Consider the following 144,179-nt stretch of genomic DNA (forward strand, 5'->3'; position numbering starts at 1 on the left):
CACCCTTTCCGTCTGGCCGCGGTTTCCAGATGGTAAGCAGAGGAGAATCGGTCATCAATACCCAATAATTTAGTGAGTTCACGCCAGAAACGAGACGTGAATTGTGAACCTCTGTCAGAAACCAACACCTTAGGGAGTCCATATAAACAAAAAAGGGACTTGAAAAACTTGTCTGCCAATGTAGGTGCAGAGGGTATACCAGAACAAGGAATAAAGCGAGCCATCTTAGTGTATGCGTCCACTACAACCCACACCGTATCATAACCCTGTGAACGAGGGAGATCAGTCACAAAATCCATTGTAAGCGTATGCCAGGGTCTGGGGGGAATCGGCATGGGCTGTAGAAGACCCAAGGGGCGGCCCCTACGGGACTTACACTGGGCACACACTGAGCATGTGTTGACATAGTTCTCAACGTTGCGCCGCATCGAAGGCCACCAGCACCAACGTTTAAGTAGATCCAAAGTACGCTGTGGTCCTGGGTGGCCATGGATGGCAGCATCATGAGACCATTCCATAGCTAGATTTCGAGTGTCACTTGTAGGTAAGAACAACCTGTTGTGAACAAAAGGGAGGCCATCGTGATAAACCTGATCCCATTCTGCTAACTGTTGTGGATGTTGGGAAACCCATGTGCGTGTGGCTGACAACAGAGGAGGCGAAGGCGTGCATAAGCATACTACATGCCTTGGTCAAGCACCGTTTCTGGGAAGACCGGAAGCGACACCCCTCAAGGAGAGCGGGATAGAGCGTCTGCTTTACCATGAGATAGACCAGGGCGGTGTTTTACAACAAAGTCATAGGCTGCGAAGAATAAGTGCCAGCGCACCTGACGACTGTTGACGCATTTGAGGGATGCAAGGTCTTGCAAATTCCTGTGATCAGTGAAAACCGTGACTTGATGTTTGGCCCCCATCAAATGGTGCCTCGATACCTGAAATGCGTCTTTGATCGCCAGGAGCTCCTTTTCGGTAACTGTATAATGGGACTCAGTAGATGTAAACTTGCTTGAATGGTATGCTACGGGATGTAAATGACCAGAGGTTGGGCAGGGTTGTGATAATACCGCTCCCAAAGAAAAGGACGATGCATCTGCCTCAACAACGAATGCAACTCCGGATCCGGGTGTTGTAGGACCGGAGCTGAGGTAAACGCAGACTATAAGGACTCAAAAACGGCCTGATGTTCTGGGGTCCAGATAAATGGAACACGTGGACTGGTCAACGTAGATAATGGCGCCACTATATTAGAAAAACCAGGGATAAAGCGCCGATAAAAATTGGCAAAGCCCAGGAAAGACTGTAAGGACTTCAAGTTTACCGGGACCGGCCATTCCAAAACGGCTCGTACTTTAGACTGATTCATAGTCAACCCACCCAGTGAAATGTGGAAACCCAGAAATTCTACTTCTTTGGTTTGAAACTGGCACTTCTCAGGCTTGGCAAATAGCGCATTCTTGCGCAAACGGGATAGGACTTCTTGGACGTGAAGGACATGTTCGTCTAAAGAGGAGGAAAATATCAAGATGTCGTCCAAATAGACCACCACATAATTGTCCAGTATGTCCCCAAAAACCTCATTCATAAATCGCTGGAAGATGGCAGTGGCGTTGCACAACCTGAAAGGCATCAACAGGTATTCATGTAAACCCTTTCGGGTGCAAAACGCTGTCTTCCACTCATCCCCTTTGCGGGCATGTATCAAGTTATATGCTCCCCGGAGATCTAATTTGGTGTAGATGGAGGCGTGTGTTAATCTATCCAAGAGTGGAGACATGAGAGGTATGGGGTATCTATCCTTGATAGTGATGGCGTTCAAACGCCGGTAGTCTACACAGGGGCGAAGATCCCTCTCTTTCTTTGGAACGAAGAAGATAGGGCATGCAGCAGGCGAGGAGGAGGGCCGAATGTGGCCCAAACGTAACGCCTCCTGCAAGTATTCTTTCAAGGCTTTGTCCTCTACTGGTGATAGAGAATAGATTCGGCCCTTGGGATCTGAGCGTTACGGACCAGATCTATGGGACAATCGTAGGGTCTGTCTGGAGGTAGACTCTCTGCGATGCCCTTGTCGAAGACTGACAGAAACTCGTGATAAACTGGAGGTATATTGGCAAAGACAGCAACAACCATGTGCGAAGTGGAAGAGTGGTGTTCATCAGTCACAGACAGGGTCAGATGTGCTACTGCACCCAACGCTGCAGCAGGTGTATCGATTACCTCCTCTCTCTCGATAAGACAAAAATGTTGGCATACTTCAGATTCAAAACAGACCTGGCCAGTACCCCAATTGATTAGTGGATTATGTTTCTTTAACCAAGGGATGCCAAGAATTATACCAAACTGAGGGGTGGTTATGAGGTCAAAGGCAAGCGTTTCCCTATGTGTTTCCTGGATGATTACTTCCAGAGGAGCAGTCTGTTGTCGAATAGGTCCAGAAGCAAGGGCAGTCCCATCCACAGCCTGTATAGGCTCAGGATATTCCTTGGTAACTAATGGAAGGTTCAAGGCAAAAGCCATTTGTATGTCGATAAAGCAGCCAGTGGCCCCGGAATCAATGATAATCTGAACGGGGTGCATTGTGTCAGGAGTAGGCTTTAATAAGGCGCGGACTGTGACTGGTCTAATAGGCCAAATGCCAGAGGAGAAAAAGAGGGGGACTGTGGAGAACTCTTCCTGGCCCCCATATTCGGGGACGAGCAGTCGGAAAACCCGGATTATTTTGCTTTGGGCGGCGTGGACAATTCTTGACGTAATGTCCATTAGGTCCACAATAAAAGCAGGCGTTGTCGGTTCTCCACCTTTCCCGTTCCGTCATAGTTATAGGGCTACGTATTCCACCCACTTGCATGGGTTCGCTGGCTACATCAGGAGGAACCAACAACTGTGGACCCAAGAATCTGGTTTCTGCCTTGCGCTCGGTGCGTCGAGCGTCTAACTGGAGTGTTAGGCCAACCACATTAGAGTACTGAGTCGGAATTGACGGCACCACTGCCAAAGCGTCCTTAATGGAGCCGCTTAGACCTCTGTAAAATACCACAGCCTTTTTGTTTTCGGGCCAAGATGTTTCTGCCGCTAACTGGTTGAATCGCGTTATGTATTCTATAATGGTGCTTTTCCCCTGAGAGAGATCAAGTAATTCCAAATCTCTGGATTGAGCTTTGTGTCTGGTGTCAAAAACCTTAGACATTTCAGTCACTAGAAGGTCAAAGTCATAAAGGGCTGGATGATCTTTTTCAAGTAATGGGTTGGCCCATGTGGCGGCGACGCCAGTCAAATAGGAAAGCAAGAACGCAGCCTTGGCAGGTGCATCAGGGAACGCTGAAGGTCTACAAAGGAAATATAATTTACATTGATTCAGAAATGTACGGAATTTCCTGGGGTCTCCCTGGAATCCCTCAGGGGGTGCTAAAGGAAAAGGAGTGGGAGTTATTACTGGTGTGATGATGGAAGGGGTGGCAGAAGGACCAGGGGATGGAGGTGTGGGGTCCCCAAATTCGGAATCAAGAGGTAGGGAATGGCGAGCACTCTGAAGGGAGTCAAGGCGGTGGTGTATCGCCGTGGTGGCTGCGGCCAAATCGGCTCTCTAGGTAGTAACTGCTTGCAGTAGAGCGGCCACGGGGTCCCCAGCTGATGCCTCCATAATCTGGACGACCTGTAGGTTTCACAGTCTGTCATGACTTGATGGTCGTGAAGATTATGGGGCCTCTGTCCACAAGTTACACTCAGAAAGATACAAATAACTTACTGAGCGATCCTTGAGGCCACAGGTATTTGAGTGCCGAAGAACGCCAGGAACCAGGAACACCGGTGACCCCTCGACCGCTGTAAAGCAAGCAATGGGTCAGTATAATGGCAAACAATTCACTGAATAGCAAGGTAACAAATATCAAGGGGCTTACCAAAGTACAAAGGAGTCTGGGCACAGATGAAAATGGAGGTGTTCCGTGTGGCTGCAGTGTGGAGCAAGCGGCAGTGGGTAGGCACAGTACTGGAAGATTGTTGTGGAATTTGGCACTGCAACACCTGCATAGAGAAGGCACTCCAAAAGTTAACAAGAGGAAATTCGAAAACAGTCCGTTAAGAGTTCCAAGGTCAAAAGCCAGCCAAGTTTGTTGAAACCAGGGGTAATCCAAAGGAATCCAAAACACAGTCCAAAAGGTCCTGAAACAACAGAGCAAAACAGTATCCAAGGGCTTGACAGGGGAATCCAAGAAGAACAGTCCATAATCCAGAATCGAGATGTGGAGACAGGAAGACGCTGAACAGTGCCTGATTGGGTCAGCTGTGAAGCACTGAATGAGCATTCCCTCTCCGGTTTTGAAGGGACCTAGGAGTGTCTCATGACCCCATCACGTGACCGATGATGTAGCACGTTTCCTTGTCACATGACCCAAGTTTTCAAAACGCTGCCTGGTCTTCCTGGGAGCGTGATGAAGCAAAAAAAAAGCCGGCGTCTCCGTCGACTGTCTCCAAGACGCCAGGGCAGCTGCCAACGTTGCAATGGGTGAGTATGACCATAGCGCGTTAGATGCCCTTGTGTGCGCCGCTGCCGTGCTGCTTGAGGGAGTGAGGACATGAGGTCAGAAGGGGAAGGCAGATCAGGACCTGAGATGGAGCGCTTAGTGGCTGCACGGGTATTCGTGTGCGTAATGTGACCAGTGGATGGTGTAACAGTTATACAACAATACCTACGGACATTAATATGGTGCCAGTATTTATAAGACAGTTCCAGTTACTCTAACGTCCATGGAATCACTCACAAAGAGTATTAAATATTTCAACAATTCAAAGTACTTTTAATAATGCGGTACCAGGAATATTGAAACCCAATGGACAAGAGACTCTTTAAAGACCTACAGGAATAAGAGGGTATGTTGGCTTCATCCTTATATTTATGGGTGCTTGCACAGATACAGGGTTCTAAAGTATATACTGCCCTTGAATTGTCTAATATATATTGGACTGTCTATGTACTCCATGAACAGAAAATAAACTTGGCTTTACCTTTGGGGGGCAAGAATATGAATGGGCCAGAAATCACTTTGGGTATATTAATATCAGATATTAGTTCAATATATTCCTACATAAAGCCATGCCTGACATTGTAGAAAAAGGGAATTTGGTCTATGTGGATGACCATCTGATCAAAAGTAAACATGTTAAGGAACACCTGAAGGAGATCAAACACATGGTGGGAAGGTATTCGTCCACAAAGCACAGTGGTAAGGAACTAAGGCAAACTTCCTAGGCCATGAAATCTCATCCAAGGGTCTTATTCCTCAAAAGAATAAGGTTGAGGAACTACTAAAATCGAGGAACCCCACACATCAATGCAGTCTCTTAGGGTTGACTAACTACAGTCATACATTCATAGAGGATTATGCAGAGATCACTCAACCCTTTCGAAGGCAGAGGTCAAGTGGGAGTGGGGGGACCCTCAGACAGAGGCTATGAAACAACTCAAAAGAATTTTATCCCAAGCTCCATGTATGGATTATCCCATCAAAAATAAGGATTCCTTCCTGGAGTATTCATTAATCCACAAGGCAAGTTTTTATGTTCTCTGATGCTTTGTCCCAGCGGAATGGATACACTTCGTACTTGCAGTAGTAGGGGATGGTTCCGATTATTATTTGCATATAGCACAAGTAATTGCGGATTACTCTTGTCTTAGCACGGGTTGAGCTTGTATATATGGTTAAAGCTATGATGGCTTCCGCCGGTCCGCCTGTTATACTTTATAGCTAAAGGGTGAGACATTTCTGTGAAAGTTTATAGCCCATGCTACTCGCCCAATAGTTTATTTTGAGAGGTGGGCAGGAGGACTATCACTTTGTATTCCCATTGAAAAGTATGATATGATATGATATGATATGGTATTTGTAACGCGCCTATACACAAGTGTTTCAAGGCGCGACGAGGCAGGGAGGGAGGGAAACAAGGGGAAAACAGACAAACGATCCTACTAGGCCAGGTGTCATTCAGATCGCGCAAGTGCAGAGGTAAGGGGAAAAGGAGGAAGTGCAGGGGGGAGGAGGTGGGGGGGAAGTGCAGTACAAGGTAAGTAGCGTAAAAAAAAAATAAAATAAAATAAAATAATAATAAATAATAAATAGAAAGGGCCAGCTGGTGGCAAGTGCGAGGTAAGTGCAGAGCAAGTGCTGGGAAAGGGGCTGTAGGGATACAGTGACAGTCCCACAGTGCAGGGGGAGCCGGGGAGGCAGTGCAGGTGGAGAGTGGCTGGGCCCTGGACCGAGGTTGCTGAGAGTGGCCCAGATGCAGGTTTGAGCTGAGTTCAGTGGGGAGTTAAGCAGGATTAGCAGGGGAGAGGGAGAGAGAAGGCAGAAGCGAAGAGGAAGGTTTTGAGGTGCTTCCGGAACCGGAGATGGTTCTCCTCAAGTTTCAGGGAGGCAGGAAGGCTGTTCCAGAGGGAGGCCCCTGCTGCGGAGAGAGATCTACCCCCAGCTCGTTGCTTCGAGAAACGGCTGACCATGAGGGAGTTGGAGACGGATGAGCGAAGGGCTCGTGAAGGAAGATATTTAGGAAGAGAGAGTTGGAGGTATTTTGGTCCCAGGCCCCAGAAGGCCTTGTGGACAATGCAGAGGGTTTTGAACTTGATCCTCGCGGCCACTGGGAGCCAGTGAAGAGATTTCAGTCCTGGAGAGATACGGTCCCTGGGCTTGAGGCCAAGGACAAGTCTCGCAGTTCTGTTCTGGATAAGTTGCAGAGGGCGGAGAGTGGAGGCAGGCAGATTAAGATAGAGGCTGTTACAGTAGTCCATCCTTGAGAGAACCAGGGCTCGAGAGACAGTGAGCTTCTGGGGGAAGGAGAGGAAGGGAAGAATACCTCTGAGGAGGTGCAGCTGGTAGTGTGACTTCTTAGAAACGTCAGATATATGAGGAGAGAAGGAGAGTGTGGAGTCGAAGATGACCCCGAGGTTTTTAGCCTTGCAGGTAGGGGCAGGAAGGGGGCCAAGGGAGGCCGGCCAGAGAGCTGCAGGGAAGGAGGGAGTGGGTGTGCCGATGAGTAGAATCTCAGTCTTACTGGCGTTGAGGCAGAGGTCATTGGCGGCGCACCATTCATGGATAGCAGACAGACAGTCGGAGATGAGGGAAGGAGAGGAGGAGGCTGAGGGTAGCCTGAAGATGAGCTGGGTATCGTCTGCATAGCACTGGAAGTAGGGGCAGAGAGCGGCGATGCGGTGGGCAAGGAGTGCCAGATACTGGTTGAAAAGCCAGGGAGAGAGGTTGGATCCCTGGGGGACACCACAGGTGGAGAAAAAGATGTCAGAGAGGAAGGAGCCCATTTGGACCTGGGAGGGTCGATCGGAGAGGAAAGAAGTCAGCCAGGCCAGAGCCTGACCAGTGATACCCAGGTTATCACGGAGACAGTTGAGCAGGATGGCATGGTTGACAGTGTCAAAGGCAGAGGAGAGATCGAGCAGAATGAGAACACAGGGAGTGTTGGTATCGAGGTTCAGGAGCAGGTCCTCACGGATGTTCAGGAGAGCAGTTTCCGTGCTTCTGGCAGCTCTGAAGCCAGATTGATGGTCATGCAGATTACCAACAGAGTCAGCATGGAGGTTAAGCTGGGAGATGGCCAGTTTCTCCAGGAGCTTACCCAGGAAGGGAGTAATGGAGATTGGGCGATAATTGGCCGGGCAGGAGGGGTCGGCAGAGGGTTTCTTGAGGAGGGGGTGCACAAGGGAGTGCTTGAGGGGGGATGGGAAGACTCCAGAGGCGAATGAGTGGTTGCAGAAGTCAGCCAGGACAGGAGCCAGGGAGTCGATGTGATCCTTGATGGTTTTGGAGGAACAGGGGTGAACCTGTTTAGACGAGGCTTTCATAGATCGGACTTGTCTGGAGACCTCATCAGCAGAAAAAGGTGGAAAAGCAGAGAAGGAGGGTGGAGGGGTGGCTGCAAGAGAGCAAGAGGGAGAGCTGGGAAGAGAGGGAGGGAGGAGAGAGGAGGAGAGCGAGGACAGGATGTCCTGAGTTTTTGAGATGAAGTGCGAGGCCAGTGCAGTGCAGAGGGCCTGGGAGGGGACAGGAGAGGTAGAGACTGCAGCAGGGTTGGCCAGCTCCTTGCAGATTTTAAAGAGTTCGGCCGAGTTGTTTGATGCCTCAGAGATGCGGGCTTGGATAAGGGCTCTCTTCTTGGTGAGAACGGAGAGCCGGTATTGCCTTTGGAGCAGGCGGCAGGCCAGTTTGTCAGAGGATGAACATGAAGCACGCCATTTCCTCTCTGCCACCCTACACTTGCGTTTTAGGGTGACGAGATCCGAGTCATACCAGGAGTTACATTTGGCTTTGGGCTTCAGGCGGATTCTCATGACAGGGGCAAGGATATCGAGAGTATCAGATATAGAGGAATAGAGCATGGAGAGGGCTGTGTCAGGGTGGGAGTCAGCCAAGGGGGGAGGAGGGGGCGAGAAGGTAGAATGGCGAGAATGGATTCAAGCTTCTTGATTGTCTACTTTGGGCCTCCTCCATATGGGTTCTCACAATGTTTTGGACCTTCTCCATGTTTTCCCTGGTATTACTGATCCTGGGGAGATCACTGGTTTGCCGACTGTTTGGAACTTCCCCAGGGATGTCGATTCACCAAAAGGCCTGGGGTATCGGAAGTTACATCACAGACCTGATGACATCACAGGAGGTGATGTCATTTGACCTTTGACCCAGGTGGCATCCGTTCCTCTTTAACCCATGTGACATCACCAGATGTGGCGAGCAGGTTTTTAAATGAGTGAATACGCATAAACATTTTAAAATACCAAATAGGTACTGAACAAGACAAGAATATTTTCGATACTAACTACATTTTAACAAGGGTGCTGCCATCATATGCCTTTGATGGGATCATGATATGACAGGGTTAGACCCAATAGAACAACATAGCCTGAAGCACTGACATAGATATGTCACTTCGGCATTGTATGGCCAGTTACTTACATATTATGATAATAATAGCTGCATGTCAGGTATTGTCATTATATGAAAAGTAGAGCCCTATATTTCCAGTTCCTGCGATAATACAGTATCCAAAAATCAACAGATGCAAGTCACTACAGTGCACAGAAGCATTACTGCATTAATTACTAATGGTGATTAGTTATTTGTATAGCGCTTTGGCCAAATCGCTGCACATAGCACATATGTACATATGTACATATGTACATACAATTATCATCCCAACCGAAGTTGGTACTCATTTATCAACCTCAGAAGAATGAAAGGCTGAGTTGGCCTTGCCAGTATTCAAAACTACGACCTGCAGATCACACACAGATTTCAGCAGTGAGCGCTCAACCGATTGAGCTATCTTACCGCTTTGCTATTAATAATGCAATGCCACCATAAGAAAACATGTAACAATTGGCTGCATCATATAGGCCAAACACGTTATAACGTTATTATGTTTGTGGTAGCCTTGATGTTGCGCAGTAAAAAATGCCATGCCACAGGCTGCACCAAAATGCCAATCTAACCACGTAATAACACTTATCATGCTTACTCAATAAAACACAAATGATTGCTTTATCAGAGATCCCCAGTACAAAACATCAAGCCACAGTAAGAAATGGCTGGACTGACTGCACCAAAACGCTAGTCTGGAAAAGTAATAACACTTATCATGCTTACTTTATTATAGATGGCCAGCAAAAATGTCATGCCTCAGTAAGAAATTACTAGAATGGCAGCACCAAAATGCCAATATAGCCAATAGTAACACATATCATGCCTGCTGTATCATGGATTCTGTAAGGAAAGCATGGTATCAAACAGTAAGACAGACACAAGTGATCACAGGTCAAGGGTGTTTATTGCATTTCAATTGGTTTTGAAAAATGCCTATGTAATCCTAAATCTAAAGATGGGAGCAAGCTACGACCATCAAATTATAATAACGCAGTTCTTGTGGTGTCTTGTCAAAATAAAAGGGCCTATACTAATAGACCTATTACCAATCCTTACTTCTAAATACAAATAGTGTGGGAAACAATGTTCATGCAAAATAAAACTGTTCAAGAAATGATATGTCAGGATATTCAAGCCGTTGTCTTCATTTCCCCATGTTTACAGCATGGGACAAGGCGGCACACTCAAGTTTAGCACAGTCTCCTGCTTCTCTAGTGCAAGTATGCAGTTCCAAACATCAACATCAGGGCCTTTTCTTCCAAAGTCTCTTTGCCATTCAAAGTCTCTTATTTGAGAGGGCCTGATGCAACTTGACTAACATCGAAGTTCCTTTCTCCTAAGGTACAAGTTCTCTGGTTATTTTCTGTTCACCCCGGGTCACCCTATGCCGGGCTCAAACCCACTTTAACACAAGACCTTCAATTCGTCTCCCTCTACCTGGCTCGGACCAAATTCATAAACATTTCCAAACTTTCTCTATTTCATCAAAATCGAAGTCTTTCGACTGTGCGCAGGATTTTGCTTGACCCGTCGCAGGACCACTTTGATTCAAATTAATTTGTTTTCTTTCAATTGGTCTCTCTCACCGTGCTCAGACAAAATGTATCTACTGTTATTACTTCTCAGCTAGACACCTTATATAGACCACCAGCTGTGTTGACTCTGATGTTGCTTTGTTCTTGGAGCTAAGGACAGTACCACAGCGGCTGGTGATTCTCCTTGCCTTGATTATTAACGCTGGAGGGCTCCGGGTTTCTCCGAAACACAATGCAGGATTGTTCAGCCTGGTTTCCTGGTCTTCCACTTTCTATTCTCGAGGTCTCGGTAAAGTAATGGTTCCTTGTCGAAAAGATCAAGAGAATTTCCCTTCTTGCGATCCCCTTCGGTTTTGCTGTCTTTCCCCTTGTTCTCAGCTGCCATCTCGAAACTACTGTTTCCTCGTGTGCTTTGCCTCGCTCAGAGTGTGCTCTTGTACTCCACCTTTTATCCATGTGGGGAAGTGTAATGGAAGTCAGGTGTGAGTGATTGTCGATAATTGGCTGACCTCGCCTCACCATAGTATTGGGACATGTCAGGTACATAGCTCAGGTGTTTTCCCTTATCGCGGGTTGTCTGTGAGAAAGTGTTCATGTTGTAAAAAGGGGGTGGGGGTAGAGTTCCTAAATATCCTACCAATTAGGATGTCCCACTCCTACTCCCCGAAGACCTCTCACCCAGGTGATCCTCCCACACTGGTCCACCACCAGGAACTGGATCCAAAAGTGATGGCCGTGTCCAGGCCACCTGGATGACAGATCCCCGTGGACTAGTGGGTGGGACACCTTCTGGATTCTCACAATGCCCATTACATTTTAGCATATCCCCTCCTGACCCACCCTCAACTCATGTCTCCTTTCTTTCCCACTATCCTCCTCCAACCCCCGAAATCAGCTCCTTGGCCCAGCCTTACCTACACATCCCTCTTCCCCGTCCCAGTACTTACGTAGGAAGCAAGGTGCTGCATAGGCAAGTACTGGGATGAGGAAGAGTAGGACTAGGATTAATAAACTTACCGGTATGTAATCCAGGCATTGCACACACACTCACACCGCATTCACGTGGTCCTTTACACGTTCATCATTCACTCACAGCCTGCCATCCATACATCATGCACTCACTCACACACACAATATACATATACACACACACACACCCTTGCATGCACCCACCCACACACATTTAAAAAGAAAACATTGTCGTACCTTATTACGAATCCGCTGATGCTACGAGGAACTCCTCTGCAGGTAGGCCTCTCTGGCACCCATGCTCCACGCACGTAAGGAACCAGCTCTGGTTTCTGTCATGCAAGGGGCCCTCAGACAGGAGATGGAAGGCTGGTGGTAGCCTGAGTGTGTGGCTCCAATTCAACCGGGACTAAATGTGTGCTGAGCCCCCACTTTTGACCCTCCCACCCCTCCACGTAGTGGAGATCGGTCCGTACAGCATAGGATGCTGCTGAGTCCCGGGACACTTTGTAATTGCCCAGGAGGGCGGCGAGTGGGGGGACGGGATCCCCCTGGCCCCTGGTGGCTGAAGGGCTGGTCGCTTGGAGCCCGGGCCGTGTCTGAGAGGTGGGCTTGCGGCAGAGGTGGTGGACAGAAAGCCCTGTGCCTGTGAGCTGTCAGGGCTGGTAACAGGGCTAAGAGATCCTGGCAGAGTTCCTGATACATTGTTTAGAGAAGTGAAGGGGTGTCTTTTAAAGTTCTTATGGAAGGGAAAGAAGGCCTGAGTTGCGTATGATATTTTAGTACTTCCAAAAGAGTGTGGGGGAGTGGGTTTCCCGGATCTCTCCTTGTATTATAAGGCGGCTCAGCTTCGGATTGCGGTACCTCACCTGAGAAAACAGGTGGAGCAGCAGTGGTTTGGGCTAGATAATCATCACCTGTGACCGGCAACAGTGGGGAATTGTTCTGGGTGCTGAGGAACCTGATCCAGTATAGAATAAGGGAGCATTGCATTCTTGGGGTCCTTTGGATTATCTGGCGTAAGTGGCCGGATAGGCAGGGGGTTATGACTTGGCTCTCCCAAAGAGCCATTTGGGGGCCTCAGTGGTGAGAGACCATATCCCAAATTTGGAGAGGGTTCAGAATTGGTTTGAAGTGGGTTTGACGCGGGTTGCACAGTTGTGGAGGAGAGGGCAGTTTATCCCCATATCTGAATTGGAACAGGCACTGGGAATTGGGAGGTTGTCTGTTTTCTCCTATCTACAATTAAAGGGAGTGATTACGTCCGATGCTTGGAAGGCACGAGTGCAGCAGGACCTTACTCTGACAGAGTTTTGGATTCTCAAATGGATATGAAGGGGTTGATTTCCCTGCTATATGGTGCCCTGGAGGAGGAGGGTAAGGGCAGCACAGACAGGCATGGGGTTAGATAGGGAAGGGACTTGGTCGTGGGTCTGGTGAGGCCAGTATGGCACAGATTTGCTATAGAGCATTTAAAGTGTCGATCGCATGCCAGTATAAGCTGCACTCTATCAAATTATTGCATAGAAAGTACTATGACCCAGTGCACCTCTCCAAGATGTTCCCAGGGGTGAGCCCACTCTGCTGGCGTGAGTGCTGTGTTAGGGATATGTGATGAGGGTGTGATGAGGTGTAGGTTTACTGGGTGGAAGTGCTGGGATGGATAAAGGAGTTGGATGGCGTTTTTAGAGATTAGGCGCCTTTACTTGTGCTGTTTGGTCTGGAGGAAATTGAGGGAGGATATCAGGGTCTGCCCACTTGGCACACTGTTTGTTGTTGGGAACCAGGGCATGTTTGGCTATGCATTGCACAAGGCTATGTTTCCCGGGAAAATGGAGTGGGTCAGTACGGCTAAGAATATTTACGTAATGGAGAGGATTACTGCAGCCATTCACAGTCGTGGGGGATATAGAGACGGAATGGAGTAGGTTCTGCACCCGGTTCCTGCCCCCTTGAGGTCTTTTGCTGGTAGGAATGGGGGTTGATTAGATGGCTGACGGGTGTTTGGAGGGGTGGGATGTTCCCTCCTCCTAAGGAGGTGGGCCAGTTACTAGCGTGGGGCTTTCCCGCATGGGGGATGTTGTGATCTGGATTGAGCCCGGCATCCATTTATTTTTTCTTTTTGCTTTTAATTCTTTGTTGTTAAGTTGGTTTCTTTGGGGGTGCGCTCAGGTATCATACATGCAGTGCTTTGGGAGGTATATGGGCCAGGAAGTGTTGGTTGCCTATGCCAGGGGGGTGGGTGGGGTTATTGGAGAGATGGGAGTAGTAATGGTATTCTTCTTAATTGTGCTACAAATGGCGTTGTTTGCTGCCTCTCTTTCTGTGTTTTGGAAAATGTCATACTTAAAAAAAAAATAATAATAATTTCATTCTGACTTCAAAAAGAAAGCTTTTCCGTTTCGCAAAATGGTAACAGAAATCATTTCTTTCTGAGGTCAGAGTGACTTCAAAAAGAAATTGATGTAAACAGGGCTCTCGTTTGGGCCCTCTTTACTTATGGTTCCTCTGTTCCTGTGCCAAGGGTCGCACAGGAGTTGTCAGAGGTTGCAGTTGTGATCCATGGGAACCTCCAAATGACGCCCCCAACCTTTCCACTTCTCTTTCAGGATATTCCTGGGATTTCTATCATACACCACTTTCAACAGGGAAAACATGGTTGAGTTTGATGCTTGGGGTTGGAGGGGTTCCTGACTGCAACAAGTTCCCAGGGGATTAGGTCTTTCTTGTTATGTGCAATTTTATTAGCATGATTCTAGTGTCTTGTTGAACCTTTCCACCAATCGGTCCGACTGGTGATGGTAAATGAAGGTCAAAAAGGTTTGGATTTTCATCAATTCCTTCCTGTTGTTCATCAATCTTCACATGAAGTTACTTCCTTGATCTGTCAAAGTTTCAGTGCGGAAGGCCACTCTCGTAAAGAAAGTAACACGTACCTGCAATATGGCATTGGAGAGTTTCCTTCGCATGGAAAATGTTTCCAGATTGTTGTTTTGTTTGTGCATTTATATAGCGCTACGAACCCTCAGGTATCTGAGCGCTGCTTATTTCCCACAGTGTGTGGTGCTCACGTATCGACCTTGGAAGGATGAAAGGCTGAGTTTGGCCCTGCCCGGATTCGAACCTGCATCAGCAGGCTCTGCATGGATGTCAAAGCGAGCACTCTACTCGCTGTGCTATCTGACCGGCTATTGAGATTTGAGATTGCGTAGTCGACTATGACCTGGAGGTTGCTGGAAATGTCTTGGACCTCCTGTTCCTAAGTCATCTCCCAAAACTCTGCTTTGTCTCTGTCAGCCTCCTCCAGCGTTGCCATCTCCTCAATTTTCAGTATAAGTATATCAGGTGGGTGATGGGTTGACCTGGTCTCAGTTTAACCGGAGCAGTTGCCAGGTTCAACAGGGTCTTCTTGACCTCTCCTCGGTAGTCTAGGGCATTAACACTGCCTCCAGGGAAAACATATGGACAAATCTGACTTTGGGGCCACACTTCCATAGGTTCCATTGTGTAGCTGAACTTTTAGTCCATTTCAAGCCCTGGACTGGCAGGAATGGTGACGTCTTCACTGCCACACAAATGGCAACCAGCAGCTCTTTCTGTGACTTTGGTTGGTAGTCTCACCATGTTTTTTATTCTCATCACCCTCAGCATTTTCGATGGCATTGGGTGACCTATGCATCAAGGTCTAGAGATTTCACTTCTGACGGCACGTGTCACAGATGACTCAAGAAATACCTTCAGTCTCAGAAGTAGTTATTTTATCAGAATTGTTGTGGGGCCTATTGCCATCCCTCGTTCTCTCGTACAATATCGAACCGCCTCCCTAACCAAGGTATCTGCAACCTCGGTTAGTGCTACTGAAGGTTGACCCCTACTGTCTGAAATTGACTTGTGCTGATGGTGATGACCTAAAAACCATCTGTCTAAAGGGACTTCCTAACTGTCTTGGCTCTATCCAGTTGTTAGTGATCTAATGGGGTTTTGGTTGATGCCTAATAAATGCTCGGATGGATTCAGGCTTCTTCTAACATGTTCACTCTGCCCTCTCCCTTTACTACTCTTTCCTCTTGTCCCCTCTGCCTCACTCCTCCCAGTGTTCTTCTGTCCCTTTGATGTCCTCACTCCTAATAAGTTTTACCTCCATAGTTTGATGTTATTTCTCTTTCCACTACTACTACTCCTCCTCCCCTCTCTCTTTTCTCCCTACTCGAGGCTACTACTCCTCCCCCTGTACTCCTGTTCCTTCCTCCAAACTGCTATTCCTCCCACCAATCCACTACTCCACCCTCCAAATCACTACTGCACCCTCCAAACCACTACTCCTCCAAACCACTAGTCCTTCCACCAAACCACTACTCTAACACTCTCCTGTCACTCAGTAACATTTGCTTTACAATCACTCCCTACACTAACCACTCACTGCACAACCACACACTAACACTGCATAACCACTTTCTCTCCTTAGTCAATACCACAACAGCTCCACAAGTGGCCCCCAGACACGGTCACTCCTTCCTTCTTCCTTCTAGTCTCTTAGTCACCCTCTACCTCTGATCTCACCCGAAAAACCTGCTACCTGTGCCCTGTTTATATTCTCCTTTCGCTCCCAGGATTGGATAGCTCTTCCTGGCCAATCTGTCCCTGACCTTCCCACCGGGGTGTGTCTGTGCTTAAAAAAATCATAGGATCTGCCCAGTTTCTCCACGCGGGCTTGCCCATACCAAAGAAGGTGGCCCTGAAAGTCCAACGTTTCGTGTTCCAGGACCCGGTTTCATGGTATCCCCCGGTACCGTTATTTGAGTAGGATGGATCCATCTCCCCTTCTGTCCCTGGTGATCTCCTTGTGGTCTAAGAAATCTTTAGGTTGTTGCACAAGCTCCACTCCATTGTCCAGCTGCCCAGCTGTGGCAGTGAGCGGAAGCATGTCGGCAGCACCGTAGTACTTTCGTCCTCCTTGTGTGGTGTCTGTGGCCATTCATCATTCTGCGGGGCTGGTCTTTCTGCTCTGTTCTCAGGGCATTCATTCTGTAAGAGAAAAGAGAAGACAGACGAGCAGCTTGCAGAGGCATGGCATGAGTTAGCAGTGTCTGCATGCAATCATTTCGGGAGACATGAATTGAGGACATATCTGCAGCCACCATCTATCTCAGGGGTAGAATTGGCTTTGGAATTCTCCCTGGTAGGCCTCCCATCCCTGTTTGAGACGAGTTCCCATCCCCTTTGACAAGGCCAGGGCACCAAAATCGGCACGTGATCTGCCTGACACAGTGAGAGCTAAGTTGCAGAAGGAAATGTGACTAGGGAGGTTTGAAGACCACTTCCAGAGACCCTCTTTCCTGTAGTGTGTGTCCATTGGGGGTGGTTACCAAGGAGGAGCTCAGACAATTCAGTTGTATAACCAATTTGTGGTACCCCACGAGGGGTTTGGGGAGCTCAGTCAACAACAGACTTGACAAAGGTCTTTGCTCAGCATCATATGCATCATTTGAGGATGTAGTAGTAGTTAGTCATTTATATTGCACCTTTATCACATTAGTATGGCCTCAATGCGCTTGTGGTGGAAAACATTTAGGCAATCGAAGCCCAAGGTAAAGAAAAAAGGTCAGAATAATTAGAAAGTGTGTGTGCATTTGGTCAAGATAGGGAGCTAGGTGGGCTGGCCAAGCTCCAGTAAACTACCCATTAAAGTCAGGCATGTGGATAGGTGCTTAGCTGGTCAGGATAGTGTGCAAGTGCAAGAGACTCGCTATGTGTCCCGCTAGACCGGATTTTGTGATAGGTTGTCGCTGCAATCTGATGGGAGAGGTGTTGTGTGTGTGTTTTCTTTTTGCCTGGTGTATGAAGCCGAAACATGCAGAGTTAGTGCAGAATAGGGGTTCTAGTGCTTTGGGTGCCAAAACGTTCATGGAGTCAGCTTTCTGATTGTTACATGTGCAGCCTGAGAGTCTCCATCTGTTGGTTTACAGTTTTACAGGGAAATTATATTTTGTGCTGTCCATGCCCATGGGGCATTCAGTATCTTATTCTCTATTAGCGTTTTTCAGTACCTTCTGTAAGGGTGCAGAAGAAGAGATTGACACACAGGTGGCATTTTGTTGGTTATAGACCAACAGAAAAGGAAAACCCTAACTATTCCTATTTCTAAGAGGGGGTAAATGGTCCTCCGTCGTGTCAGAAAGCTATTTCCTTCCCTTATATTCTACGTCAACTAAAGAAAAAGGATGATCTTCTTGGTTCAGAAGAATGTCTCTCTCTCCCTGGGTGATTCTCCCACCTTCAGTAATAACGAAAATGAAATGTCCTTTGTCAAGGGCAAGGATTTAAAAAAACTCTCAAAAGGCTGCTTGGACTGACTCTCCACCAAGGGGCAAAGAAATAAAGTCTCTATCTTCACAATGTTCACAACTCCATCGTTATCCGCCTTCTAAAAAATAAACCTGACTGGATTCATTTGTGCATGCTCATTTCCACCCAATCTCACGTTTGCCTTTCTTCGTGAAACTTTTGGAAACCTTGGTATCCCCTCTTTGTTCTTCTTTTTCAGAATCCTCTGGGCTTTCTGACCCCTTTCAGTCTGGCTTCTACCCAGGATGTGGTACAGAGAGTGTCCCATTGTCTGTTGTTGATATGGCCAGGCTGGTGGACGGTGGGGGAGTGGGTGCCCTGATATTGCTAGATCTTTCAGAGGCTTTCATCACTGTCTCTATCCTGCTGTCCCGCCTGCCCTTGGCAGGACACTCTGGGCCCATCCTGGCATGGTTTACTTCCTTCCTGGCTGACAGGGGCCAATCGCCTTCTCTTCCTCCTTTCTCTTCTGCCCCTCATTCTCTAGCTAGTGGTGTCCCACAAAGCTCTGCCTTGTCTCCTATGCTTTTTAACATCTATATTCAGCCTTTTGCATGCCTCGTCCGCTGCGTTGGCCTCCGGTGCTATTCATATGGCAATGATACCAAAATCCTGGTTCGTTTAGATCTTAAGCAAGTAGAGGTGTCAATGTACGTGTGTCAGTGCCTGATGGCCTCTCAGGTCAGTGCAGTCTACAAATCTGGTCACTTTCACCTTAGGATACTGTGCAAGGTTTTGCCATTTTTGCCTAGCCATCTACGACCTTTGGTAGTGGCTTCACAAATTCTCAGCTCAATAAATTATTGCAACGCCTTGTTTTTAGCTCAGCCTTTGGGTCTTATCCACCGGCTACAGGTATTGCAAAATATTGCTGCATTAATTGGCTTCCAGTTCACCCTATGGAGCCCATATCACTCCTGTTTTGCACTCTCTCCACTGGCTCCCAATGGCCAGACAAATTGAGTTTAAATTTCTCTGCCTGGTTCATCTGGCTTATTATCGCCAGGGAGCCGATTATCTCCAATATAAGTTAATTCCTTATCTTCCTGGCCGGGCTTACCGCTCTGGCAGTGCCTTCCTAATTTTGGTCCTTAAGTTCTGTCTTCTAGGGTGGGGGGTGGCACGTTGTCAATTGCTGCTGGCAAGTTGTGGAACGATCTGCCCCTTTGCCTCAAGCGTACTCAAAACCATCTGGAATTTAGACGCTCTTTGAAGATGCTACTTTTCTAGGCTTAGGTCCTGTGCAGTCCTTCTATGTGCTGCCTAGCTCCAAGAAACCCTTGGTTGAACGTGCTCTATACAAATTCAGCTAACATAACATAACTCCTGCAGCAATGTTTCATTCCCCAAGCCGAGTCGTCCGAGTCTTTGTGATCTTCGGGTGGCGGGAAACCCACCGGCAGGTTTCTCCTTGGCGCGTTGGTCGTCCTCGACTTTCTCCGGCCGGATAAAGCGATCGACGGTGCGGATGAGGTAGTCCTTTAATTCGAATGTTCTTAGGCAAAGGAGCGGACGGCTCCGGTCGTCGGCGGCACGGCGTCAAGTGGTTCCCACGGCTGGGCAACACAACTTCGACGGGCCTCCAGCGGTTACACAAACCTGCGGACCCTGGTCGACGACAATGGACTTCGACGGCGGCGATGTCCGGGTGCTTCACTTCGATCTCCTCGGCGGTCCCGTCTCGGGTCGACAGCCTTTTGAGGGTCTGTCTTCCAGGGCGCTTCGGCGAAGATGGAGCGGTGATCGATGGTCCCTCGGAGCACGGGAAGAGGGCGCCTTACCAGGTCCTGTCTCGGGTCAGCCTTCGACGATTTCGGCAGCCTTCGGATCGGTCGAAGCAAATGCCACAGCAAGTCTTCTTCTTCCAGCTGGACGTCGAGGATCAGCAGATCCAGTTACTCTTAGAGTGGAGACTCAGCTCCAGGATGCTTCTGAACGTTCCTGAACGTTCCTGAACCCCTTACCAGTGTACCTCCCATCCACACTGCTGGCACACACTCAGCAGCCAATCATACAGAAGGGCATTCATGCAGTCAGTCAGCCAATCAGGCCCACAGTGCATTCAGGCCACACTCCTCCCTTTCAGACACTCACAACAAGGAATGTGGATTGGGACAAGTACCCAGCCATTCAACACTACACACTGCATTCAGGCCAGTTTCGGGCAGGGCTGTCTCAGTCTTTGTCTCTCATGCCAGAAACCAGACAACCACAACAAGGAGTAGATATTGGTCACACACTCCATTCACCCAGGTCCCACCCACAGGAGGTACCCACAACATACAGTCACTGGAAAGGCTCCAGTCAGTCTAGCTGGGCCTTCACAACAACACCATATATGGAACTTCCACCCAACAGCCAGTCAGGGGGAAGGGACAGAGTCAGGGCTTCCCAGGACTTTGGGAAAACAAGATAACAGGCAATAGAAAGCAAGAGGCCACAGGGGCCATCTTGTTTTCTATCAGGAATCAACTGATCCCAATGGCAGGGTCTGGGTATCCCAAAATGGAGAGCACCTGTCAAATTCAGCATGGAGCTGCCACCAGCCCATACCCTGCTCTGGGGCCACCCACAGGTGCCCAAAAACATACACTAGGGGCACAGGGTTGTACCCCTACCCATGGGTGCCATAAGGGTATCCCATGGGTCTGTTCACCAAACCAAAAGAGAGAGCTGCACTGCCAGGAGTCCCACATGGGCTCCTGGGCAGAAAACATGACAGAACACACGATAAAAAGCAGTAAAGGACAAGGATTCAGAGGCCCTGTCCCTCTGATGCATTTCCAGCATCACAGTCGTCGCCAAGGAGGCCAGGGCGGCAAGGCCGCTGCCAAGCAGGATTGAACCAACCGTAGCGTCGGGCCCCCAACTGGGCACCCCGGTGGGAGGCCGGCTGGCGAACTTCATCAGCGTGTGGGAGTCCATCTCCACCGACCGTTGGGTGCTGGATGCCCTGGCCCGCGGGCACACACTGGAATTTCTAAGAAAGTGTCCCCGTATTCCACCTGTGGCCAGAAAGGAAACCCACGTCCCGCAAGTACTACTGGAGGTACGAGCGATGTTAAAGAAGGGAGTCATCAAACTCGTCCCAAAGAGGCTCCGGGGCTCCGGAGTATACTCGCGGTACTTCCTCGTAAGGAAAAAGACCAGTGGTTGGCGACCCATCCTGGTCCTTCGTCGTCTAAACATGTACATCTGGTCCCAGAAGTTCCGGATGGTCACCCTCCAGCACGTGCTGGGACAACTGGAGGAAGGCGACTTCCTATCATCGCTGGACTTGGAGGACGCCTACTTTCACATTCCCATCTTGAAAAAACATTGAATGTTTCTGCGATTCGTAGTCCAAGGACCGCACTACCAGTTCAAGGCCTTCCCTTCGGACTGAAGTCGGCGCCCAGGGTGATCACCAAGTGCCTAGCACCAGTGGCAGCGCGGCTGCGCCTACAGGGGATCCACGTCTACCCATACCTGGACGACTAGCTCATCTGGGCAGAGTCAAGGGAACTCGCCGTTGAACACCCAAGGAAGACCGTCCAACTGCTCACGGATCTGTAATTTTCAAACAACTTCACAAAATCCCATCTGGTACTGTCGCAAGTCGCCATGTTCCTGGGAGCCAAGCTCGACACAGTGGCGCGACTAGCATCTCCGTCAGAGGAAAGGACAAAGGCCATCCTAGGCAAGGTGCAACGGCTGTCGACCATGGACGTGGCCAAGGTGAGGTACATCAAGTCCCTGCTCGGCATGATGTCCTCCTGCATTTACCTCGTGTGCCTTTGCAGACTACGGATGCGACTACTGCAGGAGTTCCTCGACGCCCGTTGGATGCAAGCGACTGACAACTTCGAAGACAGGATCTCACTCAACAAGACCTTTCGACAAGCAATCCGGTGGTGGGGCACCCGTGCGCATCTGATGGCGGGTATGGACTTCCAGACCATGGCCCATCAGGAGACGGTGACGACGGACGCCTCCCTGGAGGGATGGGGGGCTCACTCCGGAGATCTCCACGCAAGAAGCCTTTGGCCACCGGAGGAGAGGTCTCTACACATCAACGTCCTGGAGCTCCGAGCTGTGTTCTGGGCCCTCAGGTCATTCCTTACGTCCCTCAAGGGCAAGGTGGTGAGGATCTTCACACCACAACACAAACACCACGACAATGTTTTACATCTGGAAGCAGGGAGGCACCACATCCCCAGCCCTATCCAAGGAGGCCCAGGATCTATGGCATTGGGCCGTCGCCCAAAGTATGTTTTTGGTACCCTTCCACCTGGCAGGAATAAAAAACACCATCGCCAAAACGCACTCAGCAGGGAGCTGCGCTCATGCCATGAGTGGGAACTGTGGCAGGATCAAGTAGATGACCTCTTCCAACGATGGGGCAATCCCCAGATCGACCTGTTCGCGACAGCGGCGAACACCAAGTGCCAGAGTTTCGCCAGCAGGTTTCCCCAGCCGGGGAGCATGGGCAAATCCTTCTCGTTCCCCTGGGACGGCCTGTTTCTGTATGCGTTCCCCCCGTTGCTGCTGCGACTCATCAACCAACTCAAACGGTCCCGGTGCAGGATGATCCTCGTCCCACTGGCGTGGCTGAGGCAGATCTGGATCCCGGACCTTCTGGACATGTCAGCGTCCCCCACAGTCAAACTGATGACGGACGCGGATCCATCCATCCTCCACCACGATCCGGCGTCACTGAACTTGCAGGCCTGGCCCCTGCAGCGCTAGAGTTTGGAGGGTATGATATCCCGACAGACTGCAAGGAGGTGGGTGCTTGCAAAGGGCAGGGCGCCCTCGACTCTCATGTGTTATGGACACAAATGGAAGACGTTCTCTGTCTGGTGCCGTGCACAGAAGATTAACCCTCTGCGAATGATGGCCCCTCAGGTGCTGCCATACCTACTGTCGCTGGCCAAGGCGGGGCTGGCGCATGCCTCCATCAAGATCCAAGCAGCGATTTCCCGCTACGCCAGGACCCCGAGGCGATAATTTCTCTGGTCCAATCGCCTGGTGAAGGATTTTATGAAGGGACTGATCCAGTCATTCCTGCCAGTGAAGGCTCCAGCCCCGGCGTGGGAGCTCAACGTGGTACTGTCCAGGCTCATGGGGACACCATTCGAGCTTCTGCATTCGGCACCGTTGAAATTCCTGTCGTGGAAGACAGCGTTTCTTGTGGCCATCACCTCTGTACGATGAGTGGGAGAGATCCAGGCCCTCTCCTGTAAACCTCCATACTTGACTTTTCCGATACGAGGTTGGTGCTGAGGACGCACCCCTCCTTCATGCCCAAGGTGCTGTCGGACTTCCATCTCAACGAGCCCTTGGTGTTACCTGTTTTCTTCCCGTCACCCTCCTTGCCGGCTGAGAGGACTTTGCACTCGCTGGATGTGGCTAGAGTGCTAAAGTTCTATGTGGACCGCACAAAGAGTTTTCGGATGACATCACAGCTGTTTGTGAACTTTGGACCTGTGAACCAAGGGAAGGCCCTCTCGAAGGCTTCCATTTCCAGATGGCTCTCCAGCTGCATCATGCACTGTCACTGGTTGGCAAACCGACCGTTGCCCGGCCGTCCGAGAGCCCATTCAACCAGAGCAATCGCTGCTACCACGGCGTTCCTCTCTGGTGTGCCCCTGCTCGACATCTGCAGGGCTGCTACGTGGCGGTCGACACACACCTTCACGAGATTCTACTGCGTCGACCGGGATTCCAGGGAGGAGTCCAGAGTCAGCCAGGCAGTGCTGCGCAACCTGTTCGCTTAAGGTGAGCTTGGTGAGAAGGTAAGAGAGGCTTATTGTTGAGTTGTTGTATTGCTTAATGTTGAGCCTTGCCACCTCCCGTGGTTGTGCATGTGTGTACTGCTATGTATTCTTATATTCATGAGCATGTGAATCCATGCCAGACCTCATGCTGGAGAAGGAACAAGTTACTTACCTGTAACTGTTGTTCTCCAGCATGGGTCTGGCATGGATTCACATGCGAACTCTCCCTCCTACCCCTCTGCGGCTCTTCACTTGGTCCTACTGCCACTTTACGTGCTACTAAATCTGAAGATGGCTGCCAGAGGAGGGGCTTAGGTAGAGCGCAGTCATTGGCTGGGGGCAGTATGACCAAGAGACCAGTGATTGGTTACTAGTAGAAAGACAGTTCAGAAACGAAACTGAAACTGATTTTTTCTTTACCGAGGATTCCCAGCCTGACGACGTGGAATATTCATGAGCATGTGAATCCATGCCAGACCCATGCTGGAGAACAACAGTTACAGGTAAGTAACTTGTTCCCTATGCCCATTTCTGATGTTAAAGAAAAATGTGGCTGATGCTCGCTCTCAGGCAACGGGTAACTGTAGCACACTTGCACATGCCACCCTTCATGGAACATCAAAGGGGAATGATCAAGCTATAATTATCATCTTGGTCGGGAATGCGCTATACCCAGGTATGCAGCAGAAATACGCCAATATTTGTCCATATTTATATATCCTTTTTGGGTTATCGCAGTACTGCTAGATTTAGGGAAGTCACATGTGAGGGCTTTCATGGCACAGACGTTTAGGGAAGATAAATCTAGGTCACGGGCAGCAGCTCATATGGCAGCAATGGCTTACATTTATAAATTAGCGGGCGCAGCAGATCCTAGGAGGAGACATTTTGTCAGGATAGCCCTGAAAGGATGGGCCAAAATGGAGGCTCCAAGAAACAATGTTTGGTTCCCCATTACATTTGAAACCATATCAGTCCTCTTTTTGGCATTATCTGGACTTTGTTTACATGATTATGAATTGTGCCTCTTCCAGCCAGCGATTTCCCTTCTCCTTCCGTGATGGGGACTAGTGGAGCCAATATAATCATGAGTATGGGGCAAGGTTCTCCTACTGGATGACAATATTTACTCAGAAACCTCCATCAGACTGCTCATCCTAAACTTCAAAATAGACCAGAAGAGTAAGGAAAAACGGGTATGGATACACTGCAATGACCAGCAGGATGTCTGACCTGTATCTTTGACAAAATCATTTCTATAAGTTAGGCCTAGTAGGGGAGTTTCCCCGTTGGTTCATGGGGTATTTATTCAGTACCAGTTCAGTGCAGTTATGAAGGCGTGTGTATTGGAGTGCTCACTATCCAAAAACAGAGGTGGGGACCCCTACATGGGCATCTCGGGTGAGGTCAATATATAGAGAGGAAGCCATATGTGCTGAAAAATTCAATAAATGTGTTTCAGAAAACGCATGCTGAGGACCAGAGAGTGTGTTCTTATTAAAAGTATATCATTTTATTCTGTTACAATTTCATAAAATACATCATTTTTGAACAATTATAAGACAATTAATTTCCAATCAACATATATTTTTGTGAACAAAAGTTTTTTTGTGCAAATAGCGCATTTTTGTGTAAACATTTCTCCTATGTGTATATCACTAACACACCATTCTACCATTCATCTTCACAATCAAATCTAGTTTGTATAGAGACATTCTAAATAACCTTTACAGTAGTAATCTTCCTACTTTGACAGTCCACCATTATGTATCAACTATAAGTATCCAAGATTATTCTAGTAGTATTCCTCTCATCATTGGATTTCCTTTTGTATAGTTTTGACTTGACATCAATTGGGCAGATTTTAAAGAACCATTGGTCAACGCCTTCTTCAGGATTAGTAGGCGTATTCAAAGGCTTTATCAGTGCTTTAAACGTCCATTTAGAAAAAGTTGTCTTTTTGCAACTTTGCAAAAAGTTCTGATTCCCGTGGTTTCCCACGCTGTCTTTCCACTAGCGTTCAGTAGGCGAGTGAAATATTTATAGCTCCACCTCAAAGGCAACGTGTTCTGCTTAATACAATTCCTTAAATAAGTTTCTACCGAACTGGGGCACACTTGATTCCCTGCTACCGAATTCGCTCAACAGTAAATAACTTCAAAAAGTGTTCTAGCGCGCTGAGACACAATTGCTTCCCCGCTGTCAAATTCACCCACCAGTACTTGAATGCTGGCTTCAAAAACAAGGGCCTCGCCTACTCAGGAACACACGAAAAACGGCACAGAAACAGAACTGCGATAGTCAACTGTTCCGTGGAGTGCTCACGAGATACAGGGCCTCATTACACGGTAGGCGGTAGGGATTTACCGGTACCGGTAAAATACCAGTACCGGTAAATCCCTGCCGCCTTACTATGAGGTCCCTTAGCGGGTTGGAGTTTTAACGCCTGCTTATTGCAGGCGTTAAATACCAACCCGCAAAGGGACCTCGGAGCTAATTACGGCACCGCTAAATTGCGGTGCCGTAATTAGCGCCTTCCCCATTCCCATTGAGCCCTATGGGGCAGAAATGGGAATGGGGAAGGGCAATGGCGGAAGGGGGATTTACCGCCCCTCCAACCTTGGGATGGGGCGGTAAATCCCCTTTCCGCCAAGGCGGTGTTGGTATTTTACCGGCATGAGCCATGGCGCTAATAGCGCCATGGCTCACCGCCTACCGTGTAATGAGGCCCACAGTGTTGGTCTAAATGTTTGGGAACATAAATGTCCTAATATGTGACACAGCTTGGTCAAACTAATGATCAACTGTGTATTACACTTTGTTGGCAGGGGTTTATTTTGTTTATCGTGTGTCCATAAGACAGGTCTAAATAGAGCCAGGTTTGGAACTTAGTCATTCAGGATAGGGGCCATTTTTTAACGGCTGTGGTCTGGCGGCTTCCCAAGATAAATATCATGAGAATAGGAAGGTGGGATTAACACCCATTAACACCCATCACCCATAGCTCGGAATAACATCTGGGCATTGTGATGAATCCAGTGGAGTCATCACAAATTCCGTAGCAGTGACCCTCCACATGTGGCCATGGGGCGGCAGTCGCCTCCTGATCCTGACCCTGGGGGCAGATATATGAGGTAGGATCACATGAGAGGGGACACTACCGGTGAGATGTGACTCCATTGGAGAAGACCCAGTATTACCCCCTTCCCCATGAAGGAGACCAGCTGACATCAAAGCATCAAAGACCTTAATGGTCTATTGTCAGCTAGCGGCTTGCCCTTGTAGAGGAAGTGAAGGAAAGTCTTCCTTAAACTTCTTTGGGCACAACTATACCTTTTTCTTAAACACCCACAACCCCTATATGGCACCCTTTGTTTTAGGTATACCCTTATGTAAGACAAATAATTTAAGAGACAACACCTACATACCATCTTTTTTTTAATGTACTTTTAGGTAAGGACCCTAAGAAAAACCACTTAAGAGTTAACACATGCGCAACACCTTTGTCTGATATACCTTTATGTGAAATCCGGATGGAAAACCAGGTAAGAGTTGAGAATCTAATGTCATTTATGGACTTCAACTCCCATAATCACTCAGGTACTGAGACAACGAAGTGGCGTAAGGATGTGTGTGCAAAGGAACAGTAACTCAAAGTATTTTGCCATACCTTCAGTGCACAGGACAATTAAAAATGGACAACGCACTATGGAAGTAAGCTGCGGAGGAGAGGACGTTAAGCTCCAAGTCGGGCCTCGTGAAATGGTGAAGGCCGCTGTAACGGAGGAAGAGAAGGCACGTGCGAGCCAAGAGGGTAGTGGAGACGAGAGGTGCCGTGCTGGAGCTCCTGGAGGTCAGACCACTTGCTCAGGCAGCACTCTTCATTCCAGAACGAAAAGGGAAGCCAGCGAGTCACTGCTAAGCCGCATAAGCAGCTGAAGAACGTCCGCACACTTCCCAACAAAAAACAGGTTAAATGGGCACTCAAATGGGAATGGGGATGTACCTGGTCCGGGTTCCTTGAATGGGGAAATACCGGGCTCTCCAAGGTCGGAATGGCCCGGTATTTCCCCATTCAAGGAACCCAGACCTGTTACCCGGTATGGGGGTAGCCATGCTGTTAAAAGTGGCATGGCTAACTCCATACTTGTAATGAGGCCCAATGTATATGTAAAAGAACTTGCAGTCTAAGAACTCTGTCTCTGTCTCCCGCTTCTTTCTTTCTTTCTTTCTTTCTTTCTTTCTTTCTTTCTTTCTTTCTTTCTTTCTTTCTTTCTTTCTTCGAGTCTCTGCAGGACCCATCTCTTTGGTCCAATGCTAATATGTCTCTCCAAATCAACATTCTACAGTCAAAAGCTGTTTTCTGGAACTTGAAGTCTGAGCTTGGTCATTGTGACAACATGATTACTTCCCTGTAGCGGTACAGGAGTAGTGAATAAAACTCATAATCAGCCCCACATTACTACGAAACTTACAGTGATCCCAGTCATAAATGTCAAACCAACAGGTATGGCGCCTACGCCTCGGAGGGTAGCCTAGGCTGAGGGCAGTCCATACCTTTCAGGAAGGGTGTGATTGGGTACAGAGCAAACCAAACAACAATAGCACATTGTAAATGACAGTTTCTGAAAATGTGTTGCACGTTCCTAAAATGTATATAACAAATACTACTTTATCACACTTTTGATATATTTGTAGTCATTTTACTTATATTCCCAGATTTTACACTGAATTGCCAAAGAAAAGAAAGAGGGGGAACAAGTAGTTTGCCATTCATGACTGAGCTCATATACTGTGCCTTAACTTGCCAGCACGTGTTTCAAGCTTCAGCTTTCTTCAGGGCAATATTCCATTATCACTGCATAACAATGTGATTTTTCCAGATGTGCCTTGTTTCTTTCTCAACCTCGCTCTCACCCAGTCTCTCTCTTCTCTCCCTACTCGTATCTCTCCTCCTCTGTCAAGTTCTCCCCCTATTTCCTCATTCTCTTTCCTCCCTCTCTCCTCTCTCCTATTCCTCCATCCTATCTCTTTCTCTTCACTTATATATCCTTGTAATCTTTCTAACTCTCCTCCCCTCTTTGTCTCTTCCACCTGCTGCTCCCTCCTATCTTCCGACCACCACCTCTACACGTTGTTTCTCCCTTTCTCGTTCACTTCCACTCTCTTTCACTCCCTCATTCTCTCTGTTCATCTTGCTTCCAATACATCTCCATCCTCTAATATCGCTCTCTCCTGTCTCCCACACCCTCTCGATCTACTCCCACTTGTTCTAATACCCACTCTCCCAACAACCACTCCACTCGCTCATGCTGAATACCTTATCTGCCCTCTTTCCCAGTATCTACAGCAACTACTCAGGACTCCGCTCTAACCTGTACCTTATCTCCCAGTCCACAAATCTCCTCCTGACCACAATATAAATACAATTATAGCACAAATATAACAAAATCACTTTTAGATTTAAAAATTGTGGAGATACTTTCAGATGCTGAATCTCCATCTGTTTAAAGATGTGCAGTAATACTTCAACAAATGTCAATCAATCAGCTTTATTTCGTGCCAATGTCCATACATGCATAATACAGAGCACATCAGACAGGTGAAAGCAAAAAAGAAAAATAACATACATACATTACGTGCAATAAAACATTGGGCCTCATTACGACCCAGGCGTTAACCATGGCGCTATTAGCGCCATGGTTGACGCCGGTACCTTACCGATTCCGCCATGGTGAATGGCAGAATTACCGCCCCATTCCATGGTTGGCGGGGCGGTAATTCCCCATTCACCATTGGCCCTTCCCCATTCCCATTTTTGCCCCCATAGAGCTCAACGGAAATGGGGAAGGCGGTAATTATGGCACTGCAAATTGCGGTACCATAATTACCTCCAAGGTCCCTTTGCGGGTCCCGTCCTTAACGGCTGGTAAAACCAGCCGTTAAGGGAGGACCAGCAAAGGGACCTCGGAATTGGGCGGTAAGGGATTACGGCACCGGTACCGGTAATCCCTTACCGCCTGAGTCGTAATGAGGCCCATTGTCTAAAATCAGCACCAGTGTACATAAAGAGAGAATCAATAAGCAGAGGTGATTTCCAATGGTAAATGACATTCTTTAAATGTTGCCCGAATTCTCCATGCCTCAGTCAGATAACTGCAGACTGCAAATGTTACATCCTTACGAATGGTAATTTTACATAAGATATATGCGTCAGTTGAAGAGTATGTGTGATATTTGACAAAGATGGGGTAAAGCCATCTCTTTCTCAATTTGGCATAGGCCGGGCAGAACAAAAGGCGATGCTTATCAGATTCAACATCTGTAGAGCAAAATGGGACGAATTTCAAAGAATCGTGTGTCCATTTATGGGTTAGCTGGGCAACGGGAATAAAGTTCAGTCTAAATCGTATAAATAGTGCCTGATTCGGGCTTGGAAATATATAATTAAGGTAGTATTCAGGGCCATATCAATATTAAATGGAATGTTACCTGTGAAACTTCCTAAAATGAGGGAGTCCAAAATCGCAGATGTCAAGTTTAGACCTCATTGTTTCATTTGTGGTTGCAGCACTATCGGAAAGGAGATGTTACATCCCAATTTTGTCCAATAGGTTGTGTAAATGTCTGTACCATTTCCATGATTTGCCATGCGTAGAATCGACTACAGTTGCTTGATTTATTCAAACTGAGCCAGAAGTATAATGGTTTACTGAGAGCCAAAAATCTGAGGACTTTTCTCCAGCATGGGGTCTGGAATGGATTCACATGCTCATGAATATTCCCCGTCGTCAGGCTGGGAATCCTCGGTAAAGAAAAAATCAGAATCAGTTTTGTTTCTGATCTGTCTTTCTTAGTAGTAACCAATCACTGGTCTTTGGGTCATACTGCCCCCAGCCAATGACTGACCTCTCCCGAAGCCCCTCCCCTCGCAGCCATCCTCAAATTTTTACCACACGTTCAAGTGTTGGGAGTCCTCGTGCTATAGCTCTCCAGCTTTTACTGCGTTTTCGCGCTTTTTTCGAAGAGATTTTCTCATTTTTCGGTTAAATCGAGCCTCAAGCTCCACCGTTCTACTTCCGATCAACGGAGACCCGTTTCAGATTTTTCTACGCCCCTCAAGGGTGAAGGTTTTGTCGAGTTACGCTTCTTGGAGGATTCCAGAAGATCTGAGGCCTACCATGGACATGGCCCAGGACAAGGGAAGCTCAACGCCTGGATCCAAGCTGTTCAGGAACTGCTCTGGATGCGGGTTACAGAATGTTTTCAAGGAGGACGAGCATTCGAGATGTCTCTACATGAGGATAAGACGCACGTGGAGAAGGACTGTGCGTTCTGCAAGAACCTGTCGGAACGGACCATGAGGGATCGTCGTACCCGCCTCGCCAGCTGGCTGGAGGAGGGCCCAGCAGGTGAGAAGAAGAAAAGGTCTGAGCGGTCTTCTAAGTCCTGTGAGGGTGCCCCGGTGATGGGGGCCCAAGAGAAGGCTAAGCACCGCGAGTCATCGGGCACCGGGAGCGCCGAACGGTCGGGCTCTTCGGCTGCCAGGCAGGGCGCGCCTTCCCCGGCACCATCAACCACAAGCCAACTCTCTGGTTCGGGGAAGAGGAAATCCGAGAACCCGGGTAAGCTTCTGGAGAGGCCCCGGTCGATCTCGAAGGATTCGGCCGAGGGGGAGCGAGGCAGTGACCCTCCCCCCAAGGTGAAGGCCTCAAGCTTGCCAAAGGTGGCGAAGGCCTTGATTCACCCGGCTAAGGCCTCTATCAAGGGAGTCGCGGCAGCCCTGGCGAAGCCTGGGGAAGCTACACCAGTGGAGGCGATCTCGGGGCCCAGAGTTTCCCTGCCACCGCAGAGGGAATCCTCTTGCCAGCCCATCGACAAGACCCCCGTGAAGACCCCGGTGGAAAAAGAGGGGGGGCGGAGGCCATCAAAGCTCTTCCAGCTCTGCCTCGAGGAACAGAAGAAGGAGAGTTTCCTCTATCAACGGCGAGAGGCCAAGAGAAAGACGGTCCTCGCGGTACCGTTACTAGACGATATCTGGGACGAGGGACTTGCGATCATGAAGAACCCGTCCACGACGCCTGCCAAGAGGGACAGGTACGAGAAGAAGTACCGGGTCCCCGGCGCCACCCCTTTGTGCCTCAGGGCTCAATCTATGCAGGATTCGGTCGTCTCACCGGCGGCCAAGAAGAAGGCGGCGGGGGCGACAGCCTCAACCTCTACTTCCTCACCTGACGGCGAGGGTAAGAAATTGGACGCCATGGGGCGACGGGTCATCTCGTCGGTGGCAACGAGAATTAAGGCGGCCAACGCCTTAGCGATTGTGGCCCGTTACGACAGGGAGCTATGGTACAAGATAGCTCCCCTACTGGACTTGCCCTGGTGTTCTGCAGGAAGGTGAGGTGGCGTCGGACCACGCCATAACAGTGGCAACAGACATTGCCAACACCGGGTTTCTCCAGTTAGGCAACAGTGTTTGCCTTCGACGACGAGGCTGGCTCAAGGCGACAGACTTCCGTCAGGACGTGCAGACCAGTGTTTTGGACATGCAGTTCGACAGCAACAACCTGTTTGGGAAAACGGTGGATGAGTCGCTGCAGGCCATCAAGGCCGACACAGAGACGGCCCGAGCCCTGGGAGTCCTTCAGCAACGACGGCCCTTTCGGAGCGCCGGAGGCAGACAGGGGGCCTCCAAGGGATAAGGCGGTGGCTCCTCTAAATACCGCCAGGCGGCCCGCTCCTCGTCCCAGGAGGCTTACAGAGGTTGCGGCAAGCAAGGAGGATCTCAGTGTTGTTGCCAAGGAGGCCAAGCAAGATTGAACCGGCCGTAGCGTCGGACCCCCACCGAAGCACCCCGGTGGGAGGCCGGCTGGCGAAGTTCGTCAGCGTGTGGGAGTCCATCTCCACCGACCGTTGGGTGCTGGATGCCCTGGCCTACGGGCACACTCTATAATTTCAAAAGAAGTGTCCCCGCATTCCTCCCGTGGCCAGGAAGGAAAAGCACGTCCCTCAACTGCTGTTGGAGGTAAAGGCAATGCTCAAGAAAGGTGCCATCGAGCTCGTCTCCAAGAGGGTCCGGAGTATACTCAAGATACTTCCTCGTCAGAAAGGCGGTTGGCGCCCCATCCTGGACCTACGTCGGTTGAACAAATACATCAAGGCACAGAAGTTGAGGATGGTCACTCTCCAGCACGTGCTGGGACAGCTGGAGGAGGGCGACTTCCTATCGTCGTTGGACTTGGAGGATGCTTACTTCCACATCCCCATCCTAAAAGGACACCGAAAGTTCCTCAGATTCGTAGTCCAAGGACGCCACTACCAATTCAGAGCTCTGCCATTCGGATTGAAGTCGGCACCCAGGGTGTTCACCAAGTGCCTAGCATCAGTGGCGGCACGGCAGCGCCTGCAGGGGATCCACGTCTACCCCTACCTGGACGGCTGGCTCATACGTGCAAGGACAAGAGAACTCGCCGTTGAGCATACGGCGAAGACCGTCCGCTTACTCACGGAGCTGGGTTTCTCCATCAACTACCCGAAATCCCATTTGGTTCCATCGCAGGTGGCACTGTTTCTGGGAGCGAAGCTCGATACAGTGGAACGATTGCAGTCTCTGTCGGAGGAAAGGACGAAGGCCATCTTAGGCAAGGTGCAGCGCCTGCTAGTCACGGACGTGGCCAGGGTGAGTTCCATCAAGGCCCTCCTCGGAATGATGTCCTCATGCATCTATCTAGTGCGCCTGTGCAGGCTACGGATGTGTCCTCTACAGGAGTTCCTCGACGCCCGCTGGATGCAAGCGGTGGGCAGCTTCGAAGACAAGATCCCGCTCAACGAGGTTTTCCGTTGGGCGACTCAGTGGTGGGGCACCCGTGCACACCTCACAGACTTCCAGACCCCGGCACATCAGGAGAAGGTGACAACGGACGACTCCCTGGAGGGATGGGGTGCGCACACCGGAGATCTCCACGCAAGAGGCCTTTGGCTCCCGGAGGAGAGGTCTCTCCACATCAACATCTTGGAGCTCCGCGCCATGTTCTGGGCGCTTAAGTCGTTCCTCCCGTCCCTCAAGGGCAAGGTCGTGAGGATCTTCACCGACAACACCACCACGATGTTCTACATCCGGAAGCAGGGAGGCACCAGATCCCCAGCCCTATCCAAGGAGGCCCAGGATCTGTGGCACTGGGCTGTCGCCCAGGGGATGTTTCTGGTTCTCTTCCATCTGGCAGGAATAAAAAACACCATCGCTGACTCACTCAGCAGGGAGCTGCACTCGTGCCACGAGTGGGAACTATGCCAGGATCAAGTGGATCGGCTCTTCCAACGATGGGGCAAACCCCAGATCGACCTGTTCGCGACAGCGACAAACTCCAAGTGCCAGAGGTTCGCCAGAAGGTTTCCCCAGCCGAGGAGCATGGGCAATGCTTTCTCCTTCCTCTGGGATGGGCTGTTCCTGTATGCGTTTCCTCCGTTGCCGCTGCTGCTTCGACTCATCAGCCAGCTCAAGAGGTCCCAGTGCAGGATGAACCTCGTCGCACCGGCATGGCCGAGACAGATCTGGTTCCCGGGCCTTCTGGACCTCTCAGCGTCCCCACCAGTCAAGCTTTCGACAGACGCAGATCTTCTCTCCAGAGAGGGAGGCGCCATTCTTCAGCACGACCCGGAGTCGCTGAACTTGCAGGCCTGGCTCCTGCAGCACTAGAGTTTGGAGGGTACGATATCCCAGCTGACTGCAGAGTGGTTCTTGCAAAGGACAGGGCGTCCTCAACTCTCAAGTGCTACGGACATAAGTGGAAGAGGTTCTCTGTCTGGTGCTGTGCACAGAAGATCAACCCTCTATGGATTACGGCACCTCAAGTGCTACAATACCTGCTGTCGCTGGCCAAAGCTGGACTAGCTCACGCTTCCATCAAGATACATCTGGCAGCGATCTCCCGATACACCAGAACTGCAGGACGGCCGTCCTTGTGGTCTCATCGACTGGTGAAGGAATTTATGAAGGGACTGTTCTGATCGTTCCCGCCGGTGAAGGCTCCAGCCCCGGCGTGGGAGCTCAACGTGGTGCTGACCAGGCTCATGGGGCCACCATTCGAGCCTTTGCACTCGGCCCCGTTGAAGTTCCTGTCGTGGAAGACAGCGTTCATTTTGGCCATCACCTTCGCACGACGCGTGGGAGAGATTCCGGCCGTATCCTGCAAGCCTCCATACTTGACTTTTCACGATATGAGGGTGGTGCTGAGGACGCACCCCTCTTTCATGCCCAAGGTGCCGTCGGACTTCCATCTTAATGAGCCCTTGGTGTTGCCAGTTTTCTTTTCGTCGCCTTCGTCGCCGGCCGAGAGGACTTTGCACTCGCTGGATGTAGCTAGAGCGCTTAAGTTCTACGTGGACTGAACAAAGAGTTTTCTGAAGACATCACAGCTGTTTGTGAACTTTGGACCTGTGAACCAAGGGAAGGATCTCTCGAAGGATTCCATTTCCAGATGGCTCTCCGGCTGCATCATGCACTGTCATCGGTTGGCCAACCGACCGTTGCCCGGCCGTCCGAGAGCCCATTCGACCAGAGCGATTGCTGCCACTACGGCGTTCTTGTCTGGTGTGCCCCTGCTGGACATCTGCAGGGCTGCTACGTGGAGGTCGACACACACCTTCACGAGATTCTACTGCGTCGAACGGGATTCCAGGGAGGAGTCCAGAGTCGGCCAAGCAGTGCTGCGCAACCTGTTCGCCTGAAGGTGGGCCTGGTGAGGAGGTAAGAGTTGCTTAATGTTGAGTTTATGTAATGCTTAATGTTGAGACGGTCAAGTGGCACAGCGAGTAGAGCGCTCGCTTTGACATCGTGCAGAGCCTGCTACCGCAGGTTTGAATCCCGGCAGGGCCAAACTCAGCCTTTCATCCTTCCGAGGTCAATAAATGAGCACCACACACCGTGGGTAATAATAAGCAGCGCTCAGATACCTGAGGGTTCGTAGCGCTATATAAATGCGAAATTATTATTATTGAGCCTTTTGCCACCTCCCGTGGTTGTGCATGTGTGTACTGCTATGTATTCTTATATTCATGAGCATGTGAATCCATGCCAGACCCCATGCTGGAGAAGGAACAAGTTACTTACCTGTAACTGTTGTTCTCCAGCATGGGTCTGGCATGGATTCACATGCGAACCCTCCCTCCTAACCCTCTGCGGCTCTTCACTTGGTCATACTGCCACTTTACGTGCTACCAAATCTGAGGATGGCTGCCAGGGGGGGGGCTTAGGGAGAGGGCAGTCAATGGCTGGGGGCAGTATGACCCAGAGACCAGTGATTGGTTACTACTAAGAAAGACAGATCAGAAATGAAACTGATACTGATTTTTTCTTTACCCAGGATTCCCAGCCTGATGACGGGGAATATTCATGAGCATGTGAATCCATGCCAGACCCATGCTGGAGAACAACAGTTACATGTAAGTAACTTGTTCCTTACCCCAATTTCCATCAATAGGAGAACTGTTGGCGTGGTGGTATGGAATTTAAGTGTTTTCTTTATAAATGTATTCTCCACTATCATCAGGAAGGAGGTTTCATCATACCCCGTTAGCTTGCAGCCATACAGAGCAACTGACCGAGCCTGAGCTGTAACCATCTAAACCCATTAAGTGGAGTGGGTGGCCGTTTTGGGTGTTTAGTGTGTGGTTTGCTCCTGTGCATCCTCTAAGGTGAGCTCGCTCTTAGCGAATTCGGTGGTCCATTTCATGTTGTACTGGGATATTATCCTTAGATAGTCGTAAAAATGTACCCGCTGTAGCCGTTCCCCTTCAATAGAAATATTTGTTTTCATTTTTGCGTGTGGAATTGCACACCATTACAACTGTTTTAGAACTGTTATTTAGGAGTCATCTCTCTTTACAAAAATCTGAAAGTGTTGCTATCGGTTGCAAAATGGCCATTTTAGTCATTGAAATTAAAACGCGTACATCAATAGCCTGAGTTTGCGTTTAGCTATACTAGGATCAGAAGTGTTTAGATGAAAAATTCTTAAAATCAGATCGCTCACATACATTAAAAAAAGTAGGTGGCGGCCTCCGTTTACCAAGGAAATGGTCCTGTTCTTTCGCCATGACGTCCGCATCTTACCATAGCTGTTATTTCTGTAGAGTTTCTATATAGGGGCTAACATTTCAAGAGGATTTTAAGGTCATATAAAACATGCCATAATATTGTTTGATCGACACAGTTGAACAAGGATTTAAAGTGCACGAAGACTAAGAACAGTGTTTCCCTTTTATGGAATACATACTCAATAAAAATTTCAAAGAGTCAGAAAGCCTCATCAATTGTGTCTAGCGCACTTTTAAAGCAAGCTGGTAGGTCCGAAATGACACACTCATCCTGTATCCAGTTCTCGAGGCAGGACAGAAGTGTTTTGCCTGTCACCTTTTTTAAAAATAGACACGATATCGGCCTGCTGCCAGCTAGAGGAAAACATATTCAAAGCTGCTCAGAGGGTTGAAAAACCATGCAAGTATAGGAGCCAAGATTTGTTCATCTTCTTTAAAAAGATCGATGGGATCCTATCTACACCAGGAGCCTTGCCTTTCTTTTTGGGATATGAGGGCCTTGCCAATTTCTTCTACACCAAATACAAGAGGGGCGAAGGATGCCACTCGTGTTTGTGGGGGAGTGACTCCTATCTCTGTACAACTAGCATAGAGGCTACTAAACCGTCTGCACTGTCCACAAAGCCTTCTGGGGCATGGGGCCTCAATACCTTCAACTCTCTTTTCCTAAATATCTTCCTTCTCGAGCTCTTCGCTCATCCACCTCCAACTCCCTCAGGGTAAGTCGCTTCTCCAAACAACGAGTTGGCGGTAGATCTCTTTCTTCGGGTGGAGCCTCCCTCTGGAACAGCCTCCCTGAAACTTGAGAAGAACCACCTCCACCTCCGGAAGTAACTCAAAACCTTCCTCTTTGCTTCCGCCTTCTCTCCTCCTCTCCCCTGCGAACTCCTGGCTGAAACTGAAAACGCACTGGTTCCTGGCCACCCTCTGATCTCAGGCCCAGGTCCCCTCCCCTATCAGTTGCATACCTGCTCTGACTCCCTGGCAACCCCCGCACTTAGGGACTGTTTTTCTGTATCTCTACAGTCCCCTACCAGCACTTGACACCTGATGTCTGCACTTACCCTTGCCACTAGTTTGGCTGCACTTTTATTTTTATTGGGGACCCCATGTACTGCACTGTCCCCTACCCCTTCTCCCCGCACATTTCCCCTCCCCCTTCCCCATGCACTTGTGCGATCTCAATAACATCTGGCCTAGTAAGATCGTTGTCTCTGTCTTCCCTCTGCTCCCCCTCCCTTACCTCGTCGCGCCTTGAAACACTTGTGTATCGGCGCGTTACAAATGCCATATCATATCATATCATAACCATGTCTCCTTGGTGATAAATTATTCCACTTTGCGATTATATGATCCGATCACATGTCTGAGACAAGGTTACAGAAAGTGTGTGGGTTATTATTTTGAGCAGCAGTTTTTAATAGTTCCCACTTGACTTCTTCTGTTGCTTTTTTCATTTTCTTTACCAGTTATTTATACGTTTGTCGTAAGGCAGATATCTACTTTGAGAGATCTATTGATCTTGATCTCTCTCAAAAGGTCACCCTTAGCCCATAACCAATCAGCATTCTGAGTCATACCATGTATTACGGGATTGTAATTTTTCTTCGATTGCGGCAATGTGTTTGGTCACTATGATGGTTAGTGCCGCCACCATGGTACGATAGTACAGTTCCATAGATTGGAGGTGGGACTTTCTAATGCAATAGCAGGTTTGATGATAGGAAGAACTATCTAGAAAATCCTGGGGGCATTGTCAAAATATCAGATTCTCTTTCTGTTGCTCGTAAGAGCTATGTCTGAGATATGCAGTTGGTTCTAACGGCTGAATCGAAGAAAAGGCCTGTGACTAAATTCAAACATATGGGGTCATATTTAGTCCCTTTTCGGGGTATTACCTGAAATGATTTCTCAGCTTTCCGGTAGGTCACTTCTATTAATATATAGTCGATGCGGCTTGTCTGTGACCCTCTTATAAAGGTTGGCGCACCTGGACAATCTCCACTGAGTCATCCATTGCAGGCTTGCAAACCTAATATATAGAGGGAGGCGGCTATATCTTTTGCTTAGTTATTACTGTGCTTGGGAGGTGGGCAGTCCAATTCAGGTATGCCCCAGATGGCATCTTCTTCATTCAGCAGGCTAGTGAGGCTTATGAGAGGATCTATCTGTGTGTTGAAAGCACCTGACATGATTTTCTGTGCCTGTAATTTCTTGGCATCCATTGCGTTGTAGTTGCTACTTAGGATCTCTAGTTCCCGCAGGACCATGGTTACGTTGCCATTGCTACCAGTGCACAGGTATAGCTTAAAAACGAGCAATATCGCCTACGGGAATCTCAACTTTAGGCATTGCAGGTCCTTTGAGGCAGCCTCTATCCTTTCAATGCCAACAGGTAATGTTGTATTTACCCAAATCGACAAGCCCCCACTTGGCATGCCTCTAAAACCCAGTGAGGCCGGCTTAAAATATGTTTATCCCACCTTTGATACATTTATTTAGTTGACCAGGTTTCCTGAACATATATCACCTGACATTCTTCTAAGAAAGTGTGCCAGTCTGGGTCATAAGGTTTGGTCTTCAACCATGTTATATTCCAAGATAAAATAGTAGTCATTACAGACATCTGTAGATGGAACACACAGCGCTAAAGAAATATAGACCAATGTATTTAAGGTTTATGGACAAATATATATATGGTCAAGTGCAGGTAATACCTCACATCCAATTTTGGTAACAATGGCACGGTGGTACCAAAAAATAATGAACAGCCACGGTGTGATGGAAATATGTTTTGTTGACAAAATAATAAAAAGATAATAAAAAAATAGGGTACTTTAATTCAACTAACAAATACAAATAAAGTAGGCAAAAACACTATAACGCACCCTTCTTTGAAAATAAAACAGAGAATGCTGACTCTGGAATAAAGGTGGGTTTCTGGGTTGAAGACACAGGGGTTGCGCAAGCACTGATTACAGCAGTAAATGCCAAAGGCCCTCATTACGACCCTGGCGGAATTCGAAAAACGATGGCGGAAATGTAATACCGCCATCGAATACCGCTCGTAGCGATCATGACCCGTCACCATAAAGTACAATGCCTTTAGCGACACCGTAGTGAACGCCAACGCTAACTGCACCAAGTACGCGCACGCGCGCCTTGCGAAACTGTAATTTCCGCCATGGCGCAACGGTACGCGAATTCTGACCCTAGCGGACATGTACTCAACGCCATCAAGCATGGCGGAAAGTACCATTCCGCCATGGCGAGAATTACGGCATCGCGAACCAACCGTAAATGGCCCTACTGAGTGCCTGTACTCCACTACCTGCCCACATTGCACAACTCCCCGTAGGCGCAATGTAGTTACACTATGCAACCAGTGAAATGTACAAGTCACCCATGCATGCCAACGATCAAATGCATGCAGGGGCTCCAAGTGGCTTGTGAGTGGCCATCCATATTTGGCATGTCACCATTGCCGTACTGATGCAGCACAGGCATGTGAAGGTACAAGTACACCAAAATGAACTGAAATATTCCATGAGACAAAACAACAATAGTCCCCCATCGCTTGCCACCAGTTAAAATCAACATCCAAAGCAGTATCCTGAGGGAGACTGCACCAGCCCTGTACTCTTGCCAGTAGACAAACCAACCATCAGCATAAGCATGTACCACACAAGTTGGCAGAGTGACTGAGCAGCCAGGCTCATCTCAAGAGGGGCCAATGGGAGCTGTAGGGCACAGATGGCACGAATACAGCAGCAATTCCAATGGACCTGACCTCAGTCTCCCTCCAAGAAACGCACGCAAACACAGGCACCTGTGACCAGCCATTTTCTGATAATCCCATCCAATTCACCTGGCTGACCGGCATCTGTTGCACAAAAGCTAATCCCCCGCCCCTGAGCATGACATCATAAAAACAGTCATAATGGCAGCCCCTATCCCTGACCTAACTAGGCAAACGCGGCCAGTACAGTACCACACAACTCTACTCAGAAGCCGGAACCCAATGCATATCATCTCACAATACATCGCGGCACCAATGGGAATATGCTACATTACTAGCAAAGAATAACGCTACACGGTAAATAACTGAAAATAAATTTAATGCACATCAAAATCACCAAGCCCATACAGCTATTTACTCATAAACTCCCAAATAATTTTCATATTTTCATTACTGTGGGCTGCATCCGCAATAAATGACCAGCTACTTCTTGTGTGACGCCCTGTTCCTTCATGGTACACAGGGGCTACATTTACGTTCAAAAAGGCAACATGGAAGCGCCTAGAACCGCAGGGCCGTCCCATGAAGTAGGCACTAGTCCAGCTGAAAGTATGAGATGTTGCCCCTAGCCACTAGTACTGCGTAAGGGCATGTGGCCCATTGGCGATCGTCCCATAAGATCGTAATGGTGCTCCACTGATTAACTCGAAGCTGCACGTGTCGACTGTAGAAGCCATCTGCAGGAGTGGCGTACAGATGGCAGCGGCAAAAGGGGAGGAGATACCTGTCACCCAAATGAATAAAAATTAAAATAGTATGGGAATCCGAACTTCATAAGTATTACTCACTTCATTCAACACACTAAATCTACAACCATATGCATGCTAGCCCACTCAAAAGGATTAATTTCACCCAAAAAAAACTTGGGAATCATAACGATATAAATCGAGGTGAATACACTATCGCAAACGAGTGTTTGTGTGCATGCGTCTGTTAAAACATAATCCATTTGATGGGATTGGTAACGTGCATAGACACAAGTGTTTGAAGGCGCGTCGAGACAGGGAGGGTTCAACAAGGGCAGATAGACGATGGTCCCACTATGGCAGCATTGCATCACATAGCGCAGGGGAAGGGGATAGATTCCAAAAAGCCATGTACATGGCAAACCCTCAATTAAATCATCTGTCCATGCATCCATTCATCATTCCCTCATCCCGGTATAAAAACGCCTGAATATTTACTCACATAACATTAGAAATTTCCATTGAGTCTGTGCGTAATGCAGTCTGCAAAACCCACTGTGCTCCTGGCCGGATTTCTAGTGTAGTGAAATAACATGTAATTGGGAACGTCCTGCCTTATCGTCCACTACGCTATTGCGCATCCCATTCAATTCATATCAATCATTGCATTCTCGTCATGGGCCCTGTCCCAAGGACATTCAACAATAGAACGTTATATTCCCTGTCAGACCTGTGGGCGTCTCCTCGCCGCTAGTTGAAAACCAAAAGCGCTGTCCTTCGAATTCCTCATTTGCAACATCACGTCGAAAAGGCATCTGTGAACGCTTGAATTCACAAATACATCTATGTAGTGTGGCTGTGTGTGAAAATGGTAACTGGCTCCAATCACTAATGGGACTCCCCGTCCGTCGGTGAACGTCGGTACAGTGCTGCATGAGGGTCCACCGTTCATCGAGTACTACATTCCCCTGACCCTTCACAAGTTTGTTCGCGACTGCAAATATAGTATGTTAAAAAATGGAACAATAGCAAAATTAACATATAAACCAATATTTCACTGCCATCGGGATTAAATACATGATTGTAATTGCAAGATGCCATGCGTCAAATTGCAGCGTTGTGTGCGGGACGTGCTCGCCCAATAGTTACTGCAGCTGGCACAGGTGGAATGAATCACCACATGTGGAGGCTATACAGCCTGAAAACACATAAATTGCACACCCAAACCCCTCCCACAACCACACCCACTCCAAAATGCTACCGACAGGACTAGCGATGTTGGGCCTGGGGGACCTGATAGCACTGCAAGTACTCCAACTTCAAGAAGAAGACGAACACCAACTACTACAACAACCGGCCGCACAGAGGAGACGAAGGAGGAGGAGGAGGAGGGCAAGGCACGGGCAGCAAGGCCCACCAGCACAGCCACTACCACCACGCAGGCAGCCCGCAATCCCACGCCTCCGAGCTAATCCGTTCAACCTCACTGCTGAGCAGATCCACACCCTCTACCGTTTGGACCGGGAAACCATAACCGCCATTGTCAACATGACACACGCTGACCTTGTCAGCATGATAGATAGCCCCACCGCCATCCCACCCCTACTGAAGGTGGTGTCTGTACTCCACTTCCTGGCCACAGGCACCTACCAGCACACAGTCGGACAGTTGCATGGCATTTCACAGCCACTATTGTCACGGACACTATTCCAAGTGCTTGATGCCCTCCTGAAGCACACAGACGACTACATCTCTTTACCACGCTCGGAGCAGGAGCTTACAAACACAAAAGTGGGATTCCATGCACTTGGCGGCATACCGGGTTGCATTGGTGCCATCGACTGCACCCATGTGGAATTGGTTGTCCCACATGCCATGGAGGTCCAGTACCGCAACAGGAAACAATATCATTCTATCAATGTACAAATGGTGTGTGACTCCAACAGGATCTTTACACATTGTTGTGCCCGATTTACAGGATCAACCCATGATTCTATGGTCTTGAGGAACTCTACAATACCACGCTACATGGAGCGACACGCAGGGCACCGATCCTGGCTACTCGGTGAGTCTCATTTAATGCATGTGAATGTGGGGTAGGTGATGCGTCAATGACGTGTCAGGAAGGGGGGGGATGCGTACGTAGCAATGTTATTCCACAAACATCCTTCTTTGTCCACATAAGGTGATGCCGGGTATCCACTGAAGAGATGGCTCCTTACACCAATCCGGAACCCACAGAACCAGCATGAGGAGGACTACAACCATGCCCACTCACGTACCCGTGTAGTCATAGAACAGGCATTCGGCCTACTGAAGGCTCGTTTCCGCTGCCTCAGCAGGTCTGGCGGGGCACTCCTGTACCGCCATGAGAAGGTGGCAAAGATGGTCATGGCATGTGTCATGCTACACAACATGTGCGTACGTAGAAATGTGGCCATGCCCCCTGAAGCAGAACTGCAAGCACCTGAAGATGGTGATGATGAGGGTGGGGATGTGGCAGCACCTCAAGGAGTCCGTGAGGCACAGGAGGCCCGTGAAATTCATCAGAATCTCATAGATGCATGCTTCTAGCACTCACGCCTGGTGGCTGTTACATGGACACGGGACTTGTGGCACTGTGTGTGTCTGGAACATGCACAATGTGGACTGTACGCCAAGAAAGGCCTCGTACACAAAGATCAATGTCCACACATCTCATTGGATGAATATGAAGAAATGTATACCAAATGTGAAATGATGTTACACACCCAATCGACCCGCCACCCAAAGAAGCCCAACACACCCCCTCCACCCTCCTACCTCCCACCCGAACACCAGTGTCCAAAGATGCTCAGTGTCAGTGGGCAGTCGCTATTGCAAGCCCCCTCTCCGGGTATCAGGGGCACCCCTGCCTGTGGAGCGCAGGTTCCTCCCAGATCAACGTTGGGGGCTGCCCTGGACGGAACTTGCAACTGATGTTTCTGCCTGCTCACGTCCATGCATGTCCCTAAGGGTTTGTGAGAGCTCAGTGAGCACACGGCGCACAGCGGCAAGTTCACCACATACGTCTTTGGACGTCGCATGCAGTTCCCCCCTCAGGCTCTCAGTGCTTCTCTCCATTTGTGCCCTTAGTGTCTCTGTACTTCGCTCCATTTCTGCCCTAAGTGTCTCAGTAGATGTTTCAATGGCTGCCTTAGAACCCCCACATTCAGCAGCATGCTCCTTGAGGAGCGTGGCCAGTTGCTGCTGTTGCACAATCATCTGCTCGAGGGACTGTTGCCTCTGCTGGGCCATGCCCATTTGCGGTGGTGTCACAGAGGGGCTGATCACCTCATGTTGCCTTGCCACAGGCCTTGTGGGGGTTGGCCAGTCGTCGTCTTGTGGGTGCCCCTGCGTGTTTCCTCATGGTGTACGGGATGAAACAAACAGGGGGTTTGAGACAGGTCATGGATGGATCCTACATCTACAGCACCGTTTTCTGTGTCGGAGCATGCTGGCATGAAAGCAGTGTCACCTATGGTGCTGCTGCCACCAGAAGCAGTGCCTTCTGTGGCATCCATTGGGGGGACCTGTGGTGCTGCTGTTGTGGACATGCTGGCTGCTGGGGTGCCTGTTGAAGTCCCCTCCAGTGTGCTGCCAAATGATTTGTGCTGCTGCCGTGTCTTGTTCCGTGCAGCTGAGGTGGAGGGTCTTTGGCCGTTGGTCTTGGCCCTCTTTGCAGGTGTGCTGGTAGGGGTGTCCTGTAGCTCGTCGTTTGATTCGGACCCTGTGGTGGAGTAAAGGAGGGCGAGCGTTATTTATGGGTCTGTGGAAATTGGAATGGCAATGTATCACATGCATTGGGGTGGTACCTGAGGGTGATTTGGGTCAGGGCCTTGGAGGTGGTCTCATTTTTGTGTGGATTGAGGATGCAGTTATTTTGCAGCCTGCAGTTAGGGTGTGCATGCTGCACATGTAGAGGGTGTTTTTAGGTTTTTTACTTATTTATGTATTTGATCTGACTTTTAAAGGGCGCTATCATGGCAATGTATGTGGACGTTCTCCTGGACATGTGTTTCTATTGCACTATGGGGACACATGGTACTTCACATAATTGGACATTGTGAATTTAGCATTGTTTTATTTGGGCCACCTACCTGATTCTTCGGATGTCTGCACTCCTTTCTCCATCCCTCCGACTCCCTCTATGCTCTCCATTCCAATGGTGGAGGCATAGATTTCTTCCCAGGGGGTCAACTTGATGGGTGATTCCGATCCTCCCCCGGTGGCTGTGGCAATGTTTCGGTTGGCCGAAAGTATGCTCCGGACGCGTATCCGCAAGTCGTCCCATCGCTTTCTGCATTGCTGTGGGTTGCGGGGTGCGGTCCCCACCGCACTTACCCGCTGTGCCACCAGGGCCCATATGGCCTTCTTGTTCGCAAGTGCCGTCCTGGTCATTTGCGTCGAGAAGACGACGGCAGCATTCTCCTGGAGGGTCTCTGTGAGCACGGTGAGTTCCTCATGGGAGAAGTGGACCTGCCGCTTGCGATCGCACGCTTTTTTAGCAACTTTTCCCATATTTATTTTTTTAACTGGGGTGGCTAACGGGTTGGGATGTGTCTCAGGGTCGGTTTTTGATGGTTGTGTTGGGATTCTGATTTTATAGGTGTACGGCGTGCTGTTTCCCGTTCCGGCCCCATGTTTTTACTTCCGTTTCCGTATATTTACGGTGACCGTAATTTGCGCTGCCCGCTCATTACGGTGACCGCTAAGATGGGTGGCGGAGTTGCACCTTGGGCGGCGTACGACGGCGGTAAGGGGCGTTTTGGGGCCATTTCCGCCATCGCGGACTTTGCACTTCCGCCATTGCGTTATGCTCGTGCCCGATGGGTCAGAATTAGACGCACTTTGCTCCATCGTGCTATGGCGGAAACACTATTTACGCTGTGGCGGTCATGTCAGTTACTTTCCGCCAGGGTCGTAATGAGGCCCAAAGTTATTGTAATGGTCTTTAAAATGTGTGGGGTCTTACATGTCACTAGGGGCCTTAAGTCGGGTTAGGGGGACAGGCCCACTTCAAATACATTGTAATACCAATACTTGTCTTCGGGGATCAATAGCTAGGCTTCTGGGAGCTTTCCTGCAGTAGAGCAGGTGCAGAGACTGTCAAGTCATGCTTCCCAATGACAAGTCAGTGTTGAGACGATTCCAGGGGAGGTCTCCAGTCGATTGAGTCGGCGTTCGAGATGTGTTGATCCGATGACCTCCAGTGGGTTGAGTTGGCTGTTGAGTCAAGAGGATGCTTCGACTTGATTGAGTTTGCATTTGGGACGGGTTGATGAGATGGCTTACAGCAGGTTAAATATGCTTTCAGGGTGAATTGGGACAATGCTTCCAGTGAATTCAGTGATCAGTGATTGAATGCAGTGAGTCAGTTGCTTTTGTGGAGTCCCACCAATGGTCGAGTCGAGATTATCAAGAGACAGGCTTTGGGGCTGAGTCTGGGCATAGGACTGGTAGGAGGGCCCAGTCCAGAGTCCTACTGGCAAGGAGAGTAATTGGTTCTGCACTTCCATACGCAGAAGGTCACCAGAGACCACCTGCAGGGTTCCTTCACCTCTCTAGCAATCCTGTTAAGGGTTCAATCCTAGCAGTTGTAACAAGTGTCTATTGCCTTCTGATGTTATAGCCATAGTGCTTTGTCTGCAGTAAGTGGGGAGTGGGAATGGATGTTCGGGAGCACAAGCAAAATCCATTATGGTAAGATTCACCTGAGGACTGAAGCTCTCTCCTGTGCTACTCTAACTCCACGCCCTTCCTGTGTCTGCTTACATCGAAGGGACTCCAGTAATCAGCACCCTTGTGAGAAGTGGTCTTTGTAATGACGGGGACGTCTTTTGAAGAATGAATTCCCAGCTGAACCCCCGGAAGAGTTCCTGCTTAATGAAGAAAGTGACAAATCCTTATCAGGGGAATCAAAGAAAGGGTTTATGGGTGAAACGTAAATGGTTGTTTTGGGTACAGTCAGCCCAGCCAGTTTAATACAAACCAGGCCCGGGCCAAGATGAAAATAAAATAACATAAATTTCTTGTGGCTGTATAATTGTGTATTTGCAGCAGCCACCATATCAAAACCAGACAGCTTATAATTAGTTTTTGCAAACTGACACCGGACCTTTCGGAAAAGCAATTATGATATTTTGAACCAGAGGTGTTCACAGTTAAAAAGCTACTACTGCCTGTTTGAACATTGGGCTCCAGTAGCTGTGTTCAGGAATGGACATGGCCTTTGAACCTGTTGCTATATGGCAGCTCCTAGAGGATGTCAGTAGACAGTCACAGCAGTGTTACATGTGCACTATACCTTCTGGCATGGAGCATTATGAGGATGAGCTTGAATAGCATATCTCACTCTCAGAAACAGAATTACCCTTACCCTCACAGATGGCATATTTCACAGTCGTTCTATTTTAACAACATCACCGATATTTTTTTATATCAGTATGTGGATGGATCGCTGTGCTTCTATTCAGCTTGATAACAGAGGTTTGAAAATGGGCTCACAGTGCATGTGACTGTCTAGCACCTACCTAGTAGCTCTCTGTAAGTCACTGTTTGCAGTTGGGTGAATGTAATGGATTACAGTAGTGTATCCGAAATTAACTAAATCTGTTGTTGGTTTGTAGTTAATTGTGTACAGATGGCTAATCATCCTTAAATAATTATGGTAGTGTATCTGTAATTGAGTATAATGTTGGGTGCCTGTACTTGGTTTAATACAGTGAGATGGTAATTCAGTTATGAAGGCAGCATGAATGGACAATCAATAAAAAATTACATGTCGTAATGTTACACAAGACCAAAAGAACATGCAAACTGATACACAAAGCTATGTGGGCAAGCATAACATTTGAAAGAAAAAGAAATAACGGTCACCAACGGTGACTCTAGTCAAAGCCTGCAAATGCGAACAATGTACATTCTCTGTTATTGGAGGAAAATAACAACTGCGCAAAAATATAATACTTCAGTTACATTGTCACAATTAGTGTACAGTCGTCAAAATTAAACTTACATCATCTTCACAGCCTCCATTATTTTTGCCAAAGTCAGACTGTTCACATCAAAGAATATTCGTGAACTGATATTTCATGTTCCTTACAAACGTTTTTAAAATATAACCTTATCAAATAGTATTTTTTTTCCAAGCTTTCATTCCTTGCGTAGCTTTTAAAGTTTCCCTTTCGCTCAAGGTCAAAAAACAATAGCACCTTATGAATTGACTTGGATGCGTGGGCCAATTGAGCTCGCAACCAAAAAAGCAACTCAACTGACCTTCACTCAGAAGGCAAATACATTCTCACTTTGCAACAACATATGAGCATCCTATCATGAGAACCGCTACTCCCATACGGCGCGTAAACCACTGTTTCCATCAAACACTCCAGGTGGCCGCCTCAGATTTCAAAACATAGGACACCAGTCCGACTTCAATATTATTCTGAAAACATTGTAACACAGACACAGGCATTGGTCGCTGTGCATTGAGCACCAACTTCCACTTTACTGTATGAATTTGGTGGCAAGAAAACACCACTTTTTCAATTTTCCGCGGCCACATTCCATTCCAATCTAAGTAAAGCTCACCTTCGGAAACAATATTTCATAATTGTAACAAGTGCATTAGTGTTTTGTTTTGTATGTGTTAACGGCGATGTCTGTGTACACCAAAACAGGAACAAAATATGGCAGAGGCCGTGAAGAAATCTAACGCACTTCACGCTGTTCCACAACCAATCAGTGAAAGTGCTGCATGTCCGCGGACATGACGCTACGGATTAGCCAATCGATTTCTTGTCCATGGAGCGAACAGGGAAGTGTGACCGCGGAGCGGACATAGATATCACGCATTTTTCCAGACCTACTTTTTCATCATTTTAAAGAAAAGTACTGGATGGATGTTCACCAAATTTACAAAAGCACGCTTTCAGGACCAAGCCACTGCTCCTGCCGCAAATTTTATGAAAATCCATCCAGCGGTTTGGGCTATAGGCGTGCGCAAAGTTTTTCCCCATTCAGTCTATGGGAAAAAAGACATTTTGGGACCCCCCCAATAACTTTGCCCCTCCTGTACCACACCCCACCAAACTTTGCAAAGAAATTCAGAGTTTGGTGAGGATTCGTCCAGGGAGAGCGAAGTTATAAGCCGCCCAAAAAGTGCTCTTGTTAGAGAAACAGCAACTTAACCATCCATAACTACACGGCCACTACTGTGGCCGTATAATATATATATATATATCTTTTTAGAAGTTAAAAAAGCTGTAAATCTGCAGTTGACTAGTAATTCATAGTATTTCCACCTGGTTACAGGGTACTATTTAGTGGACACTTAACACGCACCAGTACATTATCAATTTTGGGTGGGAGGTGTGTCTGGGGTACTTTGCGAACATTAGATAAATGCACCCAGTACCGTAATTCACAGACTTTTACTGCAAGAGGGGTAGCATAGTCCACCTCAAAAAAGCCGTTATATCTGGGTTCGTTCCAACGGTGGACATTTGTTATAAAAATGTGGTCGCCAGGAAAAAGCTGAAGAAGAGGCATTGTGCGTGGAGGAGCAGATGCAGCTCTGGTTGTTTTTTCAGTCATCAGCGGCGCAATCTGTTGGGAGATGCATTTTATGGCCTTGGTTACAGAATACAACTATTTACGAAATTAGTCTTCCAGAAAGGACGCAGCCCTGTGAGCATCAGATGCTCTTCTGATACAGAGTGTCATGATGCCTACCCCCGGGCATCCGGATCGAGTCCATCAGCCCCGGGAGCAGGCATCCAGATACTCATTAAAACCCCAGCAGCCCCGGCTGGGGGCTGTTTGGATTCAGTCCTGGCGCCTTAGGCGCAGGCTCATCATAGAAATCAGTCCTGGCGCCTTAGGCGCCAGGCTCATAGACTTTACTTACCTTATGCAGACCATGCTGCAAATGAGTCCAAGCCAACGTGAGGCCTGGATGGGGCTATTTTATTACAGAGACTATTTTTTACTCGGGTGTGGTTCTGGGGAACTTCTTACCTGGGACTACTTTGCAGGCTATTTAAACCACGCCCGAACAGCAGCTCATGCTTTGTGTTACTCTGCATCCAGCAGCGTAACGCTCACCGTGTCTGCAAGTCAGCATCCAGTCTTCTGCCACGCCTGCCTCGAATCCAGAGCTCCTAGACAAAAGGAAAAGAAAGGAGAAGAGGTTAGATCACGGACATTATTTGATTCTTTACCTGATTCCGGACCCAGCACATCTCCGAGCCTGGAAAGGACATTATTTCAGCACGCGTCGCTTCGCCAGCAGCCGCGCCACGTTATACTCACCAGTCCACCGCATCTTTCAACTCGGCGCTGCCTCCATCATTTTCTTCGTCGAAACCCAGCACCTGGGGGGAAAACAAAAGGAATAACAAGGTGAACCGAGAAAACCGACAAAGACAATCTCTTTGCCACCATAGGCTTACCTGCTTACCACCGGAGGTATTATCCTTTAATTCGCCACATCTTTCTATGCCGCACCTATAAAGGGAGAGAAAACAGCAAGTTAAACTCATGCAACTTCTACCGGACAGTGTTTGGTAATACAAACTCTTACCTGAACGCTATCCGCTGCCTCCAGGCAATATTCTTTTGGACCCAGCTGCAACCTAACGGGGGAATGGAACAAGAGTGAACACCGGACATATTGAACTCTTTGAACTTTATAGACACTGAAGTCAATATTTCTCCGGAACTCATCCAGTACCTTCAAACCAGTGAAGTAACTGGTATCTACGCGCCCCTGCATGCCATGCAGGATGGAGAGCTCATCATTTAAAAACATAAGGTGAGGTTACCAAGAGGGGATATCGGAGGTGATTAGTGGGGAGAACGAGGACAGTTGGGGGGGCCATCACTAAAGTCCACAGGTGGCTAAAACCCTTTCTCCACTTGCAGGAGAATACTTCTACGAGTCCAGCAGACAAGATTAGGTGGGCCAGTCCAGGCTGTCATCTCTTCACTACTCATCACGTTGGTGGAGACCGCAGCTGTCCGGGTCCGATCGACGTCCCTGTGGGAACCAGGTGAGCGTAACACAGAGCCCCGTTACCACCTCGTGGGGCATTAATGGTGATCTTTACAGGACTGCGTGCACATGCCGAACAGAGCGAGAGGCAAGCAGTACACCAAATTCTTTTTCAGAATGGTGCAAAACTTGTACAGTTTGCTCTTGAGAAGAGTATTGATCCTCTCAACAACTCTGTTGGCCTGGGAAACGTAAATTGTACAAATCCAATGCTTGATACCTAATAATGTAATAATTTACTTACAAAGCTCATTGAAAAAACGCATGCTGTTGGTTGACCTTAAAACTTCACACACGCCCCATCGAGGAGAAACCTCTCACTAAAAATGTGGCTGCACATTTAGCAACAGGGTGTGCACAAGGACCAGATGCCACCCAATGTGAGAAGAGACACAGAACCACTATCAAATGGCAGGACCCATTACACCTTTCTCCCATGTCCGCGTAGTGAAAATGCAATTCACGGAATGGCCCAGTAGGGTCGGGACAGTGTACCTTGGAGAGTTTGTAAAGTAAGACCAGTACTATAGCTCTGACATGTGGTACAGTTGACAACCATTTTAGTAATTGCTTCCTGCAGATTGGGGACAAACCAGTCCTCTTGTATATCTGCAGCAATGTGTTGATGTGTTATTTGGACACCTGGGAAGGGCGATGCAGTTGGTCAAACGGGACCACCGGCAACTCGTTTGGCATAACTGCTCTGCCCAATGTTTCTTGGCGTCACAATAAGTCTGTTGGGGACTGCTGACATCCTCTTTTTAGCCACATCTTTTCTCTTCCTGTAGGGCTCGTCCCTGCAAATCGATTAGTTGGGTAATCGGTAGAGAATTGTAGGATTCTGGCAATTTATCCCTGCTCTGCGCTACCACTGAGCCCTCAGGGACACTTGGCACTGGCATATTTGCTGCTTGCTTGGCCGCGCGTCCACTGCAGCCTTGTCGAGTCAGACCTCATCTGTATTGTTAGTATGGGCAGTGCATTTCACCACCGCGGTCAAGGGTGGTTGAGATAAAGCTTCAGTAAGTTTGTCTAACAGTGCGCATGTTGTACCGGCGACTTGTCAGCTCTTCTAAACCCCCTCCTCTGCCAGCACACCAGGCCTGCATGCACCGTAATGGTGAGGTAAGCCAAATCAGAATAGATGATGACATGGCACCCTTGAGATGTTAAAAGCGCCTCAATGAGCGCTATAATTCTACTGTTGAGGGCCGAATAATGTGTAGGTAATCATTTCTGCACCAATACCTCATAAAGTCTGTCCTCCTGGTGTACTGCCACCCCAGTATGCCTCAAACCTGAACTCTGGTCGATAGTTGCTGATCCATCAACGAAAAGCACTTCCTCCCCTTCGAGAGGGCTATCCCTTGCCTTCAGTATGTAATCTTCTTCCCTCTAAAAGGACACTCAGTCATGTGCGACTAGCAGATCTTCCTCTGAACACTGCTCTGTTATGAAGGTGGCAGGATTTACCGTTTTACACCTCATGATATGAATGTTTATTTATCTTTTATTTTTTATTTTTATATAGTTTTATTACATGCCAAAAACACGACAGGCGACAGGTCGTGGGAACATAAAACACACAGAACAAAACAAGTTACACTGAACCTAGAGTGGTATATCATAATAAGGATATGTTGATAACTATTCAAACGGATGCATTTTCAATCACTTTTGAAATGAAGCTAGCTTACAGTCCATTCAACGGAAATTCAACGGAAGCATGTTCCAAAGGGAGGATGCAATGTACAGGAATGATTTTCCGTTTGCTTTCATCTGTTTGGGTCGTGGACAGTTTAGCAGCATAGTGTTGCTTGAACATGAAGTTTTAACTGGTTGGTAGGTAGTGATTCTATTCTTTAGGTATTCAGGGGTAGTGCTGTATATGGCTTTGTGGGTGAGGACTGCTAATTTAAATTGGATTCTAGCTTTAACAGGGAGCCAATGAAGATTCCTTCAATGTGAGGTAATGTGTTCACCACGGGGTACTTGTTTTATAATGCGCACAGCATTATTTTGAACCACTTTTAGGGTATGCAGATACTTTTTAGACGCTCCTCTTAAAAGGGCATTACAATAGTCCATCCTCGAGAGAATGGTGGCCCTAGCCAGAATTTCACAATTTTACTCAGAGATCAAAGGTCTGATTTTTCTCAGAGGTTTCAAATGATATTGAGCACTATGGGTAACATTATTCACTTGTGCATCTGTACCAACATTACAGTGAAAAACTGTGCCCAGTGTTTTAACTTTAGACTCGGTTTTAATAACACATCCATCAAGCATAAATTCAGCATATCTTTGGTCTAGTTTGCCTCTCTGTGGGGGTGTACTGAAAAGCAACAACTCTGATTTAGCATCATTCAGACACATCCAGTGTTCCACCATCCACTGTTTTACAGTTTTAAAGACATCATTCAATTTCACAGAATCAGGTTCATAGTCCCATCTATAATCAGTCAAAGCTGAGTATCATCAGCGTAATTGTTCAAACGGATGGATATTTAACCCCTCTAATAGATAACACAGGGGTTTAAGATAAAGATTAAAAAGGTTTGGGGACAAACATGTCCCCTGCGGTACTGCTCCCATTGGACGGCTGACACTCTTTCAAACAGAAATGAGTAAATCCATTTGATGCCACCAGAGGAGCACTTTTTTGTCTTCTCCAAGGCTGCCATTAGTGTGCTGTGATCCATAAGATCAAGAGGACCAGCAAGCTACATCCTCCGGAATCCACAATGTTCAACATCTCTGACTGTAGGTCCACAAGGGCACTTTCAGTACAAAAGTGGGGCCTAAAGCCTGGCTGTTTTCAATGAACAGATTTCCAGATATTCTTAGAATTGTTTCATGGCAACTTGGTCAAGATTCTTCAGAATAAATAAAGTGTTTGTGATCGGTCTAAGGTTGGATATGTCACTGGGGTCTATCTCCACTTTTATGACCAGGGGTGTAACTGTAACTCGCTTTAAACATCTGGGTACCTCTTCATGTCTAAAAGAAGAGTTAATAGATCGGGAGAGAAAAGGGCCAACAATATATGCATTTGCTATGATGATCTTGAATGGGAGAATATCCCTGCAGCAGGATGTGGGGTGCATGCTTTTCATAATTTCTAGAAGTCCTGCTATATTTATATCTTGGAAAGTAAAGTCCTGTGTTTCCACTTCTGTAATTCCAGAGGGGTAACTGATCGTGCAGGTACTCATAGATCCAAGATCGTCCTTAGATATGGTCACTACAGGCTTTTTAATTTTGTCTCTGACCAATAACACTTCATCAGTAAAGGTGTTTTGGATTTGAGTACAATCCTCTTTAGAAGGAGTACATGGTCTGTTGTTCTGGTTTTTCAATTTTCTTTAAAATTCGGAATAGTTCTTTCATTCCATTATTGGCCTTAACTATTTGGTTCACGTATTACACTTTCTTTGCATTATATATAGCATTTTTATAGGCTTGCTTTAGTTCATTCCAAGCTTTCTTATGAAGGTCAGATTTTTTCTTCACCCAAAGACGTTCAGCCTGCCTTTTTACTCTCTTGATATATTTTAAATCTTTATTGAACCAGTCATTGTTGGATGTTTTATTTCTTATGATCAAATTCTTCAGAGGGGAACCCTGATCTACCATTTTGGTCATAGATTGCTCAAAGACTTTAATTAGTGGCTCCGGTTTATCTCCGTCCAATGTGCATTCCAACATTCATCAGGTCAATTTCTGTCATGGATTTTCTTAAGTGGATCGTGGACTATATCTAGTTTTGTTTGCCAAAGAAAATAAAATGGCACAGTGATCTGACCATATACAAGGCTTAGTCTCTGTGATCACCACTCGGATGCTTCTAGAGGCGATCCAATCCAGGATTCTACCTTTTGAGTGAGTGGGCTCTGTGTTCAAAAAATCAAATTCAGTACTCTTCAAGAAATGTTCAAATTTCATCGCCTCTTGATCTGTGGGTTCCTGATACCTTGTGATAAAATCGCCCAGGAGTATTGTGGCACTTCCCCTTTTATTTAAAGGCTGCAGAAGGTGACTTAACTCCTCATTAAAAATTGGCATATTATTAGGGGGTCTATACAGCAACAAGAGATTTAAACAATTTGCTGGAGCTAATTTTATTTTTAGATGCAACATCTCACATCCATCGCAGGCACTAAGGACCTGATAGAAAGGTAACTCTTTTCTCACAATAATGGCTACACCTTTGCCTTTAGAATGAGTGCAATTATTGAAGAAGACTTTATAATTCTCCAGTACTGCAATCTCCATAATGGGACCACAGGAGTCTTGTAATCTAGCTTCCGTAAGACAAAATAGGTCAAGTTCATGTTTGAGAATAAAATCATGTACGTCTGTGGCATGCACGTTTAAAGATCTTGTATTAAGTAGTGCAGCTTTAAATATGCACTGGTTCTGGATTTTAACAGACTCCGATAAATGTGAGGGCTTTATTTCAATTACTAGTTTGAAGTTACATTTACTGTTCTATTGACTATCCGAGATACAAATAATAGGATTTTCAGCAGCCGAGGCTGTTCGGCTAATACTCTGCTGCACAATTACTCCATCTCCAATCTGAACCATGAGAAAGATCCACCCTTAATGAGGCAGAATTATCACTTTCTGCACCAGTTTCATAGATGGTGCTGTCCCGCGCCAACACTACATCATTTGGGTGGGGTTCTAGTAAGTAGCTTTCTGCAATAGCTGTCATGATCTCTGCTTCCAAATGTTCAGGGTTTTCCCAACTCCCTTGGAAGCAGATTCATAACCCAGGTTCTGAGTGCCAACCAGTCCCAATTGGGACCTTTTGGACCCAGTCCTGGCGCCAGTGGCACCAGGCTCATAAATATGCCCAGTCCCAGCGCTGGAAGCGCCGGGCTCATAATGCTTGGGTGGACTTACCTGCAGCAGACCATGCTGCTTACTTGCCTGCCAGTTGAGCCTCTGATCCTCTTCTGTTTGGAACTACTTTTCCTGTTGGGTGGGGCAGGAGCCACTCCCTAGGTTCAGAACACTGGAACTCTTCTGGAAAGCAGGAACTCTTTTCTTAGCTAGGCGTGGCTGTTGAAGGAGACATCTAAGCACTACAGGAGGCTATTTAAACCACACCCGATGGATGAATCTTGCTTTGCGTTATTCTGCATCCTCTGCAGCAGAAAGCTCATCGTGTCTTCTGCATCTGATCCTGGGCCTAAGGAAAAAGGCTTACCATCCTGAATCCATTCTTCAGCAACACCTATAAAGACAAGAAAGAACAGGTTAGCATTACGGTCTTCAGTGACAGCTCTTCACTTACCTGGGCCATCGGCTGTCACCAACGCCTCGCGCTGCATTCTGAAAGACAAAAGCTTACCAACTCTTTGCACGCTCCGGAGGCCTTCGACGCTGCATCCCGCATCTGAAAGACAAAACAAGGTGCGTTTAAAGACATTGGGGAACTTTAATACTCACGTGCCATTACTCCTTTCCACATCTAACCCAGTGGGTATTCCGGCACCCTGCAGCCGCTCCGAACTTGTACCTGCAAAATAAAAAGACAGTTAGAGCGCATCGTGAAGCAGGCAACAAGCGCTTACTTACGTGCTTCCAGGCGCTTCTATTCATCACACGGGCTCCATCTTCAACTCACTTCAGCCCGTCATCCACCATCGCCGGAACCCTGCAAAACAAGAGACATCATTACTAAAGACTTTAAAGACATTAGAATTACTCGAAACTTACCGTTCGTGCAGTAAACGACGGACAGCAGTCCTCTGAAGTCAAGAGGCCTGCTCCCCTTATCCAGTGAAGAAACTGGTTACAGCACCCTGCCCCGAGGCAGATGGAGAGCACGGCGTTCACTTACCTAAGGTGAGAGCGTTAACCTTCGGGGTTCTACAGGAGAAGAGAAAGGGAAGAAGAGAGAGACATTCAATAACCCAGTTCATTAATCCCATATTTTCTATCTGCAGACATCTTACCCTTCGAGTCAAACATACAGTGCACAGAGGTCCAGCCCAAAGAGCCAGCCGTGTGTTACACATCACCTTTGAAGATACGGTATACGCCCAGTCAAGACCGGCGCCTCTACGGGAATCAGGTGAGCGTTACAATAGCTCCCTGTGCTTTTTTGCTTGTGGCCTGGGCTACGATAGAGGAAGGAGGGCTGGTCATGATGTCAGTATTTCCACACTATTAGTAAAGATTCTATTATGGCAGTGTAATAGGTTCTGTGGGCAAAGGTAGAACAAAATGCACTTACTCAAAGAAGCAGCGCCCCAACGCGTCCCCAACCGGCACTAGCCGGCTCTTTGCTGACGCACCTGCCTGCCAGCCATGAAAAGGCAGCCAGAACTACAGAAAAGCTGGGAACTGTAGTTCTACAGCCTATTGGAGCGTGTGCAAAGTTAAGAAGTAAAACTTCTGTTGTAAATGCTCAAACAGGAGAAGGCAGTCAAATTGGTGTCAACACTCAAAGTGGATAGATAAGTTGAGTACAAATAATAATTTTTAAAAAAGGTTTATCTAGTTCAGCAAAAAATTAGTTCATACATTAAGATACTATATAAAATTAATATAATCACATGCTAGTGCAACGCAAGTCGATAAGAGCAGCTGGAGAGGATGATTTCATATGAAGACGCCCGCTGCATTGTCAGGGTAGATTTGGAGCGCTCTAAAATGGCGAACACTGTGTGCTGCACGTACAGTGTAGCAGAGCACCCTATAACAAGCATGGAGATTATTCTCTATTGCGAATGCAGCGGCAGCAAGTGCCTGTTCATATGGAAACAGGCCCTGCATTGCGTAATCTAGCAGTCCGCGGTAATAGGCCAATTGCCTGTGGCCCATCATTCTTTTTTGTGTCAGAACTGCAGTCATCAATTGGCCATTTGAATGGGATAAGAGATAGAACGTGTGTGTAATCAGGGGTGGCCAACACTGGGACCGTGAAGATTACTTCTTTCAGAGCGTCTAAATTAGTGAGCATGTCCTAAATCCATGCAATTTTGTGGTTATTTTGTTGGGCTTCTTTGAGGCCCTGGAACCAGGGCCTGGTTTACGCTGCATAGTCTAGGATCCACAACCCGCAAAATGTTTGCATCTTTTTGACAATCTTGGCTGTGAGTGCTGCGCACTGAAGCAGCGTGATCAGGTATAATGCTCTTTCCATGTTTCCATGCGCAGATATTAGCTGGCCCAAATAGAGCACTTCCAGAAGGCAGTATTGCAGCTTTTGCCTTATCTACCTTGTACCCCTTGTAAGCCAGTAGCTGTAGTAGGGTAATGGGATCCTTCTTGCACTGCCGTTCACTGTCGCTACACAGCAGCAAATCATCAACGTACTGATTGATGGTAATTGGCACTTGGAGATGTTCCTTAAGTCAGCATGTAGTATCCTGTTGAAGATGCTGAGGAACTCAGAGTACCCCTGGGGCAATTGTGTGTGCTCAAACGCATTCCCCCGTGTGCAAATACAGTGAGATACTGCAAATCGGGGTGCAGGGGTATGGAGAAGAAGGCGTTTTTAAGATCTACCACAATGATCTCCTTAAGGATGCTGCATAGTATTGTTGCAGGATTTGGAACAACACGAAATTCTGCCTGGACAATGTCTTTTAGAGGACGGAGGACCTGAGTCATCCTCCAAATCCCCATTTTTCCTTTTTTATCGGATAGATCGCAGTGTTACACAGAGAGGTAGAGGGCACTATAATCCCCTGGTTCAGGAGTGCCACAATGGTATCCCGTATGCCCTCCTCTGCTTCTTTGGACAGCGGATACTGTTTAACTCGGGGCAGCACTGTGCCTTGTTTTAATGTTATTCTAACTGGCACCACTCCCTGCAAGAGCCCCACATCATGGGCGCTGGTTGTCCATATCCTTTCTGGTACTTGCTCTAGATCACTCTCAGTCAATGGGGGCGGGCAACAAGGGCCATCAAGGAACACTGTACTTTTCGATATTGTACCATAATGTCACAAGGAATACAATTTGCCAACACAATTTTTCCATCATCGTCCTTGTCATCGAACAATTATGCATCTGTCATTTCCTTGAGAGTCACAGTTGGATCAGTGCACAGCACTGTCCGCTTCTCGCAGCAATGAGTATCTGTCCCAACCACAACAATCCTTTTAGCCAACACAACCAGGTCCTGCACATCTAGGGATAGTATTGTGCCTGCCACAAAGTCTGGCTTCACCACTGGTCAAAAGAAAATGTATCTGATGGTAGCCACCAACACGCATTGTCAATCTGGGGCACTGCATCAAGTAACACTGTTATTCCGTAAACCAACATGACTGGGTCTACAGGGATGCCGCAGACCACCAGCTCTCCTCTTCCAGCCTGAATGATGACCATCGCTCTTAAGGCACACATACCCACGGTGGCACATACCACCTCACCTTCCGTAAAGGAAATGGTCTTGTTCAGATTAATCAACAAATCTCGTCCCAACAGATTTATGTGGGAGGCCTCTGAGTATAGTAGAGGTGCACGCACCACTTTTCCTCCTATTTTGATAGCTACCTCTTCTGTATAGTGAACTATGGCGACAGCCCCAGAGAATCCTTGCATGTCAAGAGTTTCACCTGATAGCAGGAAGTTTCCTTCACTGATGCATGATTTAGTGGCACCTGTGTCAACCATAAAGATGAATTGCTTATTACCTATCTCAGCACCCTTCAGGGTGTCAGGATGGGTAGTCATGGACAGGACTGGACACGCATGAGCTTTCTGTGGGCTGTCCTAATCAGGGTACGTATTAGTACCCAGGAAGGTTAAGGGGTTTCCTCTCATGACACTGACCCCTCGGTATGGTGCGACTGTTCGATTTTGGCACTGCATTAGGTGTGGGCATATGACCTCTGTATAAGGTGTTCTGCGGGGCCGCTTGCGGCTGCAGAGTAGGTGGTGCTTGAGCCTGCATATGTGTGGGGTTTGGGGGTAACTGGGTATAGGCCTGATGTATTTTGTAAGGTATGGAGGTGAACCTGGGTGGGTGCGGTAGTGTTGGGGCAGGGTGACAGTATGCTGTATACATTGGCCCCTGCCTGCTTCTGCATTCTCTAGCAAAATGACCCTATTTACCCACAGCTGCAAAATTGAGACGGTCCCATATCACCTCTAGGTCCCCTCCCGTTGAACCCCCGTTGGCCTCCACTGTTCCCTACAAACCTTCCTCTCCCCCGCTGCTGACCTCCTTGCGGCCACTCTGAATATTGATGCTGGGGTCCGTCAACCCACTGCCCCTGTCCTCCACCTGGCCAAAACACTGCTGCGCTGAATTTCTCAGTGTTTGCCGTAACAGCCCCTTCCAATGCTATTTTAGCTAACTTTGTCTTTACAAGTTTCGCTTACTTCACCTGCAACCTCTGCGCTGTTTCTTTTTCTCTCTCTTTAATCCTTTTGCAATGGTGTATTATTATAGGTTGAATCCCGGCCAACCCCTTTGCAGCTATGCCCACTATCTTGTCAAGCGCCTTGTGAAATTCCTTGGGTAACACCCTTTTGATAGCAAAAAAAAGAGGAACTGATGAGTCCCACTGGTCACCCGACTCTGCTCGCCATATATTCTGCACTTTTAAAATGTATTGAGCAGCATCTTCGTCGTCCCCCATAGTATACTGTATTCTAGACAGTAAATCAGATGTGCCGGGGCACGCACGTCGCAGTGCATCCCGCACTTGCACCCTAATGTTAAAAGATGCCCCTTCGTGCGCATCATCATCTGATTTTACTCCAGGGTACCCTGCCTTGACCCAGCCTGGTCCCCTAAAATTGCGACAAGTAAGCTTTTCATGTCTCCTACCGCCAAAGGAACCCCAGCTGTCTGTTTCTCGAAGGTGTATATCTACTTCACAGCTCCGGCAATAAGGGCCGGGAGCACCTTAATCAGAGTATTTTTAACCATCTGCGCCCATGGCACATAATTCGCCCTGCCTGCTCTCCGCTTGCCACTTCCCTTTTTCCTTGCCACTGCTACCCGTAAAAACCTACTCCTTAATCGCTCACTCCACAAGCTTTCTACCCTTGGCATCATTTCTGGAGCCCCTTGCGCCCTCGTCCTCAAATTATTCCACACAGTCCCAGTCTCTTTCCTGTCCCTCTTTGTGCACTTTCCTTGCCCCAGCCTGGTCCCCTACAATTGCGACAAGTAAGCGTTTCATGTCTCCTAACGCCAAAGGAACCCCCGCTGTCTGTTTCTCGAAGGTGTATATCCACTTCACAGCCACGGCAATAAGGGCCGGGAGCACCTTAATCAGATTATTTTTAACCATCTGCGCCCACGGCACATAATTCGCCCTCCCAGGTCCCTTGTGTATTAACAGCATTTGCTTGCCTAGTCCTCGCCCTGTTCTCCGCTTGCCACTTCCCTTTTTCCTTTCCACTGATACCCGTAAAAACCTACTCCTTAATCGCTCACTCCACAAACTTTCTACCCTTGGCATCATTTCTGGAGCCCCTTGCACCTCACTTCCCTCATCCTCGAATTATTCCACACTGTCTCAGTCTCTTTGCTGTCCCTCTTTGTGCACTTCCCTGGCCGAACTCACTGTCCCAAAACCTGCACTTTCCGCCACTCAATCTCTACTCCCATGCTTCTCGGCACTCTGGCAGTGCTGTCCAACCTCAACAAAATGTACCCAGCCCTCCACTCGTCCAACCCACACTATGGTTTACTCTCCCGCTCTTTTACTGCCCTTAACCGGGTCAACTCTGCTTGCATTGCCTCCAATACCTCCTCTAAGTCCTTCTGTGTTTAGGTATCCTGCTGTGTGACGTTGCTTGAGGTTGGGCGATATGGGGCTGGGGCGGTGGCTGGCGGGGGAATATATGTTGGATTGGCGGGGTGGGCCATGAGTGGATAAAGCACCTCCTTAGGCAGGGGCTGAGACGCTTCCACAGGCACCATTGTGGTTATATTTGGGTGGTACTACCTTTGCATGGGGTATACACCGGGCAGTATCCTCAACATCCTCCACCATTTACCACAGGTCTAAAATCTCTTTTTGCTTTAATATCATGCTCATGTGATCTATTATCTCCCTATTATTAGAACCGTGCTCTGGCCAGAGGCTGGACATTCGCCCTTGGGTCTGTACCAACCACTGCTTGTGGTACTTCTCGATTTTAAATGTGTGCAATGGCAGCACACTATACATTTACTCCAGCAGAGTAATTTCCCCTATATTAACAATAATATATTCAACAGAACCCTTTAGTTGTACTTCACCCACACTGTTATCGTAACCGTCCCTACCAGTCCTCCGTTCCTAACTCCAGGTGGCCATCTAGTCACACCCTCCCGCCCCCTTCTATTCACACTCCCATCCTTTGCAATCCACACACTCACTATACTTTCCATGGCCCTCCCTCAGGCTCCACCAAGTTCTCAATAACTATTCAATACACTAAAACAATAAAATAAAGTAATAAGCTAAACCAACAACCACTACTTTTCCTCTTTCCCCCGCCAAGAATATATTGGGCACAGGAAGCTGAGCCATCTAATTATACGGATGTCCTACCCTTCTATCCTCTTTATTACAATACAAATGGTGCCACCTACTTCCCTTGCTCAGAGAGGTCCCACACTCCTTTTTTGCTCCTTGTAATTTCCTGAATAATTATTCAAAAAACAAAGCCTGCTAGGTGGCCTTTTCACACTCTTCCGTCACCCGCGCGCATACACACTTCACTCTCCCAACTCACTCGGACACCTTTTGTTGATGCTCGCAAGAGGTGTACTTATGTTTGCGTGTTCACCCGAGCTCCTTTGTCACGGGATCGCACCAACGGCCTGCACACTCCTAGGAGCAGCGCCCCACTTCAAAGAGCAGACTGGAATTCTATAAAACGGCTCCGATACATTACTGGGGGTTGCGTGCTTGGGACTGGTCACTGTAGGTGGGCGCGGCCCCTTCAAATATGCAGCCTGGAAGCCTCAGACTTTGCGGGGGTCGCTGGGATCACGTCAGGGTCACCAAAATGTAGAGAAGAACCTCAATGCTCACACTAGAAAAAATACAACCCACTAGGGAAAAATCCCCAGCACACTTTTTGCAAGATAAACAACGTTTTATTTCCACAAAAATAGAAGTGCCAGTAAAGAACTCTTCTGCCATGGAACGTTCTGACAAAATCAGCACAAACAACACTTTATGAAGGCAGACAGCGTCATCAATAACGTAACTTGCATACAGTGCAAACCGCGTGGCTGGTTGGTCGACACCCTATACATAGGCTACCTGCTCCATAAGGGATGCCATGATATTGGTCCCAGCCCCTTCTGTCCATCTTCTTCCACGTGGGTTCCTCCTTTTTGGGCATGAAACTACCACTAATTGGCAATTATGCGAAGGAATCAATACAGGCTCTATCTCTAACATTATGTGCACCTGGTACTGCAGACATGGGCTAAGAGGATACTTCAAGGTCATAGCTTCTAACAAATTATAGCTCGAGTCCAGACACGTTGGCCCCCAACTAAAGTTCCTCACCCTCATTTTAGCTATGTTGTTTTATCCATCCTGTCAGCTCACAGCACAAATCATGCTATCTATAATGAAGGCGACGGATCCCTGTTTTCAGATCTTTTCTGATCAATTGGGGGGTCTAACAGTTTTATGGTTGGTGGTTTGGAGCTACTTGGTATCTTGGAATGTCGGGGGGGGGGTCTTTGGACTGGGGATTTCAGTGCTATTATTTAGAACTGGGACAGGGAATATCAGAGGGTGTGCCCTCCTTCTCGTGGGTTTGCTTTTCTCAGTGAGTTCTCAACCCCCTTGTGGCCTTGCAGGGTGCATTCCTTCTGGGATACAAATTTTTGGCAACATGAGACAATGAAGGGTCTATGAATCTCTGCAGTTCTGGCCTTCATCACTGATGCCCAGGTTACAATCTATTCCTGCCTGTATAAACTCTATTTCTATGCATGTGAATCAGGCCTGTGGCCCTGGCTTCAGCGCAAAACTAGGCCTCGATTCCAATATGGCTTCTACTATTTAAGATGGTGTTTTGATTCCCCATGCATTACTAGAGCAAGACGCGCACCTCCTGCCCTCTGTCATGTCCCTTAGCCCCTACCGCACCTTCCTGGCCCTCTGTTTCAAACGAAAGCACTGGGGGTGTCTGGGCTGGGTCCGGGACTACCATCCTTCCTTCCTAAAACATGCATGTGGGGTTCTATGTTCTTGCATCCCCAGATTATTTGTTGCTGATTTTTTTGCCGAATATTATCGGCTGAAAAAACCCATCAAATGATTTGTTTTTAATATTTGGGGGGTACCTATTCTTTAGTCCCTATTCCCCACACCCCCTACCCTTTATATCCCCTTACCCGCCCCTCCCCACATTTTTCTATGATTTATTCAGCCAAAAATATTCAGCAAAAAACTCCACAAAAACATGCTGGCGTTGTAATAACATTGTACCACTTGTGGGGCCTGTGGCCACATCTACCTACCTTGCTATTGCTGTTGGGGACTTGGGACGACAGCGGATACATGGAGTATCCCAGCTTGCTCGAGCAAGGGTAAGTGATGAAAAGGGATATTTTAGGGCTCTTGGACATACATTGTGTTAGCTACTGTGGTTAGCAGCACTAAAACACACACACATATTTTCTAGGGTCTACAACTACGCCCTGAAGAAGACAGACAGATGCCGCATTGACCATCGAAACGTGTTGGACTTGAAGGTCCACCTTCAGAGACCGGATCCCTCAACCTCATTTGGTGGCGATACTCTATACACACACACACATCGGCAGACTCTTTGGAATCATAACAAATGAATAAATCCCATCTGTGTATTGTAATCAATTTATATAAAGGGGCAGAGAAATATCCTCCTGCTCCTTCCCTTTGTTTTCCATGATGAACTTATGTGAATTAATTTTGCTTGGTTTTCCATGATGAACTTATGTGTATTCATTTAACTTTTGTGTTTTTGGATCTTCTTGAAATATTAACCAACAAATACATGGTCTCTATAGGTAACTAGATTTGGAACAACATTTTGAATGTTCTCCTTTCTTTCCCTCTTTTTCTTTCTTCCCTATACTGTCTGTGGCATTCGATTGCATCCACTTAGGGGATAAAATGCAACATTGGCAGACCCTTTAGAATCGTAACAAATTAAGAAATCCCATGTGTATATTGTAATCAATTTATATAAAGGGGCAGCGACATATCCTCCTGCTCCTTCGCTTGGTTTTCCATGTTGAACTTATTTGAATTAATTTTACTTAGTTTTCCATGATGAACTTATGTGAATTAATTCCACGTTTGTCTTTTTGGATCTTCTTGAAATATTAACCAACAAATACACCAAATACATGGTCTCTATACGTAACTAGATCTGTAACAAGATTTTGAATGTTCTCCTTTCTTGCCCTCTTTTTCTTTCTGTTCTATACTGTCTATGACATTCAATTGTATCCACTTAGGGGATAAAATCCTACATCAAAATATTTAAGAAAGTCTTTAGAAGACAACACTCTTTGGGTCTTTTATTTACTTGTCTATCAAATGTAACCCATGCTTGATTATTTTTGAATTTATCAAGTGCAGACTTTTTGTTTGATGTGCGTGCTCTGGTGCTGCAGACCACAATAGTAGTAAGGGGATGTCCTGCATGTGATACCCTTCCTAAGAATACTGATACTAATATAACGATGACTACATGGAAGTTCAATAGCAGGGGTTTTTTGTTTGTGTTAGATAGTCAACGTATCCCCCTCTTCTGAAGACATCTGGGGTTCACCCAACATTTTGTAAGCACATCTACCTACCTTTCTAATTTATTGCCCTGCTCCATGGGTACTCTCCAAATCTGTAAGTGGTAATCCCAGAATCTAGTGGGTCATTTCCAATGCAAGCACAATGTCCTTTGAGCCCAAAAGCACACAGCTACTGGGTCAGACTTCTTTCACTTGCAACCCCTGTGGCATAGCCTCATACCTCATACACCTACTTCTGTTCCATCCGATTGCACTAGTAACTAGGCCCCTTGCAACGTTAATGTCGACCTTAATTATTGCAATGGTATCTGCATTTACTCCAAGCAAAACCCTATGTATGCAGCAAAGAGCATGAAAACTACACTTCATCAATGTTCTTAAAGGGTCAGTCCATATCTAACCTGCCAACAAGTGATAACACCGGTTCCCGATGAAACAATCTTTTCGATTCAAGACTCCCTTTCATTACTTCGTCCCATGCTATCCCTCTGGTATGCTTCCTAATATTGACGGCCATACACCAAACCTGTTTGCTGATATCCTGCCTGACAAACCATGGCTAAGTTCCCTTCATTTTCAAGGTTCCACTCTTTGGAACACTAGCACCATGTGACCCTGCTGCGAACGAGATGTCATGAAGGTCAAACGAGCACTGAGAACTCTGTTCCATCTACCAAAAGGACTATACCAGTTCTGCTATGCCTCTTCGCTACGATCCTCCTTCCTATGAACTGTCACTACTCAGAAACATCCAAGCTGCAGCTTCAGAGCTTCATAAGTACATTTATTTTAAAAAGTACATAAAGTTGGATAATTGCAATTAATTGAATACTGTTGGGTACCCATATTTAACTGAATACTGTTTGATATCTGTAATCCATTTAGAAGATTGAGCACTGTCATAGGTCAGAATGAGGAGACGGACCCGGTGGTATTCTAACTAAATTTGTTTTATTTTTCTAGCACAAACCTGAGCTGTCCCTATGTCTAGGATTCTTGGCTCTTGTCAGCAACTTCACATACCGGGGCGTCTTCTGGCTTCTTGTTTTGGTGAAGAGTGGTCAACCTACACCAGTAGCCACAACCCCACCAGTCTATACATAACTGGGGAAAGGTGACCCCTTGGGAAGACACCCGAAGGGAAACCCCCAAGGAAAAGAAACTACTTTTGTATGGATCCAATCAAATATTCAGAAGGGTCGTAGTGTGGCAGAAGTTGTCTTCCGGAAATTCTTATGCAGGTAGCGCCCTTAGGGATAGGCAGGATGAACTGGACAAGGAATCAGCTGAAAGCAGCTCCTCTTGGCCTTAGGCAAGGGTAAACCCAGCAAGAAATCTGGCAAAGTCCAGAATAATACGAGAGGGCAGTCTCAGCCCAGAAGGCAGCAAAACAAGAAAAGGCAGGCAACAACACAACACGGAAGAATAAGTAATCTAAGGAGGAAAAAACAACCAGAAATGCGATTGGGAGGTACAGAGGGAAGAACTAGTAGAATAAGAGGGCAGGAAGAGCGTCCGAATCAGAGGGGCATACCGAAGCACTGCAATGCAGTGTCAGAAGTTCTGAACGCTCTTTTGATGTCTGCAGTGAAGGAGCAACAGTAAGCAGAAGTGGCGCCACGCGGTATGGCAGCCACCCACTTGGAAGTAGGGGTGTACCGAACTTCGGCTTCGAGTAAGTATTCGGCAGAATTCCGACTGAAAAAAAGCTATACGGCTCCAGCCGAACAGTTTCTTGCTATTCAGCTCTTTCTGAATTCTTTGACATTCTCATTTGAATACAATGCAACATGAACTCAAAAAGGTAAATATAGACTTCAATTTGCAAAAATGAATCAAATTAGGCAAGACAAATTGCTATCACACAGCTGAAAAATGTATTGTAATCTGCTCTTTAGGGCATGTTTTGTTACAGATTCTTAGACATAAAAGGTGCTTATCTTTTATACTTTGCCTGCAGCAATACAGGAAAATCTTTGCTTTTGGCAAATGTTTATATACAGTTGTAAAAGGCAAACTGAAAGAAATGTGCATAGATACTTTCAGTTCCTGTCATGTCACTCCCCATTGCGTACGTCATAGTCCCCCCTTTTCTTTTTTTAAGGACTTGAGTCCTGAGTTTAACATTATCTGATATTTTATCATCAGGTTGCATATGTTTGTGTATTGGCGAGAAGGAGAGGCTAGGGTAAGTGAAAAGTGAGCAGCATTTGTTTGGGTAGGGTGAAAAGTTGTGAGATGAAGTTCACGCATTTCTGATTTCCTCTTGACTTGTGTCCTGTATGAGCCGACATGAACCATTTTATACATTTCTATGTATGCTGCAAATAAGTTCCGAAACTCGACCGCATCGACTTTGCAACTGGATAGAGAATGCAATGCATCTGATTCACAAAGGCAGTCCTTTTACATTTGTGAAGCCTCCTACTTTAACTGGCACTGAATATGCAACATTATTCTGTACATTTGGTCCCTTCATTTTGGTTAAATCTGCTTTGTTTCTTGTTTTCATACTTTAAATAAAGATGCTACATTAATTACAACAAAGAGAAATAAAAAAGTATAGAATGCATCTAAAATGGTGCTTTATTTGTTTTTTAATAAGTGTGTTTTTTGAAGTTTGAAACATGATTTATTAAATAAAGCTACTATTCGGCTTCCTATTCGGCTTCGGCCGAATAGTTGGCAAACTGTTCGATATTCGTCCGAATACTAAATATGCTATTCGGTGCAACCCAACTTGGAAGTGCCTGGGATATCATACAGCGGCCATATTGAGTGGGGTTGGTAGTCCATCTTTACCACAATGACCTCCAGCTGCGTGCATAAGCGCCCTACTCTATAAAGGAAATACAAAATGGGTGCTCGTCAGGATGTCCTTACAAAACCAAGAACGTCCTCTGTCAGGGATCCTGTACTAACTATCAATACTGCATTAAGATATTTTGTATAGAGGATCCAAATTGGGTACCAGACGGAGAGCACCATAATCGATGCTCTCCTGCCCCCCGCCCCTTGGTACAATTCGAGGATAATCGCGACAATATTTCCTCCCCGGGTGTGGAAAACGGAGAACATAAGGACCCAAACTAACGTGGGCCCACAGCCGTCCTGCATCTGGACTGTTTAGCCAGCGAATACAGCAAGATAGGCCCCAAGAGGTGCAAACACAGAGGACGCCGACTCATAACAATGACATAGTCCCTGGAGAAATGAGGGAACGGAGCAGCACCCGAGAAAGTTGAGGAGGCGGCCCAGACTTAAAGGAGTCCTCAAGGCTGCACCCCAGGCGAGAGAGCGGACGGCTGAGGCGGTGGAAGAAGGAATAAACCTGCCCGGGGTCAGAGCAGATCGTGAGTGACCTGGAGCAGCCTGGGAGAGAGAGGGTGAGACATCTGACGGTACACTGAGAAAGAGTCTGGGGGGACTTTTGCCTGGAGGGGCCCAGGCTGTGAAGTTGGGCTTCAATCTCAGGCAACCGAACCGGTGGGAGCAGACCTCCAAGGAGAAGAGGAGCAGAATTGCGGGTAAGCAGAAATAACGCCCCACTTCCCCCCTCCAGAGGGGAGTGGTAGATCGCCTCCGGGCTGTGAGAGTGAGGGGACCGGGGGGTGCAATTAACAAAGTGGTCCAACTCCCCTTACAAGGGCCACGGTCGGGGGGACGAACACCTGGGCCACTGTTGAATTCTGACTCCCCAGAGACGACCCAGATGAGCCTTAAGCCAATGAAACTACATGGTGGGAAAGACGGAGAGTGTCTCTAAGCTGCACACCGAGGCCCAGGGCTAATCAGGCGATTTCGCAGGCATCCTCCAGGAAATGGAGATTGGACAGGAGGTCTTTCTCTTTGTAAGCTTTAGACCTACAACCAGTGCACGCAGCAACACAGTCTCCTTGGGGAGATAGCGAGCTCACCCCGGAAAGTTCTATACATCAAAATAGGATATACAAGGAGCTGAATTACACAGGGGGACTCCAAGGTGAGCATGCACAACTAAGAAAGTAATGCACAAAGTGTGTATTCGGTTACGACGCTGATCAAAACTAAGGGAACCAGGCGAGTCAGTCGGAGAGGATCGACAGAGGTACTGAGAGCAGCATACTATCCTTAAGAACAAAACGCAGCGTCAACCCTTTTCAGGCTAACTAATATCCACAAGGCCTAGGAAAGACCTCTATTCTATCGAGGCGGATGGTGGACAAAATGTCTAAAAATAGATGAAAAGAGACTCAAAGCCTGTTAAAAGCAGAAAGGAAAGCAACATTTCAGAAGATGTGGAGAAGTTTGAACTCCACCAGAAGATAATTGGAGTCCGGAAAAGCTAGAATACGAGGGGCCCCAAAATGTATCTGGGTCCAACCAGGCAGTTACACAACACAAGAAGTCCTCAGACAATCCTTCCAAGACTTTGGCAATAAGATTGCAGGGACCGTACAAAGACAAATGGACAAAATGTGGGACGATCTGGCGTCAGCACTACACGAAATAAAAGGGGATATGAAGAAGGTCGAGGAACTGGTGGATACAAACGAGAATGCGCTCCAGGACCTAGCAGAGGACACTGAAAAACAGACGAGTTGGTAAAACAACTAGCAATTGAAACTCATAATCTGGAGATACAAACTGAGGACTTTGAAAATAGATTCAGAAGATTGAACATTTGAATAAAGGGCCTATCAGAAGGGGTGTTTGACAAGGAACTCAAAACAACGGCTAAACAAATATTTGCAGATCTAACAGAAAAGGATTGTGTCACCGACCTCAAAATCGACAGAGTACATAGAGTGTGGCCCTTAAGGAAAGAACCAGGGGAAAGGCCAAGAGACGTGTTGGCTGCCCTTTACTATTACAGTCAGAAGGAAACAATTTTGGCAGCATCAAGGAAAATGAAACAGATTACATATAATGGCTCAGAGTTACAGCTCTTCCAAGACCTTTGACAAATAACCCTGCTCAAAAGAAAAAAGATGGGTCTGGTCGTATGCATCCTTCGGGGAAAAGACATTGGGTACCATCGGACATTCCCATTCTGTATCATTTTTGAATGGGAAGGACGGCAATAGCGTATCTCATCTTGTGATGAAGCAGCAAGAATTCTGGGAATTGATGTAGATGAGCAGGGACCAATTGAGCCCTCAGCAAAAAGTCAGAACAAACGGAAGGCATGGGAATTGACCACAGCAAGGCCAGAAACCACCAAGAAGAAACATGCTCCTGCTGAACTGCGGGGGCCCAGAGATCGAAAGCCGGAGGAGCAAGGAAATGCTTTGAATGACTTCACAGCCACCTGAAAGGGATAAGCACGGATCCCGAGATCACAAGATCAGACTAGCCTGCAGAGGGTGGTCAATTATTTGTTAGAGGTACTGGGAGAATGGGAAGTGGGATTTGGAACTCAATATGGGTTTGGGCGAACTTGCACTCTTTAACGCTGGGTTGCAGTTTGGGCTCAATCCCTGTGAGGGCGATTCAGGGGGGGCTAGAGGCTGGTTAAGCCCAACCGGCGAGGGGGGTTGCAGAAAGGGGAGGGAGGAAGACAGGAGGGATCCCGATCAAGAGTCCTGGGTATACATAGATATCCTCACGAATGGTCATGACAATGGCTAAGGCCAACCAACTAAATATCACATCACTAAATATTAATGGATTAAACTCTCCTGTGAAAAGAAAGAAACTAGAACGATTCCTACAGAGGTAGTGACCGGATTTGCTAACCCTACAGGAAAATCACATACAAGCCAGAGATAAACATAAAATGAGGATACAGGGATACCGCCAAATCTTCCAATCCAATGATACAGGTTAAGAAGGGAGGGGTGTTGATAGCAATTCGTAATAATCTTGATCTCATAGTAACTGCCTCGGAGACGGACTCCAAAGGGAGATATTTCACTTAAATTTTTAATTTTGCTGGCGAGGGGGGAAGTATACACACTAGCCACCCAATATACCCCCAATTCCAGTCAAACGGGCTTATTCAGGCAAAGCTGTTCAAACTAAAGGGATTTGCCAACGGGGAAATAATATTATTGGAGAATTTTAATATGGCCTGGGACCCAGGGGAGGACAGAAGCACGGGAACGGCACATAGCCAGGGCAAACCCTCAAAAGAATCGATCGAGAAGATCTCAAGGCTTTCATTGTTGGATGCATGGAGGGAAAGAAGGGCGCTGTGAAAGGGTGTACTATTTTTTCACATGTTCATAGGACGTCATCCAGGATAGACTACATTTCGCTGTCACAATCCTTGTTGGGCCTGGGTGTAATTGCATTATCTGATCATGCTCCTGTAACGCTGAATTTAATAACGAAAGCTGGCTCCCCGGGGCAATCTAATTGGAGATACCCTACATACATATTCAAAGACGAAGCTTTGAGGGAGGAGATACGAGCTGGTATAGAGGAATTCTTTCAAGATAACAAACCGGGAGACACAAGCCAGCATATGCTGTGGGACGCGTTGAAGGCTACGATTAGAGCAAAGATTATAGCAATAAAGGCCCAACGACATAGAGAGAGTAGACTTCTAGAAAGGGAACTGGAGGAGAAACTAAAACAAGTTATGGCCTGCATGGGATAAGAGCTAGTGGGGAAGTGAGGAGGGAATATAGAGCAGTGAAGGGCCAATTGGAAATTTTGCAAACAAGGGCAGCAGAGTGATCACTGTTGTACCTCAAACAGATGTATTACATAAAAGCAAACAAGGCGGACCGTCTCTTAGCCAGATTACTAAGAAAGGAAGCCAATTCTAGAAGCATGTTAAAAGATTAAAATGGAAGGGGGGGAGTTCAGACAAAACTGACATAACTTGGGAATTCTCCAAATATTACACAGATCTCTACAAATCTGATGATCTGCTTCAACAGTCCCAACTAGAATACTTGGATAAATGCAACCTACCCATAATAGCCTGACAGGAGAAAGAGGAGCTAGAACACAACATAACAACAGAGGAGGTTCGTAGAGCCATAGTTTTACTGCCAATCAATAAATCCCCAGGCCCAGATGGCTTTACAGCCGACTTTTACAAAACCTTTAGGGAAAGTTTAATTCCTCATCTGGTCCAACTCTTTAATGACTTCAGGGTAGCAGAGGGACTCACTCCAACTATCGAGGAGGCTAAGTTAATGTTACTACCAAAGCCCGGTAAGACCCTGGTCAACTGCAGCTCATACAGGCTGATTGCATTAATTAATATAGATGCAAAGATATATATACATAGATTTTAGCAACTCCCCTGGACCACGATCTCCCAAAACTCATTAGCGCAGACCAATTAGACTTTATTCGGAGCAGACAGACGGGCTACAATACTCAAAGGAATGCACACTTGGTAGAAAAAGTCAACTAAATGAATATCCTGGTCCTCATTATCGCCTTGGATACTGGAAAAGCTTTTGATAGGGTGGAATGGCAGTTTATGTTCCATACAATGGAAAAAATGGGTTTTGGGACTACTTTTATAGCTATAATAACGGCAAACTACTCCAACCCATCGCTGCGCCTGACAATCAACGGTCACTTATCAGGGTCAATCCGGGTAACCAAAGGGACAAAACAGGGCTGCCCTTTATCCCCATTTTATTCGCAATCCATCTGGAGCTGCTGTTGGCTACAGTTAGGGCAACAAGGTATATATCAGGAATCCCTTTCGGAGGAAATGAACATAAAGTGGACTCATTCGCGGATGATATGTTATTAACACTCACAGAGCCGGAAACATCGTTTAGAGCTATGACCAGTGCACTAAGCCAGTTTGGGGTAGTGGCAGGCCTGAAAATCAATACACACAAATTGGTGTTGAATCTGACAATCCCAGTAGAAAAGGAACAGGAGCTTAAAAGAACTCTTCCTTATAGCTGGGAAGGCAACGCTGTAAAAAACTTAGGGATCAGAATCACTAAAACTACTGAAACATCATTCTCGGCCAACTACTCCTTCCTATTACAGGCCATCAAGAAAATGTTAAGTGATTGGGGCCCGTTAACAATATCCTGGATAGGAAGGATTAATGTCAAAGATGGTGATCGTCCCGAAGCTCCTATACCACTTTATGACGCTCCCATCAAAAGTGCTCAAATCCTTTTTTTGAGCCATTCAAAGACACACAGCGACTTTCATATGGTGCCATAAAAAGCCTAGAGTAATGACTCAGAGACGAGTGATGAACAAACCAAGAAACATGGGTGGAATGGAAGAACCAGACTTTAGGGTACACAATCTAGCTGCACAGATTAAAGTGATCAGGGATTGGCTAAGGGATGCCCAAGACATGAGCTGGAGAGATATGGACAAAGTGGTGGTAGGGGGTCGTCTTGAGGAGGTGCTCTGGAAACCAAAGAGGGAAAGACGCCATAACACGTTCTGTAGTAAAATACGGTCTCTGGTGGTGGATACCTGGGACGAATTGATAAAATGAGTATCCTACTCTATACAAGGGGATCAGGCAGACTGGGACCTAGTAATGAAGTTCTTACAGAAAGACTCTAGAGGAGCCTGGAGGCCGAGAAAAATGAGTCTTTTGGGATTGATATAATTCAAAACATGCACACCCTCCACAATGATTCAGAAGCATTTCGCCATGACAAGAGGGCGGTCAACGAAGGAAACCTGAAGAAGACATTAAAGGGGGAAAAGGGGCAATTCAAGAGGGAAGGGGAATTGAAAAAGTCACAGGACAAAGGGTGGGACAAGACGGGATGGGGGAGAAAGGGAAGGGGGGACCTAGGGAGGGGAGTTTAAAAATGTTTGTTGTATGAAAATGTCAATAAAAATGTATAGAAAAAAAGATATTTGTATAAATGAAAAACACAAAAACATTATTTACACATGCTACACTTATCATTTAAAGACTTGTCTTAGCACTGCTATGTCATTTAAGAACAAAGTTACGTTATTCAAACGGTACCAAATGACTCCTGAAAATATACAAAAAGATATGAAAACGCAATACATGCATGAACATTTTAGCCAGTTTTATAGAAAATAAAAATAAAATAATCCAGAAGACAATTTTAAGCTAGAAAGTACATCAATTTCGCCCTCAATACTGGTAAGCAGCTAGTATTTTCCCTTTTAGATTGGTGCAAACCATTCCGAAATCCCAGGCCAGACACAATTCTTGGCTGTTCTCCAGAAGTGAAAACCGAGCACTTCTTTTTTTTCCCCCAAATGAATGCCTCGGCATTAACTGAAAACGGAACACGTACTCACATTTTTGACAACAAAAGTTGTCAGTTGTGTTAACATCAAAAAGAGTGCCAATTTCCAAAAGGCAAAAGTTTTACTTTACTCAAATTTGGCTTGCAAGACAAAGAGACAACATCCAAGACATTAACCCATTCCAACAAAACTAACCTACGCGCCCTCCAGATCAGCTATTTTAATTAATTTTCAGATGCTCGACCCCGAACCTTTGAGAAATCATAAGTGAGCCTTCCAGCACGCCGTACCCGCCTCGTTTTCTTTGGTCCGAGGGACTAGTCAGCGCTTAGTGTTCATTCAGGGCGCATAATTTGCACTTGCCACAAGTCATTGGATAGTGAACTTTTGACCACTGGTTCATGTCCATTAATATGTCACGTGGTGGAGCTCTTTCTGGTAAAAAAGAGGTGTACACTTACATCAGTCACATTCTCCCCAGGCGAGGGGCGTAGGGCTGTAGTTCTGGCGCTGATTTGATGCCCATTGTTAGGGCAGGTTCAAACAGACGCAACCCACTGGCTCAAGTTCAGTAATTTTGTCCAGGGCAGGCCCAATGTACATACTCAACAATTTGGGTGCAAATGTGCAGCCAAGATTTAGAGCATTCAACAATGCCTGGTGCCAATAGTGGCAAAGGGCCACTCTAACAAGAGACCACAAGGATTTAAAAGAAAAATAATAAACACAGGGGTTAGCTGTAAAGGGATGACGCTGTGATGGGGACGCCAAAACGTTTTTTCTACCTTATCGTTTTACAGAGGAACAATTCCCCCGGTCCTGCACCATCCTTTCATATGTTTACCCATCCCCATTGATCACTATATTACGTATTTCCATGTTTCATTAAGACTGGGGGCCTCCCTCACATGTCCATAGTTGTCACTAGAGCCTTTTTAACGTAAGAATACTTTTTTCATTTGACAAAAGAGCTGACAATGCATTTCCCAGTTAATGTATAGTACCACCATACTGCCCTGCAGCATCTTCCATGCGCTTTAATATGTCTTTACTCTTTTCTATTCTAAGCCAGTATCAAAAATGTTAGCAATGTGTGTCAAACAAGCACTGTGTCCCTGAATGCCTTGAACAGGTTACAACAACCCAACAAGGCCGCAACATGTTTGGGGATGCTTGTGGTCTAGTGCAGAAGGGATGTGACCAAGCAGTTTGAGCTGGACTGCCCCTTTTGGGGGGGCCAAGCCTGATTTGCATATGGTCTTTCCCCTTCTTTAATGGCTTGGCAGGCGAAGAACAATGGTCTGGGTGGTTGCCCAGAGCAATGCCAAATGTCAAGATTAATTCTAAACCTTCCAATCATCACCTCTTTCGTTTTGCTGTAGTCACCCCAAGTGGGACGGGTATGTCCAGACATGGGTCCCATGCCTGCTCGTCCTAGAGATCCAAGCTACTCCTCACTGATGAGGCCCAACATGACCCCTTTCGTTTTGCTGTGGAACCCAGAACCGGTAGATCTGCATATCTATACACAGGTGTAGGGGGCGGTTGTAGTGTGAGAAAAAAAGATTTTTACATAGCTCTCATCCCTGGTGAAAATGCCACCAGGGGCAAGGACTGTTGCGTAAGTGAGCGTCCACACCCCCTTATAAATCCCTCCAAATCTCCTTGCAATTGTCAGGGACAACAAAAACGTTCCTGACGTTGCCTCTGTAAGCCCTTGCGTGCTCTGTAGGCAAGATAACTGGGTGTCGCTCAGGACACTCAAGAGAGTGTGGGCATCAAGTGAGAGTTAACAACTGAGTACAGTGCCCTGTGCCATCTCTCCCGGCATGATGTAAAGACATAGCCCCTGCTTAGCAAGTGCTAAGCTACATCACTGCATCCATACTCCCTCCTCTGTGCTGAAATGACATTCTTCCATGAAAAAGGGGCAGCATTCTGGACCCCGAATGTGTACTTTAGGTACTTAATGAGATCTGCTGGGATGAGGTGGTTGCAAGTCTGTTGAAGCGGAGGTGGGGCAGGAGAGTGGGGCACATGTAGAAGTGGGGCATGAATATGATCGCCTGTCTAGATAAATGGCACTATGTCCGCCTGCAAAGAATAAGGAAGCATGCATTCCTGGGTGCTTACAATAAGACCGCTAGATAAGTGACCCTTTCCTGGTAGGGTCTGCCTGAGGTCACATCTACTGGCGGTCTGAGATACTTTCGTTCAAATGTAAGCAGACCTAACTCTGACCATCCTGGCGGATGTGAACGTTCTAGCAAAGAATTTGGACAAAACTGTAATGTTTCAATAGAGAAATGATAATAAAACTCCATTTAAGTTAACAGAGACAGGGAGACGGGCATAGACCTATACTAAATGCTCCACAGTGTGAGCCTCAGCAACAATGAGCAATGTATGGATTGACCGGGCCAGGTCTAGGAACTTTTAGACTTCGGCTCTGAATCTCAGGATTGTTGATACAATCTGAGGGCACCAAGGATAGGACTTCAAGGGCTGAGGACATTTTCCTTGTGTCACCCACTTTTCTTCAAAATACACGTGGAAAATTCTTAACTTGTACCTCTGTTTCTTTGTAAACTCTCATATGAGCCACAAGTGTGAATATATTATGTGCCTTGTAATAAAACGCATTGGGCCTCATTACAACTATGGCGGCCACGGTATGGGCGGTGCCAGTAAGGGACTGGCACCGTTCATTCCGGGCCACCACATTACGAGTTCTGCAGCGGGTCCCGCTCTGGACGCCTGGCCAGACCAGACGTGCAGAGCGGAACCCGCTAGCAGTACAGGATGCTCACAACAGGCCCGTCATTAACCTCCCCATTCCATTGATCCCTATGGGGGCTCAAATGGGAATGGGGACGTACCGGGTCCGGGTCCCGCGAAAGGGAATTACCGGGCCCTCCAAGGTCGGAATGGCCCGGTAAGTCCTCTTTTGCGGGACCGATCCCGAGTTTGGGGGTCGGCATGCTGCTAAAAACAGCATGGCTACCTCCAAACTGGTAATGAGGCCCGGTATGTGTGATTGGTGCTAACTGTTATTTTAGGGGAAAGGACATTCTGTCACCTGCCCTACACTGGGTTCCCATAACTACTGACAGCAAGCTCCAGAACCCTTACAGAGTTCAATGGGCTCGCACTGCCAACAAAAAACGTTGGCTTTCACCTGCCTTGGACTGGAGTCTCAGTCAGTTGGGAGATGTGGACATAACATTCTCAGCAATCTACCAAGAACGGTACTCACCCACCAAACCCCTTAACGTCCATTCATTACCCCCATTCATTTTGAGTGGCTATCACGTGACTGTCGCTCCCTCTTCACTATACAAGGCACTATTTGCGAACACTCAAAAGTATGGTACAAGGTGGAGTGTCGAATTCGACAGAATACCAATAAAAGGAGATGGGTTACATTTTATAATTGAATTGCATGGAATACTTCAGTTAATTAGATCAACATTTTGGGAACGGAAAGTCACGAGTAGAACTTGCAAGAATCACCTGGTAATCCCCATTTCCTGTAACATTCCAAACTTTGCTTGGCAACATCGCCTGTGTTATCTTGAAAGCGGGTCTTGGGTACTCAAATGAAGGCAACGTGGACGGCGTGTCGGCTGCACCTCTTGGTGCGTGCTGCGTGAGATCAGGCCTCTTGGGGAGGGGCGGCAGTGGAAAAGGCGGCTCACGACGGCATGAGAGGAATGGGCCTGCTAGGCAGACAGGGCCTCCCGAAGTCTTAACAAACTGAGGGAGGTCTCCGGCTGAAGCCTGCGGGTCTTGCGTAAACAGAACGCTGCCGGCTCAGCTCCGAGGCGGGGGCAAGCTTAGGTAAACTGTAGGCCCGGCGGCGAGCCACATGGGAGTCGGGCTGCACCCAGGCGTGTAGTGGGGTCAGTCCCCGCTCGCCCCTGCCACGGCTGTTTACATAGAAATATGCGCACATGTTTATGGAGGATGCAAAGAAAACATGCATGACATACACACAGATTGTGGGGGTGACGGGAGCGGGGCTAGCATGGAATAAACATTAGTTTCTGGGATGGGAGGCCCATGAGAAGGGGTGGACCAACATGTTGGAGCATCTGGGAGGGAGATTTTCTCACAGAAAGCAGGAGAGCTCAATTTTCCCGTTGGATTGAAATGGGTTTAGAATTATTTTCTGTGGGAGAAAGTAAAAGATTCAAGATTTTTCAGTGAAAAATCGTGAGTCGCCCGCCCAAGTAGGTGGTGAGTGGAGCAGGACTGTCATTTATTATAAAGGGCTAGCTTGTCTTGACCTTAAATCGTTTATTGATCTACAAGCATACAGAATTAAGCATTGTGGGCCAATATCTATGCGCTTGTTCCAAAGTAGTCTGTTTGTTGATCTAACAGTTTATGTTGGTGTATTTATTATATTTTTTTTGATGAACAGATGCTGGAATATCATAATGGACGGATGCTACACTTCGACCAACATGGTCTTTTTCAAGGCAGAAATCCTAAATTAGCAACCTTAGTCTTGATGTAAATCAAATCCTATTTTAGTGATGGAAATCTCACTTAGAAAAGAAAAATTGAGTAGCAGGCTATTTCTCAGTCCATCAGCTCCTTGTCCCTGCAATTAATTCTGCTCACTCAGTAGGTCGGGTCCTTCAACAGAAGGAACCCTACAGGACTGAGGCGACATTACTGTACTGTGTCAATACAATTTGGGAACAATACTGAGCTGGCCACTGACTGGATTTTACTACGGTCAAACATATCCTATTTTTGAAATTTAATATAGTAGACACTTAAAAGGACATCAAGAGGTGAGTACTGGAATGCATAATTGCATGCCTGAACGTTAAGTCCACAGAAATACTAGTGTCCTTAGAGTTGGTTGTCATTTTTTACATAGTATTTGGGTACACCTATGACCATAGTATTTGGGTACACTAATGACCAATTCTGATAGTAGCATGCATGGCATAGTATTTGGGTCATTGATGTGTACCGCAGGAATGTTGACATTAGACTGAGGGCAAATTAGCTGTACAGGCGGAGGCAAAGGGTCCACTTGAGCCAAAACTGTAGAAGATGAGGACTGAGAGGGTAAGCTGTAATTTACTCATGCCCATTCCCATATGGAAAGACATCCTTGGAAAATTGTAGATATAGATGTAGGACATTCATGAAATGATCGAATGAAAAAAATCATAGGAAAAATGACTGACTTGTTTTCTTTCTAACAATGCGTGGGGGCAGCTATCCCACCCTCACCCCCTTCCTTAACTAATACCCTTGCCCCACCCCACACCTAAAATTTATCAAAAAAGACCCAACATGTTGAAAAAATATAGGAAAAACCATTCGGTCATTTCTCCTTATGATTTCTTTCTATTCAATCATTTATACGGATACTATAATGTATAGGACAACACATGATGAAAAGGGAACAGGAATCACCTTCATTCTAGGTTCAATCCATCCTCCACCATGACAGCAGCCACATCATTGGATCACACCCCCTGAGTAAGAGCTGCATTTTTAAACGCTTTCTCTGCACACATTGATGCAACACCCTCCGCCTGTATTGCCTGACACATTTGCCATGCCTTATTGCGAGGCCATTGGGCCCCTTACCAGGGCCACCCTGATTGGCTAATAACATCCAAACTAGCCAAGCCTCCGAACCGGAGGTGGAAGCCGGCCGTAGTCCCGAAGGGCTGCTTCCAAAGGGCCTGTCTTTGCCTGTTCGGGCCGTTTATGCTGTCAGCCAGTCACTCTACCCCTCCAACACGCCCTCGCCCAGTGTTTTCCACCCCGCACAGCTCATCGGGAACTGTAAGTACTGTTATTGGCATTTGTCCCTCCTAGTTGCGGAATATCTTGATGTGCCCCTCATTGCCGGCAACCATCCGCTCAACGGGATCAAATAGCCCTACCACACACCTCTGAGAGTGACCTGAACATTTTGTCTGCATTTAGTTTGCTCACTGGCACTGTCCAGATCGCCTCAATAAAGACCACAAAAAACGTGTTTTCTATCCGGCTCCCCGAGGCATTTCCTAGTGCTGCCACCTTTATTGTCTATAAAGTCTGTGGAGCTTACTGCCTAAACCACAGTGCACCCATTGTACGCCGCCACCTCAGGCAGTTTTTGCTAGTCACCTCAACGGGTCTGTCATGCCCTAAACCGCTGTACTATCTCCTGTATTAACCCCTCCACTTGTCCTCCAGCGTGTGTATAGCGTCTGTATGCTCAGTGGGTGCCCTGCCGTTCAACTGCTCATGACTGCCCCGTCTAACGGGTAAACGTGTAACGTGTAATCAATTGTTAATCAATTGTATCCCTCAAACCTGCACATTTTACAACTTGTACACCCATCCTATTACTCTGTACTGTGTATTTTCGCAGATAGGATTACGTATACCCTCTTGCTGTAATTGTCTATCCAAAGTGCTGTACTTTAGAACTACTGTTCATGCTGCCCCAACTATGTGTTATCACAAAAGTACTCTTATGTCATTGTTTGGTTATAATATGCCCAGTCAGCTTCCATAGACGTGCTTGAATAAAACGTTTGCTTGTTCTGCTGAATTTACGCTTAGCTTAAAAGCTCATCTAGCCCCTGCACCCTGTTCTGCTCATCGATGTGTATATACACTGATAGCAATGCCATTCCTACTGCCCTAGCTATGTGATATCAAAATACATAGGCCTTCAGTTTTCACCTAACCGTAAGACTCCTGCTGCTACATCTTGCATTGCAGCTTAACTGTATATATTGTCACCTTGTCCAGGCGCCTACACTTCTTCACCATCTAAGGGGGTCATTCCGAGTTTGGAGGTAAGTAACTGTCCTTACCGGCATGGAGTAAATACTGTGTACGTGTTTGTCTGAGCCCGCTAATAGAGGGCCATTACGAACTCGCGGGCACACTCTTTGCGCCATGCCGGTGACGACATTACCGGCATGCTGCTAAAGTCCCGAAAAAGGCCCTTAGCGCCATCAAGCAGGGCGCAGATTGCACTACTGGCATGAAGCAAGACCGCATTAGCGGTCACCGCTAATAACGGTCACCGTAAATAAGCGGTACCGGAGGTAGCGCCATCGCACAGGAACGGGAAAGAGCACGGCGGCCATCTTTAAAAACACAATCCATTTCCATCTTTTGCAGCCATCACCTGTAGGATATTGCTGTGTGTGAAATCCAATCCACAACACTACAATGCCCAAGGCTGTGAAAAAGGGCGCCTCCCGCCAGCGCAAGGAGCAATTTAATGAAGATGAGTTGACCATGCTAGCAGAGACCCTGGAAGAAAATGCAGAGGTCGTGTTTGCCCAGAGCCTCAAGAGGGAGACCATATTCAGAAAGAAGGAGATTTGGGCACTAGTGGCGCAAAAAGTAAGCGCGGATGGCAACACCCCCCGCACAACCAAGGACTGCAGGAAGAGGTGGGATGACTTGCGCCTGCGAGTCCGCAACATCTTCTCGGCCAACAGGAGCCAGGACATGTCAACTGGTGGAGGAGCAAGCTCTCCCATAAAGCTGTCCCGGTGGGAGGACATATGTGCTAGTCTGATCGGCATGGAAGCCATTGAAGGCGTGGGAGACATGGAGTGTGGCGCCATGTCATCGGCGGACGGAGGTGAGTGTCCTAAGAAAAAACTGTAATGCAGAGTCTGATGATAGTCCACCAATATGTCTGTCTAAAGAGGCAAACCACGGCCCAGTGCACACACATTCCCAGCATAGTTGTCGTACGCAGCACAGCACATGCAGATGCCTGCAGCAAGGAAATGCCATACCTTACACAAACCACACTAAGATGTTAATGGCATAAGTCACACTGCATGCAGGCCACAACAAATATGCATGTCACATAGCATACGTCTGACCCAACATGAGTGACCTCGACGGATGCCTCCATTACCCACCCATATAGCAAGCAACGTGATCATCCAAACTCAACTGCCTATTACCCTCTATTGTGTAGATGAGCAATTATACTAATGTATGCATGATGCTTATCAAACCATCACTCATGCCATCCATCTCTTCGACCCCCACAGGCTCAGACCATGACAGCGAGGTGCAGGACTCACCCCCAGAGCCAACCACACCCGGAAGAGGGCCCGGGATGAGGCCAACAGGCCTTCGACTTCAATAGCCCAACACAAGGCTCGCCATGCACCACTGAGGAAACCACCTCCAGATGCCACGGCACTGGTGCCGCCAAGGGCCGTCGTGACAGAACCGCAACACCAGTCACACTGGCACAGGTCACAGCTGAAGCAACACTCACAGCAGAGTCCAGTTCAGTCGGGGAGGCGGCAGCCACAGCACCTCTGGCTGAGAAGGAGGCGCAGGAAGAGGTGTGGGTGCCCGTGGAGGACGACTCCTCCAAACTGCCTTGCACACCAAGTCCGGCACCATCCCCACATCGCACATCGCTGGACTCTGACCACGCCACCACCCCGGAGCAGTCTGGGGGGGGAGTTCAACCAAGGGGTCATGAGTCCCATAAGGGAGGCGATAGAAATTGTACATGACACCCAAGCACCCTCCACCTCCACAGGTGTACCGGAGGGGCCGCAGCGGCAGGAGGAGCTAACTGCCCTGGTGCGACAATTTGTAAGTGACAATGACCAAGCAAGGCAGGAGTGGCGCGAAAACACCGCCTCTCTTGGCAAGATCATTGCCGATAACACAAGTGGGGGGAGTGGGAGGGGATGAGGGTGGTGGAGGGTTAGTATACTTTCATTTTCATTGTACATTTCAATACACCCGTTGTGTTAAAAAATGACTTGAGTGGACATTCATCATTGTGCATGTGTCATTTATTCATATACAGTGCATAGTGTACATGTACCCCCTCAACCAGTGCCCTCCATCCAACTATCATGTCACCCTCTGCAGCCATGTGTGTCAGAAATATTGTGCAATCACTGACTGACGCACAGCACGTCCCTCCTGTGCATCGGCACCGAGATGATGTTCAGCCACATCTTCTTCATCCCCTTCATCATCACCAGGTGGTAGCAATTCAATGTCAGGGGGCAGGGGCACGTTCCGTCGGATACACATGTTGTGCAGCACGACACATGCCACGATGATCTTTGCCACCGTCTCATGCCTGTAGAGGAATGCCCCACCCGACCGGCTAAGGCAGCGAAACTGTGCCTTCAACAGGCCAAAGGTCTGCTCAATGACCACACGGGTACGGGTGTGGGATCGATTGTAGTCCTCCTTGTGCCTGTTCTGTGGGTTTCAGACAGGGGTGTGGAGCCACGGCTTCAAGGGATAGCCACTGTCACCTGCATGGGAGGCAAAAAAAGGTATATGTCAGTGGATTCATGATGGACAGCTGTACTAGTCACACATGTCTGCAGATTATCATTGGTCACATGCACATGTCCCTGGTTGTATGCACATAATTTTTAGACACTCAATGTGTCCTGTGCCATGGAATAATGGTGTGTGTGTCATCTTCAAGATGATACACGGTGTGCACTGCCGTCTTGTTGGTCATGCATTGTGTACGCATACAGCTGTGTTCGTGTGAAATTTGTGATGTGTTGTGTTCTGTATTAATTTTTGACTGGGAGCTTTGGCAGTAGGCTCTGCGATATTAGGCATTCAGCGCTGAGTTTTCTCATTGTGACATGCCGCATTCCTGTGGTGGTGGCGGCCCTGTGACAGACAGTGGATTCCCTTGGTGGTTCTGTTCAATGTACTCCCATTGATGCTTGTCCTGTGTGGTGATTTGCTGGCGACAGCAACATAGTGCATATACATTGCATGTTGCTGGATGGTGTTACGGAGGGTGAGGTCCGCTGATGAGTGGTGCACGTGTTGTGGGATGTGGGGTGGTTTACTCTTTGTCATGTTGTGATAGGTGTCGACCTTGCTTCATTCCTATGGGATTTGGGTGTCATGTTCTGTTTGGGATGCTTTGGGGCACAGTGGTTAGTGATGTGCACATCGTGCTGTCACATCAACATTGACACCATGGTGGTGTGTGCATCTCGTCCCCATTTCAGTGCCATGTGCCTGTCATGCAACTTACCAAGCAGCCAGGCACGTCGTCCAGCATGTCGCTCCATGAAGCGTGGTAGCATGGAGTTCCGCAGGACCATAGAGTCATGAGTTGATCCGGGCTATCGGGCACAACAATGTGTGATGATCTTGCTGGCATCGCATACCATCTGCACATTGATGGAGTGGTATTGCTTGCGGTTGCGGTACACCACCTCCATGGCATGCAGGACCACCAACTCCACGTGGGTGCAGTCGAGGGCACCTATACAATTTGGCATGCCTGCCAGTGCATGGAAGCCAACTTTTGTATCAAAAATCTCTTGGGGAGTCCGTGGTAGGGATATGTAGTGCCTTGTGTGCTTGAGGAGGGCATCCAGCACTTGGTTCAGAATGCGAGAAAATATAAAAAGATATGCCATGCATGTGCCCCACTGTGTGCTGGTAGGTGCCTGTGGCAAGTAAGTGGAGCACTGACACTACCTTCAGTAGGGTGGGAGATGGCGGTGCGTATTTCTATGGGGCTGACAATGTTGGTGTGTATCATGTCCACGATGGTGGTGATGGTGTCCCGGCCAGACGCTAGAGGGTGTGGATCTGCACCAGATTTAGGTTGAAAGGACTGGCTCTGATGCGAGGGATTGGGGGCTGCCTGCATGGTACCGCTGCCTGCACTGGTGGGGCATGCTGGGCCTGTTTCACCCTCCTTCTCCTCCTGCGTCTCCTCTGTGGTGCCTGCTGTTGCTGTTGTTGTTGTTGCTGGTGTTGCAATGCAAGCATGTCCTCCAGCTCCAGTATTGCAACTACTATTAGAATCATCTTGGTGTGGGAAGGTGTGTGGTGTGTCGGTGTGCTCCTTTTGTACTGGCCCAGACTCCATTGCCTCCACCTGTGCTGATTATGTGCACCTGTGGCAGTTGGGAACACTGCACATACCATTTTAAGGTTGGTTCGCGATGCCGGTTTTACCGGCATGCCGGTATCCACTATTAGCGCCTTCATGATGCCGGTATTTGCTTGTCCGCCTGACTTGTGATTTCCTCCCATTAGCGGCATGCCGGTATTGCCAGTAAGCGGGGTCTTAGGTCGGAATAGCCCGGATCGGTATGCGATGCCGGTAATGCTTTACCGGCATCATTTTTCCATTACCTCCAACCTCGGAATGACCCCCTAAGTGTTTCAGTGACCCTCTTAGCACACTTACTGTTTCACCACACTCTCACTAAGGTTCAGCTTCTCGTTCTGCTTGCCCCACCAGCTGCCTAGCCAACTCCTTCTTGTCCCCCGTATGGATTACAAGTTGCTTAACTCAGAAGACATTCCCCCACACTTTTCCTACACTCCTTTTTCTGTGTTCTCCCTCCTCCACACACCCTGATGCCGACTGATTAATATAACACCACACACCCTCTAACTAGTAGACCAGCAAATTTGCAGGTCCCATCAGAACCTCCCCAGGTTATCTCATGCCCCAGGCCCACCCACTTGAGAAACCAACTACTAGGAGTTTGTTCTGGTTTTACAGCATCCCCTGCTAAACCTAAGAAAGGAATCCAACTATCCTTGCTCCCACCTAAACTTAGGCCCAATAATCTTCCTAACGCTAACAAGGATACCACCACTCCACTCTCAACCAAAGACAAAAATATATCTACAGCTGCTCCTAACCAACACAAATGCACTTTTATCAAGGTACGCTCTTTCCCAGCACATGCCACCAAAATTCGAGACCTGCTCACCGACCTTGATCTTGATGTTCTCGCCATTACCGAAACTTGGCTGCACGAAGCAGCCGCGCCTGCCATTGGTCTAGCCCTCTACCAGGCTACACCAGTCAAGGCTACTCCGTCAAGACAGAACCACTGACAAAGGAGGGGGTGTTACCCACATAGCCAAGGAGTCCCTTGTTATTAGACAAATTAATTCATCAGTAGGCGAGAACACAGATGCCTTATCTGTTAAACTTTCCCTCTCACCTACTAATACTATCACTCCCCACATCATCTATCACCCCCCTGGCCCTTTACGTGACTTCCCAGGAAATCTTCTTCACCAGCTAGGAGATAATCTAAAACATAACACCAGAGCCATCCTTTTGAGCGACCTTAACCTCGGCTTCAATAATCGGAAAAACCAGGCAAAGCATAGCACTTGCCAAAGCACTCCATGACCGTGGCTTCCTCCAAAGAGTCACTGACCCGACTCACACGAAAGGTCGCATATTAGACTGGATAGCGGACCACAATTGTGTTGCAGTTATCAGTTCCAATACCCCCGCCCGTGGACCGACCACCACCTCCTACACTTCCACATCCCGGCAAGAAAAAGCACCAAACGTATTACATCCACACCCTCGGCTCTGGACAGATCCTCAAGGCTCCTTACCAAAGAAAGGATCCTTCCACTCCTAGAGGCCTCAGCCCTGAAGGCCCCCTTTCTCCAATGACCCCTTGGGTTTGGCAGACCTATACACCACCACCATAAGATCAGCAGTAGACGCCATTTCCCCTCTAGAGAGAAAAAATTCTGAAACTTAACACTCCCACTCTTGGTTTACTCAAGAGCTACTCGAACTAAGATCCCAGAAGCGATCTGCCCTCACCAAATGGCAAACCTGCCCTCTGGACTCTACCTTAGAGACCTACAAAACACTTGCCAATCAATATAAATAGGCAATCAACCTAGCGAAATCCGCAGCCTACAACTCCAGAATCTCAAATGCTTAATCCGAGTCTAAAGAGTTGTTTACAATATTCAAGGAGTTGGCCGCTCCACCAACCAACAAACAGGAAATTGTGAAAGATGAAGCCTGGTGCAACATTATCCAAACTGCCGTGCTGAAAAGAAAATATTCTTCAGGAATAAATCAACTCTCACTATAATGCCCTGCCCAAAGCCAGACCGCCCTCTGCGCCAGTCATTAATCCGGACAACAAAAATAAAAAGTCCTTCTCCTTCAGAGAAGTAACTGAGACAGAAGTTCTAGCAATCATGAAACATATCAAGCAGTCTACTTGCAAGGGGGACATTGGGCCTCATTACACGTTATCCGGTAAAATCCGGCCATTACCGGCATGGCGCTATTAACGTGTCCGGCTTGGCATGATGCCGCTAATAGCGTGGCATTACGAGTACGCGGACACGAGCACAGCGCCATGCTGGTAGTGACCCTGCCGCCATGCCGCAAAAGACCCCAAAAAGTCCCTTACCGGCATCGACGAAAGCGCTGATAGCACTTCCGACCACCCGCTACATGCAAATAGCGGTCACCGCTAATAGCGGTCACCGCTATTAGCGATCACCACTATTAGCGGTGACCGTAAAATTGCGGAACCGGAAATAGCGTCATCGCAAAGGAACGGGAAAGAGCACGGCGGCCATCTTTAAAAACACAATCCATTGCTATCCTCAGCACCCAGGGCCAGTTTCCACACCACCCCAACACCAAATCATCCCGGATACCCTGATGATGCCAAAGGCCATCAAGAAAGGCGCGGATCGGCAGCGCAAAGAAAAATTCACCAGTGAGGAGCTGACCATGTTAACCGAGACCCTTGCCACCAATGCCAATGTTGTATTCGCCAATGACATGCGGCGTGAGACCCTCGTGAAGAAAAAGGCCATCTGGGCAGAGGTGGCCCACAAAGTCAGTGCGGTGGGCACCATCACCCGCACTGTCAAGGACTGCAGAAAGCGGTGGGACGATCTACGGCTCTGGGTCCGCAGCATACTTGCTGCAAATCGCAACCTGGCTATGGCCACAGGAGGTGGCGCTGATTCACCAATCAAATTCCGGGAGTGGGAGGAGACCTGCGCCAGTACAATTGGCGTGGAATCCATCGAGGGAGTCGGAGACATGGAGCGTGGTGCGCCCACTTCATCAGATGGAGGTGAGTGTACACATTAAACAATGCACTGTGAAGGGTGAGGGGCCCCCCAAATCTGAGTCCAGACTCAGCCCATGGATCCAGCCACAAACATACATGCACACAACCCTACCAATGTGAGTGTCACACCCCAACACACACACATGCACGCATCACCACATACACGTACAACACAGACCCATTCATGCATGACCCACCCTACATCCCCATTACCGGATTTCCAACTAAAGAGGTCCCAATGCATAGAGCGGCATGACATAATCATTCTGAATAAGGCACCTAGAACCATCACTGATGATATTCCCTATTTTTGTCCCCCACAGGATCACAGACAGACAGTGATGAACAGGGCACTGTGACACATGCTCCCCCAGCCAAGAAAAGGCCAGGACACAGGAGACAGGGGACACCGCCACCACCTCAAGGGGCACAGGGAGGAGTGACCATCTGCAGAGGGGTAAAGGCAGCAAGAGCGCCAGTTCAACACGGCCTGAAGCCACAGCTGCTACAAATGCTGTACCCACGGCAGTGTTCCCCCGTCATTGGAAACAAGCATGGAGGGCCCGCTCTCTGCTGCCACCAGTTCCACTGGTGAGGCAGCAGCCACTGCACTGCTGTCGGACGTGGAGGAGACCATTGACCTTGAAACGCAAAGGCAGACCCCCAGCCCTCCTCAATCCATTGAGCCAAGCCCACGGCCACCATGGACAATCTGCAACGACACTGTGGAAGGGCGCTGGAGCCCTCAGGTGTCCTCACCTGATGGCCGAGGCATGGACCATGGCACAGCAGCCATCCCAAGAGCTGGACGCAGTCGCCATGACCTGTCAACCATCAGCCAGAGGCAGGTGGAAATTACAGCGCTGGTTGGCCAGCATGTGGAAGAGGCAGCCCGTCTGAGGGAGGAGGTTAGGTCGAATGCAAGCCAGACAAGAGAGGGCATGGAGGCCTGCACAAACAGGCTGTGCGAGGAGATGGCCCAACTGAGGCAGGTCCTCACACGCATAGCGGACGCTATGGAGCGACAGTACCCCCCCACCACAGGATCAACTGGGCACCTCCTCCTCTGCGAGTTCACATCAGACAAGCCCCCGCCGCCGCTCCTTGCTCACCATGAGGCGCACGCCATCCCAACCTCCCAATGGCGGTGGAGGCCATGAGAAGTAGGGCCAGCAAGAACTAGCTGGCACATGTGCAGCAGGACACCTATGCACTACAAGCCACACATGGGGGTGTTGTGGGGGAAGGGTGGAAATGGTGTTTTTGGGAGTGTTGTGGGGGGAGGGGGGAAAGGGTGTTATTGGGAGTGTTGTGGGGGGAGGTGGGAAAGGGTGTTTTGGGGAGTGTTGTAGGGGGAGTGGGGAAAGGGTGTTTGCACAGTTGGGGCCATGCACTTTTTGTTCACAAACTAATCATAATACACTGTTGACAAGTTGAAACACAGGCTTTGTCTTCATCATTGTGTATGTGTACTTTATTGGGGACAGGGCCCATTGTGCGCCTCACCACATACAGCAGGGCAACAATACCCATCTCCATCCAAAAGAGTTGACCCTTGTCTCTCAGAATATTTGACATATCAGATGCTGACGCACATCGTGTCCCTCCTGGCCATCGCCTTTTGCATGTCCTGCCGACCAATTTCCCACATCCTCATCCCCATCAACATCATCTTCATCATGTTAATGTCAGGGGGCATAGGCACATTCCGTATGATACATATATTGTGCTGCATGACACATGCCATGGTTATCTTCGGCACTTTGTCATGGCCGTTCAGGAGAGCCTCACCCGGCCAGCTTAGGCACCAGAGCCGTGTCTTCAGAAGGCCAAATGCCTGCTCAATCACGACGCAGGTACGGTTCTGTGCAAGGTTCTATTCCTCTTCGTGCCTGTTCTGTGGGTTCCGTATAGGGGTAAGGAGCCACCTCTTCAGGGGATAGCCAGCATCACCTGCATGGCTGGAACAATGGGGCCTTGTTACTGGTCACCTCAATTGCAACCTAGACATTTCACACTAATTCTGTTAGCATTCTGATTGGCATCCACGAATCCCAGCATGCATGGAGACGATCAGTGTAACTGCAATGTGAGAAGGTAAGCTAGTCCCTGCAAGTGGACGTGCACCATGCATGCCTCCGGCAGTATTTCCCATGTCCTGGGTGTGGATAGGTCCTAGGTGTTCCTGATCCCAGACAACCTTTGTACGACACTGCTAGTGTACTGCCATTATGATTCCAATGTCCCCATGCTGTGAAACGGCACATCAGTAGTGGTGTACGGGTGTGGTTAAGTACAATGGCTACAGGTGATCCATTTGCATGCACTCAAGGGCGCATATCTGTTGTGATGTTGTTCAACGCACATTTACATTATGCATATTGGCTGCATGTAGCAGCTTTGTGTCATGTAGGGTATGGTATGATGTGCAATGTGCATGTGGATAGATGTGTCATGTATTGCCTTATGGATTGATGTCTTTGTTGTGCAGTTTACTACTTGCATGTGGTATCGTGTCCTCTCCATTGTGGGCTGCGTTGGTGGACATTGGCGCACATCTATATGTCCCTTTATTGTACGGACGACAGTCCACAACCAGTTGGAGTATGCATCTCTCCCCCCCCCCCCAAACACACCCCACATCACACTGCCATGTGCCTGCCCTGCTACTCACCAAGTAGCCACAAACTTTGTCCAGCATGGCGCTCCATGCATGTTACGTGGTATCATTGAGTTCCGCAGGACCATTGATTCATGGGTTGATCAGGGGTATCGGTCACAACAATGTGTTATTCTCTTTTTTGAGTCACATACCATTTGGACATTGATGGAGTGGTAATGCTTTCTGTTTCGGTAGACAGCCTCATTGTGATGTGGGGGCACCATTTCCACATGGGTACAGTTGATTGCCCCGATGCTACTTGGGATGCATGCCAGTGAATAGATGCCAAATTTGTCGTTGGAGATCTCCTGGGCTGTCCGTGGCAGGGATATGTGTTCATGTGTTCACTTGTGTGCTTCATGGGGGCATCGAGCACCTGGGTCAGCGTGCGTGTGAATACTGGTTGTGAAATGCAATGCATCTGCCCTACCGTATGCTGGTAGGTGTCTGTGGCCAGGTAGTGGAGCACAGTTACCACCTTCAGTAGAGGGGGGGGTGGCAGTACGTATGCTTATGTGGCTCATTATGTCGTCGTGATTCATGTCCACCATGGTGGTGATGGTATCCCGGTCCAGGCGGTACAGGGTGTGTATCTGCTCAGGGGTTAGATTGAATGGAATGGCTAGAATCATGGGGATTGCTGGCTGCCTCTGTGGTATGACTGGGTGCACTGGTGTGGCTTGCTGGGTCAGTATCGCCATACTCCTCCCCCTGAGTCTCCTCTGTGCTGCCTGTTGTTGTTGGTGCTGCAATGCAATCATGTCCTCCAGCCCATGTAATGCTGCAAGTATTGGAACCATCTCGGTGTGGGAAGGGGTGTGGGAAGGGGTGTGGTGTGCTCCTTTTGTGCTGCCCCAGTCTCCATTGCCTCCACCTGTGCTGTTGTGGCCACCTGTGGAAGGTGGGGACACTACTCAGCCCTCTTAATGTGTGGTTTGCGATGCCGGTATTTCCTCCATGCCGGTATGGGCTTCTTCGGCCAATACCATGCCGCTATTTGCATGTCCGCATGCCTTGTAATGGCGTGCTATTAGCGCCATGCCGCTATTTCCGACCTGAGGGGTCGTGCGCCCATGGACTGGCCGCTATTAGTGTCACCGTTCTTAGCGGTGCCGCTAATAGCGGCCAGTCTGGGTCGTGATTAGCTAGGGAATTTAGCGATACCGGTAATCCCTTACCGGTACCGTTATTCCCTTACCGCCTAACGTGTAATGAGGCCCATTGCCCCACCAACCTTATACAGGACTGCGAAGACTCACTAGCCCCTTTCCTCTCAGCATTTTTTAAATGCTTTCATTCTCCTCTGGCATCATCCCCCCTCCCTCAAGGAGTCGTGGGTTTGCCCGCTGCTTAAAAAACCTTCCCTCGATCCGGATTCACCTAATAATTCCAGACCCATAACTACCGTTCCATTTTTGCCCAAAATATTAGACAAAGCTGTCTACTTACAAATGCAACACTTGCTGGAAAGTAACAGTATCCTATGTAAGAGGCAATCTGGCTTCCGTCCACGCCACGGTACTGAGTCAGCCATACTTGACCTTAAGAACCAATTAGAGGAAGCTATGGACAAACGTAAGCCAGCACTGCTCCTGCTCCTTGATCTGTCTGCAGCTTTTGATCTCGTAGATCATAAGACCCTCTGTAGACACCTCTGGGATGCTGCCCAAATCTCTCAGGAAGCCACATCGTGGATCACTACTTTACTTGAAGGAAGACTTATGAGAGTGTTCTCTGACCAGGCCTGTGCTGCTCCCACCCCCATCCACTGCGGAGTACCACAGGGCTCATGTACCTCACCTACTCTGTACAACATCTTTACTCTACCTCTTTTCAATGACCTAGACAATCACTGCATAGGATATACTAACTATGCCAATGATACTCAAGTTCTTCTTCCCCAACCAGACGCAGCTACTCTCTACAAAACATATGCCCGTATCCAGATTTGGATGGCAGCCAATGGTCTGTGTCTCAATGGGGACCAAACAGACATCCTCCTGGTAGGCCCCAAGGAAATTCTCAACAAGCACGACAGTCAATACAGCTCCTTCAGCATTGAGAATACCATAATCACGGCCTCAGCAGCAGTCAAAACACTGGGAGTCTATCTTGACTCCACCCTCTCCATGACACATCAAGTCAGCGCCATCTCATTATCGGCAGCACATACGACCAAAATCTTAAATGCGGTGAAACCATACCTCATCCAAAAACTGCCTCACCATAGCCAGAGCCACCATTGGGGCCAAGCTGGACTATTGTAACCTTTTATTTCTAGGCACCTCATCTAAAAACCTTAACAAATTGCAAATTACACAAAATAATGCCCTCAGAGCGGAATTAAGCAATCCCAAAAGGGAGCACATCTGCCAGGCTATACTGGACGCCCATTGGCTCCCAGTCAAAGAGCCTATCCTCTTTAAAACCCTTGCTATCACACACATGTGCCCCTCTCTCACAGCACCTCCTTACCTATCAGAAAGAATTCACTGTGCTGCATCGAATAGACCCAAGCGGGTCCAGCATTCCAATCAGCTCTTTGTCCCTACTTTTAAAAGAGTCAAAGCTAGAGGCACAAGCCTTCCTTTCCTAGCACCTAAAAACTGGAACGCTGTACCCCTCTTTCTTAGGAAGGAGACCTTGCTCACTGTGTTCCGTAAAGCGCTTAAAACGAAGCTCTTCAACTAGTCCTGCCATCCCCTAACAAAAGATCACACAGTTCCCATGTAACCCTGGAACTTGTTCTATTTTTAAGAGACATATCTTTTAAATGTCATCTGAACTGCTTTATTGTATCTTTTTAACTGTACTATTGTATCTAAGCAAATCTTTCGGTAACAGTGCCACGATGCCCCAGGGCCGCCTGTGCGCTTTATAAATAAAAAAAAAACACAAAATAAAAATGAAATAAATCCCTTGGGACAATTCAATCCAAGCCAACTCAAGGCAGCTATTTCAGTGCAAGCCATCTCAATGGACTCTTCACATGAATACATTTTCCCAATGTTTGTGGTTTGTGTTTCTTTTTTTTTTTTACCAACTTTATTTTCCTTTTTACTGAAACAATAACTGGTCATTGGTTACAACTTGCATTATGAACATTGCTACCCTCATAAAACTGTTATTCCTTGTACTTACAGTCTTTGTATTCTCTCCAGTGATTGTCCTTGTGAACTTTCCCTTATCGGCTTTTCTTTATAGCACCCCCCCTTCCCACCCTACCCTCCCTCCCTCGTTGTCCTTACCAAAAAAAAAAAAAATAAACTTTGGTTCATGACCAGTTTAGTTCCGTGAGCCAAACCACCTGCTGTAGACCCCTCTGTCTCTTATCGGATGTGAATGTATCTGAGGATACGTGGTTTGAAGTAGTGAGCCTCTCTCTCCTACATAGTCCTGGAGGGGTTCCCATGTAGCCAAAAATTTCAAGTAGGCCCCCGCCTTTGTGGCGCAGATATTTTCCATTGCCATAACTCCCCACACTTTGACCCACCACCACAGTGCTGTGGGACCCTCCAGTGTCTTCCACCGTTGGGCCACTGTCATTCTTGCTGCTGTCAATAGGTGGGTTATGAGGCCGCATATTTCCCTTCCACTACCACACCTAGCAGGATTACTTTTGGCAACCATGGTAGGTCAGAGCCCGTTATGTCTCTGATGTGACCCAGGATTTCTTTCCAATACATTTGCATCTTTGGGCATGACCACCACATGTGAAACATGTCTCCTCTTTCCCCACACTGTCGCCAGCATTCCGGGGGATACGTGGGGATCATTTTGTGTAATCTATTTGGGGACATATACCAGCGATAGCAGAGTTTGTATGCCGATTCTTTGATTGCTGTGGATTTGGATAGCTTATGTGCCCTCCTCCAGGAGTTTGTATAGTCTGGTTATCCCCTTTGTGGATCCCGGCCCGTCCATTTCAACATTGGTGTCAGTTGGGCATCTAATATATACCTCCCTACGTCTGGAACTCCCAGCCCTCCAAGAAGCATTGGTTGCATCAGGATCCTTCTTTGAATCTTGGGTTTCTTACTTCCCCAGATAAATTTGAACACTGCCCTCTGAAGTTCCTTAATTAGCTTTGGGGTATCTTTACCGGGACCAAACTTACTACATACAGTAACCTGCAAGCAAGGTAATTTTTATCGCCGCTATTCTTGCAAACCATGATAATTCCTGAACATCCCACCTTTGCAAGTCTTCCTGGTTTGTGTTTCTTTTGTTAATTTTCATTTTCTTTAGTTCCTTTCCTCCCTTCTTTGTTGCAAAATAGATGGATCCTCTTTACCTCCCCCCATCTGTGCCCATTGTGTCCCATCCTACCCTTTTACTTAAATCTTCGTTATTGATTTTTTTATTCCTTCTTCTTTTTCTCTTTTAGTATGCGTTATTCCCCTTTACTGCTTATCATTTAAATACTTACATTACATTTTTAATTGCAAACTGCCCATATTTCCTTTCACCTTTTCAAATTACAGTGCATTTTACATTAAACGAATATGAACATTTTTGTTGAGATGGACTTGCAATGAAGTAGCTTTTCATTGCCATGTGTTACATTGAACGATCAGGTGGGGGCGGGGCCGGGTGAACTTTCGCACAAGATGGCTCCCTATGGTCCTCCATGCTTCATCTGGATATAATCACTTCAAAATGGCGACCCTGATGCAGCGACCGACCCTGGTTGGCTGATGAGTGCGTTCTGAGTGGTAGTGTTGAGATTGGCTTGGCCCTGTGTTTACCAATTAACTGGACACAGATGGATGCACCAGGTTTTGGGCCTGGACTGTGATTAACTTGACAGACTGCCACGCCTCTCCTTTTCTCACTGCTATCTATGACAGAAGGTTAAGGGGGAACAGGCCATTCTCAGCTCTAGCGTGAGATGTGTTGCTGGTGCCTACCATTGTCTTATTCAATACATAGAAAGGTAGGAAAAAAGGTTAATTGTCAACAGCTTAACAGCTTGTCAATAACTACATCAGTTTTAGGAAAAATGTCAATTTTAATATTCTCTCATAAAAATCAGGAGCCACAGTACATATAAAATGCATTATCAGGCACTCTAAAATGGTACACATATGTAGCAAGACACAAAACATATAACAAATTCTGAAAAATAGAGATAACCAATTTGAATTTACGATTGGTTGATAAAAACATTGAGTGATCCATTAAGGATTAAAACCCCGAATGTATAAGGTTTAACAGCAAAGGTTCGAATATAGATTGATAAACTGGTTATCTCTATTTTTTAGAATTTGGTATATGTTTTGTGTCTTGTTACATATGTGTACCATTTTAGAGTGTCTGATAATGCATTTTATATGTAGTTATTGGCGAGCTGTTAAGCTGTTGACAATTAACTTTTTTTCCTACCTTTCTATGTATTGAATAAGTTTGTTTTTCCCAAAATCAAGGTAGGAGTCCGCCCCTAGTGGACATTTGGGATCTCTCCATTGTTTTTCATGCCTACCATTGTCTCCCTGTTGTGGGACTTGGATGCATTGAGGCACGTTCCTGTTGCCCGGCATCGTGCTCCTGGGCGCAGCAGTTGCTGGTTCCTATCTGGCCTGCGCTCTGCGTCTCTGCCTGAAGATGTGGGTTGAGCTGCATGACCCTGAGGGAGACTGTGAGGTCTGGTCTCATGTGGGGACAATGGGTATCGCCACAGGCGCCTTCCTCTGTCTGTTCCCCAAACATATGACCAGGAATTAGCAGGCTCAATCCCTGCAACACATGGCCACTGTGGAACCGTGGAGACGTTTGCCTGATTATTCCGAAGAGGGAGATGTGCATCAAACAGATTTTGAAAGGTGAAGGCTCTGCTGTACCACGTAAATGGTATCTAAAGGTGAAGGGCCTGCTTCATCATGTGAGTGAGATCCAAAGGGTGTCAGGCCCCCACACATAGTGCAAGAGGTATGGCTGTATCAGAGGCTCCTAGTAACTACACTTGAAGGTATAGCCAGACATCCACTGTGTCCTAGTGCCTGCTTCATCAACAGCAGTGTTCCGCAAACTTTCAAACTCTTACCACAACATGGCAAAATCTGCAAAAACTACAAAGAATCCTGATAGCGTCACAATACACAGCAGTATGAACGAGGGAACGCACAAGATTTCATTTCTCGAGAAACGGATTGAAGAATCAGAAAAGCAGTTGGGGGAAGTTGAAATTACAGTCTGTGAGCAGTTTGAATGGGCACATCTCCTCCAGTGCTTCAGATTGAAGCACTGGAAGCACAATGTGAACAACTGAAGGCCAAACAAGAGGACATGGAAAATAGATCCCGACATAACAACATCCGCCTGAGCAGCAATCTCACTCAGGTGCCGGACAAGGGCCTCCTTTTCTTTGTAGAAGACCATTTCTGCTTTACCCTAACACTACCAATCGACTCCCCCATGGAGCTTGATAGAACACATCATACCCGCCCGGTGGCCCAACTTTACTCGTACCGGTTGTGCTGACAGATATATTTCTACCCCATCAAACATCAAACAATGGCTGAGATGAGGAATCTCACTGAAATCCTATTGGGAGATGCTAAAATCCTACTGTGCCAGGATCTTGGTGCCACGACAGAAATGAAAAAGAAAGCCACTCCATCCCATGTCAGACTGGTTGCGGGAAACCAGATATCATACAGATGGGGCTTCCCAATGGTTTTGATTTTCAATATTGCAGTGAAAAGATTATCTATAAAGTCCATGAAAAAGGGTGAACACCTGCTAGCCCTGACTGACCACAAAAACCTGTGATCCCCCAAGCAGGTAAAAAATAAACAAACCAAAACACTACCTGGTCTAGGGTTGTGAAGGCTGAAAGACCTGGAGGTGCTGAAACAAAAAAAAAAGACCTATGCTTACTCATGCTGGCCTGAACTATGCCATGCTGATGACTGAAGACTATTGTAAACTGGATTTCTACCGCTTTACATATCTTCAAGGACATGTTGGAACTGCAAATGGGCTAATACCCAGATTTGATATATAGCATGCCCAAATTGTTATTTGAGATTTCCTGAATTTACACAGTGTTGTGTTTTTCTATTGGGGTGCGGGGGTTAAAGAGTTATGGGGTTGTTATTGTTGAAAAAAGGCTGCAATGGTATACCAAAGATTTCACTGAGTTTATGATTTAAGATATTTTAAAGGGGTATTTGGCTTCACAGTTTTCTTCTTAACCAATCATCTTTAAGCATGCAAACCCCAGATAGTCCACTGATAAGACAACTCCATAGCATCACCTGCATTTTGTCCAAATATTACATTTTTCCTATAAAAATAAAAACAGTTGTTCACCATCTGATTGACCTGAGCACCTCTGTGGTTTACCTGCATGAAACCCACTTAATTCCTATCGCCGAAAGCAGTTTGATCCACAGGTGTTTCCCCCCAGTTCCATGCCTGGTCAGGTGTAAAGAAATGAGGGGTGGTGGTTCTTGTTGTCTCCATTTATGAAATCTGATCACTTTTGGGATCCCCACAGAAGATATATTTGTGTTAGGGGCCGTGTTTTAGGACACATAATCACTCTGATCTCCATCTATACACCCAGTGATCACCATTACCTGCATGAAACCCACTTAATTCCTATCGCCGAAAGCAGTTTTATCCACAGGTGTTTCCCCCCAGTTCCATGCCTGGTCAGGTGTAAAGAAATGAGGGGTGGTGGTTCTTGTTGTCTCCATTTATGAAATCTGATCACTTTTGGGATCCCCACAGAAGATATATTTGTGTTAGGGGCCATGTTTTAGGACACATAATCACTCTGATCTCCATCTATACACCCAGTGATCACCAAGATAATTTGCTGACTAGACTCCTTCCCACCATTGCTGAGTTTATGGAAAATCATGTGATTGTAGAGGGAGAACCAAAGTTAGATACCTCTGTAATCGAGATCTTTGAAGGAAAACAGATGGACCCAGAAGAAGATATATTTGCTCCTTCTGATCCCCTTCCCACCTCTCTGATTCCCAAAATGTATCCCCTCCTTATTCCTTACCTTACCTCCTTCTTCAACATTTGTCTAGCTACCCCCACCTTCCCCTCTACCTTCAAGCATGCTACCATCATCCCAATCCTGAAGAAGCCTTCTGCCAACCCCCATCTGGCTTCCTACCCTTCCTGTCTAAACTCCTTTAACGCCTTGTCTATACATAACTCTATCCTCCCCACTACCCAATCTGGATTTCGCCCTAACCACTCCACCAAATCTGCTCTCACCTCTGTTCTAAACTGCCTTCTTTCTGCTCTTTACTCTAAACACTCATTGATTCTCATTCTTCTTGACCTATCTGCAGCCTTTGACACCGTAGATCACCCTCTACTTCTTGACTTTCTCCCTTTGGCCTCAAAGACTCCATCCTTAACTGGTTCACTTCCTTTCTTTCCAATTGCACCTTCACAGTTTCCTGGGAAGGCAGCACCTCCCCCACCTACTCACTAAACTATGGTGTCCCACAAGGATCTGTGCTCGGCCCTTTTCTCTTTTCACTCTCCACTTATCTCCTAGCTCTTATCATCTCTTCCTTTGGTATCTCTCACCACTTCTACGCTGACGACACCCAACTATTCCTCTCTTTCTCTCCCTTTACCCTTGACATCCATCTCAAGCTCTCTTCCTGCCTCTCTGCTATTTAATCCTGGATGTCCTCTCACTTTCTCACCCTAAACACAGACATAACAAAAGTCTTATTCTTTCCTGCTAACACCCTCCCTCTGCCCACCCCACCTCCCTCCATCCTCTTTCCTCCTTCCCAGCTGCCCATCACCCCTCATGCCTGCAATCTCGGGCTGCACTTCGATTCTAACCTCTCCTTCACCCACCACATCTCTCTTACCTCCCGTGCCTGTCGCTTCCATCTCTATAACATTCGCAAAATCTGACCCTTCCTCAGCTTTCACGCCACTAAACTCCTAATTTCCTCTCTTATATTCTCTAGGCTATTCTATTGCTCTGCTCTCCTTTTCGGTGTACCCTCCTCACATCTAACCCCCCTTAAATCCATCTACCCTCTGCCATCCGTTCTTTCTCCTCACAATTCCATCTCCTCTTTACTCATCCCACTGGACTGGCTCTCCTTACAATCCCAACTTAAATTCAACTTCCTCTAGTCTTCAAATCTCTCTATGGTCTCGCTCCACCCTACCTTTCCTCCCTCCTCTCTTTCTACTCTCCCTCTCGCCCAGTTCGCTCTGCTGATCATTTCCTACTTTCTGTTCCACCTGCACCATGCGCACCATCCCGCTTCCGTTCCTTCCAACTTCTTGCTCCTTTTTCACTGGAACCGTCTCCCTCCCCCAATCCGCTCCACTACCTTTTACTCCTCCTTCTGCTCCTCTATAAAATCCTACCTTCTTCAAACTTCAACCTGACACCTTCCTACTGTTTACTCTCACAACTACCCTGCTGCACAAGTTCACTCATTCTTCTCATGTAAATTGCTCTCTATATTGTTGTCGGTTATTTGATTCATGTTTCGTAATGTAATACTTGTAATGTATTCACTGTTGCTTATGTAAAGCGCTTTGGCTTAAAGCGATATATAAACATTTTATAAATACAAATACAAATATACAATCTTTGTATACAAGCATTGCCAAAGAAGAAGCAATAGAATGAATAAGATAACAGACGATAGAGTTCCAACTATTTTCATTTAACCATTTTCTCTACAAATTAAGGGGACCGCCATCGGTGCACATTTGCTCCAAGCTTGGCAGTGATCTATATGTCTGCCCTTGAAGATCAATGTGTCTATGCTGATGCAAATCCCTTTGTCAACAACACAACTTTATGGAAGCGTTACATTGATGACATTGGCCCTCATTAACAGTTTGCCGGTATCCTGCTGCAATTACCAGCAAACTACACTTACGGTCTGTAAAGAATGGAGTGGTTATCTGTACTTCTGTCCTCTATATGGCAGGGTAGAGGCACAGAGCACCCCATCCAAGTCTCTCTATATGGTAGCATATGGACGAGCAACCAAGGCTTAAGCTCTGAGGAGGTGATGCAGGTTGGTTCTTAAGTTGGTTCTTCTCTAGCAACAAGCAGCCGACGAGCCCTGAAGCCCATTGGCCCGACACTGCTACTTCCTGTACACGGTGCACTGGATGGCGTCAGCCGGCCCTCCCACCAAGGCACCCCAATAAGGCTCAGGCCTGTCTGTGCCTGTCTAGGCCTGTCGGGCAGCAGACCGTGCCTGTGTAAGTACTCTTTAGCCTTACCAAAATTCACTCAGACCGTCCTCAACAGAGCAGGAGCTCTGGTCGTGTTCATCCGTGTTGCAGGAGCAACACCATCTACCTTCATCCTGCCTGGATGTGAAGGTAAACCCTGAGCTTAATACCCAATATCCCTGAAGCTTTCTACAAAACATGCCATACTCAGCTGAATAGAATCGCCCATATCTTCCCCTGTACCCACAATTCAGAAGACTCGCAGGCGCACCCGATCCAACCAACACAACGAGGTGTAGTACCAGCATATGATTATTGTGCTACAGCCCCCATTAGAAACCACGACTTGAATCACCCCCACGTCACACTACTGCATGCCCATATTATCGTTTATAAGTATCCTGTTATACATTAGGTGTTGTCTTGACACCACACCTTACTACCTTATTAGCAATTTTGTGCCATTGTGCCCTGGGTCCGTAACTATATCACAGCAGTCTGCAGCATCTTGCACTCCGCGCCTTGCCACACTGCACTGTATATCTCTGCATTGATCTGTGTCAGTCTCCGACTGTCTCCCGGTGCACTGCCTGGCTTAGCACGGCCTACGCTTGTGTCCTCGGATCATTATCAAATAGCCTATTCCCACTGTATTTGATTTTACCTATCTGTATTTGATTTTGCCTATTTTGCCTACTATTGCCTCAGGTATTTGATTGCCTATTGCCTCAAGTATTTGATTGCCTATTACCTATTGCCTCAGGTATTTGATTGCCTATTACCTATTGCCTCAGGTATTTGATTTTGCCTTACTGCACCTGCCATTTTGACACCATTTTGCCTGAGACAGCTCGTTTTCAAACTATTCACACTGCATCTGATTTTGCCTATTGCACCAGCTTTTGTGATGTTACATTACTTGAGTTAGCCTACATCGAACCTGCCTTCCCTCTTTGTATCTGAACTCCGTATCAAATCTGCCTTATCATGTTTCACCTACCACTATCCCATCCTTGTACCTCTGCATAGCCACCACTCATTGGTCCACTCGGCTCTAGTGGCAAAACTGCCACCATTTAGACAACATTCGTGTCGACTATGTATCTGCCAACAATCTATACTGTCCTGCTGAGGACTATCCTAAACCTAATCAACATCCTAAATCCTACCAGGACACCCAGTCTACCTTTAGCAGCAATAACACCTTATACTGCGACCCTTCACAACAAACCTCCAAGTCAGAACAATCTAGAAACCAGACCATGTATTCTCCATCAGAGAAACCTCAAACTCAGCGCTAGACTCCCCAAAATATTCAAACCCTTAGCCAAAACCTCCTGCCTTCTCACAACTAATACTACCAGACCCTTGAGAGGCCCACAGCCCAATACTAAAAACTGCTTCCACAAAGCCACCAATACCCAGCCCTCACTCCAGTTTAACAGCAGGAAACTACCCAGACTAGCATAAGAGGAGCCCTAATAAATGCCCGCTCCATGGTGGCCCATGCCACGGAAATAGCCAGCCTACTCCAGACAGAAAAAATGGACGTCCTTGCCATTCACCAGCATGGGGTCTGGCATGGATTCACATGTTCATGAATATTCCCTGTCGTCAGGCTGGGAAACCTCGGTAAAGAAAAAATCAGTTTCAGTTTCGTTTCTGAACTGTCTTTCTACTAATAACCAATCACTGGTCTCTGGGTCATACTGCCTCCAGCCAATGACTGCCCTCTACCTAAGCCCCCCCTCTGGCAGATTTGTACCGCACATTCAAGTGTTGGGAGTCCTTGTGCTATAGCTCTCGAGCTTTTACTGCGTTTTCATGCTTTTTTCAAAGAGATTTTCTCATTTTTCGGTTAAATCGAGCTTCAAGCTCCACCGTTCCACTTCCGATCAACAGGGCCCCGTTTCGGAATTTTCTACGCCTCTCAAGGGTGAAGTTTTCATCGAGTTATGCTTCTTGGAGGATTCCAGAAGATCTGAGGCCTACCATGGACATGCCCTAGGACAAGGGAAGCTTGACGCCCGGATCCAAGCTGTTCAGGAACTGCCCAGGATGCGGGTTACAGAATGTTTTCAAGGAGGACGAGCATTCGAGATGTCTCTACTGCCTTCATGAGGACAAGACGCACGTGGAGAAGCACTGTGCGTTCTGCAAGAACCTATCGGAATGGACCATGAGGGATCGTTGTTCCCGCCTCGCCAGCTGGCTGGAGAAGGGCCCAGCAGGTGAGAAGAAGAAAAGGTCCGAGCGGTCTTCTAAGTCCTGTGAGGGCGCCCCGGCGACGGGGGCCCAACAGAAGGCTAAGCACCGCGAGTCCACGGGCACCGGGAGCGGCGAACGGTCAGGCTCTTCGACTGCCAGGCAGGGCGCGCCTTCCCCGGCACCATCAACCACGAGCCAACGCTCTGATTCCGGGAAGAGGAAATCCGAGAACCCGGGTAAGCTTCTGGAGAGGCCCCGGTCGATCTCGAAGGATTCAGCCGAGGGGGAGCGAGGCGGTGACCCTCCCCCCAAGGTGAAGGCCTCAAGCTTGCCAAAGGTGGCGAAGGCATTGATTCACCTGGCTAAGGCCTTTATCGAGGGAGTCGCGGCGGCCCTGGCGAGCCTGGGGAGGCTACACCAATGGAGGCGATCTCGGGGCCCAGAGTTTCCCTACCACCACAGAGGGATTCCTCTTTCCAGCCCATCGACAAGGCCCCCGTGAAGACCCTGGTGAAAAAAGAGGGGGGAGGCCGGTGGCCATTACAGACACGGATTCAGCCTCTGAGGAGGAGCTGGTGGAAACCGTGAAGAACCTCAACGAGAGGTTCGAGAAAGTACAATCCCACGGGAGGGATCCTGAAGAGGTGGTCGAAGAAAGCGACGGAGGCTCGACGAGGCCCAGTGGAGGAGCAGCCATACCTCCCGTCGCAGCCATTGCCCGAGCCTCAGGACAACTCAGCGGCCATTTTGATGGCAATCCAAACCTTATGCACGGAGATAAGGACGAGATTACCACGAACCCCGGCGGACGATCCAGAACCGGGCCCGTCGGGAAGCCCTCCGAACAAGCAGAGGAGAGTTCAAACCCTCCCCGCCCTTCATGCCCCCACGACCCATGGAGCCCTCATCCCCCTCACCGGACCCCAGGAATGACACGGCGACGGACACGACGACGGGGACGGATGACGACGGTGCTGACGACGGGACGGACCTTCCATCACCACTCCCTCTGGCTTCCCCGCCCGACGAAATTGGCTCCTTTCACGCCATGATCGCCAGGGCATCCGAGCTCTTCCAGCTCTGCCCCAAGGAGCAGAAGAAGGAGAATTTCCTCTATCAACGGCGAAACGCCAAGACCTGGACCTACGTCGGTTGAACAAATACATCAAGGCACAGAAGTTCAGGATGGGCACTCTCCAGCACATGCTGGGACAGCTGGAGGAGGGCGCCTTCCTATCGTCGTTGGACTTGGAGGATGCTTACTTCCACATCCCCATCCTAAAAGGACACGGAAAGTTCCTCAGATTCGTAGTCCAAGGACACCCCTACCAATTCAGAGCTCTGCCATTCGGATTGAAGTCGGCACCCCGGGTGTTCACCAGTGCCTAGCACCAGTGGCGGCACGGCTGCGCCTGCAGGGGATCCACGTCTGCCCCTACCTGGACGACTGGCTCATCCATGCAAGGACAAGAGCACTCGCCGTCAAGCACACGGCGAAGACCGTCCGCTTACTCACGGAGCTGGGTTTCTCCATCAACTACCCGAAATCCCATTTGGTTCTGTCACAGGCAACACTGTTTCTGGGAGCGAAGCTCGATACAGTGGCACGGTTGGCGTCTCTGTCGGAGGAAAGGACGAAGGCCATCTTAGGCAAGGTGCAGCGCCTGCTAGCCACGGATGTGGCCAGGGTGAGATCCATCAAGTCCCTCCTCGGAATGATGTCCTCATGCATGTATCTAGTGCGCCTGTGCAGGCTTCGGATGCGTCCTCTACAGGAGTTCCTCGACGCCCGCTGGATGCAAGAGGCGGGCAGCTTCGAAGACAAGATCCCGCTCAATGAGGTTTTCCGTCGGGCAATTCAGTGGTGTGGCACCCGTGCACACCTCATGGCGTGCACGGACTTCCAGACCCCAGGACATCGGGAGACGGTGACGACGGACGCCTCCCTGAAGGGATGGGGTGCGCACACCAGAGATCTCCACGCAAGAGGCCTTTGGCTCCCGGAGGAGAGGTCCCTCCGCATCAACATCTTGGAGCTCCACGCTGTGTTCTGGGCGCTCACGTCGTTCCTCCCGTCCCTCAAGGGCAAGGTCGTGAGGATCTTCACCGACAACACCACCACGATGTTCTACATCCGGAAGCAGGGAGACACCAGATCCCCAGCCCTATCCAAGGAGGCCCAGGATCTGTGGCACTGGGCCGTAGCCCAGGGGATGTTTCTGGTTCCCTTCCATCTGGCAGGAATAAAAAACACCATCGCCGACTCACTCAGCAGGGAGCTGCACTCGTGCCACGAGTAGGAACTACGTCAGGATCAAGTGGATCGGCTCTTCCAATGATGGGGCAAATCGACCTGTTCGTGACGGCAACGAACTCCAAGTGCCAGAGGTTCGCCAGCAGGTTTTCCCCAACCAAGGAGCATGGGCGATGCTTTCTCGTTCCCCTGGGACGGCCTGTTCCTGTATGCGTTTCCTCCATTGCTGCTGCTGCTCCGACTCATCAGCCAGCTCAAGAGGTCCCAGTGCAGGATGATCCTCGTCGCACCGGCGTGGCCGAGCCAGATCTGGTTCCCGGACCTTCTGGACCTCTCAGCGTCCCCACCAGTCAAGCTGTCGACGGACGCAGATCTTCTCTCCAGAGAGGGAGGCGCCCTTCTTCATCACGACCCAGAGTCGCTGAACTTGCAGGCCTGGCTCCTGCAGCACTATAGTTTGGAGGGTACGACATCCCGGCTGACTGCAGAGTGGTTCTTGCAAAGGCCAGGGCGTCCTCAACTCCCAAGTGCTACGGACATATGTGGAAGAGGTTCTCTGTCTGGTGCCGTGCACAGAAGATCAACCCTCTACGGATTACGGCACCTCAAGTGCTACCATACCTACTGTCGTTGGCCAAAGCTGGACAAGCTCACGCTTCCATCAAGATACAGCTGGCAGTGATCTCCCAATACACCAGAACTGCAGGACGGCCGTCCTTGTGGTCTCATCGACTGGTGAAGGAATTTATGAAGGGACTGTTCCGATCGTTCCCGCCGGTGAAGACTCCAGCCCCGGCGTGGGTTCTCAACATGATGCTGACCAGGCTCATGTGGCCACCATTCGAGCCTTTGCATTCGGCTCTGTTGAAGTTCCTGTCGTGGAAGACAGCGTTCCTTGTGGCCATCACCTCCGCACGACGCGTGGGATAGATTCAGGCCCTATCCTGCAAGTCTCCATACTTGACTTTTCACAATACGAGGGTGGTGCTGAGGACGCACCCCTCTTTCATGCCCAAGGTGCCGTCGGACTTCCACCTTAATGAGCCCTTGGTGTTGCCAGTTTTCTTTCCGTCGCCTTCATCGCCGGCGAGAGGACTTTGCACTCGCTGGATGTAGCTAGAGCACTTAAGTTCTACGTGGACGAAACAAAGAGTTTTCGGAAGACATCACAGCTGTTTGTGAACTTTGGACCTGTGAACCAAGGGAAGGCTCTCTCGAAAGGCTTCCATTTCCAGATGGCTCTCCGGCTGCATCATGTACTGTCATCGGTTGGCCAACCGACCGTTGCCCGGCCGTCCGAGAGCCCATTCGACCAGAGCGATCGCTGCTACTATGGCGTTCTTGTCTGGTGTGCCCCTGCTGGACATCTGCAGGGCTGCTACGTGGAGGTCGACGCACACCTTCACGAGATTCTACTGCGTCGACCGGGATTCCAGGGAGGAGTCCAGAGTCGGCCAAGCAGTGCTGCGCAACCTGTTTGCCTGAAAGTGGGCCTGGTGAGGAGGTAAGAGTTGCCTAATGTTGAGTTTATGTAATGCTTAATATGGAGCCTTTTGCCACCTCCCGTGGTTGTGCATGTGTGTACTGCTATGTATTCTTATATTCATGAGCATGTGAATCCATGCCTCCTTCCCCTCTGCGGCACTTCACTTGGTCATACTGCCACTTTATGTGCTACCAAATCTGAAGATGGCTGCCAGAGGAGGGGCTTAGGTAGAGGGCAGTCATTGGCTGGGGGCAGTATGACCCAGAGACCAGTGATTGGTTATAAGTATAAAGACAGTTCAGAAACGAAACTGAAACTGATTTTTTCTTTACCGAGGATTCCCAGCCTAACGATGGGGAATATTCATGAGCATATGAATCCATGCCAGACCCATGCTGAAGACAACAGTTACAGCTAAGTAACTTGTTCCTTACTGAATCCTGTCTTCACTCAGCAGCAGGCCCGGCGATCATGCTAGCCATTCCCGAGGACTACACTCTCCTTAGAATAGATTGCACTAAATCCCGAGGTGGAGGCCTCGCCATAATTGCCAAAACTAGTCTAGCCTTGAGACTCACCAGGCCACTTTAGATTCTTGCAAATCCCTGACTGCCAAGTTATTCATCTCCGACACCCAAACCCTGACTATCCACCTCATATACAGACCCCTTGGCCCTTTAAGCTCCTTTGAAGAAGACTTAACCAATATCTTATCTGACAACTTCAAAAACTCCTCACAATGCTTTCTCTTAGGAGATCTCAACCTAGGGTTCAACGACCCCTCAGACCACAACGCCACGCATATCAACAACTCCCTCGCTGAATTGGGGTTTTCCCAAAAAGTGATGGGTGCGACCCACATTAAATGAAGGACCCTCGATTGGATAGCAGAGCATAACTGCCAGACTTCCATTACTTCCATAACACCTAAGCTCTGGTCCGATCACCATCTGATCTCCTTCACCTTAGAGGCTACGCCTCCCCTACCTGCCAACAGCACAGCTCCTGCTATTCCCACCAGAAACAAAAGAAATATTACTGCCGAAAAACTTACACCTGATCCTTCCCACCTTGAATTCGCTTCCCGACCACACAGATCCTTTCACTTTGGTAGAGGAGTACAACAAAATAATGATATCATTCTTAGACGTAATAGCACCACTGAAACTTAGAAAGAGTAAACCCAAAAAGCATGTGAATAACTGGTTCTCTCCCCACTTGAAAGCAATTAGATTACAAAAACGGAAAAGTGAACAAACTTGGAGACAAGATCCCTCTGACACTAACAAAAACAAGCTCAGTAAAATAGCCACCCTTTACAAAAAAGAAATTATCCTCACCAAACATTCTTCCTTCAACCTGCGTATTATTCAAGCTAATTCAAGTACTAAAGAATTGTTCACAATCCTTAAAGAGATAGAAATGCCCAAACAAGTCCCTGACACTTGTCTTAAGGACAAAATATGGTGCACTAGCATTCAGAGTGCCCTATCGAACAAGGTAGCGACCCTCCAAGCCACGATTAACAACAAAAAAGAAACTCTCCTCCTTGCCCCTAAACCCAACAAACCTTCCATGCCACTGCCCATGCGTTCTTTGCCACCTCCCAATAAACTCCCAACCCGCTTCAACTTCAATAAAGTATCCATCTTAGAAGTTGAAAAAGTTATCCTTGCCCTCAAACCCTCTAATTGCCACAGCGACCCTTGCCTAGCCCAAAACATAAAGAACGCTGCGCGTGACCTCTCCCCATTCATCTCCAAACTCATAAACGCCTCCTTCTCTACCGGCACCATACCCAATAACCTGAAACAGTCTTGGGTTCTCCCACTACTTAAAAAACAAACACTTGACCCGTCCATATCCACGAACTATCGCCCTATCACCACAGTCCGTTTCCTGCTTAAAATCCTAGATAAGGTGTCTTACCTTCAAATCCAACAATATGTGGAATGTAACCACTTTTTCGGAGTACGTCAGTTAGGCTTCAGACCACAACACGAAACTGAAACCGCACTAATTGACCTCAAGGCACAAATTGACACCTTGAGAGACAATGGAAAGGCAGCACTCCTGCTACTACTTGATCTCTCAGCGGCGTTCGACCTAGTGGACCACAAAATCTTATGTAACCACCTGGACTCCGCCGCCCATTTCTGACAAGAAGTGATAGGATGGATCCAATCATTCCTCGACAATAGAACAATGCGCGTCTTCTCATCCATGGCAGCTGCCGACCCCATACCCATCACCTGCGGTGTGCCCCAGGGCTCTTGTGTGTCCCCTACCCTGTACAACATTTTCACAAAGCCCCTTTTTGATGATTTAGACAACCTGAGTATCACCTACACTAACTATGCCGATGATACCCAGATCCTCATCCTGTTCACGGGCGACTCCAACAAGGATTTGACCTTTGTGAATATAGTGTACCTCATCATCCAGGCATGGATGGCCTCTCATGGTCTATGCCGGAATGATGACAAAACAGAACTTCTCAACCTTGGTACCCCTGCAAACCTCAACAAATTAGGCCAAAACTATTCCAATTTCAGAATAGATGACAACAACATTACAGTAGCCAAGGAGGTCAAAACCCTTGGATTCTACTTAGACTCTACGTTGACCTTTAAAAAACAAGTCGACTCCACGGCCTCATCACCTGCTTACACCTGTAAGCTAATCAGAGCAGCTAAGTCCTTCCTCTCCTCCAGCAATTGCATCTCCTTAGCAAAAGCCCTTGTTTTGTCAAAACGGGGCTATTGTAATGCCCTATATTTAGGGTGTAACAAATATATTACCAATAATATCCAGATTCTACAAAACAATGCCCTGAGAGCAGTCCTAAGTATTCTTAAGAAAGCCCACATTTCTGACATCAGAAGATCCAATAACTGGCTCTCCACGAAAGACAAAATCCTTCTCAAAACAGCCTATTTGACACAGAAATGTCTCCACTATGCCGCCCCACAATACCTAATATCCAGATTTACGTGACAACCCTCCAACCGCCCCCGAGAAATGTTAATGGCAACCTCCTAACGGTGCCCAGATTTAAACGCACGAAGACTGGTGGAAGCAGCTTCCCGATCAAAGGTGCCCAATACTGGAACTCCCTCCCTCCGCCCCTGAGGAAAGATCTACCCTACATCCTCTTTAGGTCCAACCTCATCCTTTGGATCAAGGAAAATGACCTCTACCCTCTCACTACATATATCATGTAATTCCTGCTCCATTTGTACATACTGTGTATATTGTTTACTGTGTATTTTGTGTACTGTGCAACCTGCTTGCCTCATGCCCTATTCTGTACAAACTGCCCCTTCTACAACCTATTGTATAAAATGTAAGATCCTGTACAGCAATGTAACCTAAGCTGAACAACCTTCTTAATGCTTAGTGCGTCCCGATACCTTCGGGTCTGGCACGCATTACAAATATTAAAACAAACAAACAAACAAACAAACAAACAAGTACAGTGAGTCCCTAAGCCCCCACAAAGGAATGTCCACACACTATGTTATGTGTTAAGACAGTTCTTTATATAAAAATCAGGTCCAGCGATATTTACACAATAACACACTTTGTACTCTGGTATTTCTAATATTGCAAATATATACAATGTCTATGTGGTACCACACTTAGCTTTAGATTCCTTTAAAATGCATCAACTGCTGACAGTTATAATGGCATACAAATCATGTAGAAAGGTGTAACAGCATAGATCATAAGTAAGGAAGGCAGGTTAGGGTAAATAATGGCAGAATTATTTCTTTAGCTACTAAGACACAATTCTGAGTGAGGATTCCCCCACCTGGGCAATCTGTAGTAAAAGTATTATCAAGCCCAGTCCGTAACGGTTTAATCAGTCTTGGGTCCTGGTCAAAAAGTTCAACCACCAAAATGTACCTGGTTTAGAAGAGTTTCTGCGACGGTTCGTCGACGGATCCCTCAAGGGTGGACTCCCTTTAAAGAAGGAGCCACAGGGTGTCGAGATTGCTTGAAGAAAAGTGAACCTTGGCGTTGCGACAGCCGCTTCGACCCTTGCGGTGCTCTTTGATGATCGTTCTTGGAAGTCCTAGGAAGATGAGGCGTGCAGTCCACCTTGATCTAAAGGGTTTGGTGCCGCAAACAAAGACTCAGTGATGGATGTAGGCCCAGCCGTGGGTGTCGGAAGATGCTTTGGCGGTCTTCTGGCCAATCGGTGCCACAGCAAGTACCTCGGGATAACTTTGGCGATCGGGACTCAACCACGGCCCGGACTTTAAATCTTCACTTCGTCATCGTCTTCGGGGCATCTTTGTTGGCTTCTGTTGGCGGGAAGCTCACTGGCGGACTTTCATCGGTAGCCAACGACCTCGATTTTCTCCGCCGCGACAAAGCGGTCGATGTGATGGCAAGGGAACTCTTTGTTCAATATTCTTAGGTAAGGTGGATCGTTGCTGCTCTGGTCGTCTAGCATCACGGCATCAAGGTATCCCTTCTTCTTGGCGACACCCTTTGACTGGCTTCTAGCAGTTACGGAAATCCTTCGAAGCCTGGTCGATGGCAATGGACTTCGATGGCCTCTTCCAAAGCACCCAGGTCATAGCAAATCCAATGATATGGAACAAGTACTGAAATGTTCTCAGATAATTTATCCAGTCATTAATCCTGCGGAGGCCAAACAGTGAAATGTGTGCTTGATGCATTTCGGGGATAACAAACCCTTTTTCAAGAGTATTCTCATCTCTGTCACCCAGTGTGTTATCATATGCATCATGTGTGTGCCTAACAACAGAGTCAATCATGTTCAGACAAAACAATTTAAACAGGACTCCTCATTCATCCCTCTGGGATGTACAGTGTCTAGTCGATGTTTCCAGAACATTTCTCTCTGTAACAGGCGAGAATGGCAGTCACCCCCTCAGCAGGCGTTTCACCATTTCCAATATCATGAATTGCATTTGATCAATTGTGTGGTTGTGTTCCTTGAAATGCCTAGCTACCGGGTATTTCGGAATTGTTGCATCTTACATTCGAGTTATGCTCAGTCCATGTCTTTCACAGGTCTTACTGTTGGCCTACAAAAAGAAGTCTGCATGGGCATTTAATAGCATATATCACACCAGGCGTTAAGCAAGTAGTATAATTATGAAGTGGAATGTTCTGACCAGTGTGAGGATGAGAGATGAACTTACCCTTCAATATATGATTACAGAGACTGCATGAGAGACAAGGGAATGCACCTTCTTTCTTATACTCAGTACCTTTTGTCTATCCCTCTGAAGTCTCTCAGCTCGAACCAGTTTGTCCTTCAAATTTGTTCCCCTTTTGTAAGCCATCATGGATGGTGTAGGGAACAGCTTCTGGAGTGTTGGATCATGTTGTAACATGCTCCAGCACTTCTTAAGTATGTTGTTAATTTGAAAACTCTGCCTCAAGAACCTTGATACAAACAGTAATGGAGCCTCTCTTGTCCTCTGCTTGGGATGAAAGAGAGGATATTTAGGTACCAACTCTGATCTAATTTGTGCATCTTCAAGAACCTCCTCCGGATACTCTCTCTGACCCTTACAGAAGTCTCCACTGGAGGGCCCACCTTGAGCCAGCAGGCATTTAAGGTCAGGGTGATCCTCTGGGTTGAGTAACTCTCCCTGAGGAGTGTCTTCTGGCTCTTATCCCTCAGCAGTTGAGTCTCGGGTTACCACTGGACCCAGCCCGTCTGGAGCTTGGATCCCAGTGGGTGCTGCTAAACAGCAGGAAGGGAAGGAGGCCCCTTCACAGAGGTAGTCCTCTTGCTCTTCCGTTTTGCCTTGGGTTTCCCCTTTGGCATGGGTAACTGACTAGAAGTCAGACCCTGAGTGACCCGAGACCTAGTGACTGCAGCAGCAGTCAGGGGTAGTCCATCCGAGATCAACACCAACTCTACTGGATCATTCCTCAACAATATGTGGGCAGGTACATTGTCCTGAACCAGGACGGGAAGCTTTGCTGTCTTGTCCGCAATCGTGATGGTGACTGGAGCTACAGGAGATAATTTGGGAGACCCACCAGCTAACCTGGTAGTTCTCAGAGGAGTGGCTACATAGTGTTTTGGCATGAGCAGGGTCCTGTCCACCACTGTCATACTTGCCCCAGTGTCTCTCAAACCAGTAGATAGCTGGCTATTCAGTAGGACAGTAGGACATTTCTCAAAAATATGCGGGTATTCTCTGGGATAGTAGCCAGTACTGCTGTGTACTGGTCCCAGGCCGCAAGGGACACTAGGGAAATCTCTGCAGGAGCACCAGAGGTTATTCCTGTAGAGGAGGGGAGGACAGTGGCCTGAGTGACTCCACTTCAGGCATGAAACAACAAGAGTTGGTCAGGCTGACAGCCTGAACTCCAAGTGCTTTACCTTTACACCTGGGGTCACTTGGGGTCACCCTTCTTGAGGTCCAGAGCCCCACAGTCCCAACAAGTGCCAAGATTGCGAGGTATGGTCCTGGGACCACTGAGAGCCTAGTTTACAGCAGGAGAACCGCTACTCTTGCTCCCACCCCCATTAGACGTTTCCCCACTAGATTTTTGGGTCTTAGAAGGGGAAGCGTTAGGTTTACTCAACTGTGGATGCTTATGGGACTTCTCAGAATTCTAAGAGGTCCCTTTCTCTTTATCCTTGTCCTTCCCACTGAGTCCTTTAGGCGACACCCGGTGGGAGACCCACTTCGTAGCCAGCCTGGCCAGCTTAAAGGGATCCAAAATGTGGGCAGCAATGTACTGACACGGCTCTGGTAAACAAGCTTCAGAAAAAATGCTCAAAAAACAAAAGGTGGGACAATTCAACAAAAGATTTCACCTGTCCATCAATCCACCCCATCATGTTCATATGCGCAGCACTCACCCAGTCAACCCAAGACATATTTCTCGTTTCTTATACTTCCTGAACCTTTTAAGGTATTGGGTAGGTGTCTTGCCAAACTTGTCAATGAAAGCAGCTTTCATGCACTCATACTTCCTTGCCTCCCCCAGCTGTCTCCTTCTTGGATACATTGCCCTCTCCTCCTTCCTCGTCTGCCTCCCCCTTGGGCTTCTTATACATCTCTGATTGGCATACCTGTGATTTTTACCATCCCCCCAGAAGTCTTTCAAGTGCTGCAACCTTCTCCATATTGCCACTCTAAACTCCTGCTCAACTGTCAAACACTCATCTGACATCTGCCGTCTCCTGGAGGAAATTGACCTCCATGTCCCCGGTCTCACTGAGACTTGGTTCACGGCCAGCTCTGTCACAAGCTTTGACACTCTCCTCCCTGATGGCTACAAGATCCTCTCTGTGCCCAGATCCAACCGTTCCGGAGGGGGTGTAGCCCTGATCTTCCATGAGTGGATTCCTGCCACTGTCATTCCTACGCAGGCCTACTCATCTTTTGAATGCCGTCTTCAGGCTCTCTCTCTCTCTCTCCTGGCCATTTCCTTATGTTTCGAATGCCTCGTCTGCTGGCTCTCTCTCTCTCCTAGCCATTCCCATACTGTGGCTACCATCTATCTGCCACCTGGTCAGATATTCTCCTTCCTCTCTGAATGTGCGGACCTCTCCTCTTTTCTCCTGGACTCGACCACTCAACTCCTCCTTCTTGGAGACTTTAACATCCACCTGGATGCTTCCTGTCCTTCCTCTGGACTCTTCGTGACCTTTGCGACTCTCTCTCACTCTCTATTCTACCCTCTGGCCAGTCTCACTCTGCAGGGCACACCCTGGATGTTCTGATCTCTTCAGAACTTCCCCTTTCAATCCTGGAGTGATCACTTTCTCCTTTCCTCCCAACTTACCCTCTATACCCCTCAGGCCAAGCCAACTCCAGCACTGCCATCTACCTTCTCGGTTATCCGACCCATGAAGTGTGTGTCAGTTGAGGCCTTCACTGCCACTTTCTCCCCCCGTCCCCTCTTGGCTGACTCACACCCTGACACAGCCCTTTCCATGCTCCACTCTGCTATATCTGATACCCTTGATGTTCTTGCACCTGTCATGAGAATCCACCAGAAGCCCAAAGCCAAGTGCAATTCCTGGTACGACTCAGACCTCGTCACCCTTAAACGCAAGTGCAGGGTGGCTGAGAGGAAATGGTGTGCTTCCTGTACATCCTCTGACAAACTGGCCTGCCGCCTGCTCCAAAGGCAATACCGGCTCTCTGTCCGCACCAAGAAGAGAGCCCTCATCCAAGCCCGCATTTCTGCGGCATCTAACAACTCGACTGAACTCTTTAAAATCTGCAAGGAACTGGCCAATCCTGCTGCAGTCTCTACCACTCCTGTCCCCTCCCAGGCCCTCTACAGGGCCCTGGCTTCTCATTTAATCTCTAAAACTCAGGACATCCTGTCCTCTCTCTCTTCCTCTCCCCTCCTCCCTCTACTCCCTTCTCTTCCTCCGGCCCTTCTTCTACCACCTTTCTTCCCTCCTTCTCTGCCTTTCCCCTGTACTCCCCAGACGAGGTTTCCAGACAAGTCTGATCTATGAAAGTCTCGTCAAAATAGGTTCAACCCTTTTCTTCCAAAACCATCAAGAACCACATTGACACCCTGGTTCCTGCTCTGGCTGACTTCTGCAACCACTCCTTCGCCACTAGAGTCTTCCCTTCCCCCCTGAAGCACTCCCTTTTGCACCCTCTTCTTAAAAAACCCTTGGCCGACCCTTCCTGCACAGCTAACTACCGCCCAATCTCTATCACTTCTTTCCTGGGCAAACTCTTGGAAAAGCTGGGATCTCCCAGCTTAATCTTCACACCAAATCTGTTGGTTGTCTCCAGGACCATCAGTCTGGTTTCAGAGCTGCCAGAAGCACGTAAACTGCTCTCCTGAACATCCATGAAGACTTGCTCTCCAACCTTGATTCCAACACCCCCTGTGTCCTCATCTTACTTGATCCCTTTTCTGCCTTTGACATGGTTAATCATGCATCCTGGTCAACCGTCTCCATCAACCATCTCCGTGATACACTGGGTATCACGAACAGGCCCTGGCTTGGCTGACTTCTTTCCTCTCTGATCGACCCTCCCAAGTCCAACTTGGATCCTTCCTCTCCTCTATCTCTATCTCTACCTGTGGTGTTCCCCAGGAGTCTAACCTCTCTCCTTGGCTGTTCAACCAATACCTGGCACTTCTTGCCCACCACATTGCCGCTCTCTGCCCCAACTTTCAGTGATATGCGGATGACACTCAACTCATTTTCAGGCACCCTTCCGCCACTTCTTCTCCTTCCGTCATCTCTGACTGTCTGTCTGCTTTCCAGGAATGTTGTGCCGCCAATGTCTCTGCCTCAACGCCAGTAAGACCGAGATTCTCCTCATTGGCACACCTGCTCCCTCCTTTCCTGTCACTCTCTGTCCGGCCTCTCTTGGCCCTCTTCCTGCTCCCACCTGTGAGGCCAAAAATCTCGGGGTCATCTTCGACTCGACACTCTCCTTCTCTCCTCACATCTCTGACGTCTCGAAGAAGTCACACCACCAGCTGCACCTCCTCAGAGGTATTCTTCCTTTCCTCTCCTTCCCCCAGAAGCTCACTGTCTCCAGAGCTCTGGTTCTCACTAAGCTGGACTACTGCAACAACCTCTTTCTAAATATGCCTGCCTCTACTCTCCCCCTCTGCAACTCACCCAGAACAGGACTGCGAGACTTGTCCTCAGCCTCAAGCCCAGGGATCGTATCTCTCCAGGACTGAAATCTCTGCACTGGCTCCCGGTGGCGGCGAGGATTAAGTTCAAAACCCTCTGCATTGTCCACAAAGCTTTCTGTGCCCTAGGGCCCCAATACCTTCAACTCTCTCTTCCTAAATACCTGCCTTCTCGAGCTCTTCGCTCATCCGCCTCCAACTCCCTCAGGGCCAGTCGCTTCTCCAATCAACGCGTGGCGTCTGGAAGGCTTTAAGATCTGGAACCCTGGATGCGCAGTTGCCCAGTGCTGAATAATGAATCTGCAATTACAGAAGGGAGGATTTGTGATACCTGTCTCTAATGGGTGAATCTCCCACCTCCCTCTGACCAATTCCCTTCCCACTGGGTTGTTTTCACACCTTAGTTATTTGTAGGGTGAGCTATCCGTCTTGCGTTTCTTATGCAGGGGCGCTTGACATTTGTTGGCGAGCTGCCCGAGTTGCTTCACTGGTGCAGTACGCCTTCCTTCGGCCAAGGTCTGCTGTGACCCCGAGTCTTCTGGTAGGTAGGTAGGTTTGTTAATTGTAAGTCTTTGTTCTGTTTATGGTGGGAATTCGTTAATGTCTTTATCTCCTTCTTTTCGGTGCGAAGGTCTTGGTGCTGGCGTGCCTGATGGAGAGGCACGTTTTTAGGTAAGAGAAAGCGCGCAGCACCTTTATTGTCTTTTAAAGCTAACCTGTGTTTTCTTTTTCTTCTCGCAGGACGCTGTGGTGCTGCGAGTGGATGAGAGCGCAATGAAAAACAGGCCCCCGGAATCCGTAAGGTAAGTACAGCGCTGTGCGGTTTTTTAATATTGAAAGCAAAACTGAATATGTCTCTTTTCCTTTGCAATGTTACTGTGGTGCTCTGGATGGAAGCGTGGCGCAGCGCGACGGTATTCAGGTAAGACTGATGGAATTCAATGTTTTGGAAGGGTGCGTTCTAATATTGTTTTTCCCTTTCTCATTATTCCAGGTCGTAATATTCGAAAAGCAGCTGTGGTAGCAGTTCGCCGGAAGTCCTTAAGCTAGTGCTCACAGGTGAGTGATGTTTCTTCTTCTCTTGGTTTCCACAGATTGCAGCCCACTTGAGATGCTGAGTGCTGGATGGTGTTTTCTCAGGTAAGAAAGAATAATCTTGTTCTTGTTCTTGTTCTTGCAGGATTACAGGAAGATGGTGTAGACCATGAGCTGGACACGGTGAGCGTCACGCTGCTGGTTGCAGAATAAAACGAAGCGTGTTCTGCAATTAAGATTGTGGTTTATATAGCCCAGGTAAAGTAGTACCAGGGAAAGTAATTCCAGGCCTGCCACACCCAAAGCACTAGACCGCATGGCTTGGTTCTTAGAACTAGACTGTGTGGGTGCTTCCATGTTGGATTTAAAGGCTCATGTACATAAATTGGACCTAGTTTGAACAGCCCTTCCTTCCTACATATGCGCCTGGTGCCTAAGGCGCCAGGACTGGCTCCAGGAGCCCTTTTGCAGTGGTTTTAAGGCCCTCAGGATTCTGGTGGGAGCCTGCTTGTGGCACATCTTGTGCCCCCTCACAGTGGTCATAATAGCACCCCCCCTCCAAGGCTCCTCTCATGGTATCCTTCCTGTCCGGTTTGGGTTTCGTGGGGTTATTCAGGTGACACCTCTTCATCCGACGTGGTGCGTGAATATGTTCACTTGGTTCCCAAGTTCTGTCTTGAGGCCTGTACCCTTTCCAGTCCACTAAATAGTATAGCTTAGATCTGGTACGTTTCGAATCCAGGATGTTTTTAACTTCAAATTCAGGCTCTCCATCAACTAGCACAGGTTTCGGTGGTGTTAAATTCCTGGTTGTACAGGTTTTACAAGTGACACATGGAACACCGGATGAATTTGCATGCTTGGTGGTAAGGCTAACTTGACGGCCACCGGATTTATCACCGATTCGATAGTATAGGGTCCTAGATATCTTGGACGAAAGGTCTGTGTACCTTTTATGGGCACATGTTTTGATGCCAACCAGGCCTCGTCTCCAACTTGGTAATCGGGAGATTTCTTTTGATGCCAGTCCAAGAATTTTTTTTGTCTGCGTTTGGCTTGCAGTAAATGTTCATTTGCCCTTTTGAAGGCTTGGGTTATGCTTGTGTGTAGAGTCTTTACCGCAGGCATTTCCAAGGTCGTGGGGGAGTCTAGTTCAGAGGTACGTGGATGTCTTCCGTATATTGTGTAGAACAGGCTTTATCCCGTGCTGGTTTGTATGGAGTTATTGTATGCGTATTCCACTACCCATAACAAGTCTTTCCAATTCCCTTCCACTTGATGCAGCATGCAACGTAGATACTGTTCTAATGTCTGGTTTGTTCTTTCTGTTTTTCCATCCGTTTGAGGGTGATGGCTAGTGGATAATCGAACATCGATTTGTGCCACGGTACAACATTTACTCCAGAGGTTGAATAGAAATTGGTTTCCATGCATGATCTGAGATTAGGACTTAGGGGAAACCATGCAGTTTTATAATCTGTTCAAGAAATGCTTTTGCCAGACCGGTAGCGTTAGGAAGTCCTTTGAATGGAATGAAATGTGCCATTTTAGAGAACAGGTCTACAACCACCAGAATGGTATTAAAACCTTGACAGGGAGGTAAGTACGTAATAAAATCAAGAGAAAGAGTATGCCAGGGAGCCGGTGGAATATCCAGTGGTTGTAGGAGGCCAGCTGGTTTCTGTTTTTGTGATTTATTCTGTGCAAATATCCCACAGGATAGAACAAATCGAGCAATGTCCTTACGCCAGGTTGGCCAGCAATAATTCCGTTTAATCTTGGCTAGAGTTTTAACAATTCCAGGATGGCCTTCGATCAGGGAATCGTGATAACCAGACATGACCAATTCTTGCAGATATTTACTTGGTAGATATAGTCGTTCCCTGAAGTAGGGTAATCCATCCCGAACCGTGTGATGTTCATTTTGGGAATTCCATTTCTGCAAGATCTCGGGGTTCATTAAGGTTTGCATCTTATCTTGAAGTTCACTCAGAGTCAATGTGGTGGTGAGTCCCAGTAGTTTATCACTTGGGATAATGGCAACAGGGGCCAGGGTACTGTTTGTTTTCTCTTCAACACCCAAGCGGGACAAGGCATCGACCTTCCCATTCCGAACTCCCCGTCGGTATGTTATTACGTAATTCTATTCTGTGAAGAATAGAGCCCACTGCAACTGTCGTGACGATTGAGCTTTTGCTGACTTTAGGTATTGAAGGTTTCGGTGATCTGTGATTACTGTGATGGTATGTCTGGCACCTAATAGATACTGCCACCATGCTTTGAAGGCTGATTTTATTGCCAACAATTCTTTGTCTGTAATTGCATAGTTAAGTTCTGGTGGTGAGAATTTACGTGACCAAAAGGCCACGGGGTGTAATTGGCCTGTCTCTGGATCTCTTTGAGAGAGAACTGCTCCCATAGCTACGCTGGAAGCATCGGTTTCCACTACATAGGGGAGATCAGGGCGAGGATATCATAACATTGGTGCAGAGGTGAATCTTTTCTTGAGTTCTCGAAAGGTCTGTTCCACCTCTTCAGTCCATTGGAATTTTTTGTTGTTTTTTCTCAGTAACGATTTGATTGGGTGGACTATCCGTGAGAAATCTGGAATAAATCGGCGATAAAAATTCGCAAAGTCGAGCATGCTTTGGGTTCCTTTAAGTGAAGAATGTGTCGGCCAATTAAGGATGGCATCTACTTTGTGTAAATCCATCTTGACTCCCTTTGGCGAGAGAATAAAACCGAGGAACTCAACTTCGGTGACATGGAAGGAGCATTTCTCGAGTTTAGCGTACAGTTTGTGTTGGCGAAGTTTTGCAAGGACTGAGCGAACATGTTCCACATGATCTCTTTCAGAGGGGGAATACACCAGGATGTTGTCAATATAGACCAGGGCACAGACATTGATTAATTTTCCGTAATACATCATTGATGAAGTATTGGAAGGCTGTGGGAGCGTTGCACAGCCCGAAAGCCATTACCTGATATTCGTACAGGCCATGCTTGGTGTGAAACGCGGTTTTCCATTCCTCCCCTTTCTTAACACGTACAAGGTGGTTTGCTCCTCTGAGGTCTAGTTTGGTGTAGATTCGGGCATCCTTGAGTTGGTCCAACAGTTTTGGGATAAGGGGCAAAGGGTAGCATTTTTTTACTGTGATTTGATTAAGTGCACGGTAATCAATGCAAGTCCTCAAATCTTCTTCATTCCTTCTTGGGTACGAAGAATAAGGGAGAGGCTGCCGGTGACTTAGACGGGCGGATAAACGCATTAGCCAGGTATTGATCCAGATAGGACTTCAAGTGGAGATTTTCAGTTTCCGTAAGTGCATAAATTCGACCACAAGGAACCTCTGCGCCAGGTATCAGGTCGATCTGACAGTCATAGGGCCTATGTGGCGGTAATGTGTTAGCCTGTTCCTTCTGAAAAACTTCTTGATAATCCTGATATTCTTTTGGTAAGGTGTGCATTGGTTCCGCGATCCTCGATGCTATTTTTTTAACAGATTTCAGGTTTGGCTGTGGTATAGATTTCGGGTAGCAAGTGTGGGCGCATTCGTCGGAAAAGGTCAGTCTCTTTGCACGCCTGTCTATGTGGGGATTGTGAGTTACTAACCATGGCATCCCTAAGATCAACCGGAACTGAGGAGCTTTGATGAGGTCAAACGTGATTGCTGCTTGATGTCCATCCTGTAATGGTTTCCACCATTTCATCACGGAATGTGCCTGGCAAACGGGACTTTACTTGGTTTACGACGGCTGAGGCAGATTCAGGCATTGCCGGGCTAGTTGTTAATACGTTCTCTACGCATCCACAGGAATGAGTGGGTCAACGGGAGACCGTCAGCACGCCCACAGTGAGCAACGTCAACGCATTAAAAGAGGTGAACGCGGACTGCACGTCGCGTCACTCCTCTGCTAGAGACTCTGAGATGCTCCGTGAGTACGCATCAGGGCTTCTCCTAAAGTTTCCTTCTGGTACTGATCAGTTTAGAATTCTTTCAGCTTTTGTAGCTTACGCACCTTTTCTTTTCTGCCGTTTTCAAGGGTCAAAGACTTTCTTTGGTGGACGCGTACGATCCGCCCTCAGTTCTGTTCCATCAGTTTCTGTTTCCAGTTCCGGTTTTCTACATACCGGTAGGCGCGGCTTAGGTGTTTAATAGCATTAGCGAGTCTTTTCTACTTCTACTGTCAGTGCAACCTTTTCAGATTCCTGATTTCTTTCCTCTCCCTTTAGGAAGCAGCATTGGTCACAGGATTAGTATTTACAATCTCCGGAACCACCATTTCCAGAATCCCTTTCTGGATTCGATTTGCAATCCTTCTCTTTCATACAAGGAGACACAGCTTTCTCTCTGTTCAGGTGGATAGGCTTTCTTTTTCATTTGTTCAACAGTATAGAGAGTTCTGTTATCAGACTATTCTGCAACCTCTGTTTTGTATCTTAGCATTAGAAGGCTCAGGGAACTTCCTCCTCTGCATCCGTCATTGAGATTCCAGTTCTTATTGCATATTCGTTAAGGGGCGGGGAGACTCCTTGTAGTATCTGTTATCCATCTTCCTGACAGTTCTTTAGCTAATGATTGTTCTTTAACCTATTTTACAGCTTGGCAAAATAGAACACGCAGCTACTCCTTCACCTGAAAGCAAGAACAACCCGGCTGGTTCCGTGAGAAGGAAGGCGTTTATCAACACTCCCTAGCAGGTCAGCACAGGGTTTTTCCCCCCTTGAGGGGTTCCCTAGGGTTCTCTTCGGAGGATAGCCTTCTTGTGCTTTCCGCACAGGGAGTTCCAGGTGAATCCTCTCTCTCGTCCGGGAACGGTGCAATCCACCCTTGCACCTGTCTTGACGAAGACAAGGTAGGAACCGCTGTCAGACTGATTTATCTGTGTATTGTTGGCATACTCGAGAACTTAATCTAGGCTTCACCAAAGTAGGGTTGGTTCAGTACACTATAGTTACAGTTAGTGATGCCCATAGAATCCATATATTTCTCTTAGGAGTTAATTTCTAAGATGGACCCCAACAGCAACAAGCCCAACAAATTCAGCAACTTATTGCTGCAGTTCAGTCATTGACAGTGGAAGTTCAGCAGCTAAAGCAGGAGAATGTTAATCTCCGGCAACAACAGCAACAATATACCGCTGCATTAAGACAACAACAGTTGCAGCTACAGCAGGGTAAACGAACCCCCCACTGTTCAGAAGTACCACCAGGTCCCCTACCCGGGGGGCATTTTGATGGGAACCCTCACAAGAGGAGTTTTTAGACTCCTATTCCATTCAATTTGCTTTTAAAGGAGCTTACTTTCATACGGATCGTGACAAAGTTGGGTATATGATTTCCCAGATGACGGGGCCTGCGTTAGCCAGGGCCACTCCTTTGGTAACCACCACTAATCCAATCTGTTTCCAGTTGCGTACACCGCATTTTGCAATAGCATAAAGAGTATGTTCGGTCGACAGGAAGTTACAGTTGCTGCGCACAAGAACATTTACTAGATCTCAAACAGGGGAATCAAGATATTCTGTCCTACATTACTCATTTCAAACAAATGTCAGGAGAGACGAGATGGTCAGACGAAGCATTAACCACAATATTTCCCTGAGGACTCTCTGAGGACCTCAAAGATGAGTTGTCTCGAGTACCTCGGCCACAGACTGTGGCAGAATCTATAGCATTGGTGTTACAAATAGATTACCGCCTTAAAGAAAGACAACAAGAAAGGAAGAGGGGACAGACTTATCGACCTTCCTTGGAGAGTGCTTCATCATGAAAACCCTCATCTTCAGGCGAAGAACCTATGCAACTAGGAACTGCCTCCACGGTCCCTTATCACCAGAGCAACGGTCTCGCCGACGTACACTGGGACTATGTATGTATTGTGGGGCAAACACCCACACGGTACAAGATTGCCCCATTGCTCCCCTCAGGAAGTCGGTAAAAGCCAGCGCCCGGCCATAAGAGGAACCACGGTCCGGGAACCATTGGTGCACACCGGTTCCTCATCAGATGCTTTGTTACCTCCAGTAACTATATCCTCAGGTGTCTCAGACACCGGAATGATCGTTTTGAAGGTCTCCTTAAGATTTGGCAATGGAGAAGTGCAAAATATCCCAGCCCTTATAGATTGTGGGGCCACGGGAAACTTTGTGGACGATTTTTGGGCTCAGGAACAAGGGATTCCTAGATCTACCAAAAAATAGACTATCCCAGTTGAAAGTGACAGTTCTTTAGCTAATGATTGTTCTTTAACCTATTGTACCGCTGGGCAAAATAGAACACGCAGCTACTCCTTCACCTGAAAGCAAGAACAACCAGGCTGGTTCCGTGAGAAGGAAGGCGTTTATCAACGCTCCCTAACAGCTCACACAGGGTTTTTTCCCCCTTGAGGGTTTCCTTGGGGTTCTCTTCAGGGGATAGCCTTCTTGTGCTTTCCGCGCAGGGAGTTCCAGGTGAATCCTCTCTCTCGTCCGGGAACGGTGCAATCCACCCAGTGGAGTAACTTTGCTGAAAATGTTGGGGGGGACAGGGGTGGGGTTGAGGGAGGGCGGATGGTGGCTCTTAGGGATCGGTTCGGCCAAATTGTTTGAAAGAATGGTAGATTTGACTGAATTCGGTCACCACCATTAGTTTGAAGCCGAAGATGCTGAACATGAAGAGCTGGGGTTGCGGGGGTGTCCCCCGCCCCCCATGTTTGGTATTTTTGGCTTTGGTGGTTGCAGAGGTGTCCCCACTTCCTCAGCATTGGTGGCAGGGGACCCAACAAAAAAAGAAGAAAAACTGACCTGCAGCATCGGATCCTGCGGCGGATGGAGAAAAGGTAAGTAGAGGGGGAGGGTTATGGGTGTACTGGCGGTTTGGGGGGACATGGGTTTGATTTTTTGTACCGAGGTAAAACGTATTTGCAGCTAAAATGACGGCTGTTAATTCCGCCGTGAATTTGTACCTCGGTCAAACAACCTAAATCCTTGAGGGATAACACTAAACTACTACACCACAAGAGTCCATTGCTGACGCTCTTTTATAACTTTCATAAGACTGGTGGCATATTTTTTAAATTCAGTTGGGTCCCCACACATCTTCAGACGGCCTGCCATGCACCCAGTGTCACAACATAACATTCACAAACTTAATTCCAATAGAAAGAAGAAAACCCCTCACACTTCTCTCTTGGTAAATGCATCTCTACAACATGTTTTACAAAAGATTATTCGGTTTTAGTAACGCTTGAGTTAAAAGTCATATAGTCTTAAGTGGGCTTGTTAAGTCCAGTTTATTTTCTTGTGCAAAAGACCAGCCAACACGTGTTTCGACATGATGTCTTTTTCAGGGCTATTAAGTTCTTGATGCATTACCAGATGTGATACTTGAAGCGCCCTGTAAGGAATCACCTCCAAAACTACCATCTACGTATGTCAGGTCCCTCACCCTGTCTGGCCTGACTCAAAGTCAGCAGCCAGGGTGCTGAACTGGGTGTTGCAGGGCCTGGCACCTGTGCTGCCACACTAGCAGCAGCACTTCCAGGGGCTGCAGCGCAGAGAATCGCTTTCCGGCATTGTGTTTGTGCGACACACAGACATGAACTAGGAAGCTCATTCAGCTTGCTGGTTTCTGTCTGGAGGTGCAGGGGTGCTACAATCATCACATTCAGGGCAGTGGGATGCCCTGCATCTGGAGGTGCGTGAGTGCGGAGTTAGGTCGGTGTAACATGAGATGAGATGTGGCACGGGCAGCATTTGAAAGCAGGGGTACTTTTTTTTGTTTTTTAATTATTTTTAATTGTGTTTGTGTATGTTTGTTGGCAGGCTGGGCTGCTGGCTGACCCTAGTGAGGGTGCGTATCACACTTGGACAATGTGAGCACAGCTCACAGTACACATTAAGGCCCCAGGTATGAAGACACACAAATGATAACAAATGGTGCATTCTCTGTTGCAAGCCACGGTATCCAGTTAAAGTTTCGAAAACAAAAGGATCGAATGCAAAAGGTGAGAGTGCATTTGACCGAAAACCAAAGGATCGAAAACAAAAATATAAATGTATTTTTTTGTTGCTCTAGTTTAGCTTTAAAAGGGTGTTTTTACACCAAAAATGGGGCCTTGGGGGAGACCCCCCCTCAAAAAAAAAAATGTCGATCCTTTTTTTCGGACGAATTGACTCGCCCTTTTGTCATTCGATCCTTTTGATTCGGTACTATGACCTATAACCGCAAGCCACAGCTCTACAACACCTCTAAAATTAGTCTTGCCACTTTCCAGATGCTACTATAGCACCGCCATCCTAATGTCAATATGAAGTTGGCGAAAGGTGCGCCCTCCCCAAGTAGAGTGGAGTCAAGCTGAGAAAACCTGTGACCCAAAACTGTCGTACTCTGCAAATTCCGTGAAATGAAGCTGAGTGCTATACGGCTTCCAAACATGGAGAACTTTTGTTAAGCAATTTTTGCTCTCGGTGCGCAGAAGGCACCGTATGGGATTTTGTGTTTAGGAGCCCTTCCCCTGCCGCCAAAAATAATCTTCACCAAACTGGCAAAAAATATTTCAAGTTTTGCAGACACTTTTTAAGGATGGTTTGGTGCAAATGAGTAAATGAGTGTCATGGTTCAGGTTACAGTCCACCAAAAACGGCTTCACTTACCAAACTAAGCAGGGGAGTATCCAGCATTGTGAGAGTGTGTGTGGGTGGGGCAGAGGTGAGCCCCAAAATGCAGTGTGTGGAATTCCACATGGTCTCATTGGCACCCCAAACCGCCCACCCCTGGCCCAATCTTCTTTTATGGTAACAATAGTGGAAGATGGCATTTTTAACACACAACAAAAAAAGAAAAACTGCAGGAGCATTCAAGATGCACAAAACTCATCTATGAGAGCTCTGTCCAAGCCCTCTGAAGCAAAATACATGCAAACTTCCTAATTATTATATGGATTGCACCAACACAGATGACTTCACAGAAAAGGACATCTTAAGGCGCATCATCAGTCTTTGATACTTGGAGGCACCATGGAAGTGACTTAAGAATAAGTTGCCATAAATAAGCCAAGTGACAAATAACTTTGTGGTGCAAAATACCTAAATTGCACTATAGTTATATGTGGAGCAACTCTATAGTCATTAGGCTTTTCCATTATAATACCATGATACATTAACAAAAGCTTTGAAGTGAATCAGAATCACTTGCAGAGTTGCAGAAAAGGCACAATGTGATTAAATGATTTGCTCAGGATCACACACTTGGTTAAATGGTGAAACTGGGTGTGAACAATTTAAGCGACTGCGTACATCTTTCCAGGTTTAGTTAATATAGATCTTTATTAAGGTTTTGCTTTACATTTCATGTGCTTAAATAATTATTTATAGCAATGCCTTGGAAGCAAACCACATTACATAATAAACTAGCCTTTAATAGTAAACGAACCATACACTATATTCATTGTCATAGAAATATGTTGAGCAATTGGAGTGTGGCTTAAATCATAATAGCATCATGTAGATCAATGTAAGCCTAACAAATCCCCCTTGGGTTTTAAAGGCATAGCCATTATTTCATAAAGCCTGCAGCATTATGCCCCCTACTCACTTCTGATCACTCCCTCCCATTCCCATTTCTAAAGGGACAAAAGTCTCTGCTAATAGTTCCCCCTCCCTCCCATCAGTGCCTAATGTCCCACATTTTAATGCTCTGTTTATACAGAGCAACGTGAGGACCCCCCTGCCCTCCCTCCAAAAGATGGGGGGACAAAAAGGCATTCCACAGAAGTTGGGGGGGATAAAACGCCCTGTCCCCCCTATAATTACGCCCATGAATCCACCCTTTCACCTGTCTTGACGAAGACAAGGTAGGAACCGCTGTCAGCTGATTTATCTGTGTATTGTTGGCATACTTGAGAACTTAATCTAGTCTTCACCAAAGTATGGTTGGTTCAATACGCTATAGTTACACATCCTGACACAGAAGGGTTAATTCTGTTCTGCATTGGGTTACTAGTCCAGAAGCAATTTCTGTACCGTCAACAGTAGTTACCTTTTCAGTTGTTGGTTTTGTGCATAAGGGAAGTCCCATTTCTGTTGCCAGATCTCGATCTATGTAATTACCAACTGCTCCGCTGTCTATATATGCCTCTATGGCATGCATCCGTGATGGTCGTTGGTGATTGATCAAGGTTACTGGTAGGGCGAAATGTGAGGTCTGTGACTCATCCTTCTCGCTCGACAAGCGGACCTCTACGCTTGCTGGGCCTGGTAGTTTTCCGATTCCTTTCCATCATCTTCTTTCTCTGTAGCGCCTACCACCTTCCTTGGAGGTTTCACTGGGCATTCTTTGAGGTAGTGACCCGATTTACCGCATTATAGGCATAACTGTAGCTGTCTCCTCTTGTCTCTTTCAACCTTGGTTAAAGGGGGTCGTTCTCCTCCAATCTGCATGGGTTCTGTGGTATTTTCTGATGGACGTTGAACATTATCTTTTGAACGTACGTGCATGGCACGATTTTCAAGTCTACTTCGGTCTGTTCTTCGATCCTGTAATCTGTGGTCCAACTGAACTACCAGGTTGATAAACTCTGCACAGTCTTTAGGTGGGTCTACCACTTGAGCAAGGACATCCTTCAGGTCTCCTCGTAGGCCCCGATGAAACAACGTGGTTCTTTCATCTTCTGGCCACCCCGCTTCTACAACCAGTCTATTATAGGTGGCAATATAAGTCAGCAAATCTTGATTCCCTTGGCGGAGGGACAGGAGTTCGTTATCAAGAGCGTGTCCATGCAAGTGTTGAGCGAATAACTTTTCCATCTCCTGTTGAAAACCCCTGAAGTTATGCAGTTATGGGTCATCCCGGCTCACTAAAGGTACCGACCAGTCACTTCCACTCAAATATGATAACACGAAGGCCACCCTCGTCTAGTCGTTTGGGAAAGCCCCAGGCCTACAAAGAAAAAGGAGGCAGCACTGGTTCATGAATGTTGCGTACCTTCTGGGGTCTCCATTAAACCATTCTGGTGGTGCCAGGGGTACTGGTCCTGGCAACGTTATCTGTACTGGATTGACTGATGATGGTGTAGCGACGGATGGGGCGAATCCGGGCAATGGAGCCTGCCCGCCTGTGTTTGTAGTAGCTGTTTGCTTAGTTCATCAGTACAGTCTTTTGTGACTATTAACTCTCGTCTTAAGGCATTGGTTTCCTGCTGGGCTGCGTGTACCTCGGCACGTAATTGTCCCAAAAGTGGGGCTAACTGATCAGTTTCAGATGCCTCCATGACGCCCAGGTGGATAAGGTTTAAAGGCTTCGTGTTCTGTTACACTCACCTGATATCTCCGGGGGCGTCTGGAAGGCTCTGAGATCTGGAACCCTGGATGCGTAGTTGCCCAGTGCTGAATAATGAATCTGCAATCACAGAAGGGAGGATTTGTGATAACTGTCTCTAATGGGTGAATCTCCCACCTCCTTCTGACCGATTCCCTTCCCACTGGGTTCTTTTCTCACCTTAGTTATTTGTAGGGTGAGCTATCCGTCCTGCGTTTCTTGTGCAGGGGCGCTTGATGTTTGTTGGCGAGCTGCCCGAGTTGCTTCACTGGTGCAGTACGCCTTCATTGGGCCCAGGCCTGCTGTGACCCAGAGTCTACTGGTAGGCATGTAGGTTTGTTAATTGTAAGTCTTTGTTCTGTTTATGGTGGGAATTTGTTAATGTCTTTATCTCCTTCTTTTCAGGTGCGAAGGTCTTGATGTTGGCGTGCCGGATGGAGAGGCACGTTTCTAGGTGAGAGAAAGCACGAAGCGCAGCGCCTTTATTGTCTTTTAAAGCTAACCTATGTTTTCTTCTTCTTCTCCTCACAGGCCGCTGTGGTGCTGCGAGTGGATGAGAGCGCAATGAAAAAAAGGCCCCCGGAATACGTTAGGGTAAGTACAGTGCTGTGCGGTTGTTTAATATTGAAAGCGGACCTGGATACGTCTCTTTTCCTTTGTGATGTTACTGTGGTGCTCCGGATGGAAGCGTGGTGTAGCGTGATGGAATTCAGGTAAGACTGATGGAATTTGATGTTTTAGAAGTGCGCGTTCTAATATTGTTTTTCCCTTTCTTGTTATTGCAGGTCGCAATGTTCAAACAGCAGCTGTGGTAGCGGTTCGCCGGAAGTCGTTAAGCTAGTATTCACAGGTGAGTGATGTTTCTTCTTCTCTCAGTTTCCACAAATTGCAGCCCAGTTGAGATGCTGAGTGCTGGATGGTGTTTTCTCAGGTAAGACAGAATAATCTTGTTCTTGCAGGATTACAGGGAGATGCTGAAAACCAGGAGCTAGACACGGTGAGCGTCACGCTGCTGGTTGCAGAATAACACAAAGCGTGTTCTGCAGTCAGGGTGTGGTTTATATAGTCCAGGTAAAGTAGTACCAGGGAAAGTAGTTCCAGGCCTGCCATACCCAAAACACTAGACCACATGGCTTGGTTCTCAGAACTAGACTGTGTGGGTACTTCCATGTTGGATTTAAAGACCCATGTACATAAATGGGACCTAGTTTGAACAGCCTACATATGAGTCTGGTGCCAAAGGCGCCAGGACTGGCTCCAGGAGCCCTTTTGCAGTGGTTTTAAGGCCCTCAGGGTTCTGGTGGGAGCCTGCTTGTAGCACAACTTGTGCCCCCTCACAGTGGTCATGGCATCTCTGTCTTCAGTTGGGGCCTCCCTCTGGAACAGCCTCCCTGCATCCCTGAAACTTGAGGACACCTATCTCTGGTTCTGGAAGCACCACAAAACCTTCCTCTTTGCTTCTTCTTTTTCTCCTTCTCTCTCCTGCTGTTCTACTGGCTGAAACTGCACTGGTCACCTGGCCACCCTCTGATCTCGGGCCCAGGGCCACTCCCCTGCCAGTTGCACACCTGCACTGCCCCCCCCCTGACAACCCCCACACTTGGGGACTGTTTTCTGTATCCCTTCAGTCCTCTACCAGCACTTGACAGCTGATGTCTGCACTTACCTTTGCACTTGCCACCAGCTGGCCGCACTTTTTACCTATTGCTTTTATTACATATATTTTGTATTTTTTTTACTGTCTATCCCATGTACTGCACTGCCCTTCTCCTTTCCCCCGCTCTATTCCCCTTCCCCTGCACTTGCACGATCTCAATGACACCTGGCATAGTAAGATCACTGTCTCTGACTTCCCTCTGTACCCCCTCCCTTCCCTTGTCGCTCCTTGAAACACTTGTGTATAGGCGCGTTATAAATGTCATATCATATCATACTGACCCCTTTCTTCCACACTCAGTTTTATAATACATTTATAACTAGTCTGAGGCACTCTACTTAACACACACTTAGCCCAGTCTCTTTTATTAACATCATAGATTCCACAAGCATTTTCAAACGCTTCTATCCATTGGAGGATATTAGAACCCTCCACATACACACCAATAACATCTTTCATAAACTTGGTGGCAGGGGACCTGACACTCTCAGCTTGTTTGGCTGAAGTCTCCTCTCTAGCATTCTCTAGCTGGATTCTCTAACATTCAATGTCCTTGTTCTTGAGTTCAAGATCCCTATCTTTGAGTATCACTTGGTGTGCCAACTCCTCCTTCTTCAATTCAGCTTCAGTTTCTAACTTTTTATATTAAAATCCTGAATAATTCAATTTCCAAGGTATTCCCTGAAGAAACGATGCTGGGTTTCAGAATGGAAGTGACAGGAGGGGTGGCAATCCCAGAAACAGATTCAGTAATAACTCCAGCCCTCTGTGGTTTAATCCCTGCATCATCAGGAGCATCAGAATCAGTCTAGTAGTCCACCAGGGCAGCTATTAGCCCAGCCCTTGACTTATCCTCAAAGTCTAACTCCCTGGCTTCACAAGCACTCTGGAGAGCCTCTAAGCTCATCCGTTTCAATTTGCCATTTGCAATAGATTAAATTGCTTGGAATGTAGTTATCCTAGTATACAGAACTAAAACCTCAAATTAACAAAGTGTGGATATTTTGTAGCTGGCAAGGTTACACACTGATTCTTAAAACCATTAGCATCCCACTGCTGCCACCAGTGTAAAGACTGGCAAGGGTTATCTGTACTTCTGCCCTCTATATGGCAGGGTAGAGACACAGAGCACCCCAGCCAAGGTTCTCTATATGCTTGAGTATAGACGAACCACCAAGGCTTAAGCTCCCAGGAGGTTATGCGAGCTGGATTTTAAGTACAGTGTGTCCCCAAGCCCCACAAAGGAATATCCACACACTATGTTATGTGATAACACAGTTCTTTATATAAAAATAAGGTTCAGAGATATACACAGAATTAATAACACTTTGTACTTTGGTATTTCTAATGTGGCCAATATATATTCCATCTACAATCCTCGGGTGGGTAGGAACCCATCCCCATCCCCCTCATCAGCAGCAGCAGAAGGAGGCAACACCAAGCCTGCCCTGTGAGCTGGGTAAGCAGCAGAGAGCGCAAGCGTGCGTTATTTCAAAACGCTGCTCCTCTTCGTGTCACCTTTGGAGAAGCCCTTCATCTCGACATCTACATCTTGACAAGAAAAGGCCCTCTTCACCCTACCTTACCAACTACAACACAGCACCATTATGCACGCGGAAAGCCGCTAGTTGTTTGAAATGGCCGACCTCACTTGCTGCTTACAGGTTGCCTAGCAACCGGCATCGAAGCCCATTGGAGAATCCTTGTGTTTATTTGTGTCGGCCCCGCCGGAAGGCAGCCCATCTGACGAAGACACACTTATAAAGGCACTGGTCTGTCTGTGCCTGTCCGTGACAGGACGTGCCTTTGTGCCCTCACTATCGTCCCATAACCATGAATACTGTGCCACTACCTGCTCGACGTTTGACCTTACTGAAAGTATTATTTGTGGTGTGCATGCTGCACAATCCGTTCTTGTATCATACACACAAGCGTGTTATGAAAAGTATACCCGCATAGTAGCTCTAACACTTAGTCAGCCATTACAAGTCATCACCGTGAACTTCCAAACATGACGATTGTTGAAAATCGTGGCCTGTTATACCCTATCCTGATCAGAGCGATCATCACGTTTGACTCCAACGATGCCAGTCTTAAATTTAGCACTTGGCCCTCAGTGCTCAACCCACTCGGCATTCCGCCGCCATTCCATTCGCTGCTACCTGCACCGCTCTTGAGCGCTCCGTATTAGCATAAGGGTTCTACAAAGTATTGTTTTAGACCGTACCCGTAGCATACCCTTGAGCCGATCTGTACTAGCACTAATGTGGTCAGTGCCTAGACATTGTTATCAAATGCCCAACTGATAAATGAATGCAATATGTTACGCTAAAAACTCAGCACCAAGGCGATATGTGTCACGCCGCTCCGCTATAGTCCTCTATGTAGACCTCAACTTGCCGGTGCAATCTCACTAATATTGAATACTGTATCTCCCCAATATGTGTATCAAGTCTTGCGATGACATCACACTATATACAAAATGAAATGCTCAATGGTAGACCAAGTTTAATTATATTTGCATATCAAAGTGTACAGTTTTTTTCAGCCTTGTGCCCCAATGAACTGTAGTGTTTAGCTAATGCAATTTTACTCGATTTGTTGCGCCAACCTAATTCTATTGGTATCTTGTGCCAAGCCAATCTTACTCGCATTGTTATGCCAAACTAACTCTTCTTGCACCCTGTGCCAAACCAACTTCACCTACATTGTTGTGCCAAACTAACTCTTCTTGCACCCTGTGCCAAACCAACTTCACCTACATTGTTGTGCCAAACCAATTCTATTAGCAGTGTTGTGCCAAAACAATTCTACCGGCATTTTTGCGTCAAACAAATGGTACTTGCATTTTTTGCACAAAAGTGTAACTTAACCCATAAACCAGGTGCCCTGTTGACTCGCAATCCTCAGCCTTGATATACTTTCACCAGGACCAAGCATATAACCATACTAAGTCTTTTTCTCACCACCATGTTTACTTTTTGCATTGTAGAAGACTGTATTCCTTGTACAGGATCTTACTTTCTTCCCCAGGATAACGGACTATCCAGAATGGGATGCCATAGATACCATCCTATCTCCTGTCCCACCCCATTCCTCCCCTCTACTCTACCTTTCCCACCTACTCAGTTCCATAGTAATAACCAAAACAATATAATGTTCACGAATAATCCTGAGCCCAGGATCAACACACCAAGGACTGCAATAAAACCCACTCCGACCACCCTGGATACCATTACCACTTACCCTATAACGGGTAACGCCAGGATATGGCGCCTAAGTTCTCGCACCATTCAGTTGCATCAAATGTATCTTGTAACACCTACTAAGCCTTTGCAGCAGAAGCACAAACCCCTCCTCAACTGCAAACTCCACAAGACACCACTTGTAGTTGCCACTGAACAACCCACAGTACTCTAGCAGTACAGGTTCCCACCGCTACCCTATCACCTCCTATAGAGCCACCAGCCAAGATCAAAGGACCTCTCATAAATGCCCGCTCACTTGGAGCCCTTGCCATTGAGATTCATGACCTCATCACCGAACAAATGGACCTGCTACTAGTTACAGAAACTTGGCTGCACCAAGCATCTGGTCCGTTACTAGCCCTAGCCATCCCTATAGACTATAATATATTTAGGACGGACAGAGACACTGCACAATGAGGTGGGATGGCCATAATAGCCAAGACCAATGTGCAAATCAGATCCTTCCCCCTCGAGGAAATAGCAGGCTATGAACTTCTCCTAGCCAAATTCTCCCCAACCCAAAAACAACAATGAACCTTTTGGTAATTTACAGATCACCCAATATAAACTTCCGCCCGGACCTAGATATCCCGCTTTTATTAGCACCTTTTATCAAACCTAATACCAGATGCATCATTTTAGGTGACATCAATTTAGGTTTCAATGACCAGCAGGATCAGAAAGCGGAAGCCCTCCATAATGCACTCCAAAACATGACTTTACACAAGTAATGAAGGCACCTACCCATAACAAGGGAAGATCACTCGACTGGATACTCACGCGTAACTCTCAGGTTTCCTTCGAGTCAATCACACCACTTGATTGGACCAAACATCATTTTATTAACTTTACCATTATTAATGATGAGCCCTGTGCCCCTATAAGCATGACAATGGATATGTTTGAAACAAAAAACATCTGAAATCCAACTGCTTATAACCTTTCTCCTTTACTTAGCAACGCTCTCTCAACCTATCCTACCATAAGGGACAATGCCTGTCACCTTGCAGACATGTACCACAGGTGTCTTACAACCACCATTAACTCAGTAGCACCCACCATAACGAAAACCCGACGTGTCGACAAACGCACAAGATTTTGGTTCAATGAAGAACTAGTTGCGCTCAGGCGTATCAAAAGATCCCTTGAACACATCCACAAAAAATCTCTCACAACAGACTCAGCGAATGCTTTCAGGGTTGCCAATAAAATCTATAAAGCAGCAAGCATAACCCATAAAGCTAACGCCTATAACACTCGCATTAATAACGCCTCCTCAAACTCTAAGGAGCTCTTCACCATCCTTAGAGAACTGGAAAATCCCACCCCTGTCACCACTCCACTAAATTCCAGCAAAGAATGGTGTGCCACTATACAAGATGCCTTAACTTCCAAAATCGAATTACTACAAAAGAAAATCATTACAAAAAGAAAAATCCTAGCTGACAAAAACATGCCCAAAACCACTATCAATATGACGAATAACAGCACAAACATACTGTTGCACTTTTTTCCAGTCACCCAAAACTCAGTGTTAGACACCATCTCTGAACTAAAAGCATCCATCTGTAAAGGGGACAACTTCCCAGCTCACCTAGTCAAACAATACGCCCCTTCTCTCACTCCTAATATCACTAACTTTGCGAATGCCTCCTTCAATATGAACACGACACTTCAACGGTCCCGCTATTCAGACTTGTATGGAATTATGGTACAATGCAGCTTTGACATGCACCATGAACTAGCAATAGGAGGTCCTAATGGGAGGGGTGTTTTTCTTCTTAAGAGGGCACACAAAGCCTAACAGATGAGCAATGATGGAGCAAGGGGGAAAAGCGGCAGTCAACCACACAAGTACCTTACACATTCCATGGTACACCACCTGCTTATCCCCCAACCTGTTTTGACATTGCTGTTTGCAAGTGCTTGCAGAAGGGCCCAAGTGCTTTTACGCACAACAATGCATGCAACTCCAGCATGGTCAGTGGAGCTTTGTGACATACTCCTTGACAATATCCTAACCCTTTACCTTCACTGGGACAGTAGCCTAGAAGTTAGCAGTGATTAGTGGCAGCATGATGGGAATTTGGAGCTAAATTGCTAACTCTACTTTTATCTGTATCCATTTATTTTCTGTAAATGCCAATACCATCTGCACCCAAAAACCTTCCTGGACTTGATGTATAAGCCTTTATTTGTTTTGAACTACCTTCCTCCACAGGTCCCATGTTTCAGCCTTTGCTGACTACCTTACTGTTGTGGAATAGCTGGTGCCTTGACTTTAGTAAATTAGGACATTTGCTCACTACATTATATTTGTATTTATTAACTTTTATATAGTGCTTTACACCAAAGTGCTTTACATAGAACAGCAAGAATACATTGGGAACGGGAAATTACAAGTCATGAGTCAAATAAACAGGCACAGTATGCAGTACAATTTGCCGATGTCAATGGGTAAAATCAGAGGAAGGGGAGTAGCAGGGAAGGGAGGACAGAAGGGTTGTGAGGAGGGAGGTTGAAGACTGTGGGATTTTAAGGAGGATCGTAAGGAAGAGAAGGAGGAGATGGAACGGATAGAGAGAGGTAAAGAGTTCCAGTGAAGCGGGTGAGGAGCTGAAAGGAACAGAAGTGAGATGGGGTGCAAGGAGAGGGAGGGACAGAGAGGAGGAAGAGGACAGCGGAACAGAGGGGGCGAGAGGGAGAGTAGAAAGAAAGAAGGGAGGTAAAGTAGGGAGGGGCAAGATTATAAAGAGATTTAAAGACAAGATAGAGGAAATTGAATTTAAGTTGAGAGTGGAAGGAAAGCCAGCCGAGTGAGGAAAGCGAACAGAAAAGTGAGTCATAGGGAGAGAGGGAACAGAGAGTGCGGATTGCAGAGTGGTAGAGGGATTTGAGGGGGGGCGAGATGAGAGGCAGGGAGGCCAAAGAGGAGGACTGAACAGTAGAAGAGACGGGAGAAGACAAGGGAGGAGATTAAGAGTTTGGTGGCATGGAAGGTGAGGAAGGAGCAGATTTTGCGAACATTAAAGAGATGGAAGCGACAGGCACGGGACGTTAGCGAGATATGATAGGTAAAGGAAACGTTAGAGTCAAAGTGAAGGCCGAGATTACGGGCAGAGGCAGATATGGGGAGATGAGGGGGGGGAGTGCTGGCAGGAAGGAATAAAACTTCAGTTTTGTCTGTGTTTAGGGTGAGAAAGTGGGAGGCATCCAAGATTTGATTGCAGTGAGACAGAAGGAGAGTTTGAAGTGAATATCAGGAGTGAAGGAAGAGAAGGAAAGGAAGAGTTGGGGGTCATCAGCGTAGAAATGGTGGGAGATGACAGGTGCAAGAAGAGAGGTGTAGAGTGAGAAGAGGAAGGGGCCAAGCACGAACCTTGTGGAACACCAAAGACGAGGGTGTGAGTAGGTGAGGAGAGGCCACCCCAAGAGACAGTGAAGGAGCGGTTGGAAAGGTAGGAGGAAAACCAATTGAGAACAGAGCATTTGAGACCGAATGAGGAGAATGAGAATAGAAGAGTGTTTGGAGTAGTGAGCAGTGAGGAGGGAGTTAAGAACGGAGGTGAGAGCAGTTTTGGTGGAATGCTTGGGGGACGAAAGCCAGATTGAGTAGAGGGGAGGAGGTTGCAGACAAAAGCCGAGAGTTGGGAGTAGACTAGTCGTTCAAGGAGTTTAGAGAGGAATGGTAAGAGAGAGATGGGGTGAAAGTTGGAGGCCAGGACAGGGTTATCTGAGGGTGTTTTCAGTATGGGAATGATAATAGCGTGCTTGAAGGCTGAAGGAAAGGTAGCAGTAGTGAGGCAAATGTTGAAGAAAGAGGTAAGGTAAGGTATGAAAAGATGGTAGATTTGGGGAATTAGCAGAGTAGGGAGCGGATCAGATGGGGCAGCAGTGGGGTGAGTTTTGGACAAGAGGAGGGACATATCAGCGTTAGCGACAGCGATGAAATTAGACAAGTAGGAGGAAGGGGTGGAGTGAGAAGGGGGAGATTAAGAGGAGGGAGAAAAGAATGGTTTGGCATAATGTGAGTATTTTAGAGGAGAAGAAGTCTGCAAAGTCGGAGGGAGAGAGAGGAGAGGCAGAAGAGTGGTCAGGGGTGGGAGGGGAGAGAAGACGAGATAGGGTTTGGAAGATTTGTCTGGGATGAGAAGATTGAGAGTGGAGAAGGTTGGAGGAATAGGAATGTTTTGCTGAGTTAAGACAGGAGTGATAGAGGGAATGGTAAAATAAGTAGATGGCTTGGTTGACAGGTGAGCGATGTTTGAGCCAGCGTCTTTCAAGGCGTCTGAGGAAACAGCGCATTGACAGAAGGTGAGAGGAAAGCCAGGGTTGGGCAGGCTTACGGGACGGGCGGAAGGGGGAAAGAGGGTAAAGTTGGTTGAGATTGGAGGATAGAGAAGAGGATAGAGTAGAAAGAGCATCATTATCAGAGAGAGAAGAAAAGTGAGAGAGAGGGGGAAGGGTGGAGGAGCAGGTTTCGTGGAAGTGAGAGGGGTTAAAATTGCGGAGGTCTTGTCTGGAAAGAGATGGAAAATGGGGCGGGGAGGAGGGAGAGAGACAGGGGGAGTGAGTCAGAAGGAGGGTAGAATGTGGTCAGACAGATAGGTGGGTAGGGTAGAGACCGAGGAAGGGGTGAAGGAGGAGATGAGGTTGAGAGTGGAGCCAGAAGAGTGAGTAGGTCAGGTAGGGCGAGGGGTAAGAAGAAAGGATTTGAGTATAGATAAAAGAGGGGAGGATTGGTGGAAGGAGGAAAGATGGAGGTTAAATCACCAAGAACAATGAGGAGAGTAGGGGTGGGGGAGATGAGGGAGAGGAGGTGGTCGAAATCATCGTAGAAGGAGGAGAGGGGGCCAGGAGGGTGGTAGATAATTAGAAAGAAAACGGTGTGGGGTTAGGCAAAGTTTTTGTATAAGTATTCAAAAGAGGGGAAGACAGGGAGAGGAGTGGGACAGGGGGAAGAAATACATCTGGGGTGATAAAGAAGACATAGGCCGCCTCCACGGCCAGAGGAACGAGGGACATGAGTAAAAGAGGAGGAGGAGGAAGTGAGAGAAGCAGGTACAGTAGAGTTAAACGGGGGGATCCAGGTTTCCGTGATACATAGGAAATGAAGATTTAGCTGACGAAACAGGTCCAGTACAGCAGCAGTCTTATTACAGAGAGATCCTGCATTCAAGAGGGCATTGTTGATGATGTTGGAGGGTTTGACAACAGGGGGATAGATGAGGTTGGGGCAGAGAGTAGGAGGGTGAGAGGGGGATAATGGTGGAGATAGCCATGATGATGAGGGAGAGGGATAAGAGGAGAGGTCTAGAAGAGGAAAGGGGTGTGGGTCAAGAAGGCAGAGGGTGAGAGAGTGGAGGGAAGAGGAAATAGGGATCTCGCATGCCTGAAGGAGCGAAAGGAGCAGGTAGAGGCAAGATAAAGGAGCAGGAGAAAAAAGCAGGGGTCAGAGAGATGCAGGTTTGACTGGTGGAACCAACTGGTTGCAGCAGAGAGGGGGAGGAAGGGAAATTAGTGGGAGAAGAGGGCATAGGGGAATTTGCCATGTGAGCTAAGGCCAAGATCAGAGTAGGCAATGAGCGGAGTAGGCACAGGGATGAAGGGACGAGCAGGGTGCAATCAGTCGCTGGTACTGATTGAAGCAAGATTGGGATGAGCTGCTCCCGCAAAGAGGAGACATCTAGGTAGCAGAGCACAGGTCAAGGAGCCACAGAAGGAAGGGTCCGCAGAGGAAGTGCACCCAAGTGAAAAGCTTGGTGTGAGCCCAGGAGCAAGTGGCTAGATAGTAAGGGCACCATTCCAGCGCAGAGAGGATATCCAGGGCGCTGAGCACAGGATGAGGAGCAATAGGAGGAAGGGTCAGCGGAGGATGATCGTATGGATGAGAAGCTAGGAGGGAGCCCCAGGAGCAGGTGACTAGATAGCGATATCTGCATTGAAAAGGTACATTGTTTCTTAAAGGGGCAGAAAAGTATATGTGCCTGCATGTGTTGATTGCAACGTGTGTGTGTGTGGGTGTGTGTGTATGTGTGTATATATAGGTACGCACATATAGTTTGACTGGATGGTGCACAGACACCATAAATGTGGGGACCCACACCATGCATGGGATTTATGGTGGCATGCTAGCATATATTATGGTCACCATCTTAAAGTGTTTTAATGTGGTAACACTGACATATATTCTGGCACAGGCAGCATGAAAGTGCTTTACAGGGGAGTGATGGCACATATATCAGACATAGGCATTATGCATATGTGCTTTTCAGTGGTGGAGTTGGCATAAATTGCAAAGTGATCAGCATCATGACAGTGATTTACAGTGGCAATATTGGCATATATTTGGTTACAGGCAGCATGGGGAGATTTTTTCTGTGGCAAACCTGGCATATATCGTAGACATATGCTCTATGAATACTTGCATTGCAATAGCAATGCTGGCATGTATTGTGGGAAAATGCATCATAAACTGTTGTGCATTGCTTCTGTGTGCTGTTTGCAACCTGGCATTCATCTTTTGTATTTATTCACAGAAAGTATGGTAAATTGTATGGGTGTTTACTAAAAGAAAAACCTTTAAAATGTACCATTTTAACCCATTATTTAAAAGGTCTTAGGGCGAGAACCCTCACTGAACCCTCCGACATTGGTCAGGCTTGCTTGCTACTCTTGGTCATTGATACAACTTCATTGAAAATATTCACACTCCTCCAGTTAAACGATTTGCAGCCGCCACTGACCTGATATAATTTATAATGGAAGTGCCTCATCACGGTCCCCTGTCCCCTCCCAACAGTGAGGAGGAGCAGCACTCTTCAACATATGACGACTAGAACAAGGATCAATGGATGTGGGGCTAATGAAATGACCGCTGATGCCCATGTTCAACCTGAGAGTATGAGCACACAAAGGAAAACTCAATTTACAAACATTAATGTGTTCAACCCCTCAGAATTATTCAATCGGAATTAAAATAAATGCTGTTCATTTATAAAAATGAATTAACATTGTAATCTTGGAAGCCCTACTTTCCTCATCCCCTCTTTACTTGTGTTTCATTCTCCCCTCTTTTCCAAAGCAGTTGCTTTTCAAAATGATATAAGGTGTAGACGTGGACCCACAATTTCCTTTAAATACTACCCTCACCACATTCATATTAAATATACAATGCATTCATTTTTATCTTTCATTGGGATGTTCCATCATATTCATGCTACATATCACACACACCTTGGCTATACATCCCCTCAATTATCAAAACAACTGAACAGTCTCTCAAAGACTCATGTGTTTTAGTAAAAATCCCCTATTGCAAGTGTCAGCATGCAATATACAGAATCAGATTGTCTGAAATGAAGCCCACTAGGCAGCAATGTACCCCTTTTACAGTATATACCTCCTTTTGGAGGCCTCATAATCATGAAAACGTTTCCCAAAGTATACACGAGTGAGGTTAATGGACTTTACAAACGTTAGACAAGGCATTCCGCACTCAAGAGGGCACTAACTGTTATGTAGCAGCATCAAATGGGGCATGGAGAGTAGCTCATAGGCAACGCGCTTGTCTTGAAAGCAAGACAATGCATAGTAACACAGATTTGAATCCCGGTCCCTCACTAATAGACTGGTCTCCGGTAATAAGCGTGTTATAAAAGAATGATTAATGCACAATCACTTGCTCTCTCTAGCCATCTCTTCTTTAACACGCAAAGAAACTTGATCACAACAGCACTCCTCATCCAAATACTACAGATTGACAACCTCATCATCCCTTTTGTGATCTAAATACCATCAACTTCATCCAAACATCTGCTAAAATATCCACCAATTTGGAAAAGAAATTAGAAAACCATCAGGAACACTAACCTAGAAGAACAACTAGAAACCGCGAAGCCAACGGCCATATCATTGGATGCGACATAGACGAAGGGGCAAACCTGATCCACAAATGGATTGCAGGAACAATAGATGCCATCTGCCCGGAAAAGCGCATCATCCTATCAAGAAAGAAAGCAGTGGCTAGATGGTACACCCCAACCCAAAAGCATTGAAAAGAACTAACCGTAAACTAGAACCTGATTGCAGGAAAAATTATAACCAAGACAAAAAGAGTAAAATACTGACTACAAATTCGATCAAACAAATCCGAAATTTTCAAAGCAAAAAAGAAGCACTACGATGACTGGATCAGAAAAGCCACCAACACTCAAAAGAGTTATTCAACATCCTAAATGAGATGAGAAACCCACCCGGATGCAACAAAGCACCACTACTCTCACAAAAACTATGCTACGATGTCGTGGATCACTTTAAGAATAAAATTGCCAAAATACACAGAGTCATACAAAGTATACAAATCGACCAAATAATGTACCAGCCACCAACTGGCGTCTAGTCCACAAAACAAAATATGCTTCTTCCAACAGATATCAAGAGAAAAACTACTAAGCCTTGTTAAAAAGGTAATAAGGCAGTACCCCACCCCTCCAGATATCTATAAATCCATCCTCACACAGGACACACCATCGGAATACTAAACCTCTTCAAACAATCACTTTCAACAGGGAGAAAACCAAGAGCATTCAGAACAGCCTACATCAAACCTCTGCTGAAGGACAACATGGGTGATATGGTGACCTCTCAAACTATAGAGCAATCTCAAACATCCCATACCCAGCAAAACTATTAGCAACCTACGTCTATGAACAACTACTGGAGCACGTTGAAAATAACCATCTACTAAACCAGGCACAAGTAGGCATCAGACCCCTGGGAGGAACGGAGACAGCACTAGTTTCAATATGGGACAATATAGAGATGAACGCAGACTCCAACAGCAAATCAGCATTGATATTACTGGATCTCTCAGCTCTGTTTGACACAATCAACCACACAATCCTAATAAAAAGACTGGAAGAAATAGGGCTCACTGACACAGCGCTGTTCTGGATCAAATTTTTCCTCTCCCAAAGAACATAAACAGTTTGGTTAAAACTTTTCAAATCTGCACCACAGGACACCACCTGTGTAGTACCCCAAGGCTCTTCGCTACTCTTCAACATCTATATGACACTGCTAACCAACCTCATCAAACAACACGGACTAACAAGCTACAACTACGCAGATGATACACAAATCATCTTCAAATATAGTGATATACAAGAAGAGAAAGCACCACTAATAGTGTCTCAAGGAGCTATACCAATGGATGAATATCAACAAACTCAAAATGAACCCAGACAAAACTGAAATCATGATTACACCTGATGACAGAGGAAACAATTGGCAGATCCCATGGCCCATAGAACTGGGAAACCCACTGACACCATGTGCAGCTATCAAAAAACCTTGGAATCATCATGGACAAAGAGATAACACTGGAACCCCAAGTAAATATGATAAACCAGAAGTGCTTCTTCCATCTAAAAACAATACAAAAAAATCTATCATTCCTTTCATTCATACACAAAACACTGGCCATCATATCCCTCATCCTGTC

This window comes from Ambystoma mexicanum, chromosome 1q (genome assembly GCF_040938575.1).
Source record: "Ambystoma mexicanum isolate Mex_15411 chromosome 1q, UKY_AmexF1_1, whole genome shotgun sequence".
NCBI lineage: Eukaryota > Metazoa > Chordata > Amphibia > Caudata > Ambystomatidae > Ambystoma > Ambystoma mexicanum.